This window comes from Mus caroli, unplaced genomic scaffold (genome assembly GCF_978045245.1).
Source record: "Mus caroli unplaced genomic scaffold, Mus_caroli_1 scaffold_16, whole genome shotgun sequence".
In the NCBI taxonomy this organism is placed as follows: domain Eukaryota; kingdom Metazoa; phylum Chordata; class Mammalia; order Rodentia; family Muridae; genus Mus; species Mus caroli.
The window spans coordinates 92,171,467-92,272,728 of NW_028227271.1; the positions used below are offsets into that span (position 1 = coordinate 92,171,467).

Sequence of the window (101,262 nt, forward strand, 5' to 3'; positions counted from 1 at the left end):
TAATAGAAGAATGTTGGTCAGCATGGAAAGGCAGCATTGATCTCTGCAAATGGGAGAGAGGAAAGGGCCTCCTATAAATAACACAATTTCCTTGGGAAATGTATATGACTAGTAAAGAGCCAGTGTTTTCTTTCTCCTTCACCATTTAACCAAACAGAAGAAAGTCATTCTAGAAGGAAAATGTCAGCATTGCTAAGCAACTCCTGTAACAGGCCCTGCACTGTGCACCTTACATAGAAGGTTTCTTTAAAAGTATTCATTTATATGTAGTGTTTAGTTAACAAATGGGTATTTCTAAGTCTCTTACTGACATTGTAAGATAAGAGGCACCAGTATAATTATGGGTAGGTGTTCTTCACAGTAGATGAGTATTTATGAATTATGTTATTTACTTTTTAATTTTTATATTATTTTAGTGTGTTAATATTTTATTTATATTTAATTATATTAATATAACCATTAACATAGTATATATTAGATAAAATATATTATTTATATTACGTTTATAATATCTATGTTAGTATTATGTTAATATAAAAGTTAAGGTGACATATCCAGGAAGGTCCCTGGTTACCCAAATTGCCTTCCCAGGAGGCCCCACTCTAAACACCTCATGGTTGGCAGTCGGGAAGCTCATAGATAGCATCTACCCTGGGAGTTGTTCTTCTTTCAGGTTGTTCTTGCTTCCATTATGTGAAGGCAGAAAGGATTTGGGATGAAAGCCAGAAAGGGACTCATAGCTTTACCCAGAGAGTAATCAGGAGGCCTGATTCTCTCTCTCTCTCTCTCTCTCTCTCTCTCTCTCTCTCTCTCTCTCTGTTTCTCTCTCTCTCTCTCTGCTCTGGTTGCTTCCTTTGAAAATGTATCTTCTCAGAATCCCTAACAATAATCTATAGCAATATGTCCTTAAACTCACAGATAAATGTAGCTCTCATTCCTCATCAATGCAACTTCTCTTTGGAATGGATAAAGACCATTACAGAAAACCACAACCAGTCAAAACGCAGAGCTGTGGAGCCCAGTCCCAACCGATACATCTGGGAAAAGCACCCTTTGTAAACCAGGCTGGCCTCGAACTCAGAAATCCGCCTGCCTCTGCCTCCCGAGTGCTGGGATTAAAGGCGTGTGCCACCACGCCCGGCTCGTTTCATTTATTTTTAACTGATACATAAAAATATAAAGAAATAAAAGAAAAAAATCTATCTTCTCCTGGAATCACATCCTATCTCTCATTTTGTTCAATAGCTGTGTGTCTTTGTCTAAATCTTTCTTCTGAGGCACAAGAACCTGGATACCATTTCACAACCCCTAACACCCACTGTCGTCAGCTGGTGAGCCAGACAGGAGGGTAAAACCAGAATGTCTGTCGCTGTGAATCTGCAGACAACTTCAAACTTCTTTCCAAAATGAAAACAACACAGAAGTCTCATGGTTAATCTGACTTGTCAACCTAACGGAGTTTACATTGGTGCAGAAATAAGCCTCCAGAGTCGATGTGCCAGATACTTTATTGCATCAATCTGAAAAGAAAGGTGCACCAGCAGTTCCGGCTGAAAACTTGTGCTATGGAGATACCAGCCAGGTCTACTGGAAAGGACCCAGATCTCCTCTCCAGCCACTCTACAGGAGAAAAGGACAGTTTCCTGGTCCCTCCCAGACAGGGACTACACCCCTAAACAACACAAAAGTTATTATAGAAGACAGACCATGGTCCTTGAGCACCCCAGCCAAAGAATTCTGTGACTACAGCTCTCAGAAAAGACCTGAGGCAGAATGGTGGGGACAGTAAGACCCACAGAGCTCTAGGCAAAGGCTGCAGAACTAACACGTGTAACAGTGATTCCGGGGAGGTTTTCCTACCCCCTTTTGCTCTCAGATAGCTGAAACAGGGTGTTTCGACGATGCCTGCGCTAGCCCATTTTAGCTCCCCAGTAAATGACACAGAAACCTGGTGTTTTAATTAACAAACTGCAAGCCTAAGCTGGGCAGGTTCTGAGCCATTCTAACCTGACTAGTCTGCTAATTCCCAGGCAAATGCCCTGTTACCTGCCATCTGGTCTTGCCCCGGCTCTATCTGATCCATGTGTGTCCTCATGGCCGCTCTTTCATCGTGAATACTCCTGGTCCATCCATAAGGTCTCTCCACACATCTTCTCTTTCTTTTTCTTTTTTTCTCTTATAAATCACATGTAATTTATAGCTGTCTTCTAAATACTTATACTCATGGCTAAACCTGGACACAACTTCCCTCGTTTATGGAACTGCTGACAACAGTCTGTTAAGGTGATAAAATTCTTTCAACCCTCACAATAAAAGCTCCTTTTTGAAGTAGAAAGAGGCTATTTCGGAGATTCCCAGCTGGTCAAAATATACAGATAATAAAAGATTCTGGTGTATTCAGTCTTGACTGGTCCATCTACAATGCAGCTCCTATGACCAAGACTCAGGAAACATCATAGAAGAGTGGGCAGAGAGATTATAATAAGCAGTACACATCATTTTTTTTTAAGATAGGGTCCCTCATTAAACTGGTTTCTCACTGATTTGTCTAGACTTCCTTTCCTTTCCTTTCCTTTCCTTTCCTTTTTCCTTTCCTTCCCTTCCCTTCCCTTCCCTTCCCTTCCCTTCCCTTCCCTTCCCCTTCCCCTTCCCCTTCCCCTTCCCCTTCCCCTTCCCCTTCCCCTTCCCCTTCCCCTTCCCCTTCCCCTTCCCCTTCTTCCCCTTCCCCTTCTTCCCCTTCCCCTTCTTCCCCTTCCTCCCCTTCCCCTTCTTCCCCTTCCCCTTCCCTTCCCTTCCCTTCCCTTCCCTTCCCCTTCCCCTTCTTCCCCTTCCCCTTCCCCTTCCCCTTCCCCTTCCCTTCCCTTCCCTTCCTTTCCTTTCTTTCTTTCTGAACATGAGGGCCAGCTATCCAAACTCAAGTCATACAAATCACACTTATATGGCAAAAGAGCCCTCTCAGCAGCCGTTGGACCAGCTTGTTTAATTATTTATTTTCTTGAATGAATCCCTTCCAATTAATTGAAATTTTGTATCATTTGGTCAGTATTTATTTCTCTCCATCCCTGTTGGCCACCCTGTGATTCTGTTTCATTAGTTAAAAGTTTTCTAGGTGTGGCCACTTGGCATTCATCTTTCTGTGCCTGGCTCATCTCCCTTAATGTTCCGGGGATTCATTCACCTTGTTACAGAAGATGGAATTTCCTTCACTTAAAGGCTGCATCATATTTCATTATGTATACATACATTTAAATGAACTCGCTATCTTGGCCATTGTGAGTAACGCTGCAAGCGACATGGAGTGCAGATAGCTCTGTAATACACGGTTTTCATTTCTTTTGGATATAGGTTTGGAGTGGGTTTACCGAATCATATGGTAATTCTATATTAAAATTTTGAGGAATCTCTACTTCATTCTACAGTCGCTATGTTCGCTTTCATTCTGACTTTCATTATGGAAGGGTTCAGAATAATCACCTGAGCAGCGAAGCCAGCTGCTTCCACGAGTGGGTCATTTTGCTGTCACCAGCACGATTGCCACATCTAACATCTCTGACACACATATTCTTTCCATCGAAGCCCAGATTGTCCCCAGGAAGAGGTTCACTCACAGCCTTGTGGTGCATTTCAGCAGGACTTTACTTCAGTGGCAACACTGTCTGGAGCAAAGGCAAGCACCATGGCTAGGTTTGAGAACACCAGTCTCCATTCTACCCTAATGCCACCAGTTTCACAGATGTCCCAGAGGGACAGCCACAGAGGTTTGCTGGTTGGATGAGTTGGTGGCAAGATAAAATCCAAAGCTTCCAGCAATACAGTTCCACTAGCACTGCTGTCTTTACAGGTGACTTTTCATGCCTTGAACCAAAATATATTTTCACTTGCTTCCAGCACACAGTCACCATTTGTTATGGTTCGTATAATGCTCAGACCAGAGAGTGGCATTATTAGAAAGTATGGCCCTGTTGGAGTAGGTGTGGCATTGTTGGAGTAGGTGTGTCACTGTGAGTGTGGGCTTAAGACCCTCATCCTAGCTGCCTGGAAAGCAGTATTCCGCTAACAGCCTTCAGATGAAGATGTAGAACTCTCAGCTCCTCCTGCACCATGCCTGCCTGGACACTGCCATGTTCTCACCTTGAGAATAATGGACTGAATCTCTAAACCTGTAAGCCCCAATTAAATGTTGTCCTTGTAAGAGTTGCTTTGGTCATGGTGTCTGTTCACAGTAGTAAAACCCTAACTAAGACATCATTCCAACCAGAACCTGGCATAAATGTTACTGTGTTGGCATTGTAGCTATTTTTTAAAAAATGTAAGTCCTGGTTTCCTTAACAGCCTCCTCCCATATCTTTTGACTATAGGGTGGCTCAGTGAAATCCATTCTGCTTGCACCAACTATTAGCTGTTTTATGCCTAGTGTTCAAGTCAGAAGCACATGCTCAAAGGTCTGCTTGTTCTTAGATATAGCAACTTCAAACTCACTAAAACCAGCAGCACCAATCAGGAAAGCACAGTCAGCCCTAGACGTCTGTAATGATGTTCTTCATAAACTCTGCACCCTAGAGCAGCACTGATATCAGTGCTGTTATGATCCCTGGTCTCAGATTTCCACATGGAGATGCTGTTGGTATCAGGACCTCCAAAACCCATGACATCACGTAGGTGGGACCCACAGGCCTGTTGCCAAGGCAACAGCCACCATTTTCCCAGAATCCACTAGATTCACCTCCCAACTTTATCTGTGTTACATCATCACCCATATATAAAGAAAAAGCTCCCCGATCTCTCTCTCTCTCTCTCTCTTTCTCTCTCTCTCTTTCCCCTTCTCTTTTCATCACCACCTTGCCCCTCTCTCTCCCAATCCCAATAAACCTCTTACACGTGGAACTGCTTTGACCTGGTGTGCTATGTTTAGATGAGAGCCACTATTCTAACACATCAGATGCCAACAGTGATATGGTGTTCACGATCAGTTTTCAGTTTGTCCAAGGCTCAGGCATCCTGGAAGGAACCTTTTCCTATCTCAGTAGCCTCCTTTACGAATCATACAATGCAGCCAGTCGCTACTTTGTAGACCAAGTGACCAACAGTAGACCAGCCTTGTTACAACAAAGCTATATGCCTTTTCCTTTTCTGTTTTGGCTTCAAGTTAGTAATAGTGGTGATTTTTATAACACCTCTGTACTGATTGGTGGCAAACCCATCACAAAAACAAAACAAACAAAACTGACTTTGCTTTTTCCTGTGTATTTACCAAGTGGAATCGGACAGCCTGGTGATAGAAGCCCATTGCTTCTGTGTCCTATAGGAGGCCTCACTTCAAGTGAAGCTTGACAGTCAGGAGCCAGAATGGAAAGAAGGACCCAGAAAAGAAACCTGGTCCAAGTGGAGAGAATCTAACAAAAAAAGGGGTGGGGGTGGAGACTGTGATCTACACTCAGATGCATCATAGACGGAGTGGCCGTAGACATCCATTGGAATTCATGTGTCTCAGTCCCTCTTCAGCCGTGGGCACCCACTGGAATTTATATGTCTCAGTCATTCTTTGTCTTGACAGCTTGGCCACTTTCTGCCTGAGTCAGGCCTGGATAAGTTCGCCTTGTGCCTGGAACACACTGAGCCCTTATTCCCTGGCGTCTGCTATGTTATTAGGAAGAAACCCAACAATTTTTGAATCTGCTAGCACAGGAAATGTATGTATCAAACGGGTTCTGTACAAGACAGGAAATGGCTTATGTTATGTTTTCCTTACCACCTACTGTAAACAGATGCTGTTTGATGTCTTGGTTTTTAACTCATCTTGCAAAAGTCACAAAACATTTCTGTCTTGGAGTCTTGCTACTCTTTGCCAGTGCTCTGCAGCTTGGAGGATCTGGGGGTGGGGCAGGGCTGTTTACTGTGCTTCAGAGGTGGTTAGAGGTCCTGACAATCAGATGACAGCCATACAAGTACTCTGTATAGTAAAGGCATTACATAGCTATCTTATAAAATTTCAAGTTTAGACTAAGGATTAAATCCCATAATCATTCAGATACCGCAGCATGTTTATAAAGCAAGAGTCGAGTGTGGGTCAACTCAGCAGTTCTAGAAAACCAGCCCTTGTAACCAGAATCCCCAGGCTGCTACAAGCACCTCTCTGGTCCAACCAGGAGGTATTGCCAAACACCCACTCGGCTTTCAGGATGTAGAACACTGCTCCTTTATGAAGGAGAAGCAGCCCCACATTCCAGACTGGACAGAAACCAAGTAACTTAGATTGAAGCAAGAGGAAGTTGGCAGAGTCCAGGAGGCCTGGGAGTGGGAGGAGGCTGCCACAGTGTTGGGACATTAGCACTCTGCTCTTGATTCAAAGCAAGAGGGAGAGATGTGGACCTAAACAGCATCTGATCACTCACAGGTGTTAATAGGAACAGCCTGAAACCACTGGTTTTGTGGTAGTCAAATATTGGCAACCTCTGGTCATTTCGATCTACTGTTCATGCATATTTGTATGTGCTTACATGAACACAGCGAGGACCCTGAAAGGATATGATGGTGATTTGAATGAGAGTGGCCCACATAGGCTGACATATATAAATGTTCCGTCGGTCCCCAGTTGGTGGAACTACTTGGGAAGGATCAGGAGGTGTGGCCTTGTTGGAGAAGGTATGTCACTGGGGGCAGGTTTTGGGATTCAAAAGCCCATGCCATTCTCTGCTAATTCTCCACCTCATGCTTGTGGATCAGATGTGATCTCTCAGTTACCATTCCAGCATCATGCATGATACCCGTGGACTCAGTCTCTGAAACTATAAGCCCCATTAAACACCATTTCCTATAAGTTGCCTTGGCCATGGTAGTGCTTCATAGCAATAGAAAAAGTAATGGTGATGGAGATATATACAAAGTCAACATAGCAGGGAGAAGGGAGCAGTCATAATAAACAGAAAAAAATTTAGAGAAGTCTTGCCATTTTTATGATCTTGCTTGTGTCGGAGGCACGCCCGTGCAGATAACGGACATGCTTGAATGTCCAACGTTGGTTACAGAACCATCTCTCCCCTTCCAGGCACGACAGACTTCTCTCTTGCACACATCATACCCTCTTCCTACCATATTCCATGGGATGAAACACACATTTTCAAGTGTTTTTCTGCTCGCAGGAGCATCTTAGAAGGATCTGGTAGGAGACTGGTAACTAGTTAGGACCAAAAGGTCATCTGTCCCACATTTTAAAGTTCTGCTTTGGCTGGAGATTGCCACTGAGGTCAGAGGCCACAGAGCATCAGCTAGAAGTTTGATAATGGGGTTAAGATGGCTCTGTTGGTAAAGTGCTATGCAAGCAATTAAGGTCTGGTTTAGAGACCCAACATCCTAAATCCTAGATCTAGGAATACATGGACAAAAGGATCCTTGGGGCTCTCGAAACAGGCAACCTAACTGAATTGTTGAGCCCTGGATCCCAGTAAGAAATCCTGTCTCAAAATACAAGGCAGATGGCAAACAAGGAAAGATAAACACAGCTGACACTCGGTCTCCACATACGTGTGCTCTCACACCTGCATACAAATGACTCACAGAGAAGAAACCTTACAGAACAAGAGACTGGTGATAACACTGCTTTGAAAAGCCAAAGTCCTGAACCAGCCATAATGCTTCCAAACAAATGGCCAAGGCCAATGTTAGCATTTGCATGCATCGTAAAGTCCAAGTTCTGTCTGTACCTATTTTGGATTATGTTATCAGGTATCAGTTGTCCTAAGTCTCTTAATATGAAGGGGAAATTACTTTCCTATAATATTGAAAGGTCTGAATGTCTCAAGGCAGTTTCAACTGTTATGGAGAAGCTGAAGACATGAGAATGAATTCAGACCTTGTTTTGTTTTGTTTTGTTTTGTTTTGTTTTGTTTTGTTTTGTTTTGTTAGCCTTGACCTGTTGGTACAGGGTCAGATACACCTTTATTGGGGTGAGGCCTGTCCAGAAAACTGTAGGATGTTTGGCACCACCATAAGCTACAATAGGCTGATAGGATTGTGGCAAATATTCCTTGTAGACAGATTAAGAAACAAGAAATTTGTTGAACCTCATTTGCTGTATTTATAGACATGGTGACGCCTGCCTATAGTGTTAAAACATGAGTTAGAAGGGAGATATATACATATATATACATCTTAGATAATGATGCTTCTAGAATCAGTATGTGAGATACCCTCTTATGGACTGTTGGCTCCAAATGCCCCCAAAACAGTACAGGTTCTAGCCTTCCCTCTTGGCTGCCCACCAGAAAGAGGCATTCAGCCCTTATTGCTGAAGATACCACATACTTTGCAAGATATAGGAAAATGAAGCAGGAACGGAGCTGAAAGCTCCCTTCTGAATGAATAGCTTTCATAATGCTGGCAGGTGCTATGTAGGCTGCTGCGGGAGACAAGGCATTGGTAATTCTACTAAGACCTGAATAATCTTACTGACATAATACCAACCTCCATGGCAAGACGTGCCTATTGGGGCTATCATGGCACAATTGTTATGGGGCAACCACCTGCTTTATGATTGCATTTGGCCAGTGTAGGAGTGACTTGAAATTTGAAAACCTCATGGGGAAGCCGGGCAGTGGTGGCATATGCCTTTAATCCCAGAACTTGGGAGGCAGAGGCAAGTGGATTTCTGAGTTCGAGGTCAGCCTGGTCTACAGAGTGAGTTCCAGGACAGCCAGGGCTATACAGAGAGACCCTGTCTCAAACAAAAGACTCCTCCCCCAAAGAAAAGAAAAGAAAAGAAAAGAAGAAAAGAAAAGAAAAAAGGAAAGGAAAGGAAAAGAAAAAAGAAAAGAAAACCTCATGGGAGAAGAGGCTGTAAAAAGGGAAACTCACTGCTACTCTTTAGCTAAATTGACTTGGTGACAAACTGTCTTCTAAATTTCTATGCTTATAATCGTGGACAAATGCTTTCCTCGGTCTTAATAAGATTCTCTTTACAATAAATAGGAGTGAACACAGAAACTCTCAACTGTATCGAGGTGCTAAGAAAAAAGAACGGTTGAGTGCTCAGCTCTAAACAGGGCATTTACATCACACACACACACACACACACACACACACACACACACACACACACACACCTCCCCAGTGCTTGGAATACTGTGGCAGAAGAGGTGCAGATAATGTAAGAGCCAGAGAACAGGGGAAGACTATAGAAAACACTGTCTTCTTATGACAGGACAACTGCAGTTATGAACACAGAGCAGTTGTGGCTGCCCACAGCCAGTTATTGATGGGTAAGGGAGACTTATGGATCCTTACCTCTGCCTGCTCTTGGCTATTACAGGAGTGGGGAGGGGGCTTAGCTTTAGACACACGTCCACTGGTGAGCCCATTAGGGATAGTTGGGTAGTGTCTTTCCCAGCTCACATAGACAGTCTTGGTTAAAATCACAAAACAAAGTACATGACCCTTAAAAGGGAACTCGTAGGAAGGAGGGAGTGTTGATAGGTTTGGAAGGAAGACAAAAGCAGGTGTAAAAAAGATGAACCAGACTGCATTTCATACATGTGTGAACTTGTGAAAGAATAAATGTAAGTATTCATTTTTTCAAGCAGAAAGGCTCTTCTCTGTGCTGGGCAGGAGGATTGGCTTTGACAAGGAGGTTCTGAGCAGGAACAAGGAAACAGAGGGCGTCTTGACACTGGCTTGTTTTTCTTGTGAGGTTTGAAAGCATGAGGCCCTTCCCTACACTAGCTCAAGTTGCCTGGGCTCCTTCAGCTTAGGTGCTGTCTTTTGGTCTTAGGAATAATGGCTAGTCTGTTGGGGGATTTTCTTCTTTCCTGAGAGGTGCAGTTAAATTGCATGGCATGAATGACTTCATTTTGCCCTTCAGAGGCCTGGTGAAGAAACTCTAGTTGGGACAAGGCCACCCCTAAATTCCACTGAACACTGATAAATCTACTGATTCCAACCAAAGCATTTACAAAAGGCAACACACATGTTTTGTATCACTGAGTAGATAAGATACCCAGTCCACAGGACTCCTTGAGTCTAGCAAGAACAACTAAATGTTTGCAGAGACCTGGGAAGGGAGTTTTACTAGTGTCTTAACCTAGGTTAGACTAAGCTAGTTAGGTGTCGTGGTTAGAAGCTTTGACAAACCTGATGTCCTTAGCTGATCATAGAGGGAATTATGTGCATCTTCCAAGGGGCCCTTCTGTAGCGAATGGTTCCTTGCCCACATGTCTGATGCTATTTGCACACACCAGCAGATTCCCAAGAACAAGAAACCCTCAGGAAAAGAGCTGGTGTGTCATCTTCATCAGACAGTTCTGAGCACATGCCACACAGATGCTCAGAGAGTGCACCAGGGGTTTCTTAGCCCATACATACATACATACATATATACATACATACATACATACACACATGCACTCGCACACACACACACACACACACACATTTATTTGTTCTGAAACAAGGTCTTATGTATCTCATGTTGGCCTCCTTTTTACTATGTATCTGAAGATAACCTTAAACTTCGGATCCTTCTGCCTCTGCCTTCCAAGTGCTGGCATTAAGGGCATGCACCACCACTCCTGGCTTTAATTCATACATACTTATATTTTATGTATGTGTTGGCATGCATGTGGTGCCCACAGAGGCCAGAAAAGATCAGATTCCCTGAAACCGGAGCTACAGATCATTGTGAGCCACCATGCCGGGATCTAAATCCAGGTCCCCTGCAAAAGCAGGGCATGCTTTGGCTTGCTGAACCGTCTTCCCAGTCCCTTGCTTGTGTATTTTTTTAAAACACTTACTTATTTTACACATAGTGTTCTGCCTGCATGTCAGAAGAGGGCACCAGATTTCATTATAGATGGTTGTCAGCCACCATGTGGTTGCTGGGATTTGAACTCAGGACCTCTGGAAGAGCAGTCAGCGCTCTCAACCTCTGAGCCATCTCTCCAGGCCCATTTGTGTACTTTTTATTGTCTGCTTTTTTTTTGCTATCTTGGTTCTCTGTTATTTCAGTGTTCCTCAGGACTGCTACATAAAGACATTACTTGCACCCAAATTCCTGTATCAGAGTCAGCTTTGTACAGATCTTAAACAATCTGCTAGGCAACAGCCACAGCAGCCGGAAGGCCACAGAGGAGGACTCTGAGGCAACTCTGCCTTAGTTACAGTTACTATGTGATGTGATGACACACCATGACCAAAAGCAAACTGGGGAGGAAAGGTTTGTTTGGCTTACACTTCCACAGCACTGTTGATCACTGAAGAAGTCAGGACAGGACCTGGAGACCATGGAGGGATGCTGCTTACTGGCTTGTTCCTCGTGGCTTGCTCAGTCTACTTTCTTATAGAACCCAGGACCACCATCCCAGGGATGGAATCACCCACCATGGGCTGGGCTCTCCTCATCAATCACCAATTAAGAAAATGCCTGGCAGGCTCGCTTCTAGCCTGATCTTACAGAAGCATTTTTCGAAACAGAAGATCCCTCCTGTTAGATAACTCTACTTTGTGTCAAGTTGACGTAAAACTAGCCAGGACAGACTCTCTGAGATGAAAGGAGCCCCGCAGCCATAACTATGAGAGAATGTCTAGTAACTGTAATCATACATGCACTCCTTGTATATTTCATAGCATGTCACAGATTGACCTAAGTTAGGGCAATGGTTAACCTTGACCACCAGCCTGACTAGACTGAGAAGTGTCTGTGAGTCAGACACTTCTACTTTGTGTCTAAGGGCTGTTTCCAGACATGATTTACCAAGGAGAGAAAATCTTAAAATTAGTGCCACTGCACAGGCAAGGGTCCAAGTGGAATTCAAGGGGGAAAAAGAGAAAGGCTGAGAGAGCAGCCATTCACTCACATCCTCCTTCTGGCTCCCTCCCTCTCCTCTTAACCCATCCTGACCATCGGTGAACAGCCAGTCTTCTGCTTTTGTGTAGCAGTTTCTTCTGAGTTAAACGTTCTACCCTGGAGGAAGGAAGCTTCTTAAAGCTCAAGAAGGTCTGAAGCAGCAGTTCTCAGTCTGTGAAACACGAACCCTTCGGCAAACCTCTATCTCCAAAAATATTTACACTATGATTCCTAACAGTGGCCAATTACACTTATGAGCTAGCAACAAAAATAACTTTATGGTTGTGGGTCACCACACCTGTGTGATCTCAACATTAGGAAGGCTGAGAACCAACTGTAAAGGAAGTTTCTTATAAAAAAAAAAAAAAAAGATTTTATTTATATGATGAGTACCCTGTAGCTGTCTTCAGACACACCAGAAGAGGGCATCAGATTCTATTACAGATGGTTGTGAGCCACCATGTGGTTGCTGGGATCTGAACTCAGGACCTTTAGAAGAGCAGTCAGTGCTCTTCCAAACCACTGAGCCATCTCTCCAGCCCCTATGTGGTTGTTTCTTAAGACTAGGGGAAAAACAACTCAGGAAGTTCCTGAAATTGACTAATCTACAAAGCCCCTCCATCTCTAAGGTTAGATAAGTAGTAAGCAGCCTGGAAGACTTCTCTCTCTCTCTCTCTCTCTCTCCTTCCCTCCCTCCCTCCCTCCTTCCCTCCTTTCCTCCCTCCCTCTCTGAGGGAAAATAACTTTTCCCAACATAATATTTTTATTACTTATTTGGGAATTTTGTATAACGTTCCCTGATCATGTTCACTTCCCATTCTTCCCACCGTTGTGCACTCCTCCCACACACACACCAAAAACAAGCAAAACCTACTAAATCCAATTTGTGTTGCCCATATATTCATTGGAACATGGTCAAACTCCCAGGGACCAGCCCCTTAAAGAAAATTGAAGACTCATACCTCTTGAGCTTCCTACAGATAATTCAGTGATCTCCATCCAGGTTGGTCATGTGGGGTGGACTTTGGCTTCCACCACTTTTGAGTTGTCCCTGTTTCTATAATGCCTCACCCCCACTCCATACAAACCCCAATAAACTCATTGGTTCACCAAGTTTCACTTTGAATGTATTGCTACTTTAGTCTTTCAGTAGTCTCCATAAGGGGAAATTATTGCTACATATTTACCACCTTTGATGTATACACTCACAACTCAGTCAAAAGGCTACTTTACATTCCCAAAGCCTCACTTCTAACATAGTCAACAACAAGAAATGCTAAGCCCTGCTTCTGTATGCCTGCTTATTTCAGTCCTTGGGAAAACAATTATTTACAGAACCATCTTAAAAGACAGATCCTCTGCAGAAACTTTCCGTAGCAAATCTCCCTCACTTCTACAGAGTTACTTCTGGTAGAATAACCCTGGCTGAGACTTGTGTATGTTATCCCGATTTGTAACCCAGGGTACAGTTGTGTGTGTCTGCATATGGGTATAGGCACCGGGTGTCTTTAAAAGCCAGAGGCATTGAATCCTCCAGAGCTGAAGTCACAGAGGGTTGTGAGGCACCATACAGGTGCCGGGAATTGAACCCAATCCTCTAGGAGAATAGTAAATACCCCTAACCACTGAGCCACCTCTCTAGGCCTCAATTTCCCCATCCTGGGGTAGACTTTTGACAACACCTGAAGCGCTTGTACTTTATAGATGCCTTTGGAACTTCCTGTCTAGGATACAGCAATGATAACTGTTCCTGGGATGGAAATGTTCATGAATATACTCTATAATAACGCTAAATTTATATTTATTTATTTATTTTATGTAAGTACACTGTAGCTGTCTTCAGACACACCAGAAGAGGGTGTCAGATCTCATTCCAGATGCTTGTGAGCCACCATGTGGTTGCTGGGGTTTGAACTTAGGACCTTTGGAAGACCAGTCAGTGCTCTTCTAAACCACTGAGCCATCTCTCCAGCCCAACAGCTAAATTTAATACACATTACCTCACAACAGACACTTTACATGAAGAAGTTTCCCAGAGGTTCCACAAACGATGACCTTTTACAGAGGGAGAAACTGAAAGCCAGGCTAGGTGAAGCTTCATAAGTTACAAAGCAAGGGATTGGACTCAGGCATTGGGCTTCAGGGAGCCCAGGTTCTTATCAACTGCATTTTGTTGCCTCTCATGAGGCCAATGCCAGCATCAACTTGGAGAAATACATGAAACGTTACAAAATATGAGAATCTGGGAGCTGGAGAGATGGCTCAGTGGTTGGGGGCACTGACTGCTCTTCCAGAGGACCTGGGTTCAATTCCCAGTACTCACATGGCAGCTCACAACATCTGTAACTCCAAGATATGACATCCTCACACAAACATATATGCAGGCAAAACATCAATGTACATTTAAAAAGTTAATATTTAAAAAACAAAACAAAACGAAGTCCTGGAGAGATGCCTCAGCTGTTAAGAGCACTATCTGCTCTTCCTCAGGTCCTGAGTTCAAGTCCCAGCATCTGCATGGTGGCTCACAACCATCTGAAATGAAATCTGATGTCTTCTTCTGATGTGTCTGAAGAGAGTGACAGTGTACTCATATACATAAAAGAAATCTTTTTTCGCTTTTTTAAGGTTTTTTTTTTTTTTTTTTTTTTTTTTTTGGTTTTTCGAGACAGGGTTTCTCTGTGAAGTCCTAGCTGTCCTGGAACTCACTTTGTAGACAAGGCTGGCCTCGAAGTCAGAAATCCGCCTGCCTCTGCCTCCCAAGTGCTGGAATTAAAGGCGTTGCCACCATGCCCAGCTTTTTTTTTTTTTTTTCTTCTTTTTTGGTTTTTCATAAATCTTTTTTTTAAAAACTAAAAAAGAAAGGCTGACTTGGTGATATGAAAAGATAGCTCTCAAAGTCTGTTTATGAAATCAAAGATGTGCAGAAACCTGCATTGGGAACAGAATCAGTCATGTAGCTGGGCCCCCAAACAGAGCCAGCGGAGAACTCTCTTCACCTGAAATCTGACTGCTATATTAAAAATAATTTCTGTTGGAGACTGGGCAGATGAAAGACCCAAGAGAGACCAAGAACACTTTAAGAAAAGGCTCCTCTGTCCATGAGGATTGAGACCAAACAGCATCTTGACACATGCACAAAATGCTTTCTACCTTGAATAATAGCAATTCAGAGTTTGAATGGACACACACACACACAAACACAAACACACAAAATCAAGCCCAAAAATGTGACTATGTTAAGACAAATCACTGAAAGTATATGGGGACATGACAAGAGGGGACAAGAGGGGACCAGAGGAGGAAAAAGTTGAGAACTGTAGTCTAGACAGCAGAAGATAAGCAGAGAGACCAAGAGAATAGAGAAAAGTGGCTGGGGGAGGGGGATAACATTCTGGCTCCTTCCTCAACTTCCAAATGACCACCCACATCGACCACTTTCCTCTTTTCTGAATTCCATTATATCCTTCTGGGGTCAGCTAGCTTGGTCAGGCTGGGGCATCTCTTCTTCCTTAAATGACCAATATACTACCGTATTTCCCCTCCTTTGTCTCCAATTATTTCCAGGATTTAAACTTCTTCCTAAATTAGAAACTTCCCAAATACAAAACCTATAGCCAGGCATGGTGGTACATGCCTTTAATCCCAGAACTCTGGAGGCAGAGGTAGGGAGATCTCTGTGAGTTTGAGGCCAGCCTGGTCTACATAGTGAGTTCCAGGTCGGGGAGGGCTTCATAGTGATACCCTGTCTCAAAAGAAAGAAACAAAGGAAATGCCTATCAAATAACACAGAAATATAAAGAAAGTCCTGCACACACATACACTGCCTATTGCTACTGCTAGATCACTTGTTTTATCAAGCTTTAACCCGGCTTAGTTTTCCAACTGTCACAAAGTAACCACGGACCATCAGATGGCCATGGCCACTTGGTTACTTTTTCCCACTTGCCTTTTTCTCTTTCTTTTCACTTGCCAGAGATCGAATCCAGAGCCTTGCAGTGCTAGCTGGGGTATTCTACCACTGAGTTACATCACAAGCCTCTTTGTTTTGTTGTTTTGATGTACATTTAAGTACAATGAAACACCTGCCCACTCCCCCCAACCCCAGTCAAGGTTTTCCAAGGCTGCCCTGGAACTCTCTGTGTAACCAGGCTGGTTTAGAGCTCAGAAATTTGCCTGCCTCTGCCTCCCAAGTGCTGGGATTAAAGGCATGCGCAACCATGCCCGGCCTATTTATTTATTATATGTAAGTACACTGTAGCTGTCTGTCTTCAGAAGAGGACATCAGTTGTCATTACGGATGGTTGTGAGCCACCATATTGTTCCTGGGATTTGAACTCAGGACCTTCAGAAGAGCAGTCAGTGCTCTTAACGGCTGAGCCATCTCTCCAGCCCTACTGAGTCCTTTCTTATCCAGCCCTGTCTCCACCTGAATTCTTAGAAGCCTCAGCAGATTCACCTACAAACTGGATCAGTTTGGGCACAGGCTCTTTCATCCCTCTTGGTCAAACAATTGTAGAACCTATTAGGCTACTGAGGAGTAAGCTGTGGCATGCCTGCATTCTTTCCCTACCCAGGAAAGGCATGCACTCTGCCTGTTTTGCAAGCACTGCACTCACCATGCCCAAACTGCTGTGAAGGGGAGGGTTTTTTTGTGGGGGGGTTGGTTTTTGGTGTTGGTGGTGGTTTTTCAAAATAGGGTTTTTCTGTGTAGCCTTGGCTATCCTGTAACTCTATAGACCAGGCTGGCCTCAAACTCTTAAAGAGATCTGCCTCCTAAATGGTAGGATCAAAGCTGTGTGCTGCCATCTCCCGGCTGTGAAGAGGGGTTTTTGAATATACCTTCACTTACGACTCAAAGGCAACAGCTTTTTGTTTTGTAAGACTATAAAGTTTATTTTTATAAGTGGCCAAAAGGCTCATAATTTCCACAACTATACACTTCATACTCTTTAATTACTGAAGACAAGATTATAATCTAAACCACAAAGTAGGCTACCAATGCCTGTTGTTAAATCATTAAACCACCAATTGAACAAGATATTTTCCTCTTGAATATTTAAATGACATGTAAATAGTATGCAAAACACTGACTGCATTACTCAGGCCAGTCAGGCTTTCAATCTCACCGGACCAAACACTAGTATACTTCTCTGGCAAATGGGAATCCAGCCAAACAGGTCCCTTCTTTCCCTATCCTAGTATTTTTCAGGGTGGTGTATGGCCTTTTGCAAGGGGTGTTGGGAGATTCCCGATAGACCTATTAATTAGTGTCTTCAATGCTATTTATTACAAAATACCTCCCCTCCTCCTCCCCCCAAAAGGGGGGGAGGGGTGGTTTATCTTGGCTCACAATTTGAAGGTACAGTGCTCCATGGCAGCAAGCCCATCAGGTGGCTGGACACGTGTGAGCAGTCGGACAGCAGGGATGGCTGGTGCTTAGCTGGCTTTCTCATTTTGTTTGGCCTAGGCTCCACCAGCTCAGGGACTACTACTGCCCAGGCTCAGAGTGGGCCCTCCCATTTCAGTTAAACCTCTCTGGAAATGGCGGCACACACAAGCCCTCAAGTGTTGCCTATGTGTGCATGTGCACGCCATTCCAGATGCTTGGCTCCAATCTGCCCTGCCCCAAGGATGGCGCTGTAAATATGGATCATAGTAACGGTGTAACCATAGCCCTGAACAGCCCCTCTTAGACTACCGATCAGAGGAGCTCAGAAAATGGGCTTTAGTCAGGTTATAGTCTGTCCCTCCGGAAGGTTGGGAGGAAGCATGAAGCACGGGGCTAGCTCTCAACAGGAACTGTCTCCTATTGTCCTTTCTGGACAAGACGGAGAGATGGAGGAATAAGAAAGCCGTGTCTTTCAAGAATATAACACAAATATCTAAGAAAGAAGTCTGGGAAGGGGGCTGAGGGAGAGATGCTGGAGAGATGGCTCAGTGGTCTTGCTGCTCTCAAAGAGGATCTGGGTTTAGTTCCTAGCACCCACATGGTGGTTTCACAACAACCTGTGACTTGTTTCATAGGATCTGACGGCCTCTTTTTGTCTGCAGGTAACAGGCACACATGTGGTACATATATAACACACATGCAGGCAAACACGCATGCATATAATATAAAAGTCAGTCAGTCTTTACAAAATAAGTCTGAGTGGCAACAAGAGCCTATTTAAGATTCCAGGAGAGTCTCAGGCAAAGCTGGCTTTCTGGACACAGGAGAGGTTAGCCAGACTGGGAAGGGTGTTCTAGGTGTGGACCAGCAAAGGCACGGGAAGCCGGATCTGCAGGTGGAATAGGTCAAAGAAACAGAATCCAGAACAAAACGAGCAACATGTTCCAACTCAGTGTTAAACAAACTACGTAACCCTCTATTCTCCTAGGTCATTTGCTCAGGACAAGCTCATCTTTCACATCGGGAAAGAAAAACAAAGCCTGTTTCCCAGCTTTATGAACTCAGGTCCCTTTCAGCAAGAAATAAAATTGAGACATCATAGACCCCCTCAGGGCAAAGATGCTGCACTAGCTCATTTCAAGGACACAAAAGCCCTTTCTTTCACTCACCCAATTACCTTCTCTTCAGATAGCTAGAAACCACATTTACTTATTTTGTGTGGGGACCACAGACAAGAGGGTATGTGTGGAGGTCACAAGACAATTTAAAGGGGTCAGTTCTTTCTGTTGGATCCTGGGGATTGAACTAGGGTCCTAAGGCTTGGTGGCAAGCTCCTGTACCTGCTGAGCCATCTCATCAACCCTCTTCTGAGCATCTTATTATCATTTGGAATTTTGAGTATTTGTCTGGATGCTGGTTGCCTATTACCAGCCAACCACATGAGTGTTCATACATGTACATACACATGCATATACGCAGAGGATAGGAAAGGGTGGAAGTGTGGGGGTTCCAGGAAAGCACAGCCTTGTGCTTCCCTGGGCTCTGTCTGCTGTGGGGCCTGCCAGAAGCCAGGACACGTGTATCATGTCCTGAATGGATGAGGAGGATAAACTAACTAGGCGCAGACCATGCACATCAACCATGGCGGTTTCAAGGCTGCTCTTTAATCTCTGCAGCCAGCTCCAGTGCAGTGAGACATATACAGACTCTCAGTAACAGCCAGAAAATAAACTGCACAGTGAAGCTGACTCAGTCTAATAGCTTAGGCCCTTACATTTTAAAAATTTAATTAAAGCTAGTTTATCTTCAGTGTAAAAACATAGAGGTATAAACAAATGCAAGTATTATACACAGTAAATTATTAACAGACACTTCCAAACTTGCACAGTGTGTTTTAAACAAATGGTCTTATTTTATCTTTTAATGTTAAGCATAATCCGCATCTCAATCTTGAATAAAAATACACAATATATAAACCCACGGGAAGTTCTATACACAAATCCAAGTTATAGAAATCTGGCTTCAAATATAAATACATAAGTCATAACCACACAGGTCATAACAGCTTATTTACTTTTTCTATTGTGATTTAAAAAAATAGAAAAAATATTTTAATGCACATTCAACTGCTATAACAAGGGTCATGACCATGTGCCTTTAAACCATACGTTGTGAAGTACAAAACATCACAAGAGGCATTTTTTGGAAAGAAAATCACTAAGACTGTAGAGTCTACCATATAAACATTCACGTTATAATATGGTAACAAAAATAATTCTCTCCGTTGAGGACTTGGGAGGCAGAGGCTCAGGGCGTGGCGGTTAGTGCTAGTTTAGAGAAGCCCCAGGAGCCCAGGGAGAGGGAGCTAAGGACTGGTGTGTTCTAAGTTCCTAGCGCAAGCCTAGCACGGACCTGGCCTGAAAGACTCTTAAGGCAACCGAGACTGAGTGCATTGGCCCCGAAACAACATCCTAACCTCCCCTCCCCTTGCTGGGCCAACACACCAACCCGGATGTGCATTATTATGGAGGGAGACGAGGAAAAATTATCATTACGTATGAAAGATGATTCAGTGCAATCAGAAAGGATTCTTGGTGAAGTTTCAAAATGTCTTATTGCCCGTGAGCAACAGAGACGCCCTCAACAGGACCTCTCCTGACCAGCAAATACAGATAAAAGGCAAACACTTGAGGCAGACTCAGTGAGGTCCCTCGCCCACTCCCACTCTTCACACCGTTTGTGGGACTGAACAGGGCTCTGTTGAGAATGATAGGACTGAGCCTTACAAAGGATTCTTTCAAACATTAAAAAAATATCTATCTTTAAAACAGCAGATCCAAGGTGACTAGGCAGAGCTGAGTTTCTTTTATGGCTTTTTACATCACTGAGGCATACCTGCTTCTGACACGACTGCTTTCCTGTGAAAGCCACATTCAAATTGGCCTGCCTGCCCCAGCATCTGTGAGAGTAATGGGGAAGGCAAGGGGACCAGGTGAGGGGCTGCAGAGAGGCACAGTCCAGGTGTGGTGAGCAGAGGGCCAAATGTGTGGCCAAAACTGAGGGCTCCAGGAATGAGTTCCCCCGTGGAAGACAGAGGACTGCCCCCATTTAATCAACAAGCCTCAGCAGCAGGACCCTGGGACGATGCACACCAAGGTGGACTCCTAGGATGCCATAGAGCAGGAAAAGGCAAGGTGGGAGTGACAGCAAAGGAAAAGGGAAGGAGGCTGCCCCCATCCTGTGTTGTTACAGTCCAGGAAGGAGGCACTGAACATTGGAATGGATGACAGCAGCAGAACTGTCCAAGTTTTCTATGGGCTGCGTGTGTGTACACACGCATTGGAATATGCTATGGTTTAAGTCAAGGGATATGCTATGGATTAAGCACATCCCTTAATACCTCTTGTTCGGAATGGCTACATAATTACCTTGGCACAGAAACAACAGGAGGAAGCTCTCACAGCAGCCTGGCCGTGAGCCATTTTGTGTACATATAATACAGATGTCAGGAGACGACCTCCATCCTATGACAGGCCAAGGAGGAACTCCCTCCTATGCATACTAGAGGCACGGCTTTCATTGAATGTCTTCCAGAACTGTGGAAGAAAAGGAGAACCAGTTCTCTTCCCGAAAGCCTCTGCTCTCCTTCACAGCAATGGGCTAACACCATGACACCAGTCCAGGGAACAACTGTCCCACCATATAGTGTGCCTCTTTCACAGTCCCTGAGGAGACAGGTCACACGTCCCCTAGGTCCACAAACTCATCTTCTCGTTTGGCCAGGTCATCTTCACCTCCTAAAGCTTTCCAGCTACTGGTGGGTAAGACAGGCTTGGCCGAATGTCGCTGGAGCAGTGCAAAGGGGAACAAGGAAGACAGGCGGACTGAGTTCCTGAGCAGGCCGGGTGCCTCTGCATGGACAGCCTCCTGCCTGTGGTGTCTTGCCTCTATCTTCTCCTGCAAGCTCTGCACCTCCTCCATCATCTCCAAGAGTTTGCCCATTGTAGCCACTCTGCCACCACCCAGGATTTGGGCTTCTGGAATCCAACGTAAATAGCGCTGAGCCCACACCTTGATTTCTGGCCCCTCAATGTGAGGTAACAACAGGCCGTGGTAGTCTGTGGGCTTGCTATGCCAGCTGTCGTAGAACTCCCTGGAGTTGTCCTGGAGGTCATCGGAAGAGTTAATAAGTTTACTGATTCTCTTGCCTAGGAGGTTCTTGATTAAATGATCTGTTTCTTCCCTGAAAAATCCTCTTTTGGGAGATGACTTAGACTGGGTAAGTGGCAAAGAAAGTTGTCGTTGATGCTTTGAAAGAAAACACAAAAAAGTATCTGGTTAGGAGGCAAAGTCACAGTTATTTTCATTAAAATAATAATAATGAATATAATGAGCATCACCATCCTGCTATGAGCAGTGTCGAGAGACATAAGAACTGCCATCTCCTGTGTATCTATTCAAATGCGGAGTACACAGGAGAGACTGCCTGCTTATGGTGGCCGTGAGTGATCTGTGTGATACACCATCAACAAACAAGAGAAACCTGACATATGTGGGGCTGCACACAAGGCATGCTGGGATAGACTGGTCCTTCGGAGAAGGGTACCAATAGACACAAAGTACTTTGCAGGCACCAGTTTAACACATGTTAGTTAGGCCAGTCTTGGGGACTTTTTGAGACATAGTTCTGCTATGTCGTAGCCTTGGTCAGCCTGGAACCCTCGGTCTACTGTGTAGAGCACTCTGGTCAGCAGCACTGGAATCCTTCTGCTTCTGCCTTCCAATCACTGGCGGTACAGGTGTGTGCCACCACTCCGGGCACTGCTTGGTTTGTTTTTTGTTTTTTTTGAGAACTCTTCTCTACAGCCTCTTCTGCACATCTTCAAGGCATCAGCACTGACCACCTGAAGATATCATCCCAGGGACAAAATAACCTTTTAGCTTATCAGGCACTCAGTGGTTCTAGCTGAAGTCATAATGTCTCTCTTGAACAAGGGCAATCAGTAGAGAAATGCGCTTACTTGGCTAGATATTCTTGTCTGACAGGCTGTTCAGAGCAGGAAACAGCATTTAAGTTTTGTTCCTGCTTGCTAACTTTCTCTGGAATAAAGTTAGGTATTACGTTCTGGGTACACTGTGAGAGGGTTATGAAGACAGGTCAGAGGTTGTGGGGACTCCTCGATGTTCAAGGAAAAGGCACAAATGCAGGAAGAGGAATTTTCTGCCAATTCTTCTGTCCTTAAGGTATCCACTGCTTACAGGAGAGCAGTGGCTGACGCCCATAACTCCATGCTTGGGAGGCTGAGACCAGACACAGCCAGGAGCTTAGGGCTAGCTTGGATTACACAGGGAGTTTTCATGTGAGCCCTGCAATGTTGCTCACCCCGACCCTGCCTCATTTACACAGCCTGCTATCCTGCCCTCTGGCTTGTATCTTCCCTCCCAACCTCTCCTGGAGCTAACATTACCTGCCATTGTCTCTAAAAAGAGACAGTGAGGACATCAGATAAGGGGTGCTTAGCTGTCCCAGCAGCTCTTGCCCCACAGGTACCAGTCAGTTCTGTGACTCTAGCCCAGCTCTCTAGAGGACAAGCAGGCTGCCACCAGGGGGCACAGCACACCACAGAAAAGCACATCTTTGCATGAGATGCAGCAAGCAATCTTGCTCTACCAGCAGAAAAGGTTAGCATCCTGGGCCTGAGGACAGCTAAGAAGGTGACATGACAGGTCTAGTGCCCAGCAGCTGACACTGTCTCCAAGTGCTGGCCATGGCTCACCTGCATCCAGTCTTTCTTGGACTAGAACCTCGTTCCACGCCTGAACTGGTGGGGCTCCCAGAGGCCCTGAGATTCAGGCAAGACAGGCAGAACAGCAATGGGAAAGCTAATGACATGCACAGGTGTAGATCTGCCAGCACTATGGGTTCTGAGAGCCTAAGGGATCTGAGAGAGATTCCAGGCCACGTGACAGAATGCAGACCAGGGAATGCTGTTTAAACTGTGCATCAGTTAGAGAGCTCTGGGGCATGATAGTAAGTAAAATCAGGAACAAGTTTACCTAAAAGAAAATAAGGACTTGTATTTTGTGGTTTAGGGTACAGGCAGGCAAACTCCAGTTCATGGGCCGAAGCTGGAGGGGACAACTGTGTAAACACTGGGGCACAGCCATCCCCCTGCAGTAGGAAGGTAGAACAGACACAGGACAGACAGTGCAGACATAATGCTTTTCACTCTCAGTTTATAGGTTTATTAAGAAAAGTCTTGGGGGGCTGAAGAGATGGCTCAGTGGTTAAGAGCACTGACTGCTCTTCCGGAGGTCCTGAGTTCAATTCTCAGCAACCACATGGTGGCTCACAACCATCTATAACGGATCTGATGCTCTCTTCTGGTGTGCCTGAAGACAGCTAGAGTGTACTCATGTACACACAATAAATAAATAATTCTTTAAAAAGAAAAAGAAAAAAGCAAAGTCTTGGGGCTAGAGATGTGGCTCAGTGGGTAAGAGCACTGACTGCCCTTCCAGAAGATTCAGGACTGATTCCCAGCACCCACATGGAGGTTCACAAGGGACTATAAGCCCAATTCCAGGGGGGTCTGATGCCTTTTTTTCTGGGCTTTGTGGGCACCAGACACACATGTGGTACACAGACATACATCAGATAAAACACAGATGCATATAAAATAAAATAGTAAAGTTTTTATTAAAAACAAAGAAAAAGTCTCGCTATGAACGATAAGAACTGGCAAATGTGTGGTAAACTTTCCGAATCAATGCTCCCTTTATCTCCCAGCCACACTCAGTGTAAGAGGGTAAGAGGTACAATTCCATGCAGCACAACTGTAGTCACAGCAGTCTCAGTGACAGTCATCAAAGCAAAGGTGGATTTGCTAAAGTAAGGGGCATCCCTGAGACCCTAACCTGAGCACCACCACAGATCCCAACTGCACGCCCTAGGAAGAGGCAACACAGCAACAGAGAGATCCATAAAGTAGCCTTTGTCCTCACACACATGGGATGGAGGAGCTGGTGGGGTGGGGTGGGGTGAAGACAGCACATCTTACTTTGAAACGTGATCCTTTCTGCTGGCCTCTGTCCAGTTTCAGCTTTTCCACATAGAGAGGGTTTCTGAGTAATGTCTGTGCTTTGGGTTCAAACTGTACTGACCAATCCCACACGGTGAGCAGAGTCAAAGGCTTGCTTTGTGCATCCAGGTTTTCCCTACCCTGCCAAAACAAGCATAGGTCAGCATAGCTTCCAGGAACGGCTGGAGAGCAAACACACGTTCTCAGAAACAGGCTTCAGGAAGAATGAGTGCCTATGGAGGTACTGTGTTTCTCAAGGGAGACGCTCTTGGAAGATGGTGGAAGGCCCTTATTTCCAGTGCTCTGTGTCTGCTCCCAGGCTGGGTTTTTTCACAATAACCTGGTGAGTTAACCCCTACCTTCCCATATTTGCCATCTGAGGAAACTGAGGCTAAGAACGCACAAGTGAACCACCTGAGGGTGTGGAGCAGGCAGGCTGCAAGGCTGTCACTGAGCCCAGGGCTGTCTAAGATACAGCTTCCCTGTTCCTGCATCCTTCTGGGACCTTGCAATCTACCAACTCAAAGTCAACCCACAAAGCAGGAGAGGGCTAGATGAAGGCACAGACATGAACAGATCACCTGCGGCACAGGCTGAGCAGGGACCAAAGTCAAAGCCCAGCTATCTTGTTCCCTGGGAATCCATTCTTGTCCCAGAGTAACTCTAAGCATTAAGGTAATGAAGAGAGGACATCTGGTCTACCTTTAAAAAGGTTAACTTTTAATTTGGCTTAACCCCCAAACTCCAAAATTGACTTTCACCTTAATACTTGCAATATATATTCTTGGGCTAGATACTTATTGTGTTTCAAGCTTTTTCTGGGATGAAAATATATAACCAGAGTGTGCTGAAAGGATTAAATACTTTCCTAGGTAGGAACGGCTGGGATACCTTGAATACATGCCACTTTTAGAGTCACAGTTATGCATGGAGTCTGTGAGATGCAGCTTCTTTGACACACAGAGACCAGGCTGGCCTTGAACTCAGAGATCTGCCTGCCTCTGCCTCCCAAGTGCTGGGATTAAAGGCGAACACATGGGTCTTTAAGAGGGACTCTTACCATGTTAGTATCTTTTTGATGAGGTGAATTGAAGAAGAAGGTGCTAAAAATAGGTATATACAGGCTATCTGACAGAACAGTCAGGTATGTCTCTGTGAATTCAAATGCTGGGGGATACTGGTGCACCAGCTGCCAGACGCAGTCCAAGAAAAGCAGGAAGATAGGGACCTATGTGAGAACAAGACACACATTACTTAGCAAGCCTAGGTCCAGCAGGGCCTGTCCCGAGCTCAGTGGACAGCCACCAGAAGCTTCGGAACCCTGCTTCTGGCGAACAGACAGCCTACTCCAAGTGATGAACGTTCTCAGGGAGACCAGGACCCTGTGGGTTAGCATCAGCATCTCAAGTACCTACCGTGCCCAAGATGAGTGCCTAAAACTGCACAGTGGTTATATACTAACACACACGAGCTTGCAATCAGCTTCGGTGATAGAGAACACTAATTCTCAACTCCAATTAAGTGAATTTTTTGTTGTTGTTGGGTTTTTGTTCTGTTTTGGTTTTTGTTTTTTCAAGAGGACAGGGTTTCTCTGTGTAGCCCTGGCTGTCCTGCAACTTGTTCTGTAGACCAGGCTGGCCTCAAACTCAGAGATCTACCTGCCTCTGCCTCCTGAGTGCTGGGATTCAAGGCATGTGCCACCACTGCTCAGCTGTTGAATTCTATTCTTCTTCAGAGAATTCAACTGCAAAACTAGGACATCGGAATGACTGCCATTTTATACTTTGTCAGGAAAAACAGTATATGGGGGCATTCCTGCCTGCCCCTGTGATAATGGGTGGGGGCAGTGCTGGAGACTCAGCAGGTGAAGGTTCCCCTCTTTACCACTTCAGGGAGGCCCCTGAAGGCAAAGGCAAAAGCTGCATAATGGGATCCTACCTACGTTCAAATGTGTTTTGTTAACTGGGTCCTCTTTTGAGCCAGTTTCTCAGTTGAACTACACTTAAGATCCACCAGTGATCCTGCAACAGGGTAAGGCAAGACCGTGACAGTGTCCACCTTCTACAAGAGTAGAGATGCAGGCCTATCACACAACTGCTAAGAGGAAGGTTAAGAATTACTGGATAAAGGCCAGCTCTACATCAATAACATCACAATCACGCCAGCCCGGTCTCCTTTAGAAGTCAGCATGTTGGGTCTCAAGAGGCTTCATGCTACCTATTATGGACAATACCACTAAGGTACTATAATCTCAGGCTGGTCTCAAACTCATCATGTAGCCAAGGATGAACGTGAAATTTATTCCTTCTGTGTCCATCTCCCACGCACTGGGACTGGAGGCATATACCTATATGTGCTAAATATATGAACGACAAACATACAAACCTCACTGTATAGTAAGGGCAGGGCTCTTAAGTGTGAGTGACCCTAAAATGGCTGAGCACAGGCCTTCTCTTGGCTTCTTCCAAACTAAGATACAGAGCCCCTCAGTCTCCCTTTCATAAGACATGCAAAATAACATCCTTTCAAACAGCATCACCCCTCTCTGCCTATCAAAGTATGTGTAGCTCATCAGCCTTTCAAGTTACTTCCTCCAGGTCCCTTCCAAGACTAAGAAATGGTGGGTTTTTTAAGTTTGATAGCATACAGAAGAGCATAGGTCTGTCCTGAAAGAAGTTAACTGGCATAGTGACAGAGGCCTGAGTATCCCCAGGAACCTGTCAAGCCCTGAAGAGCAGAAGCCAAGGTTCTCTATTCACACAATGTGCTATGCCAAGTTGTTCTACATCACAGACAAAGATGTTGGTTAGTTATCGAGAGTAAGAGAAGCCACAATTCACACTACTAGCATGTGTTCACTCTAAAGATGACTTAATTAGGTAAGGTTGAGTCCATTTTTCCTTTCATTAGATAGCAAAGAGAACCAAGGAGTTTTGTGTTGCTGTTGCCTGAAACAGTACACTACAATCCAGAGGAAACTACATGTTAACTCAGGCTGGGATGTGGCTCTGCAGACGTAAAACTGGTGGCGCTGGTATATGCCTATAATCCCAGTGCTTGGGAGATGAACACAGAATTCTAACTTCACGGTCATCCTTGGTTACACAATGAGATTGAAACAAGCCTGGGATATGTAATACCTTGTTTAAAATAAAATGAAATAAAAACATAAAAAAATTCGGAGAGGCTGAGCCAGCCACGTAAAGGGAAGCAAGCTGAGGTGGATGGTGGTGCATTCACGGAATCCCAGCTACATGGGATGAGGAGATGGAAGACTCTTGAGTTCAAAGCCAAGGGTAAAAGCCCATACCCCAAACAACAGAGCAATGACGAGCAATAGAGAGGAGAGGCTGGGACTCGGCCCACTTCTCCAGCTCTCCAAAGGCTCTAGCAATGGACGGATGGCACGAGCATAAGGTCCATGGACTCTGCTAAGTGTACCTTCTGTGGTAAACTTGTATACAAAACACCACTCACTGCAAAGTTAAATTTAGCGGATTTGAAGGGTTCCCTCTTCCGAAGTCATTTTCTAAGTGTTACAAAACCAGTATTTCTCCTAGTATGAAACATACATAACCTTACTCTACACAAGTTAGAAAACTTTGAACATGCTTATTGATTGATATGCTTTTAGTCCCGGAAGGATTTCATGTTGTTTAAAGCCTTCAAAGTCATCCTGAGGTGATGGACCAGCTTCCTGGTGTCTGTGGAGTATGCACTTATACCTGACAAGCATATTTGACTGAGGACAGTGGCCCAGTGAGAGGGAGTTTCTCCCCAGGACTGCAACCGTCCGTAGTGAGGACACTCACCTCCTCTTTGTCACTTTGGTGGAGATGGTTACAGCGGTCCAAGAAAGAGTGGCCACCCATGACCCACTCCTTTTGGATGAGGCTCTGGAACCCAGTCCTGGTTCGACAGTGGGCATCCATCATCACTTGTACCAGAGAGGAGAGGAGGCAGCAGAGATCAGAAGCATTCTCTTCTACAAGGAGTAGGATGGCAGAGTGTTAAAGAGGCAGTGTTCTCATCCCACGCAGCTAACAGGGTTCCTAAGAGCAAGATCTGTTATTACTTCCTATAGACAAGGGCCAGTTGGGGAGACAGGCTGCTTGTGGCTTATCAGGACAGGTCCCAGCACACAGGGGTGGTAAGCATAGATCTGCTTACTGAACAAAGGCAGCCCTGAAAAATCAACTTTTAGCACACAGCGCCTGTAGATGCCATAAAAGAGAACAGTAACAGCTGTGCACCAATAGCCTGCCTAACTGCAGATGGGGCCTACCTCTCTTCCTCTGGGGGAGAGTCACCTCTCACTGCTCCAGATGCAGGCCCTTGTCTTCCACTTCCTATCCTTCTTGGATTGCTTTGCACTAAAGAACTTTTTAGCCATGAGTCTCTTTCCTGTTCTGTCTGAGGAACACAGAGGCGCCTGCTTCTCCTTGTCAAGCCTACAGGAGGAATTCTTGCTATTCCTCCACATGCCCACCTGGAATGCACTTCATACAATCCACAAGGCTAAAGTCTATTCACAGAGTTGCCTAGCACTGCTGACTTAGAGCAAAGACAAATACATCCACAGTCATGCTAAAGCCAGGTCTACATTTCCCATGTCTTCCTATTTATTCCCCCTTTCCAAAAAGGTCCAACTCATACTGCTTTTTAAAAATGTCCTCAAGGAAGATGGCGAGAGTATCATTCGGGCTAGAGAACTAGAACTAGAGATATAATAATCATGCTGTTAGCACTCTTCCTTCCCGTACCCTAGAATTACAATGCCCTAAATCTCTAACAACCATGCAACCACCTGGGGTTAGTAGACACAGTCTCACAAATATAAGCATGTGTGTGTGTGAACCTGCACGTGTGCAGGTATACGTCGAGGCCAGGCCAAAGGACAATTCTGTGTGTTGTTCCTTGAGTACCGTCTACCTTCTTCTTGACCTCCAAGACAGGACTTTCACTGGCCTTGAACTTAGGGTTAGGCTGGCCTGCCTTTCTAATGAGCACCAGGGCTCCTGTTTCCTCCTCCCCGGGGCTGAGGTTACAAGCACATGCTCCCACGCCTGTCTGTCTGTCTGTCTGTCTGTTTGTTTTCCAAAGCTACTGGCGGACTCATCTTCTCTGCCCAAGAGACAGATGTTTTTATCTGTCCTCTAGCGCTGTCAGTCTTTGACAGTTCCATCTTGAAGGCAATGGCATACCTCTGGGGACATCTCACTTCCATCAGAACCAAACTGCATACATTGCACAGCTCTAGAGTTGGTCCTGGGCTCTCCCGCCTCTGAGTTCTCATTCCTTTTTACTAGCTATTTGAAATTTAAATAGTAGTCTTCTCGTGTCTGTGTAAGAATATGCTTAAGGTGATGTTCCCATTAGTGTGCAAGTGTGTAAGGTAAAGCACAGAGTGCTGCACACGGACGGTGCTTAGTACGGGCACTCAGGGCTAAGGCATTAGTACCGGGTGGTCTAGAAACCACGCAGAGCAATATCTTCCAATTTGCTTTCCTTTCTATGGCAACTGCATCAAGCTGCCAGCACACAGACAGGAACAGTCATCTAAACAGCTACAGGTCCCCCAGGGAAAAGGGTGTCCCAAAGACTGTTGGGTAAAGACACTGAACAATTCCTTCTTGGGCTGTGAGCAGGTCTGCCGAGTTCCATGTAAACTGCGCCAGTGAGATCTGAGCAAAGGATTATAGGTGAAGGAAACCAATCCGCTCTGCAAACTATATACACAAAAGCTGACTCTGGTGAATGGGGTTGGAAACCTTATTACCCAACAGGAGGACGTTCATGTTCTGCGCTTCCAGGCATTCTGTGATCTCAATTGCTTTCTTCAGGCAGCGTCTACACATGGAAGAGAAGGGAACAGGAGCATTAGTTACTGAGCTTGGTGCTATGAGCAGGACGTTTAGAGGCAGTTTGAATTACGGATATACACTAGTACACACACACACACACACACAAATTTATTCAAAGGGATAAAAGCAGTATCTTAGATATCCACACTCTTACATGCACTGCAATGTTCTCATAGTCATCAAAACATGGAAGCAATCTATGAGTTCCCTGACAACAGAACAACTTTGTGTGTACATGTGTGTGTTGGGATATTATTCCGCAGTAGAAAAGGGCGCTCTATCACTGCAGCAAGATGGGAGGAACTTGAACAAAAGACAGGTGCAGAAAGGCAAATGCTGCATAAGTGCACACCAAGAGCTACAAACGTCCAAGTCCGAGCTGCACTGCAGAGTGGAATGGTGGTTCCCGACAGACAGGCAGTGGTAGAAATGGGGAGATCAGGGTATAGCACAGATGCAAGGAAGCACTGAGCTGTGGCTGTGGTGCCATCACACAGAGCCTTGTGAACAGATTTCCACACCATGCTCCTCACTGGGGTGTAGTCCAGGCACAGTGCACACATGTGGAACTAGGTCCTATCTCTAGCACCACCAACAAACATGTAACTTCAATGTATAAACTCTTTGTCAATTAAATATTTATGAAACCCACCAAGAGCTGCAAGTTTTCATAAGGGAGTCATAAAATCAATGTAAAGATGCTCCCAGTTACATTTTCTTTTGTATTGGAATTTTAGTTAGCATACCAAATAATGGAAATGTTTCTTGTCCATATTCATCCTCCACGCTACCCTCCCACCCTCTCCCATCTTTCCTGGTCTCCTTCATGCCCCAAACAGTCACTCTTCCATGCTCATGGGAGTGGATCAGTGAGAGGGTAAGAAAAATGATATCTAGATTCAGTTTGAGAAAAATGTACCTTACTTTGTTCCCCTAACTCTTGTCTATTGTTATTTCAGAGCCACACCCTCCCCTTCATGGTCTCCCCTCTACCTTTTTCCTCTTCTTTTCTTAAAATCTGTGTGAAAAGGTCTCATGTAGCCATCTTCTTACTATCCATCACTACTTCAAACTGCTGGGTTTCTTTTTGTTTGTTTGAGACAAGGTTTTTCTGTGTAGCCCTGGCTATCTTAGGACTCCATCTGTAGACTGGGCTGTCCTCAAACTCAGTCTCTTGAGAACTGGGATAAAAAACATATGTTCCCACCTCCCAGCTAATTAATTTTTTATTAGATATTTTCTTTATTTACATTTCAAATGTTATCCCCTTTCCTGGTTTCCCCTCTGAAAATCTCCCCTATGTTATCCCCCCTCTCCCTGCTTTTATGATGGTGTCCCCTCCACCCACTTACTCACTCCTGCTTCCCTGTCCTGGCATTCTCCTACACTGGGGCATAGAATCTTCACAGGACCAAGGGCCTCTTCTCCCATTGATGACTGACTAGGACATCCTCTGCTACATATGTGGCTGGAGCCATGAATCCTACCATGTGTATTCTTTGGTTGGTGGTTTAATCCCTGGGACCTCTGGGGGTATTCCTCCTACGGGGCTGCAAACCCCTTCAGCTCTTTCAGCCATTTCTCTAATTCCTCTATTGGAGACCCCGTACTCAGTCCAATGGTTTCTCTTCTGTCATAGCATTTGATCTCAGAATAACTAACCACGACATACCAGGTATCTACAACTCAGAATTAGATAACTGTACAATTCATGTGCAAAGCAATGGGTTGAAATACCTGATTATATCAAGCCAGCTGCTGCTTTCTAAGAGAGAAAACCATTTTATGTCTGTGTCCCAAAATTCCGAACTGTTATCTGAAAAAGGAAAAAAGAAAAAAACCAAACAAAACAGGAGACTTTAGGTTACTGCCCATGGCCACACCTGCAGGGTCTCAGGTAAATGAAATAAAACACAACTGTAGACTTCCAGTTCTGGGTAATATAGTAAAATTAACCCAGCTACCATGTGTAACCCATGCTTTGGTTAGAGGTCTAGAATGCCAGTTCCCTTAAGTAAAAACGGCTTTCTGGGTCAGTTATCGCTCTCAGGATGCCTGCAGTTAGTCTACACAATGATACTTTAATATCCGCTGAAAAAGCCCTAAAATAGTAAAGACTGTGCCAAGGAGTCAGTTAGGAAAAGGTGTCTCGTGTGGTTTAAGAATGACAAGAGGTGAGCAGAGCGGGGGTGCACGCCTTTACTCCCAGCGCTCAAGAGGCAGGGAAATCTCTGAGTTCAAAGCTAGCCTGGTCTACAGAGCCAGTTCTAGGATAGCTAGGAGTGGCTGGAATGTTTTTACATTTCTTTTCTTTTCTTTTCTTTTCTTTTTTCTTTCTTTCTTTTTTTTTTTTTTTTTTTTTGTTTTTAGAGACAGGGTTTCTCTGGGTAGCCTTGGCTGTCCTGAAACTCACTTTGTAGACCAGGCTGGCCTTGAACTCAGAAATCCGCCTGCCTCTGCCTGTGCCTCCCAAGTGCTGGGGTTAAAGGCATGCGCCGCCATGCCCGGCTTATATTTCTTATTAACCACACTGCTTTCTACTTTAAGAAACTGTACAAGCCAAAGGAGGATTAAAACAAATTAAAGCATTCCTAATGTGGGGGAAAAAGTTGGTCATTCCCAATATAAATAATTAGGAAGGCCAGTGGCTCCAGGCACTCCATGGTTCAAAACCTGCTAGGATGCTCCACAGGGGAACTGGCATGATATGGAAAGGAGGGGGAGGAAGATGGCCACAGTGAAACCCTGGGGAGCAAGACAGAAGCAGCATCACGGTGTGGGTGTGGCTGGGACCCCGGACCTCCACCTCCAGCCTGACACTGCTTGTCAGAGCCCCTGCTCACCAGCAGATCCATTTGACAGAGATTTCACTCAGTGTTCGCTCACCTATCAGAAACAGTTGCTTAAATTTACAGTATGCACTCTGGATCTCCTGCAGGGACAGGAAGTTGCTTGATAAGTCTTCGGTTTTAACCGTCTCGTAGGGCGGCCTGTGGATAGTCTTGTAAATTCTGGGTGTCAAAAAGGAACGTGAGGTTAGAAGTGCATATGTGAACTTGAGAGCTTGCTGGCCACGCGTCACAGTCTGTGTGACGCACCCTGCAGCCACCCGCTCATTTCATCCTCACTCACATGAGCCAGCACACATGGAAACGGAGGTCAGCTTGGGTCAAAGCAATCTACTTACAGAAGCTGCTCCTGTTGTGGCTTTACGTTATGTGCTGTGACGTTAGCCTATTTGTTTTGGAGGGGCTAGAGAGGTGGCAGCAGCTCACAATCACAGGGAAGAGGCACAAGTGGCACAGACACATACACAGGCAAACACTCATACACATGCCCTGAGTAAACTGTATTCTATACTAAAGAAAAAAAAATGAATAAAACTTCCAAGACAATTTTGAAACATATACTCTGTATAATACAACACTGCCATGGGGTGCCTGAGCCGTGGCCTAGACCACGCCACTCCTCCACCCCGGCCTCACACTTCCTCACACTCCCTGCAAGAGAATTAGAGTGGGTGTTACTCTCCCATTCCTCCAACACAGAGCACGACACCAGGTGAGCGGAATGGACACACCAGTGAAAACCACACCACACGCTTCCTACAGAACAGGAGCTAAATGGAAGCAGAACAACATGTACAATAAATACTGACCCGTCCAAGAAGCTCTTCTGAACCTGCAAAGCACCGTCATCCTGCTCTTTGGGCAGTGCTGACATTTTCAAAAGGGCACTTCCATTGTGACAGGACCAACACCAGATCTACAGAAAGGAAAGAAAAGATGTTTATTGGATGGATTATTCAAAACCCAACAGGGGGCAGGTGAGTTTAGCATTTATGGTCAAGCAGGGACATTTATAACCACTAAACAAACTGGCTAGAGACAATGAAAAACATTTACTCTTAGAAATGAAAGGAAACGGGACTAGTCAGTGAGACTCGCTTGCTCACAATCTAGCATGCACCTTCGCTTGGCCTTAGCACTGTTGATGTAATGGTTTACCCTGCTTCCAGAGGGACGGACAGTAGCTACCGTGGCAGTGCAGCGCAGCTTTCCTGACAGGCGTTCTGCATGAACTAACTCTCTACGGTCTTACAGCCCCATCAGGTGGTGAGCTGGAAGATTAGCCCCATTCACAGCTGGGAGCTCAAGTTCAGAAAGACCAAAGGACTTTCTCTACCCTAACAGTGGCTCCTGGCTGACTGCAGGCTGCGCCCTACCTCATGGCAAATGGGCAGCACACTTCCCAGCAGAGAGGGCTTCGGGAAGAAGGTGAGCTATTTGACAGAGAATCTGAATGAAACTCACAGGGGGAAGGCACTGATGAGGTTGTGAGACAGCATAAAGATGACCAAAATCCATTCTACCTCAGCTCTTTGACAGCTAAGATCCAGCATAGGGGCCACTGGGATCAATGGACATGGAGGAACAACAAAGGGAGGGGAGGATGAGTGACTGAAGGCAGGCTGAGGTGCCTGCATGGTTTTTCCTGGACACTGCTTTTGTTATTTGGAAATGACCCCGGGGAAAGTAGTGAGCCTTGGTGCCTTGGCTAGGCACACAAGCACAGCTTCTGTGTCCTGCTACAGGTGCTGCAGTGGCCAACCGTCTAGACCTTGCTCTGCTGACCACACCATCTACCTTGGCTCAAGTAACGTTAGGAAGAAAAACTGGAGGGGTGTGGTCAGAAAGCTGGCTCAGCAGGATGCTTGCAGCTAAGGCTGACAACCTGAGTTCAATTCCTGGAATGTACATGATGGAAGGAAAGAACTGAGTGTATAAAGTCTTCTGACCTGTCAGACACACATTACAGAATGAATGAATCGATGACGAATGAATGAACGAAATGCCAGTTTTCCTTCTTAGGCCCCATTCAGCACCACCTGCCATGAACAAGTCATACCTTGGATAAGGGAGCAGCTGCCTGGACAGGAGCTAGAGAACAGCAGAGCAATCCAGGACTCTGAGAATCAGAAAGAACTGTCTTGGGGCGCAAGGGGAAGATGCTGGAATTGACACTGGGTACACTGGGTGCCTAGTGACACTAATACATCACTGCCCAGCATCCAGGAGACCTCTGAATGAGGGACTATGTGTTCAGGAGAGTGGCCTGCTGCTACTGACATGGGAAGTGATGTCAACTAGAGAGTGAGCGCTGAGGACTGATTTAGCATCTGTCCCCCAAAGAGCAACTCCCCTTCTAGGGCCAACCTGAACTTGTAAGTCATACAAGGCAGCGGTATTCAGACACTGGAAAAATTGAGGGGTCCTTTGTGTCTCTCTCCCTCCTCCACTGTGACAGAAAACAACATGCAGAAACTACCACGGGCTTCTATGTCTGCTGCCAAAAGGACAGGAGTTTCTTGAATACCTAAGTAGCCACGCCTACCAGCTGGTGTAACTTACTTGGATGTAGATGAGGGACACTCCTAGTCATGACTGGATGACAGTACCCAAAAAATCATTTTAAGTTATTTGGGGCAAAAAGTGGGGGAGGGGGCAGACCTTTCTTATTTTTCAGTTGGGACATATGTAATAACCTTTATAATCAAAATGTGTCATCTCATATGAGGCACAAAGGGACAACTAATTGCTAGTCTTTATTTCAAAGAGTAAATGTAAACAAGCAACCTAGCAAAAATGCAAGGATGAGAATGACCTGACACCTGGTGGTCAATGCACAAGTCAGAAGACGGTTAAAAGCCATAGCCGCAGCCTGATGCACACTGCGAGGCCCTGGATGGGAGGCCAGCACCAAATAAAGGGAAAGAGAGCGAGCGAGGCAGAGAGGGGAGGGGAGGAGACTGACTGCTGCATCAGTGTCCAATCCATCCTGTGTGGTATCTTACTGCTCTCCATGCGCACTAAGGATGTTAAAACAGCAAACACTGCCTTCCTAAAGCTCCTAGCAAATGTGGCTGGCTCTTCCCCTACTTCTTAGGAGACAGTTTCCTATGTCTCAGCCCCAAGGCCTGGAGAGAACAAGCTGTACCTAGATTTCCCATGTGCAGCAGTGAAGGAGGAGCCTTATTCCCACGTGTGTGGATAGCTCTCCTCTTCTGTTTCTTCCCACGGAACATGCCACACCCTCTTTTCTATATTTCTCCATGAAGGTGGAGGCGCTCATTTTCATTCCTTTCAAGCAAGTGTACTTTTCCAATGGTTCTGAGACCCAAGGCCCTTGCGGGTGCCCACAACACCTCAACATTTCCACTGTGCTGATGTGCACTGGAGGCACAGTACCAGTACGTGGTGAACCTACTGATGGCTCAGCACCAGTCAAGGCACATGGTGCACTGTGCCATCTGTGTCCTTGATCCCCACTAAGTAAGACTTTTTTTATTTATTTGTTTGTTTATTTATTTAATGTAAGTACACTGTAGCTGTCTTCAGCCGCACCAGAAGAGGGCATCAGATCTCATTACAGGTGGTTGTGAGCCACCATGTGGTTGCTGGGATTTGAACTTCCGACCTTTGGAAGAGCAGTCGGGTGTTCTTACCCACTGAGCCATCTCACCAGCCCAAGACTTTTTTTAAATGAACAAATTTGCAATCTTGATCACTATCATAAAGTATCTGTCCCAGTGAGCTGGGAGTGCCTTTGACAAAAATTGTGCATGTTTAGATTTTGGAAGACGAGCTCTTTTTAGTATTGGAAGGATAGGAAAGGCTATTGGAAGCTGCCATGGGAGAAAAGCACCCACCAGTTCTTCTAGCTGTGATGCCTACAGACAACAATAACAGCCAGCCCAGAAGATAGTGCCAATGAAGCATCGGGCACTTTACCTTGGGGTAACCAACTGCTATCTAATAGGGCTTGTATCCTAAGTACTTATCTGTGTGTGCGCCCATGGATAACTGTAGCTCTCACCCTTCATCAAAGAAGGCTCTTTCTACAGAAGATGGTGACTGTTAAAGAGATCCAGAGCTGGACACATGCAGACAGCAAGTGACTGGGGTGCCCAACCCTAACTGACACATTTACAACAGTAGAAAAATTTATGAACTAGGGGATCAGGACACTTGCTGGGGAATAGCGTCTTCAAGACAGGACCAGGAAGCTGCACCCATGAAACCTCAATAATATGGTTAGCTGCCTAAAAATGACTCGCACAATGAGAGTACCCGCTGACATGCCAATGTGGATGGGGTAGATTCCATAAGCTCAGAAGCCTAGATGAAGAATTCTGTGCAATCAATGGAGGTTGAAAGGGAAAACCAACCTCTCCAAGGATGGTTATCTAATTCTAAAGGGTCAGCCATCAATATGGGTTCATATAAGCAACACCAAATGGACTCAGTATACTGTGTGTGTGCATGCACACTACTTATACATGTATATGTGTGCATGTATATATACATATGCATACACATGGAACAATTATATCTCATACAGTTATTATACTATATAATAATTAAGGCAGAGTTGAGAGAGGGAAGAGTAAAGTGATGTAAATACAGTGTTCATGTACAAAGTCCTGAAAAAATTATATTTCTAAAAAAATTTACAAAGTGAATAAACTGAATTTATCACTTTATAGAAAGCAATTTATAAAATGTTGTCAATGGGGGAAAATTAAGCTTTAAAGCAAAAACTTAGAAATGTGAAAAACTAGAATGTAACATTATGAACAGCTTCCTGTATGGACTCTTCTGGTAAGAGGATACTACTGAAGGGTCAGATCTACATGTCTAATCCATGAACCAATATTTCCAAATGTGTAACAGGACAAAATGCATCCTTTAAATTCCATTCAAAGTGTAAGACAGACTGGTGCATTTTAATAACAAAAAAGGAACGGTTCCTTGTGTTTTCTTTTCTTTTTCTTTTAAAGATTTATTTATTTTATGTATATGAGTACATTGTGAGCCCTCATGTAGTTGCTGGAAATTGAATTTTTAGGACCTCTGCTGGCTCCAGTCAGCCCTGCTCGCTCTAGTCGGCCCGCTCGCTCAGTGCCTGCTTGCTCCGTCCCAAAGATTTTATTTATTATTATACTTAAGTACACTGTAGTTGACTTCAGACACACCAGAAGAGGGCATCAGAACTCACCATGGGTGGTTATGAGCCACCATGTGGTTGCCAGGACCTTCGGAAGAGCACTCAGTGCTCTCACCCGCTGAGCTATCTCGCCAGCCCCTCCTTGTGTTTTCAAATTCCTTACTATGGTCACCTTTATGAAACTGTTATGGACCATGTCTGGTGCACTGTCAAATAATAAAATGCTCAGTCCAGCCTACCTATGCCTTCCTTTCCAAATACACATGCCTGAAGCTGGAGTTTCTCTGTGTTCTTTAACTGGTCTTCTGCATACCACAACAGACTGAATAAAAGAATCCAGCTGTCTTCTACTTCCAAAATCTAAAATAGTGCTATCCCATTTGACTGTTTTAGATAGTTATTTTCCATAAACGTATGTTACTTAATGATAAAATGCTTCGTACATTTTTTCATTAAAATTCAATTTGACAAAAAAAAAATAATAACAGGGTCTCACTCTGTAGTCTACACTGGTCTAAAACTTAGGGAATGCATGCTGCCTTCAAAATCACGGCAATCCTCCTGGCTCAGTCAGGGCTGGAATTACAGGCATGAGCCATCACACCCAGTTTTAACTGGAATTTCTAAAATGACACAAGCCACATAAACAAAACTCTTTCACAACGATGGGAATTTTCAAGAATGTAAAGGTAAGTATGGAAACCTCAGCTGTCAATCAGGGTGCAATGTGATCCAGCTACACCCCAAGAACTTTTTTCAAATTCTCTAATTTAACCACATCTAGTTGGAGATCAGGAAAACTCACATAGCAATCTGCATCTCTGCTTCCTCTAAAAAAATCCAGCCATCTAGCACTATTCAGTCAACAGTGCTACAGGCTGGTGCTGAAGCGCTGCCCTTCTGGGCCAGGCAGGGATATTCACTCCCTGCCCAGCCTGCCCTCCGTGGGCTCTGGGAATGTGATGGTGTTTCACCATCTCAGCTCACATTCCAGACTCTTCTGGCACAGCAGCCTTGTGTACGTCACGTGCTTATGATTCTGATTCCTGACCACATTCCCACAGGCTGTGGAACTCTGTCAACAATTAAAAGTCGGGTGCCATCTAGTTGTGCTTTATTAGGTCAGTGACATTAAACATGGCTTTCATCCCCTTCTATTCTGTGCTTCATGCTGTTTTATAAGAGAAGCCTCAGCAATGCCCAGATCAAGATGAACAGAGCTGGCCAAAAGTAATCTTAAAGTCCACTATGAGTAGTATCAGCTCAGGCACAAAATGATTAAGTGTAAAGCAGGTGGGCCGATTCTCCTCCTAAAGTGTCTCAGCGTGTCTGCTAAAACTTCAAGAGCATTTGGGATGGCTTCAGACTTGCTCCAGGGAGCCTCACGTTTAGGAGGCAGCCTAGGGAGTCCCTGTGGTATTTTGGATTCCTCTTACACTGCAGACAAACTCTGGAGCACTAAGCCAAGGGCCCTAAGGATCAATGCTAGGATGGGCTGAGAGCACTGTGTCTCCTCTGCCGGGGTTTCCAGATGTACTTACTGGTATACCATGGCCCTGAAAACGCCTCACATCGTCTTCCAGAAGGGGAGTGGGGACGACGAAGTATGCTGGCAACCTAGAAGCAAGACATACATCAGCTTTCAGACACGCTTCACAAAATCTGTAAACACTCCCAAAAGGAAAACAGTGTTACACAAAGGACCACACTTCTGTGAGACCCAGCTCAGGTGAACTGCTAGCCCTGGGCTGCTGACTGCTGACAGACAAGCACTGTGATCAGACAGGCTAGGAATCTGCCTATGATTTGCACAGCCCTGACTCTGCTGGCGAGGGAGCTAAGTTGCTCTGCCCTTCTGGGTCGGTGTCCTCTTCTACAAATGAGGAAGATGGGGGAGTGGGTATGGCTCTGCAGCAGAGCCCCTAGCCCCTACAAGACTCTAGATTTGACCTTTAACACTGAAAAGGAGGGAGACTAGAAAATGTGATATCTAAAAATATATAAAGTCCAAAATCTCATCAAAGAGTAACAACACAAACACCTCTGTTGCTTCTAATTACACAAATCGAATGTGAAAATTGGTAACCATGACTGCTATTCATTTTATCACATACTCTGAGACAGGCATGGCGGCATGACTTTAATTCCAGCTCTTAGGAGACTCTCCCTGTGAATTCAAGGCCAATCTGGTCTACAAAATGATTTCCAAGACAGACTGGGCTACCTAGGAAAATCCTGTCTCAAAACAACACAAAACCACCACAACAACAGGAAAGACCCAGTCCTAGCCTGCTTCCACGGCAGACTTCCCCAATCCAGTACACCAACAATTCATTTAATCCAACGTCACTGTCAAGACTGTAGTGTGATCATTTCACAGATAAAGAAAAAGGGAAACTAAGGCACCACACTGACTGAGGCTCTTTCTGAGTTACACTACTGAAGTGGAAACTTATGGGTTCTTTGCAAAGTCGTCTGGATGGTGTTTTACTGGGGGAAACACATGAAGGAATGTTTCGCTGAAGCAGACACAGAAGAGAGAATGTTCTGCTAAAGCAAATACATGAAAGGACATGTGATGGATCCTCTGCTAACAACACACATGTATTGGTCCATCTTACATTGCATAGTTGAGCTCAGTTTGTGGGGACTCTGAGGACTCTGGCTGATTGGATGCACATGCTGAGACAAGACCTGGGCTGAGGAAAGACTTGTAGAGGACACGTGATGCTTGGAGGATATAAATGGACTCAACAGAGCAATAGAGACAGAACTTGACTTGCTGGTACAGCTAGCTGTACAACGCTTGTGGGTCTCAAGTCTTCACTGATTTTCATTTCCCTGAGAGAGACACAGCGGAGAACTCCTGGCATCCCTCTGGGTCCCTCCTGCTGACTGGCTGAGGCCTGGCTGTCTCTGCTAGGTCTTGTCACCACTGTTGCTAACCTGACTCTACTGAACCAGACTGCTGGTGTACTGTTTGAAGTATTTGTGAGTGGATAGAGCTGCTGCTGCCTGCTAACCTGTGAACTGCCGATTTTCAGACAACATAGACGGGAGTTGCTCCAAAGAAACTTTCTAAAGAGGTCAACCCCCGCCTGTATCTTTTCTTTTCCCCTCCCTCTGGGTGGTGGGTTACAAGGGAGGTCAAAGCATTTAAGAACCATCATTAAAAATAAGGTTTGAAAATTTAGTTATGCACTATGATTTTGCTATCTTCAGGAGAAACATCTTTACAAGAATATGCCTGCTAAACAGAAGAACACGAGAAAGCTAATTTTTCAAAGTTGCAGGAACCAAAACTACACGGGTACATTGGCTCTTCGTCATAAGCCTCCTGAGACCGAAGGCACCTGTGCGGCTTTGCTGTAATGGAAAGTAATCAGATGGTGTTTGCATATACACTGCATACTTGACGCCAATCTGTCAGAGTCCTCGATAGGACAAACTTAAAAAAAAAAAAAAAAAAAGAATTTATGTGTATGAGTGTGTACCTGAGAGTATGTCTGTGCACCATGTCCATGCAAGTGACTTCAAAAACCAGAAGAGGGTGTTGGATTCCCTGGTTGTAGAGCTATAGACACACTCTACGGTATCTAGAGTTGTGAGCCAAACGTGGGTGCTGACAACCAAATCCCGGTCTTCTGCAAGCGCAGAAAGTAGTCTTATCCACTGACCCAGCCCCAGCCCCATGGGAAGATGGATCTTTAAGTCAGAGATCAGAACACAATGACTGAGCCATTCATCAATTCACAGAAGGTGAACCTACACGTGAAGAACCACCAGGGGGTGTGGCCAAACTCCACTGTGGGAAACAATTAGCAAAGAGCTTGATTTCTTCAAGAAAAAGAAAAAGTGTGAGAGTCTACACTTAAAAAATCCATCAAAAGCCGGGCGTGGTGGCGCACGCCCTTAATCCCAGCACTCGGGAGGCAGAGGCAGGCGGATTTCTGAGTTCGAGGTCAGCCTGGTCTACAAAGTGAGTTCCAGGACAGCCAGGGCTACACAGAGAAACCCTGTCTCGAAAAACCAAAAAAAAAAAAAAAAAAAAAAAAAAAAAAAATCCATCAAGAAATGGCAAAAATGCCACTCAATCTTTATTAACAGTAAATTAAAAAAAAAAAAAGAATTCTTATAAAAGCGAGTCAAGAACTGGGGGTGTACTCCTCTAACCCTACCAGTTAAGTAGCCAGCCTGGGTACAGGGTGAAACCCTGTCTCAAAACAGACACACACAGAGACACACACACAAGCAAAACAACTTCCCTCCACTCCAAGGTAAACCAAATCCTGGGGAATTTGAAATACTAATTAGATATCAAAGAAGCAGTGTGAACAGGCATAACACAGGCCTGTAATCCTAGGACTTGGGAGGCAGACGTAGGTAGATCTCTATGAGGTCAGTCTGGTCCTCATAGAAAATTCCAGGACACAGCTACAAAGGAAGACCCTGTCTCAACAAACAGAAAGTAGTAGTGCGAGTTGAAAAGTATGATGTTTCCATGCTGTGTTTATTAAAAACAACCCAGTCCTTTGTTCTTTGTAATATATACTGAACATAAATGAAATGAGCTTTGAAATTCTTTTCCAAACAATGCAGAGGGGAAACAAGAGGGTGGATGTATAGAGAAGACAGGGTTAGCTCTGACTTCATCATTGTTATACCTAAGCAATGGATAAAATGAAGTTTGCCATACATTTTTTTGCTATAATGCTTCAAACTTTGTATTAAAGAAATCTCAAGGATAATTTTAACAATTTATTTTTCTATGTGTATGTGCAGGTCTGTGTAATTATATGCCATGTGTGTTTGGGTGCTGGTGGCACAGAAGGCGGTCAGATTCCCTGGGGCTGGAGTAACAGGCAGTTGTTAGCCAGCCAGACACACACAGGCGTAGGACACTAAACTGGGGTCCTCTAGAAGAGCAGGAAGTGCTCATAGCCCCCAAGTCATTTCTCCACCCCCCACCCCCACAGACAATTGTAAAAGAAGAAAGATCATGAGACCTTGATATACACCCAGGCCTATGAAGCACTGGTTGTGGCTAAGGTCCTCCAGTCACTGACAGTGTTGTGACCTTGACTTCTCAAATGCTGAGCTATTGCATTTTCTTACATACTTGCCTGAGTACGTGGGCAGTAAGCTAACCTTTCTTTAGGGAGTCACTAAAGTAAAAACATTTCAATAGATCAATAACCTTTAAACTCAAAATGCCCATTAAAAGCACAGGGAAGGATTAGACAATTATCAAAATCCAGGCTTGTCCCCATGATTACAAATCAGAAGCAGCTCAAAGCTCTCCAGGAAAGCAGGGGATTAAGCTCTGCTCTGCAATGCCGTGCTATGATGGTATAGCAGACTCGGCTCAGCCCCACCTACTCAGCGACACCTGCATTCCTGACAAGCTCTGTGGGGACTGAGATATCTGTGGGAAACACTGACTGGACGGTGCCATCACCAGAGGAGTTCTCAGTGCCCCCCTTAATACACATACCATAAAGCTGCAGTGGGCCCCTGGTCTTAAAAAGGTTTGCATGCCTTTCCCACCCAGTAAAACTGAATATTCTACAGTGTCACCTTTCTAGTTAATTTCATCTATACAAACCTGTTCACACAAAGCCATTTAACAGGTCAGACTGAGCATCTAGCAGATTAGCCTCTGTCCACGAGCGCTGAGCACCGCACCAGGCGCAGGGTGGAAGGTGAGCTCTCCTGTCCCACTTAGCTCTGGCAGATCCCGGCAGTCCCCAGAGACTATGAGCAATTACTTCTCCCTCTTCAGAACAGTCCCTTTAGAAGCAGGCTGAGTTCTGAGGCAAGAGCCTGCCTCAGGGCAGCTTCACTATGGAAGCTGGGCAATCCACTCAGGCACAGCCGTAATCTGGGAAGGGTAGCCCAGGACAGAGCTACATGGTTCTGTGTCAGCACTAGTTCATGGGTCCCTCTGTAAAGCACACATCCCACAGGGCCACACCTTCTTGTATCTCCACAGAGTACAATGACAAAGATTTAGGAGTGAATTCCAAAAGAGAAGTAGTTGGCCTGCGGCACCGGAGCCAGTTCTGATGATGCTACAGTTTCTCCTTCTAACCCACCCTGTTCATGTTTCAGGTTGGTTGAAATCAAAACTGATATACTGAAGAAACCTGAGACACTCAAATATAAAAAGTGCTATAAACCTACAGTACTTTATGAAGCTGTCAGCATACTGGGAAGCTCTGCTCCCAATGATAAGATTCAAGTTTCTAAAAACAGACCAGCAGAGTCATCCTAAAAATGTGGGCCAGATCCCTCCCTCCTCTGCTCAAACTCCCCTCAGTGTTCTCACAATCAGAAAGAATAAATTCCCCAGGAAGCATCCCTTCCCTCACCCTCTACTCCCCCCTTCTCCCCGCTGGATGAAGGGCACCTGGCTGTTCTACCTACCAGGCTTCCCTCTCTCCCCTTCTCTCAGCTCTGAATAAAGGGCACTTACCCTGGCTGTCCTGACTTGCTATGTAGACCAGGCTCACCTCAAACTCAGAGATTCACCTGTCTCTACCTCCCAAGTGCTGGGATTAAAAGCATGTGTCACTAAGCCCAGCTGTGTGTGCTGACCTTCCAAAGGACCGGAGTTCACTTCACAGCGCCCACTTCACAGCCCTCTCACAGATGCCTCTAACTCCAGCCCATGGGCTCTGTGATGACTCATCATGGCTGTCAACGTGACTGTATCTGAAATCAACTAAAACACAAGCTCTGGGCACTCGTGATCACATCTGGAGTAGGAAGACACGGTAAATGTGGGTGGCATCTTCTGGTAGCAGCCTGGACAAGCATAGGAAGAAGAAAATTGCTTTCTTTGCCTTCTTGTCCTCACTTGCTGACAAGATCATCTACCTGTTGCTGTGGTATTCCTTTGCTATCAGAACTAACTTCTTCAACATTTCAACCTAGCTGAAGGTCAGCAGCTCTCCAGAATCCTCAGTCCTTCAGTGCTTCAGTGCTAGACTGGGGCTGCGGAGAAGCCAGCCTTGGAGACTGAGCAGCTGCTGCGGGGAGGCAGCCCACACCCTGGAAGGAAACCTAATAAATCATTTCTCTGTGTGCGCACACGCACACACACACACATCCCCATCCTCTCAGACGTGCTTCTTAGGAGAGCCCTAATATATGATCTGAGGCCTTCTTCGGGCCTCATGTGTCTGGCCACAGACACTTATGCACATACTCACACACATAATGGGGAGAGCTTACCTGTCAGAGACTCGGTAGCCTTCATTCACACTCACTGTTTTGTACTTCACACTACCCTTGGTCCGCTCCAGCTCCCAACACCAGTCTTTCGGCGTGTCAAACATTACAGTACAGATCCTGGGGTCAGCGGCTAAGAAAACAAAATGAGCGGCAGTAAAGTCTTTGCATGATGCTCGTATCTGTTCATGTGGCCGCACAAGCTCTGAACCCAATTTATGACACTGAGTCTAGTTTTAATCGAAGAAGAATAAATTCACACCTTAACTGTTTCACTTTCTGTCACTCATCCAAAATTACAATGGGAACTTTATTCAAATGTTTATTACATTTATTTATTTTGTGTGTGTGAGAAATGCATGCCTGTCATAGTACATATTTGTTAACCAGAGGACAACTTGGCAAGAGTCAGTTCTCTCACCATGTCGGTGCTGGGGATTAAACTTGGATTAACAGGTCTGAAGGTGATCAATTTTACCTACTGAGCCAAAAAACTGGTCCATGCTATCTCTATATATTTAAGAAAGGAGTTGTTTTGTTCTTAATCTTTTATGTGTGTATGTTATGTGTATATGCATGCATCTGCTTCTTATGCTAAGAGTATGTGGGAACCTAAGGGATTCAGGATACGGTGCTGGCCCCCTGGAGCTGTAGTTAACAGCAGTTGTGGCCACCTAATATGGGTGCGGGGAACTGAGCCTGTGTCCTCGGGAAAAGCAGCAAGTGCTCTCAACTGCTAAGCCGTCCCTCCAGCCCTACAAGGCTATCTTGTTCCATTCCTTGCAAAAGTAATTTCTAGCTCCATTCTCAGTCATCTGCCCATGAAATAATTTACATAAGACACAAACCCTGTGAAACACTGAAAGATGAACTTGGCACGAAGGCCAAGGACTGAAGTATTCCTAGCCCTGCCACATGTGTCTAACACGGCACACTGATGAGAACAGCATGTCAGACTCTGGAGCATCAATCCCCTTTCAGTCTGGGAACCTCTCCCTACAAGAGGAATCCAGGATGGCACTTGGTTACTGCAGGCCACAAACAGATCAGAGTCTCACAGGGAAGACAGTGGCCAATAGCCAAGGCCTGCATCATGGTGACAGGAACTTTGGCTAGTAAATCAGCACTCTTAGAACAAAATGTCCACACGGACTTCCCAAAGCTCAGCAGAAATAGCTGTGGCCTTCCTCCAGGCCATCCCTGATTGCTGGAAGTGTCATGCACACCGAAAAACCCAAACTTCCTGGAAAAAAGGCAAGTGCTTGCTAAAACCACCCCAGCTGTTTCTGTTAAATAAAACAAACTTACAGAAAAAGTAGCTAGAACAATAACAATCAATGTTTACATATATCGAATATTCCTAATCTAAAAATATGACCAAAAATCTGAAAATTAACTGCCAATGTGATATCACAAGTGGAAAATTCCACACCTGATCTTATGTCACAGTCAACACATAGGCACATACAAATATCGTATAAGTAGGATAGAAAGATGGCTCAGTGGTTAAAAGCACTGGCTATTCCTCCAAGACTACCTGGGTCCAATTTCTAGCACCCACATGGTAGCTCCAAACTGCCTATAACTCCAGTCTCGGGGGATCCAATGTCCTCTTCTGGCCACAACATGTGGTACACATATTCATTTAAGTGAACAATTACACACATAAAACAAATAAGGCTAAAAAAGACATTATATAAGACAAGAACAGTACTCATGTCTATAATGTCAACATTTAGAAGTTTAAGGTAGAGTCTTGGGCTGGTGAGATGGCTCAGTGGGTAAGAGCACCAGACTGCTCTTCTGAAGGTCCAGAGTTCAAATCCCAGCAACCACATGATGGCTCACAACCATCCGTAACGAGATCTGACTCCCTCTTCTGGAGTGTCTGAAGACAGCTACAGTGTCTTTACATATAATCAATAAATAAATCTTAAAAAAAAAAAAAAGAAGTTTAAGGTAGAGTCTTAAGGTTAAGGGCAGCCTGAGCTACAGAACCCTGTCTCAAAATAGCACCATAGACCAACAGATACTATATTTATCTTTCTACCCTAAAAATACTTTTAAAAAGCTCAGTTGGTTAATGTGCTTGTCTTTCAAGTAAGGCAGCATACGTTTGGTCCAGGCAGGTGCTTGTATTCTCAGAACTGAGGAGGTAGAGACAGAAGGATCTGAATTTCCTGTTTAGCTTTGTAATATAATATGAACAGTAATCCTCACACATCAATTTACCTATGAATGATAGGTAACTTTTCTTCTTTGAAATAGAGTCTCTGTATGTAGCCCTGGCTGGCCAGAAACCTAGTAACTAAATCAGGCTGGCACTGAACTCACAGAGATCCACTTGCCTTTGCCTCTAAGTACTGGGTACAAGTGTGTGCCACCATGCCCAGACAACAGGCACTTTTATTCTCAATTAATTCTCATTTAATGATTTCCTATATGCCATGAATTTAATGCTTAATAATCTTCACAAGAGAAGACTAACACTGCTGGTTTTAAAATGAGAAAACACAAACATACAAGGCCTTTAGGAGCCTAAATAGACATCACTAAAGAAGAACTTCTCTACAATTTATAATCACGATGTGAGAAGTGAGCAGCAGAAGCTAGGGAGATGGCTCCTCGGGTGAAGTGCTTGTTATACAAGTGTGAGGTGTGAGTGCAGAACCCTGGCACACACTTAAAAGCTGGATTGGGTGTAACAGCCCCCACCTCAAATCCAAACAGAGGCAGGAAGGGATCTGTGAATGAGGCCAGCTTGTCTCCACAGCAAGCTCAAGGACAGCAAAGACTACAGAGACTCTGTCTCAAAAACAAGGACAGGAAAAGCTAGGCACAGCAGCACACAGCTGAACCCCAGCTCTAAGAGAAAAGAAGGTGAGCACACACAGTGGATCCCTGAAGCTCACTGGCCAGCTGGCTCCATCAATAACCCTCTAGGTTCAGTGAAAGACCCTGTCTCGAAGAATAAAGTGAACAGGAACTGTGAAAGATACCCTGGCCTGAACATACATGTACATACACACCTACATGAGCATGAACATACAACACACCCCCACATAAAATCCACATAATAACAAGAACAGATACAGAAACAAAACAAAACAAAACAACAACAACAAAGGAGCTAAATATAATGGCTCATAACCATAATCTTAACTTTTGAGAGGCTAAATCCGGTCCACCCACTAGTCTGAGGCTACCTTGTTATATACAGTTAGTTACAGGCCAAGCTACAACGAGACCATGTCTCAAGTTATGCAGACAGACAGACACAGAATAGAACATTATTACAAGATCTGAGAGGAAAAGGTCAATTCACCTATAAAGGCCAGCAATCAAAATAACATCAGCAACCCTAAAATGCAGGAAAGCATGGAACAATATACTTCAAGGCTGGGCAGTGGTGGCACACGCCTTTTATCCCAGCACTTGGGAGGCAGAGGCAGGAGGATTTCTGAGTTCGAGGCCAGCCTGGTCTACAGAGTGAGTTCCAGGACAGCCAGGGCTACACAGAGAAACCCTGTCTCGAAAAACCAAAACCAAACCAAAACCAAACCAAAAAACAATATACTTCAAGTCCTGAAAGTATTTCCTTACTAACCTAAATTGCTATCATCAGCAAAGCTATCTTTTAGAATTGACAGAGAACTACAGATATTTCAGGATAAGAACCAACTAAGGCAATTTATGACCACAGCCAGCATAAAATCAAAATCATAATAGTACATAAAAGCATAAATGTCCTGACAACAACACATGAACAAAGGAGAAGTAGCGAGGAATTCATCATATCCAACACACTAAACTAGCAAAGTCCTAATGCTATCAGCAGACAGTAATCCACCCAGCCAGAAACCACTAATAAAACTCTCTCAACTCACCGAAAAATAACGTTAAGTTAAAGGTGCAGACAGGCTGGATATATTTAGAAACCAGCTCTAGGGATTGAAGAAATGGCTTTGCAATTAAAAGCAAGTCCTGCTCTCCCAAAGGACCCACCTTTGGTTCCCATAACCCATGCTCATGACTATTGCCTAGAACTCCAGCTCCAGAGAGACCAGACACCCCTGGGCTCCTCCAGCCACACCCACTAAGAAGCACAGATACATAATTTAAAACAATGAAAAATAACAGATTCAATCACCTGCCATCTCCAGGAAACAATGCACTGGCACAGACTGAAAATTAGTGGATGGAAGTCAATCTCACAACAAATGGAAGTCCAGAGCAGTCAGGGTGACTATTCTGTTATCTGACGTATACTTCAACCAAATTAAGAACACAGAAAGACGACCACTATATAATACTCAAGAGAACAACTCACCAAGAAGACATAAAAATAATAAACATCCATGTGCCAAATGCAAGGGTTTCCAACTTCATAAAGCAATACTAATGGGGCATAAAGGTCTGACAGGTCCTGATAAAACAGGGTTACTTCAATAGCTGCATCTCATCTCTGGACCAGTCACAAACTAAAACAGAATGAGGAACCTCCAGAGTTAAACTATACCACAGGCCAGATGGATCTAACAAGTATCTATAGAATATTCTACCTAATAAAGAGAGAATACACCGTACTCTCCTCAGCAGCCATGGAACTTCCTCTCAGATAGGTCATGTATACTCTAGGCTTCAGAGCAAGTCTTAGCAAATACAAAAGAACTGGAATTGTTTCTTGTACCTCATAGATCACAGTGAATAAAACTAGAAATCAATAGCAACAGAATCTAACTACAGATACTTGGAGACTGGATCATACAGTCCTGAGTGGCCACTGGGTGACTGAAGGATCAGGGGAAAATAAAAAACAAAGGCTGGGGATCAATACAATCAGTAACATGACTCCTTACAGGCAAGGAAGGCCTGAGTACGATCCCCACAGCGTATGTTTAAAAAAAAAAAAGAAGCTGGGTATGATGGAGGTGCTCATCTTTAGTCCCAACATCAGGAGGCAAAGGCAAGTGGATCTACATAAATTCAAGGCCAGCCTGGTCTATACAAAGAAACTCTGTCTCAAAACTAAAAAAATAATAATTAAAAAAAAGGCCAGGTATGATGATGGCATGGTATGCACTTGTAATTCAAGCATCGGGAAGGCTGGAAGGCAGACTTGCAGCCACCTAGCCTAGCCTGCTTGGTGAGTTCCAGACCACCTAGAACTGGATACCTGTCTCAAAAACACAAACAAACAAACAAACAAAAAACAGAAAAGAAAGAAAAAGGGACAAAATGTGGACAGTGCTTGAGAAATGACACTAAAATCTTTATTCCTCCATCTCAATCATCCATAAACCCTACAGTGTGGCATTCTCTTAGAAATATATGCATATCTTCAAGCCTAATGTGAGCTCTTACCAGGCGCACTCCTAGCTGGGGCTTGGCTCACTCCCTCAAATGACTGCCTCTGCATCAAAGGGGGCCTTGCAGGACACATCAGTCTTTGTCTTCCTTTTGTTTCTGCATCCCTGAGTGCAGAGACTTAGTCCTGCTCACTCCTACCCTCCACAGGACCAGGCCCACAGCAGGCATTCAACAGATGTTTACTAAATCAGTGGTTGGTGCAGTCCAAAAGCTTCCTATGTATGTGCTGTTAAACAAGCCATCCAGATGTCTCTGACATGGGAGCCAGGATCAGTAAACACCCACTTCTTCTAGAATCTTAAATAAAGCATCCTCTAGAATACTCTAGAATCTCATGTCTCCAGCTCAATTTTGTTTTTTTGATTAGTTTTGAACTTCCAGTATAATATTGATTTTACCATTTTTTAATTTAATTCAGAAAAATTAAAATTCATCTGTGTGTGTACTGACCTATGCATGCACATGTGGATGCCAGACGTTGGCACCAGGTGTCTTCCTCCACTGCTCTTGAACTCATCTTTGAGACAGGGTCCCTTATTAAATCCAGACCTTGCTCTGAGCAAGATGCCATAGCTGGCCGGAAAGCTCCCACAATCTACCTTTTTCTGCCCTAGTGCTGCAGTTGGAAGAGCACCACTGCATCTGTCTTTTACACGGACGCCAGGGGTTCACACTCAAGCCTTTGGGCCTGCACAGGTAGCACTTTAGCCACCAAGCCACCCAAGTTTACTTTTCATAAGAAGTAACCACAAAACAATTCAGTGCAACACGAAAGCTAACAGACCTAAAAGGTACGTTAATCACAGATCACAGGAAGAAAGAAAGAAAGAAAGAAAGAAAGAAAGAAAGAAAGAAAGAAAGAAAGAAAGAAAGAAGTCTGTAAATGAAGCATGCACTGGATGCTTGAACCCCAAGATATGCTGTCATTTAGGGAGTGTGCTAGGTAGTTTTATGTCAGTTTGACACAAGCTAGAGTCCTCAGAAAGGAGGAAAGCTCAACTGAGGAAATGTCTCCATAAGACTAGGCTTAGGCAAGCCTATAAAGCATTTTCTTAATTAGTGATTGATGGGAGAGGGCCCAGCCCTTGTGGGTGGTGTCATCCCTGGGCTGGAGGACCTGGGTTCCATAAGAAAGCAGGCTGAGCAAGCCATGAGAATCACGTCAGTAAGCAGCACCCTGCCATGGCCTCTCTGAGTTCCTGTCCTGATTTCCTTCAATGGTGGACTATAATGTGGAAGTGTGAGGGAAAACCCCTTTCCTCCTGGCTTGCTTTTGGTCATGGTGTCTCCTCACAGCACTAACTAAGACAAGAAGGATGCACACACTTTGGGAGATTGGGCATTCCTAGGGGAAGCAAGTCACAGAAATCCGAAGAGAGCAGGTCTTTGAAGGTTACGGCTGCTTTCTGCTCCCTTCTTTTTCTATTCTGTGTCAGTCACTTTGATGTGAGCAACCTCCCTTCTATAAGTACATGGGCCAAGAAACCATGGAGTGGACGCTCTCAAATGGTGAACCAAAATCAATATTTCTCCTCTTTCCTGACAAATATTCGATCATAGTGGTACAAACTAACAATGGTGGGGGTTCCCTTCCTGATTACAGGTGAGAGTAGGAAGGAACCTTGTGGAGTGGGGATACTTGCCAGGAATTCCAGCATTCAGGAGACTAAGAGAGGAAGTTCCTGAGTTTGAGGTCAGTTTGGGCTACAGGGAGAGACAAAACCAAAACCAAACAGAAACGCCCCTGACTATCACAATGATAGCTCAGAAGAGACTTACCAGTACCGTGCACAGCAGCGGCGTAGGAGAACAGAAACAGTCTTTTCAGCAGTTTGGGGCTCTGGGTATGATGGATTATGCCACTGACGATCTAGAGAAGAAAGGACCAATGGATACAGTTACGCTTCTGACAGATCAAGGCTAAGAAAGGTAAGAGCCGACTTATCTCTGCTCTCTATCACACTAGCAGGGCTCTAGGGACACCACAGCCTTTGCTGAAGCTGGAGTTAGCTCTTGGAATGGTGCCAGAGCGAACAGAACATTATTTTGTCATGCTTTCTAAGAGTTCTTAATTTCTAGGGAAAAGTTAAAACAGTCGATATTCCCAAAAACCAAGAGTTAAAAATCTTAACTGCCCTATTAGGTCAGGTCCAAGTAGTCAACATGTCTAAGGCTCACAACTGCTATCAGACAATAAGCAAGACATTAGCTGACTTGACTGTGGGTTCTCTGGACAATGAAGGAAGGAGACTAGGGCTGCAGCTCAGTCAGTCGTACCCTTGCCCAACGTGCACAAGGCCCTAGGAGCACACGCCTATAGTCCCAGCTCAGGAGGCAGAGGGAGGAGGAGCAAAACTCCAAGGTCATCCCCAGCTACAGAGAAAGGCCAGCCTGGGCTACACATCCCCAGCTACAGAGAAAGGCCAGCCTGGGCTGCACATCCTCAGCTACAGAGAAAGGCCAGCCTGGGCTGCACATCCCCAGCTACAGAGAAAGGTCAGCCTGGGCTACACATCCCCAGCTACAGAGAAAGGCCAGCCTGGGCTGCACATCCCCAGCTACAGAGAAAGGCCAGCCTGGGCTGCACATCCTCAGCTACAGAGAAAGGCCAGCCTGGGCTACACATCCCCAGCTACAGAGAAAGGCCAGCCTGGGATGCACATCCTCAGCTACAGAGAAAGGCCAGCCTGGGCTGCACATCCTCAGCTACAGAGAAAGGCCAGCCTGGGCTGCACATCCCCAGCTACAGAGAAAGGCCAGCCTGGGCTACACATCCCAGCTACAGAGAAAGGCCAGCCTGGGCTGCACATCCCCAGCTACAGAGAAAGGCCAGCCTGGGCTGCACATCCCCAGCTACAGAGAAAGGCCAGCCGGGCTACACAACACCTTGTCTTGAAAGGAAAAAGGAAAGAAATCTGTCTACTGTGCTTTCTGTCTGTTTATTGTGTTAACAAAACTATGTTTGGATAAATGACTAAAATAACTGTTCAAAAGGAAATGCTTGGTCTCTTGGGGAATTTTCTCCATCTTCAGCTTTCTTTGCCTGCTCAGAAGAGATACTACAATCACATTTCCTACTCTAACTGAACTACTCCACTATCTGAAAGAGAATAGGACATTATCCAGAGCGTGCATAATTCACTGCAGATAAGACAATATAAGCAAAATGGCTTCTTATTGGGCTTTCCCTAACATGAGCACTATTAGAGGGGCAAGACCTTCACTGTCTTGACAAGAAAAACCTAAGAAATTATAATGAGACGCAGTAAACCGGTACAGCCATTTCCTGACTGCAACTTGCTGTGACCACCAGGAAATGATGCTAAATCTTCAAGGGTAGACCTGGTGTACTGGCTAGTTTTGTGTCAACTTGACACAGCTGGAGTTATCATAGAGAAAGGATCTTCAGTTGAGGAAATGCCTCCATGAGATCCAACTAAGGCATTTCCTCAATTAGTGACCATCTCTGGGCTTAGGTTCTATAAGAAAGCAGGCTGAGCAAGCCAGGAGAAGCAAGCCAGTAAAGAACATCCCTCCATGGCTTCTGCATCAGCTCCTGCTTTCTGACCTGCTTGAGTTCCAGTCCTGACTTCCTTTGGTGATGAACAACAGTATGGAAGTATAAGCCGAATAAACCCTTTCCTCCCCAACTTGCTTCTTGGTCATGATGTTTGTGCAGGAATAGAAACCCTGACACCTGAAGACCTGACTTTGCTCATGTGACCTGTGTTTCTAGGTCCACACAGAACCTATACCTTGTAGTGGTAAGCACACTGACTCTTAGGAGCTGGAAGGCAGTGCTCCTGCTTAACAGACTGTCAGGACGAGGACCAGCCTGAGCACTCTCCTGCAGACCCTTACCTAACTCATCACTTCCCACCCTGCAGGGCTTCTAGGTGGCCAGCTCTAGGAACTGGAAGACTCAAAGCACATGACAAGTCAATACAGTCTTGCCTGCCCACTGCCTCCCACGTGAATCCAGCTGGTTTCAGCTACACCAAGTGAAAAGCTCCCTTCCACCTTCAGACAATATAAGCCATGCCTACAGTCCCTGGGGGAGGCCTGATGGGAAAACCCTAAAAACACATGCAGCTAGTTACCCTTTTGACTTCCTCCTCCTTTGTGTACCTCAGACAGAAGTGGAGCACCCGCAGGTCTTTGCAATGGATAACGAGCTTCTCGGGGTACTTCTTCAGTTGTCCAAACAGAGGTTTCTTTTTCTCATCAAACACTATAATCAATGTGAGTAGAAATGAGTGCTACATGGCAATGCTAAAGAGCAGGAAGACTGTCAGCTTCTCAGGACACACCCTTCCCAGCTGCATTCTTTTGGGGGGTTTTGTTTTATTTCTTGCAGGCTTTTTGTTGGTTGGTTCGTTGGTTGTTCTTTTCTTTCTTTCTTTTTTTTTTTTTTAAGTATAGAATAGAGTTTATCCAGGGCATGGGAGGGGAGTTAAGAGGGTAGTAGAGGCTGAGAAAGACAGAGAGAGGAAGAGAGTAGAGAAGTAGAGGTTGACCATGACCATGTGGAGGGAGGGGGAAGGAAAGGGAGGAGGAGCAAGAGGGCAAGAGGCAGGAGAGAGACACAAGAGTAAGAGAGTAAGCTGGTTGGTTTTTTTCAAGACAGGGTTTCCTTGTGTAGTCCTGGCTATCCTGGAGCTCACTTTGTAGATAAGGCTAGCCTCAAACTCTGAGATCCACCTGCCTCTGCCTCCAAAGTGCTAGCTGGGTCTGGCTTCCGGTAGGATTTTTATTTCTCTAGAGTAAACCTAAGGCCAGATTCCAACAGCATGAAGAAAACTCAGCTCTGATGGGACTGAAAACGGCTCAGCAGCTATGAGCACTACCTGCTCTTTCAGAGGATCAGAGTTCATCCCAACATCCATGTCAATAAGTTCACAACTGCCTGTAGCTCCAGCTCCAGAGGATGGATTGGAGTGTGTTTTCTCTCTGCCTCTCTCTCTGTCTCTGTCTGTCTCTCTGTCTCTGTCTGTCTGTCTGTCTGTCTGTCTGTCTCTCTCTCTCTCTCTCTCTCACACACACACACACACACACACACACACACACACACACACAAATAAACTGAGTCTGGGAAGATAAGTTAAGAACACTTGTTGCTCTTCCAGGAGAGAGGGTTGGTTTCCAGGACCCACATGGAGGGAGGCTCACAAGCCATCTGTAATTCCAGTTCTAGAAGATCCAACATACACTTCACAGGTACCAGGCATGCATGTGGTGCATACACATATAGGCAAACACTTAAGTATGTAAAATTTAAAAATTAATAAATATTTAAAAGGAGAAAGCTGCAAAACTGCAAAAGCTGCGATCATAAAGGACGGAGGAGCGTGCTGGAACGCATTCTCATGCCAGTCACCTCCTACACTCAGGACTAGAGCCCCTCTTGACACTTCCCTCCCCTCTCCAACGCCTGTCCTCACTCAGCACTGACTCATGTCGAGAATACCATATTCTGTGAATATCAAATCCTGTGAGTACCAGCTGTTTCAACCCAGGCTGAACAATTTCTGAAAATGTCCTGAACCCCAAAATGGAGAACAGAAAACAGAGCAAGGCTTGGAAGGACAGTCTTATTAAGTCAGCAGTGTGTGTATGTGTGTGGGGTCCTATCCTGGAATTCACTCTATAGACCAGGCTAGATTCAAATTCAAAGGACACTGCCACATAAGCATAGAGTGTGTGCCACGCATATCACCATTACCTGCATATAATGAGCCTCGTCTGATCAACATTTAATCCAGAAGTTTTTTGTGGCAATAGATAAAACAGGCTTCAGGTGAGAGGTGGCTTCCACCTGAAAACTCAGCACTCAGGAGGAAGAGCCAGACCCAAGACCATAAGGTTGAGGCTAGTGGGCTCCATTAAAACAAACAAACAAAAACTATGTCCAAAAAAAAAAGGAGTTGAGTTAACAAGATGGCCCAGTAGGTAAAGGAGCCTGCCACTAAGCCTAAGGACCTGCGTGATCCCCAGGACCCACAGGACAGAAGGAAGAGAAAACCAAACAGCTCCTGCAGGCTGTCCTCTGACCTTCACAATCATACACACATCTGAAGAAAGACAGTGGGAAGAGGGTCCCAGACCAGTGTGTTCACTTCTGACCAAGTAACCCAAGCACAGTTACATCAAGCTGCACTTAACCATTTACAAGGCTGCTTGACATAAAGTAATGACGTAACAGTTTAACAGGCTGTACATAGCATCATTATTTAAACTCTACATTCTGGGGCAGACAAGGGAAGGAGACACTCACCTCCATAAATCTGATCCACACAGTGCAGTGGCACGTCATTTACTCCTATGATCTTATTCTTAAACTGAGCTTCCTAAAAAGGGAGAAAGAAAAAAACAAAAATCAAAAAGAAACAAGGGTGACTCCTTTCCATCACTGTTCTCCACTGGGCATGGAGAGCAACTGAAGCAGCCATCTGCATCCCCCAAAGGCAGGGATGCTGCAGAACATACAAGGAAATCCCAGGGTATCAGCTGTTTCAACCCAGGAAGAACACACCACTTCTTGGACTGCATCCAGGAAGCCCACCCAGCCCCAAGTCAAGTGAGGCCCTGACAGTATTTCTGCATACAAATGCAAACAGGTAAAGCAGAGCCCCCTGAGAAGCTGTGGAAAGCGCTGGGAGGGTCATGGGTTTTGGCAAAGCCGCCTCTGCTCAGGACTAGGAGCTGGGCTCTGCAACAGAAGGCAGTGCAAGAGACCAGCTTCGGTAGTATTGCTGCTACCTACAAAGCAGAAGGGCCCAGGGCCGATACTCGGGGTCAGTCCGGCAGGGCCCTGGCAGGGTTTCACTGGGAGACACAGCTGTACCTCTCCTACAGCTCACTCCTAAGTAGACACAAGTCTCACCATGACCCTGCAACTAGGTTCAGATCAGACAGAAACAAAGCCAGCTCAAAGGCTATGCTCTTGGTCAGTTTCACTACAGCCTTCAGTTCCCGAATCTGTGAAAGTGCTTAGCAGAGAGGAACTGTGAGGAACTGTGTGTGGGGCTATTCCAACAAGTGACTCAAGCTGTGCTGAGTGCAGAAGGAATCGGGAAAGAGTTGATGGTGTCAACTTATAAGGGCAAGAGCAAGGGAGTCATGAAGTACAGGTGGTATTTCTAAGGAGTCCTCCTGGTGGAAGGAGCCCTTGAAGGGCAAGAGCACACCACTACAGGAGACATTGGTCTTTTGTGTTTGTTGGGAGGAGGGAGAAGCTGCAGAGAAGCCAATGGAGTCTCCCCTGCACTTTCCCTCCCACGCAGCTCACACATACCCCGCCATTATCCAAGGCCAAGTCCTCGTCCCCCAGGAAGGAAATCTTAAAGTCAGTGCACACGAGTCTCCCATAGACGCCACGCTGACACGAATCTTCCTGCACATACTTCAGGACTGTGCTGGCTTCACAAAGCAGCTGTTCACCTGATGAAAACCAAAGCAAGCTCTCCTCAGAGGCCTCAGGGAAATGCATGGAATGTGAGCACGAAGTTTCTCCCGCTGTTTACACAGGACAAACACACACTGCAGCTCAGCCTTGACAGCAGCTCACTCAGAGGAGCAGGGACTGCTAACTGAGGAGAGAAAGTGACGCTGAGCAGGGAGAGTCACTGAATGGCTCAGGGCCAACCTCACCTTGGGATTCTTCTGACCTCTCATCTACCCAGCTCATACTGACCTCAAGCCTCTTCTTTGTGGCTTGTTTGGAGTCTGGGTCTCACTATATTACACAGATGGCTTGGAGCTCACTGTGTAGCCTGGGGGAGCCTTCCCTCTTCACACCCCTGCCCCAGCTTTCGGCTGCCTTCTCTTGTGTTCATTACAGAGCAGGTGACTCACAGCAATGACACTCTGAGTGAAGCAAAGACCACAGGTTGGCCAGCTCTGCTGGGATTCCAACTGTGCCCATTCAGGGCTTCCGGGGAGCTTTCTTGGATGGCAGGAGATGCTGAAGCCTTAACACCCGTGTCTCAGGTATTGGAGGATGAGAGGGAAAAGGCAGCCATGGGGGTGAGGTGGGGTGGGGAGTGACTCTCCTAGTTCAAAGTGTTTCCTCTCAATGGGCCACCTTCCACTGAGAACCTCCCGTGCTCCACCTGTAGGCACCCACCCACAGGAGAAACTACAGCTCCTGAAGACAGACTCTACAGCCAAAACACACTAGGGCTGAGAGCAGCCTCTGCTCCATGGAAGCAGAGAAATTCTGCTGGTGTTTGGGTAAGGATAGGAAAGAAGGACGTGCGTGCAGGAAATGGAGAGCAAACTTTACAACAAAAACAAAGGAATTTTCTTGTCACCCAGCAGACAACCATCATTCCCACGGGATCTCCCTCTGGCTTTCTTCACTTCTGAATTCACTTGTTGGCTAAAAATTGATTTAATCTAGCTTTCACAATGAAGATGAAGACTAAGCTTTCAGCCACTCAGACCCTCTTTCCTCTTTCCATTCAAGCAGGCAGTTATCTGCAACTCAAGCACTACGGAAACACCTCAAGATGGCTCTGCCAGCCTCCAGAGAGACCACAGTGTCTGAAGAAAACAATCAAGTTGGGGCCTGTTTGGGGCTTAAGACAGTCCCAGGAAAAGTACCTTAGTTCTGGTCAAGGTGAAAGATAAGTGGATAAGGCTCCTTGTGCCTCATCTTACAGTCACACACTGGAGCTGGGAAACCAGTGTGCAGCAGCTACCGCAGCACATCTGCTGAGACCTTCTGCAACACGGCATGCAGCACTTGCTGTCTGACCACCTTGTCCAGACCAGACACTGACACGCAGCTGGGTCTGAAAGGCTTTTATTTTAGGCTAAGGGACTGGGAAGTTACCTGTCTTATAAGAGGCTGCTATAAGGTAGAACAATATACTTAACATCAAGTCAAAAATAGAGGTTAATTTCAGAATCTATAATTCCAAGGAGGGGGAAAAATAAACATAGGCGGGATGAATAAAAGTTGAGGCCATCATTAAAGAAAAAGGCCTTTGAAATTTTAAACCATTATTTAAATGTCTAAAATAAAAGTCAGGCATCCTTGTTACAGAAAAATACGCATTACAAGAAAAACAAGGACAGCATGCACACCTGTAAACCCAGTATTCTGGAGACAGAGGCAGAAGGGCCACAAATCCCAAGCCAGCTTGCGCAATTCCAAACCTAGATTCAAAATAAACAAAACACTTAGAAAAAGAAGTGACTTTGGACTGGGAAAAAATGGGACAAAGTATACCAGTGGCAAGACTTTCCACATAAGAGGGAGCTATACCACCCAGAAGTCTCTGTTCTTGAACTCAGAAGCAATTACAATTTAATGTGAGCGTTAGCCACTCTCCTCTGTCTCACAAACAGTCAACCAATCCAGGCTCCTTCATAATGAATGACTTCAGAGCCAAGCCCCAGGGCCTCAGCATCTCTGGTACCTGTGCTGAAATCCACCAGCAGACACACAGGTGAGCCGCCCTGCCCCCCCCGCCCCCGCCCCCCGCCCCCGTGCTAGGAGGCCCAGCCAGCTGTGATCTCTGCGAGCAACTATGGTCAGAGCAGCAAGAGAGCAGCAGACCATGGGATCCTCCCAGGGCATGGGACATTCTGCATTGGAGACCAGGAAAAACGCATGATGCCAAGTAGGATACCCTCAAAAAGGCCCACTGCATTGTGAAAGGAGTGAGAATTTCCCATTATTTCCATCAGGCTGGAGGAAAGGGAAACAAGGAAAATTCTTTCCAAATGCTGTAACGCCCAGAGCCAGGTGTGTAGCTACTAAAGACCTTGACATCTTGGTTACGATACATCATTACTGTTATGTGCCAGAGTATGGAAACAAAGGAGTTTATATATAGCAACACTAGGGATGATGTCATCTATCTCTGGCCTCAAGCTATGTGTGAGACATGATAACATGGCTGTTACCTGGCAACAAGTGAAGAGTGACTTCCTTCTCTGTTACTTCCTTTTCATCTGTGTGGATTTCCTAAAAATAAATAAGTAAACAAATAAATACCAGAGCAAAAGATTTTCTTTCTTTAAGGGCTCAAAATAACAATGAAGGCAGGCTTTCAGAATACACATCAAACTATGACATACACTCTGGAACTTTTAGTTAACAAGCTACTGATTTTACAGTTCTTTATCGAGTGTGTATACACACAAGCACAAGCACAGTGGGAGTGTGTAGGTCAGAGGACAACGGCTGGAGGCTGGATTTCTCTTCCCACCATGTAAGTTCCAATGATCAAACAGGTCTTTAGGCTTGGTAGCAAATACATTTATCCAGTGAACTAGCCTTTAATGAGCTACTTTTAAAATACATGTTCAGGGCACTGGAGCTGTGGTTTAACACGCATAAAGCCCTAGATTCAATCCCCACATCAAAAACCAAACCACACAAACAAGCAAAAGAGAATGTGGAGAGACGACTCCTTGGGTAAAGTGCTTACGGCACAGGCATGAGGATGTGGCGGCCCTTCTGCAGCACACACAAACACCTGCAACCCCAGTGCTGAGGAGAGATGGGAGGATCCTTGAGGCTTACTGGCTAGCCAGTCTAGCCAAACATGTAAGCCTGGGCTCAGTAAGGCGGTCTCAAAAAAATAACATGAAAGACAACTAAAGAAGACACCCAGTGGGGCTGGAGAGATGGCTCAGCGGTTAAGAGCACCGACTGCTCTTCCGAAGGTCCTGAGTTCAACTCCCAGCAACAACATGGTGGCTCACAGCCATCCGTAACGAGAACTGACGCCCTCTTCTGCTGTGTCTGAAGACAGCTACAGTGTACTTACTTACATATAATAAACAAATCTTTTTTTTATTTTTTGGTTTTTCGAGACAGGGTTTCTCTGTGTAGCCTTGGCTGTCCTGGAACTCACTCTGTAGACCAGGCTGGCCTTGAACTCAGAAATCCACCTGCCTCTGCCTCCCAAGTGCTGGGATCAAAGGCGTGTGCCACCACTCCTGGCTATAATAAATAAATCTTAAAAAGAGAGAGAGAGAGAAGAAGACGAAGAGGAGGAGGAAGAGGAGGAAGAAGAAGAAGAAGAAGAAGACGACGACAATGAAGAAGACACCCAGTGTCAATTTGTGGCCTCCACAGGCACACACATGCACATGTGCCTGCCTATATGTGCACATATACAAACAGGCTGTGGTAGAGCATGCCAGGAACCCCTGCACTCAGGTGGGAGCAGGAGGATCACCTTGTTCAAGGTCATTCTTGTCTATATCACAAACATGAGGCCAGCTTGGGCTATATGAGACTCTGTATTAAAAAATAAAACAGTGGGGCTGGATGGTTCAGTGGTAAAAGCACTAGCTTTCAATCCTCAGGACCTGAGTTCAAGTCCCAAGACCATACAGTAGAAGAAAATTGTTCCAACCAGGTTGTCCTCTGACTTTCTTATTAGTGTCATCACACAAAAATGAACACACCACAAAATAAATAAATACACTTGATTTTAAAATATAAAAACAAAATATGTTTTCACAACACAGTATGGTGCCTTGGTCCAGCACTTGGAAGATTCTTAAAGTAGAATATACTATAACTCAAGTTAGATGAAATGTGTATGTACATTTATAGAAAACAGGGATCATTTAAATGAATCCTGGACAAGTGCTGGAACCAGAGAATCAAAGGCAAAGTGTAATTCAGCATGGGAAACAGAGTATAGAGTAGCAAACACCTTTTCAATGCACTGTGAAGGCCACCCCCAACGGCACTGCTTCAGGGCTGTGTGAGCATGAAAGGCGCCAAACTGCAGGAGTCGGACAGAGGGCACAGAAAGAGACTGGCACACCTCACCCTTCTAAGAGATGGCAAATGAAGTGCATAAGCAGACAGGACAGGAGGAGGAGGTAAAACAGCTGACAACCCATACTGTGCGAGGTGAAACGGGGCTTAAAGTCACTTGTGCACCTCCTTAAGGGATATTATCTGGGCTTTCTCCCATGGGAAATGAGACAAGGGAAGCAGGAGGAAACTGAACACGTAGAATTTACTATCTCCAACAAACAACAAACAAACAAACAAACAAGCACGGGGCTCGATCAGAAGCACTAGTGGGCTGTAGCTGACGGACAAGTGTCCCCCTCTCACAGATGGGGCCTGAGGGATGGAGTGGACAGCTGTACTGCCTGCCAGCTGACACCAGCACCTCGAGAACCACCACGGGGTCAGTCTGATATGTGCATGGAGAGGAGCGGGGGCTTGGGCTGAAAGGAAAGGTTCAGTAGTGGTCCCGATAAGGACTTGAAACAAGGCCAAATTGCTCAAGCTACAGCAATTAAAACAAAGAAACAACGGACGGGAAGAGGAGGGATAAAGACACTTTGAAGAAAGACCCCTGAAGGAAAGCCTACTGTCTCCATTCTGAAACACAGAGCAGAGCCAACAAGATGGTCAAAGGATGCTATCGATCATCTACAGCATTTCCTGGTGTGATGAAGAGCTGTGCTTAGTACCTTAACCTAGAAAAGTCCCAACTTCTTCCCTGGAATAATTTTAAATACATTTTGATATTGGCACTAAGCTGGTAACTGAAAATCAATCTCATTTCAAAATCTTGGGAAAACCCAAAAGCAACAAAGTCACCCAGAAACCACATACTTCAGGAAGCATTTGGTGATTTCAATGTAGAAGAGCATGGCAGAAAGGCAACAGATTTCTAACCTCCTCAACTTCCTACCGAAGCTGCCAGTATTCACCACACTTCCTCAGCGCGGGAGCCAGGAAAGCAAAGGTCAGAACACAGTAAGATGCAGTTGCTGTTGAAAATAATCTTATCACCGAATAGATGCAAGTCTCATCTCAGGACACTAAATTAGCTACACCAACACCCCATTCACCCCACATCTAGACCACACAGAGACCACACCCATTGGAATGCTGTCAAAAGTTGTTAAGACCTGAGCAGTAATAACAGATGTGTACAACTTTGCACATGGTAACCAAAGTCCTCCCAAATCAGTCGATAGACTTACCTGCATGCTTTAACTGACAAAATTGCCAACATCTAAAAGCTTCGTTCATACCAGATACCTATTCCCCATTAGTATCCCCTTCTCCTCACTGTCTCCACGTCACAGACGAGGAACCTGAGTTTTAAAGAGGACGAGCAACTTAAGGTCTAAGGACAAATGGGCATCAACCTGGGCTACATGAGAGCCTACCCGAGGAAACACATTTGCACATGTGTGTCGCCTCCCAGTCAGGCTGTTTTACGCCAAGGCATGAGCTGTAGCCTCCATCAACCCTTCAGACGAATGACAAGCTGTGCAAATGTGACTTTTACTGATACAGGAACAAACACAATCTCTTCCTTAGACCATGGCGTCACGACCCAGTAGACACTATGGACTGGGAGATGTTCAATCTGCAAATGGCAAAGTTTTCTCCAGTCCTCTTTCAAAGTGAGCACAGGACCAGCTTCCCTGAGACAGGGGATTGATGATGACCGTCTCTTGAGTCACAAGTACCTGGCTTGTTTAGAAGGCGTTGTATTGATTAGCTCATTTAATCCTCACAGAAAGCTTTTGAAATAACCATTAGAGTATCTCCTTTACAGATGAAGGCATCAACTGGTGTGCGGAGCAGGTATCCATGCTCAGGTACCTAACCTCACCTACTCAGTGCTCTTGCGGATGCCACCATGTCTCTTGTATCAAACGGAGAAATGTAAGGAAAAGGGAGACAGGGTGATCAGTCAGGCAGTTCTGAGTCTCACCTGAAATCAGATCAAATCCCACAGAGTGTGCCCACCGAAGCTGGCCGTGTGGTACAGGCCTGTCATCTCAGCACTCAGAAGGTTCAGGAGGACAAGGCTTCAGCTAGCTTCAGTTACTTCAAGAACAGCTACATGGGGCCCATCAGAAAAGAGAGCTGGGGGCAAGGAGAAGGCCTCCAAGATGAAAAATATGAAGAAGAAGAAAAAAAGACCCGCTATACTAGTCAAATACTTGAGACCTTCAATGGAGGATGTGTTTTACGTAATCGCACAGTTTACTGTCAGTCCACCAGGGTGGGAAGGCATGGCAGAGCAGAGGCGTTTACACCATGATGGACAAGCAACAGAGAGAACACTGTATAAGGAACCAGAGTGAGATCTAGCCCTCGAGGACACACCCACCAGTGACCTACTTCCTACTAGTCCCACCTTCTGTCTTCTACCACCTCATATAATAAATGCCATCATATAATAAGTCTATCTCCTCATATAATAAATGCCATCATATAATAAGTCTATCTAGAGACTAGTCCACTCACTGGGTCAGAGGCCCCATGATCTAACAGACTAGACTTTTTCACCACCACACCCAAAGTGCGCTTTACTAATCTCCTAGGCATCTCGTAATCCACTTACACGGAGTCAAATTAACTATCACACCTACTCTTCACAAGTAATGGACCAAATGACACTGGCTGTATGGGGAAGGAACCTGGGGCTTCATTCATACCAGACGATGCAGTGGTCCCTAGTGATCCCTGAGGCTTAATCCATGTGTAAAGCAATAATCTCTTGGTTGCCATCCCAACTCCGGAGAGTACAATGGTTCACTGTGCTCCAGCCCTAATTAAAGCTGTTGTGTATGTCCTGTCTGGGCAAAGCAATGCTTCCATTTGCACACAGCCTCATGGCCATCCCAAGAGTGCCCTTTTACACCTTCTCCAACCAGCTTCAACAGCCACTCTAACAGGATCCAATTCTCTCAGTATCACCTCTTAAGGGTTCCCAGAGTCCATGCTCCTGTCTTCTGTCTAACAGGACCATCCTATTGGAGGTAGCAGCCTCATCTCTACCCACACCACATAATACCTTTCAACTAGGCTGCTTGCATTTGCTTTCTTTCTGATCCACTCTCCACCGGCAAGTGGAGACCTTTTTAGAACATAGCCTGCTCTGGTTTAGGCTTGAGAGAAAGTCTGTGAAACCCTGTCCAAGCTGGTCCACACCTTTGTGACCAGTCTGCCTCCTGCCATGTTCTCATCACTATACTGGACACTCGATCTTCTCTCAGCCCATTCATCTCTCTCACACACTCTTTTCCGGAGCTGTCTCCACAGGCATTTCCTCCTGCTTTGACTGGCTTCCTATCTCTATTTGCCACTGAAAATGTTTTTGTATAGCTCAGTGCAAAATCATTTCCTCAGGGAAACCTGTTGCCAAGTCCCCCCAGCCTCCTGTCTCTCTGTCTCTGTCTCTCTCGTATAATTAGCCATCTCCCTGAAGACAATAAGCCCTTTTTGCCCCCAAAATCAAATAGTGGTCTTATGCATGGTAAATACTTAAAGATTTTGTTGAATTAATTAATAATTAAAAGTAGAATCCAAGACTGGAGAGATGGCTCAGTGGTTAAGAGCACTGACTGCTCTTCTAGAGGTCCTGAGTTCAGTTCCCATGGTGGTTCACATCCATCTGTAATAAGATCCAATGCACTCTTCTAGTGTGTGTCTAAAGATAGCGACAGTGTACTCATATAAATAAAAAATAAATAAATCTTTTTTTTAAAGTAGAGAGTTCATACTTCTTATATTTTATTTTTAATTTTCAGCCAAAGTAAACTAATTCCAGTACTTAGGAGGGAGAGGCAGGAGGATTACATGATCAAGGGCAGCCTGGGTACCAAGTGAGACCCTGTTTCAAAAACTTTGAAATAAAGGGGCTGGAGCTATGGCTCTCTAGTTCGGAGCCCTTGCTGCACTTGCAAAGGACCCAGGCTCAGTCCAGCATGGCAGCACACAGCTGTCTGTAACTCCAGATCCAAGAGGTCTAACTTCTCTTTCCAGCCTCTGTGGGTACTGCATGTACATGGTAAATATATACACAAACAGCCAAAACACTCAGACATATAAAATAAAAATAATGTATTTTAAAACACACACACACACACACACACACACACACACACACACACACATGAATTTAAAAGCCAAGCAAGGTAACTCACTCACTGAAATCCAAGCCTTCTGAAGCTCTAGGCAGGAGTCTTGACAACACAGTGAACTGTAGGCCAGCCTGGGTTACAAGTACAACTCTGTCTCAAATAACATTTAGAATTGAAAAATAACTTTAAAAGTTTCTTAATAAGCAAATTCTGAAATCAACAAGAGATAAAGAAGCTCAATGGGAGATTAAGAAACAATAGCTAGGGCTGGAGAGAGGGCTCAGAGAGATTCAGAGCATAGACTGCTCTTCCAGAGGTTCTGAGTTCAATTCCCAGCAGCCACATGGTGGCTCACAACCATCTGTAATGAGATCTGATACCCTCTTCTGAGGTGTCTGAAGAGAGCAGCAGTGTACTTACATACGTAAATAAATAAATCTAAAAAACCAAAAAAACAAAACAAACAAAACAACAATAACAACAAAACCAACAGCTAAATGTGGCCACTGGTATGGTATGGCTGGCATCACCAAATGTTCTAACCGTGGCACAGCATGCCAAGGAAAGACCACTCCCATAAATACTGCCAGGCCATGTGTGGCACTAATCTAGATTGTCACTCATGAAGCAGGTTCATGAGAACTTCAGCAGGGCAGCCTCCGCAGACAGACCTGGCATCATTGCAGGGTGTCACAACCAGCTTCCACAGCAGCCAATGATCCACCTCTTTAGTGGTCTTGTTCTTTACTCCATCTTGGTTTCCAGGCAGGCCCAGGATTTTTCTGCCTCTGCACCTTCGACCACACTAACCTTCAACTCTGACACAGTCAGCGGTGAAAGCCTATAGCTATGGATTGTGACATAAAATTCCTCATGGAAAATATGCAATTCTTCACTGACCTCATTAACTATCGTGTTCAATATGCAGGAAATAAAATGTATGATTGTTAATAATTGAGTAGAAATGGCTCTACAGGTTACAAAGACAGACCTTTTCAAAGCTAGCCCATTTCAAGAAGACAAAATGTCAACACATGTCTAAGTTATAAATGACCTAAGTGCTCTGTCCTACGCCTGCCACTCTCCATTCAAAAAGGGACAAAGCTTGCTATTATGGCATAAAAGAATAGCAGAACAGCGTTGTCACTGGGGTCACAGTGTCTCTCCTTTTAAAGCTGGGCTAAGTTTCAGTGAAATGGACTCAATTATAATCGGGGCAAGACCCAAATGAAAGTGGTCCAGCCAGAGGGGCAGGGTCAGACTGGACTTCATTCGCTTCCAATTTCAATGTTTACCTCAGTGTATGGGCACTCTCTTCTGTTTGTTTTAATTTAAAAACAGGGTAAGGGCATGAAAAATTAGCCTGCTGAATTCCGAGACTTTTCCTTCACAGATCAAAGGGAGTTGGTTGCATCTGTTCTGGCTCCCACTGTGAAGATCAACAGTTCCTAGAGCTTGCAGCTGCCACTACCCCAGCATCCAAGACCCCCATGCATGCTCAGCAAGAAACACACCCTTTCTCATGATGTCTATGCCAGACAAGATGAGAGCCGGAGAAATGTCACCCAAAGGAGAGATAGCTACAGAGATCTGAGGTATGAGAGTTGTCTGTCCGCCTTCTCAGATCTGTTTCTGAGGCGTGGTAAAACCACATGGCTCCAGTGAGGAGTCAGTTCCCTGTGCTGGACATCTGACAACGGAGAAAAACTGAGTATCCTGAATACCCAATGCAGGGGAGATGGCCTGGTGATTGCAGCACTTGCCATGCAAGGGTGAGCCCCAGAATCCACCTAAAATACCAGGTGGGTGTGGTGGCTCAATTTTAATTCCAGCTGAGGAAGGTGGAAACGGGATCCCTAGAGCAATTAGCTAGCAAGGCTGGCTGAACTGGTGAGCCTTCCTATCTTAATAAATGAGATGAAAGAACAACTGAGCACAACTGTCATTAACTTCAGGCCTACACACACACACACACACACACACACACACACACACTCATGAACACACACAAGTGCTTAGCTAAATGCAAACATATATACAAACCTGTCCTAGTTAGTGTTACTATTGCTGTGATAAAACACCACAGCCAAAAACTACTTGAGGAGGAAATGGTCTATGCTAATGGCTTAGCTTCCACATCACTGCTCATCACTGAGGCAAGTCAGGACAGAATGTCAAGCAGGGCAGGAATGTGGAGCAGGAGCCATAGAGGATGCTGCTTATTGGTTTGCTCTATCCAGCCTGCTTTCTTATAGAACCCAGGACCTCCAGCCCAGGGATGGCTCCACCCACAGTGGACTGGGTCTTCCCACATTAATCACTAGTGAAATACACTACAGGCTTGTCTACAAACAAGTCTTATGGAGGCATTTTCTCAGTTGAGAATCCCATCTCTCAAATGACTCTATCCTGTATCAAGTTGACATGAAACTAGCCATCACAACACACCAAAAAGAAAAAAGAGAAAAAAAAGAGGAGGAAAAAGGTGAGTGTTGATTTTCATTATGATATTCAGACAAAAAAAACTGTTGGCTCTTCAGACAATAGTTACTAAAAGCCACAGAAAAGTGCACCTACACATTTCATTTAATTTTCAAGATAGTTCCCTTCCTGCTCTCACTGTTCACAGGAAGACTGAGCCAGAGAAAGCGCAGAGGGCCCTTAGCTTCAGCTATACTGAAGCTGTACCCTGACCTTTAACCAACCTGCCCCAGTCTGCAGACCTGCTCTCCGGGATGCTGCCCTCTGCCCAGCAACACTGCTTGACCTGCTCCACTGCAGGCAGGCACAGCAATCGGAGACAACAGGGCACACATCTCTGCCACAGCATAAGAGATGAGCGCCTGAGAAATACCAGGTACAAGGCCACACAGAGCCCGACTGGCCTCCCTTGGATGCTGGAGCTGAGGCTGACCCTGAACTCTGACCCTCCTGCCCTGCTTCCTGAGATCTCAGGTGTGTACCCAACCATAACACCGGGCTTTAGAAAGGGATGAAGGAGACTGCCACCCAGGGTCTGACAAACGGGCAGAGGTTAGCTGTCCGCAGACTGGCCAACACTCTTACTCAAGTCCCTTAACGCCTCTGCACCAGCCCTATACGCTCTGGACGAGCACTCCCACTCCCATGGCTTTTGGATGATGATCCACAAACAGCTCTTCGTGCAAGATCTGCTGTCACAACTCCAGATCTAGACGCCCCAAGAGCCCCATGGACACTCACACTGGAATCTCCCTCAGTCCTTTAAAGCCACATTTCAAAGCCCCTTATGAATCCAGCGTGTGTGGGATCTGGCTAACTCAGCAAGCCATCCAGGATCCAGGGAGCCATGCTCTAACTACTGCTTTATCTCAGGTCCCATACTCTGCTTTCATGACATGTCCAGATCTACCTTCCCCTATCACTTTCTTATGTAGGCCATCATCCTGTAGTGTGGCATGCTTCTATGACTACCCCAGTCTTACTGACTTTATGTGACCCCGCCAAGTCCTGTGCTTACTGAGACCACACAATACATACAGGTCCCTCAGTTTGTCCCATTCAGTACCCGATCCAATCGCTGTCCACACAGTCCAGCTCCTTTGTGAAGCTTTCTCTGATCCAGCCTTCCTCACAAGACTAAGAGGCCCTCTTCTAGATGCCCAAGCCACTCTCTGTATATGCTTTTATTACAGTAGTCCCCAGACAGATGAGATAAGATAACTAATTGCAGTTATCTCCTATCTCACCCGTCTCACCAACAAATGATGCCGAGTCAGGTCTTAGACTGTATCTTCTGGGTTTTTAGCTTCAATAACTACCCTTGACAAATAGTCAATTGTCAATGACCATATACAGCAACACATACAATAACAAGTAATTCCCTTTCTGGCCAATACTCTTCAGTGTTAGGCATAGCCACTGAAAGAGTACAACAACAGCTCTACTAAAAACTCCCAAGTCTACAGTTAGACTCTAGCCTGTCCACCAAAGTAGCCTTTATGTTAAAGGTCCCAATGCTATTGGACACAATGCTAAAGGTGCTATTGGAAGGTGATGGAAACTTGAGAAAGCGTGACACAGTGGAAGTCTTTGAGGCATCCCTCAATGAAGATGATGGGCCCCTGGTCCCTTCTGCAAAGAGGCCAGCAGTTCTGTCCCCACACACTCCTGCCATGATGTGCTACCTCATCACAGAATAAAACAAGGCCAACCAATCATGAACAAGAGCCTCCAAAACAGGAGCCAAAATCAATCTTAATCTTTTTCTATTCAGATAATTACTTCAGTTATTTAGTACATTGACAGAAAGCTAACAGACCGTGCACTAAAGTGGCTAGTGCCAGATATTATCAATTGTTACCTGACTTTCTGAAATATGTTTAAGCTTCACTGATAGAACACGGGCTTGTTCAAGTTCAGATTTTAAACAGAAGTTTTCTCACCCATGGTAAGACTCTGTTCTGGATGAATCCACACGTCGGTCTGTTCTAGGGAGCTAGATTCTTAGAGGTGCTTGTAGAAGCCTGCCTCCCTCAGAGACAGTCTTGCTGGCAGATTCACTCCCTGAGCTTCCTGACTCAAAAAGCAGGACAGGATAATGGCTTTGCTGCTCACCACAGCGCTACTCAACATTGCTTTGGGCCATTACAGGCACCAACCACTCTGGTAATAAGCCAACAGAAGATCATCTAAAGGCAGACAGGTAGACAGACAGACATGCAGTAAGAAACTGACAATCTGTCTGGTTGCAGGTAACAATCCCATACAGACACATACCCGGGCTTAAGGACTCTCCTGTTCACTCACACAAATGAGTTTCCGCTAGAAGGCGTCTTCATTGGAAGCCTCCATTAGAAGGCTAATTGGAGACGAGCACTTCCAGACTAAGCGTCTGTTGTCTAAAACATCTGAATGCAATTTGTTGGTGCTCACAGTGTCCACTCTTAGATGTCTTGCCTGTGTCATTTATTTTCACTTAGTTCTCCAACCTCTTGACATTGCACTGAAATATGTCATCTAGAAATATATTGGGCAACATTTACAATTATACCGGGACACAGCCCTTGCGCTTCAGGTTGGCCACACCTGTGAGTATAAGGAATTTTCAACCCCACTTTACAGATAAGGCCAATAAAACTTCAAAAGGCTAAAGTCCCCAAGGTTCCCACAGCCAAATAGATGGTGAGCCCTGATACCAGCTCTAGCATTCTTGACCCTTAAATGTTTTAATTTTTTTTTCTTTTGTCTGAGACAGGGTTCACATAGCCCACACTGGCCTTGAACTCACTGTGTAGATAAAGATACTTCTACCTCGGAAATGCCTGGGTTACAGCATGTAGAACCCCACCCACTTAGCCCAGGGCTTCATGCTAGGCAGCTTTCCACCACTGACTGCATCTGATTGGGTTGAAGACACATTGCTCTTCCAACAGTTCACCATTTACTAAAGAAAGGGAAAGCATCCACCGCTCATTCCTAGGCCTTTGGAAGGGGTCACCAGACCAGACACATATTGGTCCTCTAAGCAAATATTCTCCAGAGAAAACGCCGGGCGTGGTGGTGCACGCCTTTGATCCCAGCACTCCGGAGGCAGAGGCAGGCGGATTTCTTTTTTTTTTTTTTTTTTTTTTTAGGTTTTTCGAGACAGGGTTTCTCTGTATAGCCCTGGCTGTCCTGGCACTCACTCTGTAGACCAGGCTGGCCTCGAACTCAGAAATCCACTTGCCTCTGCCTCCCAAGTGCTGGGATTAAAGGCGTGCGCCACCACGCCCGGCTGGCAGGCGGATTTCTGAGTTCGAGGCCAGCCTGGTCTACAAAGTGAGTTCCAGGACAGCCAGGGCTATACAGAGAAACCCTGTCTCGAAAAAACAACAACAAAAAAAAAAAAACCAAAAAAAAAAAACAAAAAAAAGAAAGAAAGAAAGAAAGAAAGAAATTCAAGTAACAAGGAAAAAGACACGAATACCAATGTAAACCTCAGAACCCACACGTGTGACCTCATCAGTTAGCTGGATTCTCTTACATTCTCTGAGCCATGGCCAATACAAAGGGTCTATATGTTTGTGCAAATGTGTATGCACGCACACACACTCCAGGCACTGGCTTAAAAACTACAACTGTGATAGCAAAAAGAACCATTAGGGGACAAAGTACCTCAGGCCAAATCTGATTATAGAGCATTAAGATTGATTAGGGATCAATGTAAAGAATCCATCTCCCTTCCCAAGAGGCATCCAAAAGCCCCTCAGGGGATGCCTCCTGCAGCTGCCTTCTGAGAAGAGATCCTACCCTGAAATGGGCCTCACACATCATTCTCTGTCTGAAGCCAGCAGCACTCAACAAGCCCAGTGAGTGGGTGGCACAAGAGCCTGACGTCAGGGGGGCTTCAGCCTTTCTCTGCTGGAGAACAGACACATAGATATTATATAAAGACACGAGCAAGGACGGAGCTGCCGCAGCCTGTACCACAGGGGAGTAGGCCAGAAGACTCCTGGAGCCTTACAAACTGCACCTCACCTCTTTTCTCTTCCCTTCGGAGTTTCTCATTTGACTGAATTTTAATGTCCCTCAAATTTTGAAGTTTAAAAAATGTCTCCCGCCGGGCAGTGGTAGCGCACACCTTTAATCCCAGCATTCCGGAGGCAGAGGCAGGCGGATTTCTGAGTTCGAGGCCAGCCTGGTCTACAAAGTAAGTTCCAGGACAACCAGGACTATACAGAGAAACCCTGTCTCCAAAAAAAAAAAAAAAAAAAAAAAAAACCCAAGAAACTAACAATGTCTCCCTTTCCAATCCATGACCTTCCCTGTCCCTGGTATGTATCCGAATCTCGTTTTGTTGTTGTTTTATTTTACATGGCTGAGTCTCAAAAGGATCCTGTGGTGGTGCACACCTTTGATCCCTACACTTGGGAGGCAGAGGCAGGCAGAACTGTTGAGTTCAAGGCCAGCCTGGTCTAGAGAGTGAATTCCAGGGTAGCCCGGGCTACACAGAGAAACCCTGTCTCAAAAAAAAAAAAAAAAAGAAAAGAAAAGAAAAAAGAAAAGGAAAGGAAAAGAAAAAGAAAAAGTAAACCCACAACGTCTAAAATCAGAAAATTTAATTCTCTAAAACCAGACATGAGACACTGTGGGTCACACAGAAATGTGCACAGTCCAGGCCAAGCTCAGGCTTTCTTAACAAAACCACAGGCAAATGGTGTTCTCCGAGAGTGGAAGGGCTGCATGACGAGGTCTCTGAGGTGGAGAAATGGAAGCTCACTGGATAGGGCCCCTCTGCTGGCTCGTGCACAGCTCTCGAGGCAGTGCAGACAGGAAGCATAAGAAGGGTTCTAACCGCCGAGGAAGGTGGTAATAGAAACGAAGACGCTGTCAAGGGGCTCCCACAAACGGTGCTCTGGAGGCCCTGACTGCTTTGCTTATGGAAGATGAGGGGAAGAATGGACTAACAGAAACTTGACAGGCCGACCTCAGAGAAGACACCAAGCTGAACTGGGGATGGTTAGTCCAAGACTTCTCACCCTGCCTGAAGCCCAGGCCTTTCCTCAAAGTCCTGAACGGACATGAGCTACTGCTGCAGAAAAACATCAAAGAAACTATGAACGCCCATGAAAAGGCAAAGCCCGGGCAAGGAGGCCTGGGAAGACAGTAAAGGCAGCCACAGGGGTGTCAGTAGATGTGACGGAAGCACCTGCCAATCCAGAGCTGGGTGAACTGTGGTTTATTTCTTCTCATCTTCAAAACTAGCCCTCAAGGAAGATGTCCAAATTCTACAATGAGAAGTCTCAAAGAAGTGACAGACCCATGTCTAAGGTCACCATCAAGTGCCTGAATCCCAACAGGAGACCCACAGAATCACAGGCCTGTCCACACTCTCACTCTCAGGGCACCTCCTTCTCAACCCATTTCCTGATGCTCACTCAGCTCAGGAAAGGCAAATGTTGGGCAGGTCAAGCGTACCTGCAGCCTCTGAGGTGACAGGAATAGTGACGATTAACCACGCAAGCCTGGGCATGCAGCTCAGTGGCAGCACACCTGCACAGCATGAAAGCCATAAACCATAACCATGAGCAGCACCAAAGCCATAAGAATTAACCAAAAACATTCACACAAGTACTGTTACCAGCTTTGCATGAACTGCCTCACGTAAGACCAGCAGCATCCTTCTGAATTACATGGTGGTGTTATTATTCCTATTCACAGAGCAGAAAACTGAGGCTCACTGATGTCAATATGTTGAAAGCAATGATGGCTGTGTTGGGAGAAGGTGACAGGTGGCAGTACTGGGCTGACGCTGCTTCAGAACCTACATTAAAGGATGCGACTAAGAGCAGCTGCAGCGACACATGGTGCTGCCTTCTAGACTTCCCTCCCCATACGGTCCCCAGAACCCTTCTGTGTTGCTTAAATAACTGGAGGGAGTTAACAGCCTTCATGTGAGGGTCAGATAGTATTTCCCTGTAGGCTTGCTAAGAGCCAGGCTGACCTAGTGCTAATGAATCCTTCCAGAATTTGGAAATGCTCCTCCAGACGTATCCCTTGTCACTGTCATGCAGAGACTGTCATGCAATACACAGGATTGGGTGAGATGGGGCAGATGCCCCAACCATACATTCCCAGTACACCTGGGTAAGTAAGCTTTCAAGCTGTCCGCCTAGTCTACCTGTCTTACTGGCCCCTCCTTCCCACACCAAATCCTACAGTACAACTCATCTTCTCAGGTCCCACGCTGCCTCCACAGAAGCTGTGCTCAGCGCCTCCTCTGCTCTGGGCATTCTGGGCATGCCTCTCTCTCAGGTTAGGCAGCTCCTACTTCTGCGCTTCAGAGCCATCTGGAGACCAGCTGTCTCTCCAACAGAATGGTAAGTGCGCACATACACAGTTCCTTTGGATTCCTAATTTTAGCCTAGTGTTAAGCAAATGGTAGGTACACAAAGACACTGAACAGATAACCTTCCAGTTCTAGCTATCATTATCTAGCTAGCTAGCTAGCTAGCTAGCTATCACCTGTTAGGCATCTGCCACAAGGCCAGCATAGAGCAGAATATTTACCGTGTACTTCTCATCCTCAAAACAAGCCTGCAGGGACGATACCTAACCATGTCACAGGCGAGGAGAAGAGACAGAAAGGCCAAGTCCATGTCTACAGTGCCATCAAGAGGCTGGAACAGAACCAAAACCCTCTGGAATCACAGCTGAAGACTCTTCTATGATATCACCGAACCTTCTCAGTCCCAAATTCCCACAGTGACCAGTTTATTCCTTACGGACTGTCATGCACACCACATTGGCCCTGCCTTCTGTCTGCCACATACTGAGTTCTTAGACACAACACAGAGGGGCACTGGGGGTTCCCTTGTCACTTTTGACAGTGACCACCGGGCAGGTGACCTTGAAGCTAAGCTAAGCAAGGTGGAGCAAGCAAGGTGGCAGGGAGGCCGGATACAGAAAGATAACAAGTAGGCATGCAGACAGGTGGAGGTGAAGAATGGCCAACAGATGATATCAAAGGAAAAGGCATGAGGCATAAACATGCGGCCCCGACAGGTCCTGGGGACAAAGCTGAGGCACTTAGACAATGGCTTAACCAGCCAGAGCCCCAAAGCCTCCTCTTTAACACTGTCCCCACCACAGACCGGACACTAGGGAAAGTGCTGAGGTAGTGGTTTGCTTAGAGAGGGACTCTGTCCTCACAGACCGAGAGAGAATAGACCATTCTCTCCCAAGCACAGGGACATAGGAGGAAGATGATCTTCAGGGAGGACTCTACTTCTAGAGAAAAGGCATCAACACAGCCAGACTTTCCTATTTGAAAAAAGGAACTGTTTTCAGGCTGTTCTCGGTTTTTTGGTTTGTATTGCTTTGTTTTTAAAGATAGGAACTTAACAATGTTGCCGAGGCTGGCCTTCAACTCCCTGTGTAACCTGACTGAGCTGTCCTCAAAGTCAAGACCCCCTTGTCTTGGCTACTAAGGGACTTAGCATGCAGGCTTGAACCACACCACCACATTTGGGTGTTTTGACTTTTTTAAAATATCCAGAATAAGGCAAATATTAAAACCCAGCAGGTCAGGACTGAAATAGAAGCTGGTGACCTTACAGAAAGGTAGACCACACCACTCTAAGTCAAGGCTTCCTTGCTCTCCCTCACGAATACTTAAGCCCTGATGTTTGGCTCCTTCCCCAAGAGCAAGGAACAGAGGAGGCAAAGGCCACCTGTGAAAGGCTCCCCACCAACGGCATGCTGCAGGACAGACACAGACAGCCTGGAATTATCTGTGCTCCTCAACTACCAAACTGAAGCAGCATGGTTTTGTAACTGACTCTGGAATAAACACAAGCCATTTTCTTTTGCTTAAGCTAATTATGACTTCATTTGGGTCACTTGTACCTTAAATGAGTCAGTCACTGGGCAGACGTGATAGAGGACAAAATTTGGACTTTGACAGAAACGAGTAAAGAGGAAAAGTCCATTAACACCACACAATGAAACTAGCAAAATGCCAAAGGCCATATGGTAATCAAGAAAAAAAGCTGACGGCTGGGTTCTCATTAGCTCAGAATTTTAAATATAATCAAATCATGCTAACTGTATAAAGCAACAAAAAGTGGAAAAGAAACTTTCTGAGATAGTGAAAGACAGTCAACTTTGCTGTCATGGCACCACGGCAACCACAATGATGAAACACTCCACTTATGAACACCTTAGCCACGAAGAGTTCTGTCCTCTAAGATGACTGACCAAGCACTGTATGGAGCACCCCAGGGGCGGAGGAGGAGGGAGAGGAAGAGGAGGAGGAATACCACCACCACTACCTGTATTTATTGAAGTCTATGTGCCAAGTACTCTGCCAAGAGCCTTCCCTAGAGCAGGGAGAGTCAGTGGTCATGAACAGTCACAGCAGTGGTTTAAGAAGGGTGTCGCTATCATTCCAATTCTCCAGCAGGAAACCAAGGGAGGCTTAAAGGAGCCGGCCTCCTCTGCTAGCATGCAGAGCCACCGACAAGCTTTTGCTTCCTTTAGTTATGTTCCGCAAGGTGTGCAGAGGCAGAGGGGTGGGCTCTGGTGTCCTTCCAGCCCCTCTGTCTTCCTCCCGCCGAGGCAACAGAAACTAGAGGTTCAAAGATTATTCTAGTTCAAAGCAGACTTCTGGGAGCCGTCCAGGAGGATCACCAAGGGTCTGAGGTCTGCTTGGGACCCTCTCTTTGTTCCAGGTCAAGTCTTGGCCAAAAATGACATGCACAATTTAACTAAGAATAAAATATATCAGGGCTGGCGAGATGGTTCAGTGGTTAAGAGCACATACCACTCTTGCTAAGGACCTGAATTCAATTCCCAGCACTCATGTCAGGTGGCTTACAACTGTCTGCATCCCCAGCTCCAGAGGGATCTAACACCTCTGACCTATGTGGGCATTTGCATTCACATTCATATGCACACACACACACACACACACACACACACACACACACTTAAAATAAATCTTTAAAAATAAAATACACCTTGCAAGGCACAGTGGTATACACCTTTAATCTCAGCACTTGGGAAGTAGAGAGAGCCAGACCTCTGTGACATCAAGGACAGCCTGATCTACGAAGTGACACCCTATCTCAGTAAATAAAAAGAAATAATAAAAAAAAAATTGTTTAAGCTGGGGTCTCAGTATGTGCCTAGAACTCTCTGTACAGAGATTTGCTACCAACTCAGACATCCATCTGCCTCTGTATCTAAGCTCACCTGGCTAAAGTAAATCTTAAAACAATAAAATTGCCCCTTCCACCTACATTGAACATCTCCCTCTGCTTCTTCTTAAACGCTACAGAAGTCCCTGGGTGCTACCATTAGCATAACCCCAGCAGAGTGAAGAATGCAACTTCAGCACTTTTCTGAACTCAAATTCTGGTCAAGGACTGCAAACTACTGACAGACAAGGGCAATCCCCGCTGCTAAAACAGCTCGGACACACCCTGCCAATATGGAGCAGTATCAGCTTCAAGTTTGACAACCACATACACCATACACACACACACACACAGAGAGAGAGAGAGAGAGAGAGAGAGAGACAGACAGACACAGACAGAGACAGACAGACAACCTAAATGGAATTACTGCTTTATTTGTGGCACCATACCTATGGATTATTTTATTTTTCTAACTTTCAAACTGTAACACTGTTACATTGAATTTATCATAAGATATATGTGGATTTTGTTGGTTTTTTTTTAAGGGAAAAAAATCACCCTGAAAAAGATTCTTTCTAAAACCCACTTGTCACATGGGATGATTCCATGAAGAAACAGTCCAGAGCATCCAACATCCTGCTGAGGAAACACACACACACACACACACACACACACACACACACACACACACACACAGCAGCGTTAGCCTTTGATTGTGGTAGTAGTCCTGCCTTTCAGACTTCACCCAATCGTGGGCCTTGCACATTTCCCACTGACTGAGCTTCCCACCAGCCATGACAGTGACACTGGAGATGGCAGCAGGGTGGGAGGATGATTCGGCTCTGAGAGGAAGGCTGAGTGTGGCAGCTGTTTGATCAGAACGCAGGAAGTGTTGCTTGGCAGAGCCTTCTGATGCGCCATCTGCAAGTTCTATGGCACTGGCTCTGACCCAGGGAGATGCCACAGGAAACACATGCAGGAGAAAAAAGCGGAAGCTTGGCCACATCATCAAACTAAAGCCCAACTAAGAAAGTGCCGATTTTAGGAAGAACCTTTAATGTCCTTCCCTGGCCCATTCGATCACTCTCGGTGACGGCCAACCTCAATGAGGTGATCTGGTGAGGACAGTGGGGCCACAACGCAATGTGCAGTACTTGCCTAGCATACGCAGGCCTGGGCTCAATCCCCAGCCTAATGAATGAATGAATGAACAATAATACATATATGAATGCCTGCTAAGGGAAAGGGAGCCTCACTGTCTATCTTAATATCCCCATTAACAGAAGACAAGTGGTGTGTTTCATATACAGAGAGGGCAAATTCTGAATGCACTAAAAACCAGAGGGGAATCCCAGCATCTGGGAGGCGGATCTGAGTTCAAGACCAGACTGATCTACAAAGTGAGTTCCAGGACAGCCAGGGTTACACAGAGAAGTCCTGTCTTAGGAAAAAGAAAAAGAAAAAAGAAAAAAGAAAAGTTGAAAACTTAGAAAAGGCTATGGAGTTATACAGATTTAAAAAAACCAAAAAAAAAAAACCAAAAACAAAAACCAAAAAGGCAGGGCCATCAAGATGGCTGAGTGAGTAGTGGTCATGCCTGACAACCTGTGCTCAATGCCTGGGGCCTAAACTGTGGGCGGGAAGAACCAACTCCTCAAAGTGACCCTCTGTACACATGCCGTGGCACACTCACGAGTGCATGGGTGTGCACACATGCTAAATTTAAATGTAATAAAAACATCAAAAAACGAATACCCATAAGCCAGGTGGTGTTGGTGCCTGTCTTTAATCCCGGCACTCAGGAGACAGAGGTAGGCGGACCTGAGTTGAAGGCCAGCCTGGACTACAGTGAGGTTCAGGACAGCCAGGGCTCTGTCCACACCTCCTCACCCCACCCCCAAAAAAGAAACAAATAAACAAAAGACTAATGCATCTAAATTCTGCCTTTGAAAATATTTTTATGAGCCAAGTGGTGGTGGCACATGCCTTTAATCCCTGCACTTGGAAGGCAGGGGCAGGTGGATCTCTGTGAGTTCGAGGCCATCTACAGAGTGAGTTCCAAGACAGCCAAGCTAAAGAAAAAAACCTTGTCTCAAAACAAACAAACAAACAAACAAAAAACAAAACAAAAACAAAAACCCCAACCAACCAAACCAAACCAAAACCAAATAGCAAAGTATTTTTACTATTAGGACTGGGTAGGATGTCTGTTTTAGGATAAGCTAATTTCTTCTTCCTATATTTAGCCATCAAAGGCATCAAAGTCAGTGATCAGCAGAAACACACCTCAAGCTGGCCATGGTGGTGAAACCATATCTGAAACCATAACACTCAGGAGGCTACAGCAGGAGGGTCTTGACTTCCAGATCAACCTGAAGAGTTGGGGCTACTTAGGGAGACACTGTCTCAAAATACATATAAGACAACGTGTTTTCCATTTCACTGTGTCTACTTTGTAGAGGGCTATAGCTCGACTGGATGCTTATCTATGGGTGCTTGGTAGACTGGGCAGATGCTGTGTATACATCTGCTGAATTAGAAAACAAAGCCTCTATAGGTGGTACAGCATTATGAACTAACCAGTACCCCCCGGAGCTCTTGACTCTAGCTGCATATGTATCAAAAGATGGCCTAGTCGGTCATCACTGGAAAAAGAGGCCCATTGGACTTGCAAACTTTATATGCCCCAGTACAGGGGAATGCCAGGGCCAAAAAGTGGGAATGGGTGGGTAGGGAAGTGGAGGGGGGGAGGGTATGGGGGACTTTTGGGATAGCATTGGAAATGTAATTGAGGAAAATACCTAATTAAAAAAATATTAAAAAAAAAAAAGACAAACTATGGGCACCAAGCAATGCTCACAATTTCTTTGACACCCATTCCTTCAAAACCCTTCTTCATCCTTTGCCCCTTGAATGTGGAATGAAACTAGTGAATCTCTTTGATGAATCTGATTATGAGTAAACCAGTAAGAGATTGGAAAAAAAAAAAAAAAAAGAAAACAAAGAAAACAAAGCCTCTAGACACTGCAATAAACAGAAGGTCCCTGTACCTGCTCAGTAAGTCTCCCAGATTAGCACCTAACAAAAGCCAAGGAGGAAACTCAAGGAAAGACATCAACGAGAAGGCACTGCAGTGTGCTACATGTGCCACATGTGGACAAGCCTGTTCTGCTAATGAAAGTTCTCTGAATCCACAAAAACAAGGGAAAGAAGACTGAGGCACAGCCAGACCGTCCCGGTTTAAACACTGTGTGGTAGGATCAAAATGCTGGCAATACACAGGTTCCCTTCGGAAACTTACAGACTCATGGCCCACCAAAGAAATGGGCCTAGGTAAGGGCTAGGAAACGATGTGTTTGTCTCCTTAGATAAAAAGAAGAAGAGATAAAGAGGAAAGGTATGGCCACAGCTCTTCTTGCCTTTTCTCCCTGTTTCGAGTTCCTAGTGCTGTGATCTGACCAAAGCACACTGGGGAAGAAAGGCTTTGTCTGGCCTACCTTCTAGGTCACAGGCCATCACTGAGGGAACTTTGTGGAGGGCTGCTGCTCCCTGGCTTGCTCCTAATGCCTTGCTCAGCCTGCCTTCTTATACACTCAGGACCATACAAAACCTTTCCTGAGTCCCTGTGGGCCTGGCTCAGCCCTGTCACTGCTGGCTCTTTAGGAGACAGTTCTTCAGTAATCCTGTGCCCCAGTACAAGGTCATTTAATCCTGCAGACTCAGTTTACATATCTGTAAAATGGAAGACAAATTATATTTTCTTCCCAATCTTAAAAAACAAAATCCACAAAACAAGTCTCTGGTACTATTATTAAGATCTCCAAGCCAAACACTGACTAAACTCCATGAACAAGTACATTTTAACCATATTTGGAATGCCACGCAAAAATGGGTGTCTGTAGCAGCCCTTTGAGAGCTATTTTCCAGGTCAGTTTTAAAGACCACACAAGCAGCACAAAGCTTCTATTTAGCATCCATCACATCACAAGGGACTGTGCTTCTGTCAAAGCAGGTCTTCCTCCTAGCACTGCCTGGCTGGCTGACTGTACAAGCCTCTGAGCCCAGTCGCTGCGCATCTGCACAGCTATCTAAGCCTTAAAACTGACCAGGAGGCCTGGGGAGACGCCTCGGCAGTGAAGAATATTCGCTGCTCTTGCAGAAAACCTGGATCCAGTTCCTAGCTCCCAAATGGTGACTCACAACCATCTATAACTCCAGTTCTGGGGCATCAGATGATCTCTTCTGACCTTCTCGAGCACCAGGACACATGCAGTACATGTGCAAGGGAAACACTCATACACAAAGAATAAAATGGACCTATTTTATAATGTCAAGGCAGCTCAGCAAAGAACTCTCAGTACGGTTGAAGAATCAGAACTGTCACGCAGCGTTGGTTTCTAAATACAAAATCCTCCCATCCGTCACTCTGGCTGTTTGTGTTGCCCAGCCTTTCCCATCACTGTGTCTTCACTGAGACACAAAGCCTGCCTGTGGCTTAACAACTGGCATGGAGAGGTGTTTACAATGTGTACTTTTGGTTTAAAAGGCAGCTGAGATTATGACTGGTAATATTAATTCCATTTTGGTAAGCCCCATCCAAAGCCACATGCGTGCACATACATCTAACAGGATGCATTAAAGTTAGCAAGTTTGTAGTCTTTTACTATATATACATATGTATAATTTACAGAGTGTGTGTATGTGTGGGGGTGATCACATGACATAGTGCAGAAGTCAAAGGACAACTTGAGAAACGCTTCTCTCCTCCCACACCATTAGGCCACTGGCTGAACTCAGGTAGGTGCTCAGGCTTGGCAGCAAGGTCCTCTGCCCATTGTGTGGCTGGCACTGTTTTTTTAAAGTTTCTTTTTCTCTCTCTGTGCGTGTGTGTGTGTGTGTGTGTGTGTGTGTGTGTGTGTGTGTGTGAAAGTTTGCCACAAGTGTGTATCTTAGGAGGCCAGAAGAATGACTCAGGTGCCCTGGAACTGGAGTTACAGTGGTGAGGTACGTTGGTACTGAGAACCAAACTTAGGTCCTCTGCAAGGCCTAACAACAACCAGCACAAACTTCTAACTCGTACTTATTTTTTGCATAACTTCATCTCATTTTTCTACAATGAACACTTGTGGCTTCTGACATAGGAAGTCACACAGGCTTCCCATTTTCATGTGAAAAGTGATTTTGTGCTCAAGCTATCACCAGATGCCTCCCTGGAACAGAGCTCAACATCTCTGCTGCACACTGCTAGACACTCCTTGGAACCTGTGCCTGAGGCTGAGTGAAGACAGTAGAGCTGAGATGTTTCTAGGCATCTGCTATCAAGTAGCAAGGTGGGCCCAGCCTCCTGCCGACCTCAGCTTCCCTCTGAAGAGATTCCAGAGCAAAGGCCCTGTGCTGTGACTCAGGGTCTTACCTATCATCCTCACTGACTTAGACAGATCAATGACAAAGCAACTCGGTTACTCTGGCACAGACACGAAAGCCAGAGTTAACCATTGCCCTTCATGTTAGGCTGTCATTTGCAGTCCTTTTGGATCACAAGGGGGAAAAATATGATCATGTTTAACAACTTCAGTGCTGACTCTTGACAGACCGTGCTCTGCCTTAGTGAAGGCTTCTGCCTCTGGACGTTCCCACATCTGATCAGCAGGCTTATTTATCACCAGGACCAGGCATAACTGCATTCAAAGGTGAAAAGATTCTGGCCACCTAAGTCATCCGCCAACAAGAAAGCATCTCAGAAACTGCAAACTTACCAGCTAGGAAAAGTGGTACAAAGAAAGCCGGGCTGGCCTGTGGCTCAGTGGTAGAATACTTGTTTATCATGGTGGAGGCCCTGTGTTCTCTCTCCAGAACGGCATGCAGGGAAAAGTGGTATCAGATGACAATGGGTCTCTACAGAGTGGCATGGTTCAGAGTGGGATAGCCAAACACCAAAATAAAACACACACACACACACACACCACCCGCAGGACACACAAGGCAGGCAGATAGTACAATCCAAGAAGAGTAAATATAGTGGATGCTAGTCTTCATAAAAGTGCTCTGAGGCTCTTCCAAGGTGACCCAGAAAGGTATCAGACTCAGGGCTCTGGGCCACACATAAGCAACATCTCAGTGCTGCTTGTCCATTTCCGGAAATGTGATGGCTAGTGAAGCCATCTACTTAAAAATAAGCTGTTTTCTCACCTCCTCCCACCATTGTCTTTTAATAAACCACTCACAGTTGAATAGAGAATCTTAGCCAGTACCAACTACAACAAAGACGCACAGCATCCGCACAGCATCCTCACAGCACGGTCTTAGACGCAAAAACACAAAGCTGCCCTCTAAGAAGACCCCAAAACCATGAGTACAGTGAACTGGGCCACCACTTTCCCTACTGCCTCTCAAGGGTGACAGAGCAGTGCCGGTGGGCAAAAACTGCACAGTCAGATGAAGGATTGGCACACTCTTGAACTCTGGCCAGACTTCAGAAGACTCTTCACTTGCAGTTTACTCTCACTAAATAGGAAAGGTTAAAGGTTAAAGGCAGTTAGCGTTCAACTAGGGTGCTATCAAAGAAAGACAAAGAGAACCTGACCACATTACCTCTATGGACGACAGGGTGAAATGTAAGATGACCCTGCCTCTTGATATCAAGTTCTGACAGAGGAAGTGGTTTTTATTTGAAAATTAAGACTGAAAATAGGTTCCATTTTAGTACTCTCCACTAGATGCCTTGATTTCAAGAGATGCATACAAATGCTGCAGGCCCCACCAGGTCTCTGATATCTCGTTCCAGGCCCACCTGTTTTCCACCTTAGCAGGTGAGAAGTGGGAAGACATTGGAAGGCAGGAAATTTGGTAGAGCATCTACCTGCACACCTACAGATTGCAGAAGCTAGCCATGGTCGTACTACCTTGAGTCCTAGTCTTTGGGAGGCAGAGGCAGGCAGAGCTCTGTGACTTCAGAGGCCAGACTGCTCTACATAGTGAGTTCCAGCACTGCCAGGCTACATAATCGAGAGACAAACAAAATTGCAAAAGCAGAGGGGAAAAAAAAGGCGCACAACTTTCACAAATCGAAAATGAGAAGCAGTCTACTAAAAGGTAAGGAATGACTGCTCCAGAAGTCTTCAACATGCTCTAGTTCTGATCTCTCCAACGTCCTCATTCACGGAGCTCCTGACACACTGTCAACTGGCAGCCTTCCCTGGGGCCGTCCAGGACTCCTTACCTAGACCTAACGTCCTCTAACCTCCTGACTGAAATACCACCTTTGCAAGAATGAAAGGATTCCTTGTCCCCATCATCTTCTAAGTACTATACAATCAACTTATGCATGTTTCTCTTTTTACATAAGCTCCCAAGGAGCTCGATCTTTGTTCTGTTCACAGATACTTAGCACAAGCTTTCCAGGATCGTACCTGGCACACAGTAGGAGCGCAGAAAGTATTTCCCGAGTGAATGCACTTCTCGACTAGAATTGCAGTTTGGAAGGGGGGAGATGAAATGGGAAGAAGCGGGAGGAGGATGCTCTGGGCAGACACCGAAAGAGGCCAAGGCCGACCCACATTCCCTACAGCAGCGCGGACGGAAAGCAGTGCACCACCCGCAACAGAGACGAACTCTCAGGACTCCCGGAGAAAAGTCCCGGGCAGAGCACACACACCGGGCTGCGGGCTGCCGGGGAAACCCCGACCACGCAAGCTTTCTCTTCCCTTCCCGGATACCTGGGGCGCCGGAGCCGCGGGACCTCCCGGGCTCCGGCTCCCGCCCACAGGCGCGGTGGCGAGCGACAGGGCCCTGCCCCAGCACCTGCCCGGCCTGCCGCAGGGGTCCGGGCCGCGGCCAGCCCGGGAGGCCCCAGAGCGTCCCGCCGCTCCGCCCCGCCCGGCACCCCGGCAGGAAGCGCCCCTGCCCCGGCCGCTCCACCCGCCGCCGCGCTCGCCCGGCGCACTCTCACCTCAGGGCGTACGTACGACACGAAGGAGGGCTTGGGCGCCTTAGTGCCGCCGCCACCGCCGACTCCCCCTTTTCCCAGCATCCCGCCACCTTGCGAAGCAACGAAGCCGAAGCGCGGCGGCGGCAGAGGCGGCGGCTCCGGCTCAGGTTCCGGCAGCGGCGGCGGCCACCAGCACCAGCGGCCGGGGCTCCGCCCATCCCTAGGGCCGCGGCGGCGGCAGCAGTACCGCCCGCATCCGGCTCCGCCACTGACACCGTTCGCTCCGCCCAGGCCACGCGCCCCGCCTAGCGACCGTGGGACACGCCCCCTGCCGCTCGCTCTGCTCCGGCTGAGGTCCCGCCCACAGCACGGGACTGGCCACGCCCACCCCCTTGTTGGCCGAGCTATTTGCTCTAGCCAATGCGGAGAGCGTTCTCTCCGGGCTTCCCCAGGATTGGATAGCGAGAATGTCGCCATTTGCCCAATGATCCTGCCTTCGCTAAGTTGTTGCGGGCCAGTCGTTCTACCCATTTTGCTTCATTTACTGGCCAGCAGCTTTGAAATTCAGCTTGCTGAACAGAATGCCTCCGCAGAAGCTTCAAATTCACACCGACGACGTTCAGACTTTAGACGAATGAAAAGAGACAGAGCGGATAGGAACTGAATAATAGACTAAAGTGACGTAAAATGTTGTGTTCAACTTCAAACTTCTTTTGTTTGTCGCTTGGTTTCTAACTGGTAAGATATCAAAAGCCCTTAAGACTTATTTACTCTCCCAAGTTATCGACAAACCTCTCTTGTTAAGCCAAGATAGCAGATAAAACACACACACACTATTCATTTGAATTCCACCTTTGGGGCACTTGCCTCGCGTGAGCAAGACCAAATTGAATTCTCCCTGTGGAGCATTGTGTTAGAAGAATAAGACACGATGCAGCTCACCCGAAGTTGTTCCATCTACTGTGAAAAGCCAATAAACATTTGCAGTTAAGTTTTCAAGTGTCAGGCACCTTGCTATGCCTTAGTCTGACCAACTGCCCCCCCCCCGCCCCCTGTATTTCATTTTAAATTCCCAACTAAGTACTACAAGAGACACAGAACGAAGGGTGGTTAGTGCACACCTGCTATCCCAGCACCTGGGAGGCCAGACAAGAAGATTGTGATTTTGTGGCCAGCTCGGACTACTTAGGAAGTCCCCAGTCAACCTAGACCACAAATAAGACCTTCCTCTCAAAACCTAGCAATTAACTGTGCTCTTCCACGTTGGTTCCCAGGAAGGACCTGGGAACCAACCTCCCTGATTCCGATATGCCAGACAGATTCTGTTGCTTTTGTTTCCAGCGCCTGACCCGACCCATAAACAGAAATGCTGGCTTTTGATAGAAATTCACCAAGCAAATGTCCCTTTATTTCGGGGCATCATGCTAACGTTAAGTATTACTAGATCGCCCTGATCCTTAACATCTGCCGAAAGGTCAAGCCCTGTTGTAATACGACTCTGAAAACTTGACACTGTCTCCGGGTCTGTACACTTCCCAGGAATGGGAGCTAACAAATGAAGCGTTTTAAATACCAAAAAAACAGCTGGTTTGCCACCCTCTTCTGATTGTGTCCCTCCCCCTCCCCCATGTGATACGGTGAAGAAGTGGACTTTAGGAGATTATTGAGTCTTAAAGGAATGCCCTTATGAGATCAGAGGGTTCTGGCTAGCCCTCCCCCATTGAGAGAACTCAGCAAGAATGTGTCACCATTCTGGGCTGGAGAGTTGGCTCAGTGGTTAAGAGCACTGACTGCTCTTCCAGAGGTCCTGAGTTCAGTTCCCAGCAACCACATGGTGACTCACAACCATCTGTAATGGGATCAGATGCCCTCTTCTGGTGTATCTGAAGACAGCTAGTGTACTCACATAAATAAATCTTAAAATTAAAAAAAAAAATGTGTCGTCGTTGAATGGCCCACTCTTCCTAACATGGAATCTACTGATGCCTTGTTCTGGAATTCCCTAGACTCCGGAACAGTGAGAAGCAATTTTGTATTGTGTATAAATGATCAACTGTAAGGTACTCTGTTACAGCAGTGGTATGAGTACACTCATACATGTTTCACTCACTGATAAACACTTCTTTTTTTCTTTTTTCTTTTTTTTTGGTTTTTGGTTTTTCGAGACAGGGTTTCTCTGTGTAGCTCTGGCTGTCCTGGAACTCACTCTGTAAACCAGGCTGGCCTTGAACTCAGAAATCCACCTGCCTCTGCCTCCCAAGTGCTGGGATTAAAGGCGTGTGCCACCACTGCCCGGCTAAACACTTTAAGATTTATTTTATTTTGATGTGTGTGTCTATATCTGTCAGGGGGTGCCAGTGGAAGATGTCTCATATTCCCTGAAGCTGTAGTTACGAGCACTGGTAATACCCCACATTGGTGCCAAGAAACAAATTCAGGTTAAGAAGAAGTGCTCTTAACTCCACAACTGTCACTCCAGCCTTGATGGGTAATCTTGATTGTCAACTTGATGGAATCTGGAATGAACTAAAGACACACCTATGGGCAGTTCTACAAGAGCATTTCCAGGAAGGAGTAACAACAGGGTGGGTGGGGGCACCTCCCAGTAGGTGGCCCAGATAGCAAAAGATCCAGAGAACACCAGTGCAGCTCCGTTGCCTGTCTGGGTACTGGCTGAATAGTGTGCCTTGCCACATTGCTGTACCTGTTGTCCCCTTCACTGACCTCAGACTCCAGCCTCGCTCAGCTTGACTCTCCAGGAATCTCCCAAGCCTTCAGCACCACATTGGGACTACTAAAGCAACCAGCTTCTGTGACTGAGCAGCTACCAGGCTCTCAGACACACAGACAGCCATTGTTAAGACTACAAGGCCCATATGAGTTGTAAGCCTTCTTAGTAAATTCTCTTTATAATATGTCTCTTTACAGTCCTGTTGGTTCTGCTCATCTAGAAAGCCCTACCTAACACTGCCCCCCACCCCCCCTTTTTTTTTGTAATGTTTTTGGTTTTTTTAAGACAAGGTTTCTCTGTGAAGCCCTGGCTACCCTGGAATTTACTCTATAGACCAGGTTTGCCTCAAACTCTGAGATCTGCCTACCTCCCAGTGCTGGGATTAAAGGCCTGTGCCACCACCCTGGCCACACACTTTCCTTAATTAAGGGATCATAAGAAAGGCAATGACAGTTTCTTTCTTGCCCTCATGGTTTCCCAGCTATTAGCATTGATCTGACCTTTAGGATGTGGGTCAAATCTCATGAGAAGAATCATTCACAGCTGACAAAAAAGCCATCTTACCAAGGTCAGACTATTCTCTATTAGGAAACAGAAGGAAGGGGCTGGAGAGGCGGCTCAGTGGGTAAGGGCACTTGTGCTCTTCCAGAGGCCCCAGGTGCTCTCTGCAGCACTTCCATGGCAGCTCACAACCATCTAGAACTCCAGTTCCAGGGCAGCCAATTCCATTTTTTGACCTCATCAAGCAGATTTATTTCTGGTATCTATAAATACTAAGACACATAAAATAAAAATTTTTAAAAGAACACACAGGTGGTAGTTTGGAGACTTTGAAATATTTCAATTTACATAAAATTTAAAAAATTAACCCTTTTTTCTAACATTGTCCTAAGTTCTCAACAAATTCTAAACAGGAACAGATCATAGCTTACCTAGCTAGCTAGACACTCATACGGGTGTCTCGCTCATCTTGACCTAACAGGTGCCTCACACATAGTAGGAATTCTATAAATATTTGCACTTGAGTGTATGAAATAGCTTTGTGTGAAAAACAGAAATCAGGAAGCTACATATACAGACTTTTCGAGGACTAAAGTGCAGTGTGTGTGTGTGTGTGATTATATATACCGTTGCACTTAAAGGGCAGGAGTCATTCCTGGGTGTCATTTGCTGGGCACCATCCCCCTTGTTTATAAAGACAGTGTCTATCATTGGCCTGGAGTTTGCCAAGTAGGCTGGGCTTAGCTGTCACCACCTCGGCAGCACTGAAATCACAGCTGCACACCACAAAACCTGGCTTTGTTGTTTGTTTGAGTTTTTTGTTTTGCCTTGTTTTAAAGATAAACAGGTTTCCCTAGCAGGAGCTTCTCTAACTGAACTAACATCCCGGCCTTGTGCCTCTGCTCTTCGATGGCCTCTATCCACATTTCAGATGTACCAAGTAGTCTAATGTCTTCAGACTTCTTTCTTTATCTTGAAGGTTAAAGCAGGAGAATGCAAATCTGTTTGTTTGTTTTTTTGTTTTTCGAGACAGGGTTTCTCTGTATAGACCTGGCTGTCCTGGAACTCACTTTGTAGACCAGGCTGGCCTCGAACTCAGAAATCCAACTGCCCCTGCCTCCGGATTAAAGGCGTGCGCCACCACAGCAGGCGAGAATGCAAATTTGAAGGCATCTGTGTTACATAGTGAGACAGACAGACAGAAAGACACACATGCAGAAGGTTGGGGATTAGTCTTGCTACAACGGTCTTCCTTCCTTCCCTCCCTCCCTCCCTCCCTCCCTCCCTCCCTTCTTTCTCTCTTTCTTTCTTTCTCTCTTTCTTTCTTTCTCTCTTTCTTTCTTTCTTTCTTTCTTTCTTTCTTTCTTTCTTTCTTTCTTTCAGATTTATTTATTGTATGTACATAAGTACACTGTAGCTGTCTTCAGACACACCAGAAGAGGACATCAGATTCCATTACAGATGGTTGTGAGCCACCATGTGGTTGCTGGGACTTGAACTCAGGACCTCTTAGAAAGAGCAGACAGTGCTATTAACCACTGAGCCATCTCTCCAGCCGTATAACTGTCTTTCTACTCTCCTCAGGAGATGACGAGACATAGACATAGCCTAAGAAGCATCAGTTTGATGCTGGAGGGGCCATAGCAGGACAGCCTGCCGGAAAATTTTATTTCTTAGTGTTTTCTGTCCCATTGTCCAGATTGGCCTCAAACCTCTGCAGTACCGAAATCAGGGGACAGCATACTCAGCTTATTTATTTAGTTTTACTTTCAGGAAATACACAGCCTGGGCCGCCGACCGCGTGGTTGAAGCCCAGTGAGTCTCCTCCTTGGACTCTGCCTTCTTCCTTTCAGTGGCTTGCTTGGTTTACTCATTAAACAGAGGCTGTCCAGTGGTCCATGGAGACTCACTCCAGTCTGTCCAGTCCAGAAGGTTCTTAAGGACAGTATGGTCTCAGTCTCCTTCACAACCGGAACAACACTAACCAGTGTGCTACACGGCTAGGCAAGTCCACAGCAAGGATCAGGGGCACGGGGATCCTCACTCACCATGGATGTGAGTGTGAAGGCGAGAGGCAGGGAGATGCCAACTTTACAGTCATATTAAAAACTGTCTCGAGGAGGATGGAGAGATGGTTCAGTGGTTAAGAGCACTGGAGATCCTTCCTGAGGTCCCAAGTTCAATTCCCAGCAACCACACTGTGGGTTCACAACCATCTATTAGATTTGATCTCTTCTGGCATGCAGGAGTGTAAGTGTGTGACAGAGCACACATATACATAAATAAATAAACCTGTTTTTAAAATTGTCTTGACAAGGTGAAGACATGGCTTAGCAACTAAAGACTTATACTGTTCCTGCAGAGGACTGTTGTTTGGTTCCCCAGTGACTGTGTTGGGCAGCTTACAATAGCCTACATCTCCAGCTCCAAGAACTTCAACACCCTCTTTTGGCTTCCATGGGCATCTGTATATACATATATATGCAAATAAATGCACAGACACAGACATCTACACACACACACACACACACACACACACCTTTTTAAAAATTGTCTCAGAAAATTCAATTCTAAAAATTTGTCTTAAATAAATAATAATAAATGTATCCCACATGTTTGAAATGACATCGAAGCATGCTTACTAATTACAATTTTTTGGTTGAGATTTTATTATGTTCTTCTTGGTTTGAGACAGGGTCTCAAACAATCCAAGTCTGAGTGAGGGCTGGCCTCATGCCTCCACTTCCCAAATTCTGGGATTACACCACAACTGTCCACTAACTACATTTTTTTTTTTTTTGATGTGGGTAACATTGAATTAGAAATATAAATGCTCACTAGTAGGAGTAGATCAAGTAGATTACAGGGCAGCCATTTAATTTGATGCAGCCACAAAAAGAGAATGAAGAAACATTTTAGGGAGCAGCTATGCAGTTTGGTGGATAGAGGCAACCATGCAGGAGTCAGACAGCCTGCCTTCAAACTCTGGCAGTCTGTGTGACCCTGTCTCTGAGAATTGTGCACCCAGCCTGGCTGTGAATGTGTATGATTCAGTCTGGCCTTGAACTTGGAACCCTGATTCGTCCACCTCTTCAGTGGTGGGCTACCCGAAGAGTGCTGCTGGCCTATCTCTTCCTATATGAATAGAATCTTTTTGGGCCGATATAAAGGAGATTAGGGCACTGGTGGTTTTTAGAAAGGGAAACTGTATTTGGGGAAACGTTTTTGAAGAGTTATTTTGTACATGGCTTGTTCTAACTCTAAATTCTGAACCCTGAGGACCGTTTTCTTTTTTTTTTTTTTTTTTTTTTTTTTGGTTTTTCGAGACAGGGTTTCTCTGTGTAGCCCGGCTGTCCTGGAACTCACTCTGTAGATCAGGCTGGCCTCGAACTCAGAGATCCGCCTGCCTCTGCCTCCCGAGTGCTGGGATTAAAGGCGTGCGCCACCACGCCCGGCAAGGACCGTTTTCTAAGTTAAGAAGTTATTGTACTACTTCAACATACCTTTTAAAAAGCATGACAACGTTTTCCCTCTTTGGGCGTCTGAAAGCAAGATGGGTCACCAGCAGCTCTACTGGAGTCACCCACGGAAGTTCGGTCAGGGTTCCGGCTCTTTCTGGGTCTGCTCTAACCGCCACGGTCTGATACGCAAATACGGGCTGAACATGTGCCGCCAGTGCTTCCGGGAGTACGAGAAGGACATAGGCTTCATTACAAGGACAAGGTTGGATTAAGCAACCTTGAATGGATTCAACTGACTACCAAGTGGAACCGATCATGCTAGTCTTTGTGCACAAAGAATAAAAATGTGAAGAACTTAAAAAAAAAAAAAAAAAAGCATGACAGTGTCACTGGGTATACAAACCATACTTAAGGGCAGGCCTCATGCCAGCAGTAGATGGCCAACATAGAACAAATTCAGTGGCATTTTTGTTTTTGTTTTGTTTTAAATTTTGTCTCATAATGCTTTGTCTGGGCTCCTCACCCCCTTCCCTTACATGTCTTTTGCCTATTATAGCTTCCAATTTTGTGTTTTTTATGTACGTGCACATGGGTGTCTCTGTGTCTGAATGTGTTTCCTGTGGTTTCTCTTTGGCTTTTTCTTCTCTGTTCACTCATCTGTTTTGATCTATTCATGTTTGTAAGCTTTTTCTCTAGCCTTTTCTTTTCTTTTCTTTTTAGAACACTGCTCCTTGTCTAACTGGAGAGAGCAAGGCAGACTGTAGATTTGGGGGGGGGGAGTTGGGAAGGATCTGGGGGTAGTTTTTGGAAGGGAAACACAATCAGAATGCATTGTATGCAAAATATATCTATTTACAATAAAAGATGAAACGGTGGCTGTCACACAATATTGGACATTTTATATTGACTAATTCAAATAGCTTGGATTAAAATAAAAAACGAGTGCCTTGTTGTGAACACTTGTACTCATTAACGTAGGAGATTTAGGTAGGGAAATCAGGAGGGTCAAGGTCCCTTGGCTACATAGTGAGTTCCAGCTAGTCTGGATTACCTGATACAGTGCCCCACCTCCAATCAACCAACCAAATAAATAACAGCGCCATTTTCTACCTCTGCCTGTCTTGGCATAGGTTCCCTAATCATCCGATCTAATAAATGTATTCCTAGAGTCAACAACTCTTGACCGCTTCTTTAGAGACCAGGGAAGAGGTAGACTCTCTGAATTTCTAAGCACCTCAAAGCTGCACAGCCAGCGCCTCGTCCTACCCTCCTGAATAAGTCCGTCCGAGTATCTGGAATGAGTCCTTTCATCCTCTCAGAGGTGAGCTAGGAGCTGTTCAAGGTTGGTCTGTGCTGTTTTCTTCCTCCTTCCTCTCTTTCTCCTTCCCTTCCCCAACCCTCCTTTTCTTCAACCCGGTCTTGCTATGTAGACCTGGATGGCCTGGAATGTACCATGTAGACTAGCTAGCCTCAAACTTGCAGACCACCCTCCTGCTTCAGCTTCCGGTTTGCTGCCCTGCTGGGCTTCAAGATCAGCACCCCCAACTCTGTCCTTGGTGTTTTGAATTCTCCTTGGGATGCCTTCAGAACAATGACCCGTGGGCGCTTCAAGGACGAGGAGACTGCGCCCTCTACCGGGGTTTATAAAAAGTAGTATGCTAAGTCCAAATAGACTGGACCAGGTCGCTTGTCCACCCCAGCTCTCACCCTGTTTCCTTTGCCCCGCAATACCTCCTCTAGACACATCTGCTGTGTCACAACCACATGAAATTTGAAGTACAAACTCACCCTAGGTCAGCTTCAGGGCACTGCCCCCCACCCCCCCCAGGAATTACAGAATTTAACAGTCTCCAAATGCAGCTTTCAAAGAGGGGTGTCACAAAGTGTGGGGATGTAGCTCAGTCGGCACAAAGTCCCGACTGTGACTCTCAGAACCGCATAAAGCAGGTGTGATGGAGTAAGCATGATTAGCTCGAGGTGAGAAGCCACCTGGCATACGTGAGAACTTGACTCGAGGACAGAAGCTGAAGTGCTCGCTCAGAGGTCAAGAGCGCTTGGCATACAATCCTGAGAACTGGAGTCGTGTCCTGGCACCTACATAAGGGACCACAGCAGAAGAGACAGAAGGATCACTGGGACTTGATACTTCCAACTCCTCTAAGAAACGTGGCCCTGAGTTCCACGATAAGACCCTCCCTCCTCTGAAAGGAACAAACAGAGATGACTAGAAAAGGATACCCCTGCCAAACGGTGGTGGCGCGCAGCTTGGAGCCCAGCACTGGGGAGGCAGAGGCAGGCAGATCTCTGAGTTTGAGCCAGCCTGGTGTACAGAGTTCCAGGACAGCCAGAGCTACACAGAGAAGTCCTGTCTCAAAAAAAAAAAAAAAAAAAAAAAACCCAAAACCAAAACAAAAACAAACAAAAAAAACAAAACAAAACGAGAGGGAGGGAGGGAGGGAGGGAGGGAGAGAGAGAGACAGACAGACAGACAGAGACAGAGAGAGACAGAGAGGAGAGACAGAGAGAGACAGTCACACACACACACAGAGTCTCCCAAAGCCTTTTTTTCACACGCAGACACATGAATAAATGAATATTTAAAAAATATTATTTATTTATTTGTTTGTTTTGTTGTTGTTTTCTGTTTTCGAGACAGGGTGTTTCTTTGTGTAGCCCTGCCTGTCCTGGACTCGATTTGTAGACCAGACTGGTGTCGAACTCACAGGGATCAGCGTGCCTCTGCCTTCCGAGTGCTGGGATTCATTACCACTGCCCAAGTAAGAGGTATTTTCTTAAAACCTGCCGGGCATACTTTAGTTCTCAATTTACTTTTTAACAGGTAAACAAACATGATTAAAAAAAAAAAAACCCTCTCAGAATCACACTGAAAGTTAGGGCCACCTCCAGAGCTATTTAAGACAGTGTGCTATCTGAACAAAGCCAGTGAATGTGAGTCCAGTTTTAACTTCTATGTTTTCTTCATCTTCCCAGCTCCACTGAATGGAAACTTAGGGCTGGTCTGGTATAGGATCATGAGGAGACCTAGGGACTTGTCTGTCCCCAAGAAGGGAAGGTGCTCTGCGCTGAGGGTGCTCACTGGGGTCCCTGTCACTCTCCTCTGTTCCTGTGAGTGCCACAGGCCTGGAGCATGCTGAGGTACAGGCAAGCCATCCTCTCTTGGCTCCGGTTGCTTCCTTAAGTAGGTGCGGCTGTTTCCCTTGCAGAGTAGGGCAGCAGCTCTCTTCCCTAACAGCTGAGCGGAGAGAAAACTCAGAAGACACAGAAACAAGTGACTGAAAGCCATGCCACCCTTCCAAACTCTCTGCTGCCCACACAAACTCCCACACAGAGGTGCTGGGGTCAGGCCACTCTTCTCTCAAATGCCCCTCTGTCATGGGGAAAGCTGTGGGGGCAAAGTGACAGAGACAATACCCTGCCCTCTTGTGTGTGTGTGTATGTGTGTGTGTCTCATGCATGTTCTCGTGCACGTGCCTAGAGGGAGAGTTGGCACAAGACAGCAACCAGAGAAACTCAATCTTGTGGCTCCCCACTTAAATGTCTTGTGACTCATTCCAAGACAAGAGAATTCAAGACTTGGCATCTGTTTCAGCGATGGTCACCAGGAAGGAGGAGGGGGGCTTACTGCTTTCTCAAATGATGAAGACTCACACAATATAATGCTCGTAAATGTCATCCAATCACGTGACTGCTGTACACTACAAAATAAAAGCAACACGTATCTGATGCCAAAGTTGTACCATGGGCCAGAGAAGAGTGAGGGACCAGCTGTCTCTTCTCTGCTTTGACAGAGCCGACACCCAGAGAACCTGTTTCCTCTCCCATGCTTTGTTTGAGGCTAGATAAGTGGCTTGAGAGTGTCCAGGACGGGGGGTGGGGGTGGGTGGGGGGGTGGAGGGGGGATTCTGGGGTTTGGAGTTTAAAGGATCTCATGAAGCCTTGGCAGCTGTAGGGCCAGGAGAAGCTTTGCTAATAAAATGTCACATGTCTCTCTGACGAGGACATTTGATCGTTGCTCAAAATGCAGTCAGGCCTGTTTGGGGCTTGGCTCACTGTTCCGATTCTGCATACTTGATAGGCTTCTTGTTCAGGAAGCTGCAGAAGAACCTGAGGTAGAGGACACCCTTGTACCCCCATTTCATGTTAGAAACAGTCAGATACCCTAAAGGTTTAAAATGCAATTTTTAGCAGTTGAAAGTAAGTATGGTTTATCCAAAGGCAAACAGAACACTGGGAATCACTGAGCTACCACGTAACACCTCTGGGTTTTTAACCCTGTAGTTTTTTTCCGGCTGGAGCCGGTTAATGATCAGCCATTTCCTGGCTCCGTACCTTCTGCCGAACACTGGAGTCAATTCACCATTCATCCACCTGGCCTTAGGAATACATTCTCAGGGCAGCCAAGTAAAGCAGGCCGTGTAGGACTCTGTAAATATCTCACACAGGCAGGTCTGGGAAATCAGAACAGAAATGTTCCGGCCGAGCTGAGCTGGAGACCCAGAAGTGGGGGGCGATTTTCCAGTCCCTGTGAGGAATCAGCTGGAGAGGAACTAGCCACAGAAACAGTTTGAAACCACATGCCATGAGGGAAGTAAGCTGTTTGCTTGTAGAAAAGAAGGTTCTGTGCTCTGCTTTCTCTGGCTCTGCTCACATCGATTTCTGTGCCCAGAAATCTGGTTACAGCCCAGATGCTAGCATCGTCATCATTTTTGAACCATCCCCTGTATCAATGTTGTGTAAAGAATGTTCCCCACCTATCTCTAATTGGTTAGCAGAGACCCGATCAGCACACTGCTGGGAGAGAAGGCAGGACTTCTGATCCCAGTTAGAGAGACCATGTATAGGTGGCCATGAGGCAGAGGGTCCAGGAGTTGTGATGAGCAGGTCACCAAGGGATTTGCCTTGAGGACACACATGAAGCAGAGCAAGGCAGAGCGAGACTCGGATTGAAGGTATAAGGACCTCGCAGCTGGAAAATGGATAGTTTAGAGGGTCAGAATAGCCCAAAGCTTGTTAATAAACTTAATAGGTCATTGTGTCAATTATTTGGGGGCTAGAATGAGAAATTAGTACTATACCCCGCCCCAAGAGAAGCACCTCACAAACTCATAAAGGGCCAGCTGAGAGACAGAACAGCAGTGTAGAGAGCTCTGGAGGTTTCGTGAGGGTTTGAACGCATGGTGTTCTGGGAGATACGGACGGAAAGGGACATTGGGGTCACATCCTCAAGCCTTGGAACATCATAGAAGAAAGCCTGGGTGTGGGAGAGTTCTAACCCTGCTCAGACCTGTAGACTTCATCTACAAGGAACTGACCTTGGCTGGCATCTAGAATTCTAACACTCCCCAGAGCTGCAACATTTTATAGACCCATAATGGCTTTTGAGAGCATCTTATGGCTACGGAGAGTTCTGGCCTGTTTTATTAAATCACCAGCATGGCAACCTGTTTTAAATGGTTTTATCCCACTTAGAAGTTATTAGTCCTAAGCTGTACATTTCATTGCTCACCTCATTCCTGGAGACGGCAAGACAAGAACCGAGTTGGAGACAAGTCAGTAATCACTAGTGAACCCCTTACCTCTGACTCCACAAAGCTGTTCTCTGACCTCCACAGGCACAAGGACACACACACACACACACACACGCACACACGCACACACACACACACACATACACACATATACGCACACACATACACACACATTTTTTTTTTTCGAGACAGGGTTTCTCTGTGTAGCTCTGACTGTCCTGGAACTCACTCTGTAGACCAGGCTGGCCTCGAACTCAGAAATCCACCTGCCTCTGCCTCCCAAGTGCTGGGATTAAAGGCATATGCCACCACTGCCCGGCATAAAATAAAAATTTAAGGAATGTATAACTTGGTTTACTTTTTAAATATATTTGATTCTTTAGGACAAAGTCTTTGATGTACAGTTGCTGAGTCAAAGGCTCTCAATGTATATGTTTTTATTTATTTATTTGTTTATTTATTTAATGTATATGAGTATACTGTAGCTGTCTTCAGACACACCATAAGAGGGCATCAGATCCCATTACAGAGGGTTGTGAGCCACCATGTGGTTGCTGGGAATTGAACTCAGGACCTCTGGAAGAGCAGTCAGTGGTATTGATAAGTTCAGACCTTAATGTTTTCAATCTTTGTCAGTCGGATTGATGAGCATTCTATTGTCTTTAAAATTTTGTGCATTTATTTGATTACTAATAAGGGTAAAAGAATGGCTTCATGTTCTGTACTGGCTATTTTTGTGTCAACTTGACACAGCTGGAGTTATCACAGAGAAAGGAGCTTCAGTTGAGGAAATGCCTCCATGAGATACAACTGTAAGGCATTTTCTCAATTAGTGATCAAGGGGAAAGGCCACTTGTGGGTGGGACCATCCCTGGGCTGGTAGTCTTGGTTCTATAAGAGAGTAGGCTGAGCAAGCCAGGGGAGGCAAGCCAGTAAAGAACATCCCTCCATGGCCTCTGCATCAGTTCCTGCTCCCTGACCTGCTTGAGTTCCAGTCCTGACTTCCTTTGGTGATGAACAGCAGCATGGAAGTGTAAGCCGAATAAACCCTTTCCTCCCCAACTTGCTTCTTGGTCATGATGTTTGTGCAGGAATAGAAACCCTGACTAAGACAAATTGGTACCAGCAGAGTGGGGTATTCCTGTGACAACCTGACCATGTTTTGGGGAGGACTGTGGAAGGACTTTGGAACTTTGGGCTTGAAGATCCATTCCTTGTTAAGAGCTCTGTCAGATGTTGTGTAGGAGCTTGGAAGATAATGTTGAGAACAGTGCAGAAGATAGAGGTTTGGTTTGTGAAATTTCAGAGGGAAAATTAAAGACTCTTTTCAGGGCCACTGCTGTTTTGATTGTGAAGATTTTGTAGTTCTGGTTAGCTGGGGCTGAAGAATCAGCTGTGATTAACAAGATACCAGAACTACTAAAGCAAAAACTTTGCATTACTGGGACTATTGATGCTGGTTAGCTGGAACTAAGAAATTAGCGGTGATTAAGAAGAGACCAGCATCGTTGAGGTGACATCTTCTGGGAAGTGTTTTCTGAAAGCACACAGAGTCTGTGTTCCAGAGATAGGCAAGGTTGTACTCCTTCTGCAGCGGGACTTGGTAATGTGTAAGGGTCACCCAGGTGGTACTGGTTTTGAAGGCATGAAGGGGTCATGCAGAGCAGCTGAGGCTCAGCACTGTGAGAGGCCATGGAAGGCCATTGGTGAAGGTGCAGCCTCAGTTGTAATTGAAGGCCCAGGACTGAAGGGGTCATGCAGTGTTTTGGAGATGCCAGTACCATGAGATGACCACCAAGTGCAGAAGCAGCAGTGGAGTACAGGCATCTGGAGCCCAGAGGACGACGTGTGTGCTACAAAGGGCATGGCTGGAGAAGTGATCCAAGCCCTTGCAGGAGCCCAGAAGATCGTGAGTTGGATCCCAGACGTTGGACGGTTGGAGATTGATTTTTGCTTCGATTGTGACTGTGCCCTGATATTTTCCCTCTTGAAGGAAGAAACTGTTTTAGTGGAGCCCACAGTTAAGAGACTTTTAATTGTAAAAAGACTTTGGATTTTAAAAGAGATGGATATTTTAAAGAGATTGAAATTTTAAGAATATGTAAAGACTGTGGGACTTTTAAAGTTATTTAGATCTTGGGGATGAATAAGAATGTAAGGGTTGAGGCTTACTAGTGATGTGTTTGTGTGTCAAGTTGACAAGGGGTCAATTGTACTGGCTATTTTTGTGTCAACTTGACACAGCTGGAGTTATCACAGAGAAAGGAGCTTCAGTTGAGGAAATGCCTCCATGAGATACAACTGTAAGGCATTTTCTCAATTAGTGATCAAGGGGAAAGGCCACTTGTGGGTGGGACCATCCCTGGGCTGGTAGTCTTGGTTCTATAAGAGAGTAGGCTGAGCAAGCCAGGGGAGGCAAGCCAGTAAAGAACATCCCTCCATGGCCTCTGCATCAGTTCCTGCTCCCTGACCTGCTTGAGTTCCAGTCCTGACTTCCTTTGGTGATGAACAGCAGCATGGAAGTGTAAGCCGAATAAACCCTTTCCTCCCCAACTTGCTTCTTGGTCATGATGTTTGTGCAGGAATAGAAACCCTGACTAAGACATGTTCCTATAAGCCATTTATATTTCTTTTTGAGGATTATCTGGACACATAAACATGATATTGTCAAGTCCACGTTTTTGAGACGGTGTCTGCGCTAATGCTTTTCTTCTGGAACAAATACAAAACAAAAACGGTTTCAAGGGGGAATTGCTTGCTTTGTGTTCTC

General features: G+C 45.7%; 1 protein-coding gene and 2 pseudogenes across 4 annotated transcripts; 1 reads left to right on the forward strand and 2 right to left on the reverse strand.

Annotated features, from left to right (window-relative positions):
• Positions 1-3,408: 3,408 nt before the first annotated feature.
• Positions 3,409-4,559, reverse strand: LOC110310744 (elongation factor 1-alpha 1 pseudogene; annotated as a pseudogene).
• A 14,310-nt stretch (positions 4,560-18,869) lies between these two features.
• On the reverse strand, positions 18,870-86,481 carry Mtmr12 (myotubularin related protein 12). Of its 4 annotated transcripts, XM_029469717.2 has the most exons (17): positions 86,272-86,481; positions 60,697-60,757; positions 59,872-59,943; positions 58,076-58,221; positions 57,056-57,128; positions 54,882-55,012; positions 52,561-52,651; positions 45,415-45,544; positions 39,720-39,795; positions 33,830-33,936; positions 33,058-33,182; positions 31,909-31,987; positions 30,087-30,157; positions 28,120-28,292; positions 25,368-25,535; positions 24,287-24,448; positions 18,870-21,533 (listed from the first exon to the last, which is right to left on the reverse strand). In XM_029469717.2, the coding sequence occupies exons 1-17, from the start codon at positions 86,350-86,352 to the stop codon at positions 20,964-20,966; spliced, it is 2,316 nt and encodes a 771-aa protein (XP_029325577.1). In that variant the 5' UTR covers positions 86,353-86,481; the 3' UTR covers positions 18,870-20,963. The 4 variants fall into 4 exon arrangements, with proteins under 4 accessions (XP_029325577.1, XP_021039820.1, XP_085687525.1 ...); XM_021184161.3 differs by lacking the exon at positions 59,872-59,943; XM_085831399.1 differs by lacking the exons at positions 59,872-59,943; positions 86,272-86,481 and adding an exon at positions 85,733-85,751.
• A 6,554-nt stretch (positions 86,482-93,035) lies between these two features.
• LOC110311093 (small ribosomal subunit protein uS14 pseudogene) lies at positions 93,036-93,215 on the forward strand (annotated as a pseudogene).
• The last annotated feature ends 8,047 nt before the right edge of the window (positions 93,216-101,262 follow it).

Excerpts from the sequence above, each read along its gene's own strand:
- Mtmr12 (XM_029469717.2), bottom strand. The coding sequence starts at position 86,352 with ATGCTGGGAAAAGGGGGAGTCGGCGGTGGCGGCGGCACTAAGGCGCCC. Across the intron at positions 39,796-45,414 it reads GGCTACCGAGTCTCTGACAG|GTTGCCAGCATACTTCGTCG; the intron begins GTAAGCTCTCCC and ends TCTTGCTTCTAG. Across the intron at positions 25,536-28,119 it reads ACCAAAGTGACAAAGAGGAG|GTCCCTATCTTCCTGCTTTT; the intron begins GTGAGTGTCCTC and ends GTTCTCACATAG.